Here is a 144,179-nt window from a genome sequence, read left to right on the forward strand (position 1 = left end):
TTAATTAGTAGTATTTTGCACTTATTGTGTGTTTTATGCCGTGTAGGAGTGATTCTGAGTTATTTAAACGTTTTATGTCGAGCTAATTCGAGCTATTTGGAGCTTTGAAGTCTGAGTAGAAGCCCAAGGGATTAAATCAGGATCGCGTTTGGGGGTCGAGGACCAAGTCCGGATATCAAAAATTAAAGAAGCAAACTCACTCTAAGAAAAATGCACAGCGCCGCATGGGGCGGCGTGGCAGTGCAAATTATGCCCAAAAATTATTTTGTGAAGTGTTCTGGAAATTGCCACAAGTGTGCCGCATGCCGCGGCGCGGTAGCACAAAAATGTTAGAGTAACTTTCCATTTTCGCTAAAAAGGGTAATTTCGTCCGATATTTATTTGGGGATGGCTTAAATATACGGGAAAACACCATTTTAGGCAAGTTTGACACATTTTCGACCAAATGAGGCCAAGGAGGAATGGGAAGAACACAAGCACAAGGATTTCATCATTCCTTCCTCACTCAAGATCTGGATTTGGATTGAATTTATGTTTTCCTATAGTTTAGTTACATTTGTGAAGAATTTCTCCATGTTTATGGAGTAGATCCTTTTGGGTTTTGATGGACTTGGTGTGTTGATGATTGTTTGTGGATTATAACTCTATTTTTATGTATTTTAATCGATTTTGGAAGATTTAATTATTGCATCTATATTTACTTATTCTTGTAATCGAAAGAGGCATAACTTGTGATATCTTTGCATTATATTGTTGGTTGAGTTCATATATTCTTCTAAGTAATCAAAAGAGGCTAGTTAAATCATTGATTAAATCTAGTTAGGAAAATAATCGAAAGAGGTTTTCCTAAAGACCGATCCACTACGCATTCTTGCATATCTTCATAGTGCTTAAATTGGTTCATCTTGTGAGGTTAAGACTTAATAGAGAGAGGAGTTTTTGCTAAACGTTTGAACTAATAATAGAGTGAATTCGAGAGACTCACTTAAACATTGGAAGTGAATTATCTAGAGTTAGATCCGAAATAATTATCTTGCACTTATTCTGTCAAAACCCTATCCTCTCCCACTAATAACCTTAATTTCTTATTCCTTGTTTTGATAGTCACTAGTCAATAGCTGTAGATTTTAGATTATTAATCATATAAATCTCAATTGTTGATCCTCCTGGATAGCAATTAAGCTAGAAACTACGAGAATACTGTTTAAATCTAATCCTTGTGGATACGATATCATACTATACTATCTTTAACTAACGAGCACAATTTAAGTGTGTGTTTTACGCTCGTCAATGCGGTGCATCCTTGAAGAAGTACATGAAGTCCACTGTGGAGCTCACTCCGACAATCGAGCTCTAGTCAGATGCCTTATACGGGCAGGGTATTACTGGCCCACCATAAAAAATGAGGCCGCGAACTTCATGAAAAAATGCGAGCAATGCTAGAAATACGCCTCAATGATCCACCAACCAGGAGAACACCTACACTCAGTAATCTCCCCTTGGCCATTCATCAAATGGGGAATGGACATCGTGGGTCCCCTCCCGGCAGGACGAGGTAGCGTACGATTTCTCTTGGTTTTAACTGACTATTTCTCTAAATGGGTGGAAGCAGGAGCATTCGCCCAAATACGCGAACAGGAAGTGATCACCTTCATATGAAAAAACATCATATGTCGTTTCGGTCTCCCCAAAGAAATCAACTGCGACAACGGACCACAATTTGCAGGAAAGAAGGTCGCCCACTTTTTTGAAAAATGGCACATCAAAAGAATACTCTCAATGCCTTACCACCCCGCGGGCAACGGGCCGAAAATATTACCAGAAGTACTCTGGGCCTACCGAACAACGCCAAAGACGAACACAGGAGAAACGCCATACTCGTTAGTCTATGGGACTGATGCGGTAATACCGGTCGAGGTCGGGGAGCCCAGCTTAAGGTACTCCCACGAAATTGGATCCCAGAGCGATGACAGTAGAATGCAGGAACTCGACGAAGTCTAGGAACGAAGAGATATGGCCTACATGGGAATGATTGCCCAAAAGCAACAAGTAGAATGCTATTATAACAAAAAGGCAAAAATAAGGCCACTTAAAGTCGGGGACTACGTGCATAAAGTTAAAACACAAGCAAGAAAAGACCCGCGAGAAGGCAAACTAGGAACAAACTGGGTCGGCCCCTACAAAATCACAGCAGCAGCAAACAAAGGGTCATTCACACTAGCAACAATGGAAGGAAAGCAACTACCAAACAACTGAAATATTACACACCTCAAGTACTTCAACTTTTAAAGGACGAGGTCCCCAAAGTCGCACTCTTTTCCCTCACTCGAGTTTTGTCCCAATTGGGTTTTCTCGAGGAGGTTTTTAACGAAGTGACGACGGCGATACTTCAGGATTGAAGTGCGCACAGACGAAGGGACTGGAGGGCTAGTTCATTTCTCGATCTCTCACTACTTTTCTAGTTCGACCAATGAAGGGACTAGATAGACCGGGACTGGGACTGAACTGCCAGCCAGCGCCCGGAAAATATGTAAAACTCTCCAAGTATATGAACAAAGCATAAATACATGGAGTTTATTTCTTCTCTCCCTAAGCACGAGTTACATTTGACCTTGTTCGAATTAATACCTACTCGGCCCACGTCCTTAACTAAATAAAGGTTACATTCGACCTTGTTCGAATTAACACCTACTCGGCCCACGGCTTTAACTAAATGAAGGTTACATTCGACCTCGTTTGAATTAACACCTACTCGGCCCACGACCTTAACTAAATGAAGGTTACATTCGACCTCGTTTGAATTAACACCTACTCGGCCCACGACCTTAACTAAATGAAGGTTATATTCGACCACGTTCGAATGAACATCTAATCGGCCCTCGACCTTAACTAAATAAAGGTTACATTCGACCTCGTTCGAATTAACACATATTCGGCCCACGGCCTTAACTAAATGAAGGTTACAGTCGACCTCGTTCGAATTAACACCTACTCGGCCCACGGCCTTAACTAAATGAAGGTTACATTCAACCTTGTTCGAATTCACAAATTCGAACCACAACCTTAACTAAATGAAGGTTACATTCGACCTCGTTCGATTTAACACCTACTCGGCCCACGACCTTAACTAAATGAAGGTTATATTCGACCACGTTCGAATGAACATCTAATCGGCCCTCGGCCATAATCAAACCTAGGCTTTGTTTCCACCTCGTTCGACCTACTCGAACAAAGTTATTATGACTACGGCAACCAAACAAAAAAATCAAAAAAGCATACAAACCCGAAAAAAAGAAAAATAATCATGTACGAATAACAGAACTAACATTTCATACTTAGAATAGTTTTTACAAAGGCACGAATACACGTCTACAAAGTATACACACAAGTCTGCGACTAAAGAAAAAAAAAGAGAAAGAAAATCAACTAATCGCCGCCTGGCCCAGCAGCACCACCAGCTTGATTGCCCAGGCCATCCTCATCTACTTCTTAGCCATCGCCATTGTCAGCATGATACTCATCATCGTACCAGGCATCCTGGGCTATCCGATCCACGCCCGCAACCTCATTGTCATCACCGGTCTTCGGTGTAGCGGGATCGTAGCCACAAGAAAATCGAGCTTTACATGCCTTAGCACGAGCGTCCTCGAAGTCGGCTTTTGATACAGCTCCTGCCCCCCATCAGATCCCTAAATATATCTAGCTGGGCCTCGGTGTGAATCCATTCCTCGTACAAATCCCGCGGAACATCAGGAAAAATAAAAGTACGAGAAGAGGACGGTTGAGCCAATAACTGTGCCTTCTCAGCCTCGAGAGCAGTAACTCGATCACAAAGGTCTGAAGCCTCTTTTTCCAGCTCCCTTATCTGCTCATCGAGCCGCTCCTCTCTGAGCCTAGCAATCTCCAGAGCACTCTCCCGCTCAGAATGGAGAATGCAGATCAATAACTCCAAAGACTCTACTTTCCTCGCAGTCGACAACTAGGCCATCTTGGCCTTCTCTAAACCCGCTACCTTCTCAGCGACCTCGCCACTCAAAGCGTTCTCTTTGAGGTGACACTCCTCGAGCTCGGCACGCAATGAGACCACTTGGGCTTGAAGGTCGGCACATTGGGCCTCGACCCCCTTGCTCACCTCAAGATCCTCCTCTTTTTCCCTTAACGCCCCCACAAGAACGCTGCATTTTCTGATGACTCGTACCAACTCATCATCCTTCTCCTTCAGTTCATCTCGGAGAGCCCGAAAGTTGCCGCTCTCGCCGAACCTTCTGCAAATATCGCGATGCTTGTTACGATATTCACGCTCCATCTTCTAAAAAATAGCCTTACGACTCTCCTCGCGTCGGGAACTCTCAAACTCCAAAATCACAATCTGAAAGAAAAAGAAACAGAAAACGAAGAAGTAAGAACGAAACTTTAAACTCGCCATGCAAAAACGAAGAGGGATTGAAAAACTTACCCTCAAAGCGAGGCCGGCTATGCTCCTAGACATAGTGGCATCCTTCAAATTTTCGAGGGTTTTACCCTCCACATCAGAACAAAGGGGACCAAGAGAAGGAACCATGTCCTTCGTGTCCACCAGCAAATCCCAATCCATGGGGATCGCAAAAGTCCACGTGCTCCCCTCTAACCACACCTCGAGTCAAGTGAGTCCTTCCCCCATCATCCTCACCTCCTCGCATCCATGTCGGAGCCCGTCTCGTAACCTTCTTCAGCCACGCATTTTCCTTTTATGTCCGCCCTCGAAGAAGGATCCTCAGTTGGTCGCGAGGCCGACAGCTCGTCCTACCGCAGGTCGTCAGATACTCTCGCCGATGGACCTTCAAATCCCATCACGACCTCAGGGAGAGATGTACCCTTTTTGTCTTCAGACGATGGCAGAATCACGGGCGGCAATTCGGCGTCACTTTCAAGCTCTATAGTCGCCATCTCTTGGAGGACGAAATCTTCCATCACTTATCTCCTCTTGCGGGGAAGCAAGTTACCTCCACTCGGCGACGATTCCCCTTCCTCATCCTCGTTTACTAGATGATGCAAAGGAGAAGTCGGAAGTCTTGCTGCAGGCATAGTCGACGACCGGGCAGATCTAGCCGCGGCAGAAGAAGGAATAGATGCGGACAATCGGGCGGGCCTGGTCGCGGCCATAATGGGAACAGACCCCGAAGAAGAAACAACCTTCCTCTTACGAAATGCAGGAGGAGGGGCCTTCGGTCTATTTAAGGGTCCTGGGGCTGAAAAGGGAAAGAATAAAAGATTGTCACTTCCTACATAAAACCACAACGCGTAAGCGGCCATGAGGTCAAAACAGTATAGATAAACAGGTGTATAGGTGAACTCATCGGTCGCGGAAGGCGCAGGGCCGAACTTCTTGAGAAAGGTCGGCCATCACGAACCCCCACTGTGTAAGGGAGAATTCGGCTGACCCAGCCATGAATGTCCGCGACCAAAGGAGGGGGCGTAGTCTCGGCTGCACGAAGAAGGGATGGAATGTCAGACCACGACTAAAATATGCAAACCAAACGCTCGACTAAAGAAAAAATAAAGAAGAGATACTTACAGGCGTAATTCCAAACCTCAGGGAATCCGCTTGCGTTGACCACCACGTCCTCGGTTTTGACGAAGAAGTAATTGAGCCAGAACGGGCGATTTGCCGTATCGTCTATCTTCACTACCATGCATTTACTTCCTCGGTGGTGAAGATGCAGCATCGTCCCCCTATAGAAACTAGGGGCAAAGAGATGCATCAGGTGGAAAAGTGTGACTTCGACCCCGGCCAATTCCGCGAATTTTGTTAATATGCGGATGAGCTTGTAGATATATGGAAAAAGTTGGGACGGGCAAACACAGTAAAAACGACAAAATTCCTCTGCCAATGGGAGAAAAGGAAAGTAATAACCAACATAGAAAGGATATGCGTAGAACGCGCAATACCCGGGGCCGGTGTACTTGTACCACGTCGCGCTCCACTGGGATCAGATCGATATGGGCAAGAATCTCGAACCTCGCCCGAAACTCAGCAAGATCTATCTCTTTCATCGTTGATTCCTAGACCTCGGGATAGTCCTCGGGCATCTTCAAAAAGTCGGACCTAACTTTTTCACTACGAGGGATTATTTCCTCCACCGTAGGGATATTCTCGTCTTCAGTGGCAACAGAAACGTTGCCATCATGAGGAGGTATACACATCGCCAACGGGATAGGGTCATATGCTGCGCCAGAACTAGAAGATACGTTAACCATACTTTAGAGATAAGATGTTATAAGTACGGAAGGGTTAGAAGCAATTGGAATTACCAGAATCAGGGGAGTGGATACGCAACAACGAAGCAAAGAGAAGACAGGGATTCAATGTGAAAAATAGAGAAGAAGACATAGGGATTCAATATTAAGAGTATGCAAAACACAAACGAATGGTCTCGCATCCTTATTTATAAGAGTTCAAGCATCAGGACCGAGAAAATCAGACCATCAATACCAGCGCAGCTATCGAAACGGTAGAGGCACGGGAAACGATACATAGCATCGAGAAAATGCGCCACAATGATGTATGATGTCATGACATCATTCTGAAACGATGCGACCCCAAAGGTTGCGGCTCATGAAAGGTCATATCGTCACCTCATCCGAAACGCCACTACTCGACTTGCTCGGCCAATTTTGCCAACTATGATAAACAGAGTCCGCTCATCAAGGCTGCCTACGATTGGCCTTAATAAGCGGAGGGACTAGCTGTATAGGCCAAAATCTGCCCTAAGGATACTTAGCATAATATGGCATTAAAAAAAGAGTCGGTCGAGGTGGACCAGGAAGCAGCAAAGTCATTGGCCGAGGTGTCAGCCATGAGCCGTAGTCGAGGTGTCGATGAGAGCCGTAATCGAGATGTCAACAAGGGTCGAGGTCGAGGCAGAATATTGATGACAGAAGTTGCAACGACTAGTTTGTTAAGGTAGGATATTAAAAGGGAATATTCTAGTGAATATTCTCTGCACTTGTACTACTAGGGTATTTTAGGAAAATATCTCATATATATAGAGAGAAGAGACAATGATATGGGCATGTAATATTCATTTGATAAGAACACTTTTCAGAAGAAGAATCTCTCCCTCTTATAAAAATATAAAGATTACCTTTTGATAAAGATTCTTGCTCATATTATTCCATATCTTTCCATCAGATCCAAGGATTGTTCAAATAAATCTTGGATCTTTCTGTCACTCATCATTGTCAGGAGAAATATTCGTTCAGTCCATCCGTTATTGGGTGAATCATTCTCCTTATTTATTCATATGTCATTTATTGTTATTTATTATTAGTTACATCTTCATTATTGCTCATACTTTGAGAATATTTTACACTTATTGTCATCAATCATTTACGAGGCATGTCCCTACCTTCCGCACGTTCTTAAGATTTACATCTAAAGTTATTATCCTTAACTAGATTTAACTCATTATTATATAAATTTAATAATTTAATCGAACTCATTATCCTAACATATCGTTTTCAGATGTCCCATAAACTGAGTACACTTCCCTAATTTTATATTTCTTCTTTTTGACCTGTTTCTTAAATGGATACAGTAAATCATACCGCGTTTTGTGTTTATATGATCAATATTCTTGACCACGAGTTAACTTACTATTGACAAGGCCGGCTCTAATAGTATGACTGGTAAGGTATGTGCCGTAGGTCCCCAATTTTGAGGGGCTCATTTTTCAAAAATAATATATATTTTATAGATATTTAAAAAAATAATATGTAGTAGTACTTTTGTGTTTTTCATATAAATGGAAAGAAAATCTTTTAGAATAAATAATGTAAAAAATTGACTTACTTAAAAATGATAGATGAATAATTTTCAATTTGAGTTGATTTAATAATTTTATTTTTTACTTCTTCTTTTCTAATGCTTCAATCTTACGGTTGTCTGTTCATATTCCAGAACCTACATATCTTCTTCCTTTCTCTTTATTCTTGCTTACCTTCTTGAATTTTTTCTCCAATATTTTTTTCTTTCTCCAAAAATTTATTAGTTCAAGTGTTCAATAATATTTTTAAGATTTCAATAGTTCTATACTTCTATTACTTTATAAAAAATGTAGTATAGTTTTCAAGATTTACAACAAGAATTTTGAAGTAGACAAACAACAACTAAATATTTTGAACTCAAAGTTTTCATTCTTCAAACTTCCTGAATCAGTAATCGAGTAATATCTTTCTAGTATTGTTTTTATTTGGGATTTGATATTTCGTATTTCATTAATTTTACTACATACATATTATTTAAGTTTTTTTTTTTAAATTTAAATACTTAGGCCTCACATTTAACTTTCGCCTTAGGCCTCACATGCCCTTGACCGCCCCGACTATTGATATGTTTTTTCTTCATATCTTGGAGATCTTGAAAAGTAGTGGTGGAAGTGTTGTGTCGACTTCTTGAAATCCTAATTGACCACATTGGACCATGTTATCCACATTGGACCCATGTTACCCCAAAGAACAAAACACATATGAACACATGAAAGTGTGTTCCTTATCTATAGACGTTTCAACGTGCAATCTGTTTTGTCTCAAATGTTCACTACAAAACTAACCACTTTGCCTGCTTATCATTTTTCATTGGACTATAATTGATCAATGGAACTCTGTGGAAAACTATGTTTGTGGATTATCAAATTATTAGCCAAAAAAAAAAAATTATCAAATGGGGTCAATATTAGCCAAAAGTTTGAGTGAAACTAGATCTATTTTCTGCTAATGATCTATCAAATCATTTATTATGCACGTCATGATTAAGCACCGACATTTTGTAATTATATAAGCAGCCTAAGACACTGAAAAAATATGCACCGTTGCATGATTCGGAAATAAGAACTTTTTTTAGCACCAAAAAGGAGAAAATGAAAAACACGTGTCAACCCCAAAAAGCTTTGACAATAAACTGAAGAACTTTGAGTTAGGCTCTACTTGGGAACTTTAGGATCAGTATCAAATTCATCCAATCTTATTAATCTAGTTTGAAATTGATATAGATTTAATTAAACCTAGTTTTTTTTATATCTTTATAGCCAAATAGGTGTACGCCCCTTAAACTTGGTTTCAGTTTCCATTTTGATATTTTAACTTAGCGTTTGTCTTATTGAACACTTTAATATTATATAAAGTGATCTATTCAACACTTAACTCATAACCAGTAAAAATAATAAGGTGCGTGTAATTCACACATGAATAACTTAGCAAAATAACAAATAAGAGGGAGACACGTGACATTTGAGTCCAAATAGTCAAAAAGAAATTTTGAAAACAAAAAAGATTTATTTTAAATACCCCCCTCCCATCGTCACCTTCTTCCCAACTACCCCCTTTCTTTTTTCATTCCATGGAATCCCACCAGCCCCTTCCATAGAAACCCACCTCTGCCTTCACCAATCTCCTTGGCTCTTCAACCACCAGAAGACTACCGTTTTCATCTGCCAAAAGAAAAAAATACTGGTACCGTTTTTGGATTTTCAGATCTAGGGAAAGGAGAAATTTATGTCAATTTTTTTCCTTTCTTTTTTGGGTTGAAAATTCCTTCTTTTAGCTAACTGGAGAAGAAAAAATCCAAGTTGAGAAAAAAAAGGGAAGAAACAAAAAAGTATCTGGCGATTCTAGCAACCACCGGCCATTGCTCATTTTCTTTCCTCCTTCATCTCTATTATTTTGTTTCGTTGTTGTTTTAGCTGATAAAAGAGCAGAACTAAAAGAAGTAACCGGACATTTAATATTTTGGGGGCTACTATTAAAATAGGCGACATTTATCACCATTTCTGGTATTCCATCATTGTGGTATCGGAGATTCGTTCGTGTTCTGTCTATTACTGATTTCGTAGTTGATGTGTAAATGTTAAAATCTTGATAACATATTACTGTTGCTTGTCGCCTCTTTGGACCTGGCCGGAGTTCTGACTTTTCCGGCGATCTTCATTAATTCTGGTAATAAAATTTATTGACGTTCTTCTTTTGCTTTCGTTACTCGTCGGGGATCAGGTGGTTATGGGTGACCTTTAGAAAAAAAAAAGTCAATTTTAATTTAAACAAAAAAAAATGATCTCAAACCCATTAAAATCACGCGCGTAAAAGGGGATGAAATACATCTCTCTTGCCATGTCAATTTTTGTGTTTAATAAGCATATATTGATTTGGGTTAAAGTGTTCAATAGGTAATGGGCTTAATTAATGTGTCAAAATAGAAATTGAAGCCAAGTTTAAGGGATCGTACATCTATTTGGCCTATCTTTATTGATAGAAGTTTGGTGTTAATGGAGTAACAATTTACTTAAGCCTCGTTTCAAACTTGCATGCCCAATATTTTATATGTAAGATATTGAACCAAAACACTATTGTAAGATATAACATGTTGGAAAATTTTGATTACGGAGAATATGAGTTATCAATGTTTGAGGTGTGTCAAAGATTTCGTCCTTAAAGATATTTTGCTCACACATTAAAGAATAAAATCAGGCGTATTCCTCGATATTCAACAAGCTTTTTCATTTATTAAATTGGAAAAAGAACTAACAGAAAATTTAAACAAGAAACTTTGCGTATAGGAGAGAGAAGAAGATTTAAAAAGTTGTGTTAAAAAGTATGTTTTTAGCTCTCCAAAAACCATATTTATATAGGTGTTGCTCCAACGGCTAATTATGGTTAGTTTCCAACAGTTAGTTTGACTATTTTAAAATGAGAGAAAGTAGATAAAAATAAAGAACCCTTTCTTTTAGATACCCACAAATTCCGAATATAACCGACATACCATATTCATGCTCATAAAAGCGAAATAAAAATCAGATAATTTTAGGAAAAACCAAAATCTTAATTGATCAGTTTGCTCCATGGTGATTTATTAAAATCAGACAGCCCTTTATAACAGAAATAACATACAAAAAGAGAATGATAATAGATTAAGCATATACCTATTTAAGTGATCTTTATTTAATTTTCTTCCAAGAAATAATCCTGCTGCAAATTTTAACAATCCCCCATTTCATCTTCTTTCTTCTTTCTCCATCAGCAATATCCTTCTCTTTTATCTTCTCCATTGAACCATTGTGAAACCTCACCATTAAAGACCCTTTGATCAGCTTATTCTTCGAAGTTGTAACCTCTTCAATTCTTGATTTTGCCTTTTGAGAAGATTCATAAGTCTCTTTTCTTGATCCACTTAGACATGGTAATTCCATAAGATGCCTATCAATTAAATGGCTGAGAGCTACAAATTCATAGGAGTCATATAAGGGACTCCCACAATCCCATATCTTTATAACTTTTTCTTCTTCATCATTTTCTTTCCCTTCATCAAATTCTTCTTCTTCTATTCTGGAGTTTTTATCTGAGAGAGTACCATTATCAGCTGGCATGTTGCACAATTTCTGCTCAGATTCTGTGACAGTTTAAAGCTATGAACTTTGCCACATATATACTTATTATTTATATGGGAATTACGTAATTTGGATTTGGATTAAGAGTTATTTTTGCTTAACTTGGAGGATTAAATACCTAAATTGCCCAAAATACAGTGCTTTAAAAGAATAGGTGCACCTATTTGCATTAATTTATTATGCAACAGTGAACTTGCCCGAATCTTAGGTGCTAAAAGTTTGTTTGTGAAAAATGACCGATCTGCTAATTTTATAATGGATTACTATAATAAATAGATATGACCGATCTGCTTGTGTAGATTGTTGAAGCTTATCCTTTTTACTATTACTGTCACATTTATTTTGCTTGTTGATCTGCAACACCAATTCTTAATTAGTACTTTATTTCACCTTTTTACCTTCCTACCACATCATACTAATCTTTGTTTGGCAGTTTGTTAAGTTTATCCTTCTGACTATTACTATCTACAAATAATAAAAGAATATATGTTAAAAGTTTCACCTCGATAAACCTTTGAAATAAAGATGGTCAAGCTACCGATAACTCCCAAGTTTACTAAAATAGGAGATATTCCGCGAAATACTACTAGGTCAGATTTCTTTGCTTATTGATCTATGGAACATCAATTATTTGTTTTATTTCAACTTTTTACCTTCATTCCACGTCATAATGCTTAACCAAATTAGACCAAGAACTCCTTTTCTATATACAATTTTTTTCTTCTTATTATGGTCTTGTCCTCTCAGGACTCAGATACATGGTTCTGCATTTACAAAAAGTAGCATGCATGCCTATATGTGTAATTCCATTATTAAATATTACAAATAAACCATATTTTCAGTCTTTCTTAACATTTGTACGAAGTCAGACTAAGACATTTATGTTAAAATAAAAGGGTAGAAGAATAATTTGAAAACATCATTACCTTATAAAAAATATGATAACCAAAGTCATATGGAGTAGTTGATAGCTGATTAGACCGTAAAATGTACATAGCAGTGATTTAAATATATATAGCGAAAGGTCCCGCAGCTTGTGTGGCATCATCATTCCCTATTTTTCCTGGCCTATATAACTTATGAATAGATTAGCTTTGCGTGCTCCTATGCCGTCATACTTGTCCCAGAAGTGAATCACCCATATGCTGGCATTTCTCTTTTACTGCTCTATATACGTACATATAGTTTAATTAAGTACTGGCAATGTTAAAAAACTTTAAAATGCCATAGGGTATATTGATAGGCTGGATGTTTCAACGCATTACTGCCATAGGGTATATTGGTCCTTGGCTAATAGTGTAAGAGTTGAAGAGTAAATGTTCTATAAATTAAAGCTAAGGTTATTTCATCACTTTAGTACACTTTCCACTAACTAACTTCTTTTGTTAGTCGAAACTAAATGTGTTAAACGGGCCGGACAGCCCACTAACAATCCGGTTCGATCCGGTTCAGTCCGGGTCAGTAATGGGTGGGATGGGTTGGCTACGGTAAGGGTTGTGCCGGACGGGGTTGGGCCTTTTTGGGCTACCGGTGCACCGAAACCCGGCTAGCCCGGTAATCCGTTTACGGGTTTTAACCGGGTTCCAGCCCGGTTTTTTTTTTTTTTAACCGTTGCCAACGGTCAAATTTAAAAATGACCGTTGGGCAATGGCCATTTTTTGCACTTTTAACCATTTCGGCTTACCCCTTACTAAAATTTCCCCCACTCCTAATAATTGATAAATCACATTTTTAGCCTTTTAAACACTATAAATAGCCCCCCTCCCCTCCCTTTATTTTTCTCACAACTTGCTCTCTTCTTCTACTCTAATTTTCTCTCAATTCCCCCTTGATTATTGAATTGCTTATTGCTCTCAAATTCTCAATTAATTATTATTTCAAGTTTTATCAATTATTTACGCTAACTACAAAATTACAATTATCAAGTGAAATGTGGTTACCATTTTTGTTAGGTTCAAGTTCAATCATGCCTCGTGCTTCTAGAGCACGCTCACATGTTTGGGAACATTTTGAGATGGTAGAAGAAAATGAAGAAGCTCGCAAAGTAGAATGCAAGAACTGTGTTCGAGTCTTTAATACTCATTGAAAGTGGGAGGGCACATATGGTTTAAGGAAGCATATCAAGGGTTGTCTTTAGCGTCTTCCAGGAATTCGTATTTAAGTTGATTTGAGACAATTTGTGTTATTTTAAATTTTTTAGACTTATTTAAGCTTAATGTGTTAGTTTATTAGACAATTTGCTCTTATTGACATTTGGCAGTAGTAAACACTAAACTTTTAATTGTTGTAAACTTTTAATTTACAAGTTCAAAAATTTAAAAAATCAAAATAGAAGTTGCAAGTTAATTTGAAATATTATTATGCAATGAAACTATGAAATGAAAGACTTTGAAGTTTGATCCTTACATATTGGTCGTATTAAATAATTTTATGTAGCCACTTAATTTCAATTTTAAAATTTTAAAATTCAAATTTAACACTTTAAAGTTCAAAAGTTTAATTTTATGTCGTAAAATACTTATTTTATTATTTAGAAGTTTGCAAACACATAAGTATCAATTACATTGAACATGAAAACATAAATACACTAAGAAAAGGAAAAGAAAACCCGGCCCAGTTCAAACCGGATAAGCCCGAACCCGGACGAGCCTATTAGAACCCGGAATTACCTAGCACACTAATAGCCCGGTATGCCAGCCCGCCCACTAACCGGACGGGCTGTTTTTTTGGTGACCAGCCCCGTCCAGTCCTTCCAGTAAACACCCATACTCCAAAGTCCAAACAATGCATAAGCTTCATTAACAAAATCCAACAACTAAGCTTCATTTTCTTTTCCGAACAACCCTTCAACTTTGTACAATTATTAAGAATACATCACTAAAAGCAAAATTCAAGTTCAGCATCAAGAGAAGGCAGTACTAAAATAGCTCTTAACAACATCATTACACAGTATTTGCAGCAGTGTGCTATTGTTTGGACCAACACATCTTGGGGTCTTGAACTGGCTAACAGCACCCCCTAATCCTACAAAATGATCTAATATCTTATGGAATGTTCCTCTCTTCACAACTCTAAGCTCAAGCGCTCCAATGGCATTAGCCTTCCGAGAGCCCAGGTAGCCTGCATCGATGAACGATTTGTCCAAACAATTGCAGCATTCTTGCAATGTTTCATCACTTGCTTCACCACTTAGTTCCCAGAAAACCACGTAGTGCCCTGGATCAGCTGCAATATTCACGTGGCTCGTGAAATCGACTACCTCTGACTTTTCATCTACTAAGAGCTTAGCTGCTGCTTCCACGGCTAGCTGTAAATCTTTCTCAGTGTTCTTGTCAATATTAATGCTTAGCAAAAGATTTCTGCGGCAAATGAACTGCAGTTCTGGTGTGGCATTATGGAATCCTTTTATTTTAACTACATCACCGAGTCTATAACGATACAACCCTGACATGTACAAAATTGTTCAAATTTTGGCGAATGCTTGAAAAATCAAGAAGAATTTAAAGCCATGAAAAAAGATGAAACTCCTCACTACTTTTCCTTCAAAGTCACACTCCTCTTCTTTAAAGGTAACAGATTAATAAAATTGCACTCAACAGTAATCACCTACTCTTAGTAGCATACATAGAGTAAGACAAAAGATAGACCAAGTAACGTGCATTAAAAAATGTATTACAAGCGATGAAGCACCTAAAACAACTAAACAAATATTTGAAGGCAGAATGCAGTACCATTTATTCCTTCAAGATGTGTAAAATATTAAGTACTAAATAATTAGCTCTTCTCTAGATAATAGACATGCTTAACAACATTGAGGAAGAGGTCAAGAGAATATGAACGACACCCACATGCAGGCATGTGGATAAGCACAAATATGTACAGCGAAAGATGAGCAGGGCAGCAGGCTTTCATGTATATAGTAAAAAGTTTCTAAAACTATACTTTTATATTAAGCTACCACTTCTCATATAATCATTTTTCATGAAATAGTTCCAGAAAACGGACACCAAGATTGAGCTACCACTTCTCAAATATAAAATCTCCCTACTAAAATTGAAAAAGAAGTAGATGAAAAATACTCATAGTTTATAAAGAGTAAGTACCAACTGTATCTTAAATGAACTACTCCTATATTATGGTGCGCAATAAATAATTGAGTAATGCCTTATAAACAGTAGCATGGTACCCTCTCAATAATGGTATCATGATAACAAAGTTATTTTTGCATCAGAAATTCACAGAAGTCACTGACAAAAAGAATAATTTGGTCAAATAGAAATAGTAGGAGGGAGAAACTTGTACCTGCAAAATTGGTGACAACAATTTCATACTCTTCACCAAGTTTAACTTCAGCAAGACCCAGTGGTGTAGGCTCAAGGCCGTCTAAATTCCCCCTTAGAGGAATGAATTCAAAATAACCAATATTAGGAAGAACAGCATAAGTAACTAGCTCAGGGGGCAACTTAGGATTGACATTTGCTCCAATCCATCCTTCAGAAGACCCATAATCTGCACTTTGTAATGGTAGCTCCCCTGCATAATGCCTCAATTTCTTGAGGTAAGGTTCCATAGACCCCGTCATGATTCCGTATATGTACTTGGCATTTGGGAAGAGTACAGGAATCAAACCATACCAATTTCTTAATCCCGAACACTTTCTAAAAATGTTATCAGCCTGTTCTGGATCAGGTTTCAGCAATTTCGACATTGCTGATCTAATGGAGGGGACAGTGACTCGGCTAGAGAGGACTCCTTCTCTTATATCTACAACAAGTTGTTCCCACACTTGTTCGAAAGTTCTAAAGGCGTGGACAATGCTGTGGGCGAATGTAGAGGAGATAACTTGCACTTCGTCCCGAAAAATAAGCCCACACAAAAGATGGCAGTATAAAGATTGGTGAAAATCAGGACCAAATATAACTTCGTCAGGGCTACAACATGGGGTTTGCATTGCCTTCATTGTTTTCTTGAATTGTGCATTACGATATACATTGGTAGTTGCAGTTCCAGCTGCCAAACCTCCCTTTGTCTTGAACTGCTTGCTGCTGTAAATGAACTGCAAAGCCTTCCCATTCCCAACTGGAAATTCTCTGCAAAAATACAAATAGTAATTTTTAAAAAGATAAATAATTAGCCATAACATTAAGCAAAGCAACAAGAAACCAACGAGTACAAATTACTGATAAAAGGAACATGGCGTCCTATTTCTCAAACAATTTTCCTGCTGTGGTTACCAGAAAATGTGACAGAAGTTGGGAATCTGTCCCCACATATTTCATCATGTGAAATGAAACTCTAATTACCAGTACTAAGAGAAAAAAAAAGTATTATTTCCTCCATTTCAATTTATAAGACACTTTGATTCGGTGCGGAATTTAAAAAAAAAATACGATCTTTAAATCATAAAGGATCACAAGTAAAAATAGTTAAAATGGAAAGTTTAAAACTAAATTATTTTCAAATATAGATATAATCACTCCGGTCACTTTTATTTGGCACGTTTTGACTTTTCAAATCTCTTAAGAAATAATAAATGAAGTGCATAATTTACCATGTTACTCATATTAATTGATACATATTTTATTGAATTTGAGAAAATAATTTGAAATGGTAATAAATATTGTGGGTAAAACATAAAAAAATTTGTTGTCTTTTCTTAATATGCGTAAAGTGCCAAGTAAAAATAAACATTTATTTTCATTATATATGCCAAGTAAAAGTGACTGGAGGGAGTATATCATTTTTTTTTTACCATAGACTAATAAGGAAAGAGACAACAATAACAGAAAGTTGTGAATTTTAGGACTCCCGGTGGACAGACAAGGTGAAAACCAAAATGAATTCATTTTCAAGAAGATGTTGAAGTGTAATAATGAAAAACAAAATTTCCTGAATCAGCCCCACTTTTGCAGATGGTACCAAGAAGCAAAAAATGGGAAAAAGACAACAAGTATGACAAAATGACATAGCAAAGCATTATTAAGGTAATACACCAAAACTACATTACCGATTCCTAAAGGCAAAAGAAGTTTTGTATATCTGTATAGTGGATTCCATCAATTCATCATTGAAAGGTACAAACTTTGGCCTTCCCTGTGTTGTACCCGAACTGCAGCAAAAAACAATTCTGTTAAACTTTCTAAAAATTGTCAACTTTATGGCACCCCACCACCAAGAAAAATCTTCATGCAAGTACCAACAATACTCTTTTCTTTTTTCACATTTATTGTAATTGACTTAAAACTCTTTATAACAATCTCATTTGCTGTTATAAAAGACATACTCTTGTATTATAAGATAATATGAAAATCTATTCCGAGAAAAACTAGGCTTTTATAGTGAATAATATAGAGAGGACCAACGGTAGTTAATATTGGTCCATAAAATGGAGAAAATAGTTAAGATCTGATACCTTAATGAAATGGTTGTAATAGGTTTTCCAGTGAGAAGAGGGGAAAGATCCCCATCAGCAATTCTTTGAATGTAAGGCTCTAAATCTTTGTGAGTGACAAGAGGAACAGAAGCTGTGAAAGACTCAGCGTCAGTTCTTCCATTTAGACCCCATTGCTGTAAATACACTGTGCCTCCATTCTCTTTTAGAATCTTTTTAAGTGTCTCTTGTTGAACTTTACCAGCGTCTTTGGTCAACGCCTCAAATTCCTCAATCACTTCTTCTGGATCAAATTCCATATCTGTCTTCTCCACCATCTTCACTATCTCTTCCTGTAATTAACAATGAGCAATATTCATAAGCATAACATAAATTAAGTTCCTTTAAATCCCAAACTAGTAGGGGTTGACCACTTGCAAAAGAGAAAGGAAAAACCAATTAAAAAGAAGAAAAGGGCAATTTCAACAGGGTAATATCAATCAATTAGTACTTGTTTAAGATTAATCATGAAGATTAACTTACTGTAAAATAAAGGATGTAACTTGAGGGAGAGAGAAGGAGGGGGAAGAGGTGTAGTATGGGTATAGGATAGAACAAAAATAAGTTCAAAGTTTAGGAGGATTGGCCAATATGAAAAGGAGAAAGTTCATGGAAGCTGTTAAAGAACTTTTTTGAATGTATCATTGACGTTGGTCCACTTGGTCAGCACGTAGAACTTAGTTAAAAAAGACAATAAAATAAAATAAAATAAAAACACATCGATTTGATGTTCTGATAAAAGTTTCCATGGAATTTCGCAACTAATATCCAAAGAAAGATACATGTATGAAGGTGAAAAGATCAAATAAAATGAAAGCAAGCTGAATTGGTGGCTACCAAGTGTACAACAACAATTAATATTTCAAATTGGTTACAAGAATCCTCTATATTCGTTCTACTCGACTCAAATTGAACCAACTATTAATATTTTCTTTTGTAGAATACATTAATTCGCCTACGAACATATGTAATTATCACCTACATGTATAACCAGTCACACAACGTAAGATCTACATATAAGATTTTCTTTTCGAAATAAGAAAGAAAATTGGAAAAAATAAATATAGAACCACGAGAATCCACACAAACTCCAAAAGTTACTTAAAGAAAGGTCCAGCAAAAGAATTTCCAAAATATGGAAAATATAGAGAAAGGGAAAAAGGGGTTTCAGAATCCAAAAATTAAAAGCCAACGAAGAATCAAGGGAAGTTTATGATAAATATGAACTATCGGGATAAAAATCATTAAAAAACAGAAGCAGCTAGCTCTCCGGCCAACTGCTCAAATTCCGACCAAGAAAAGGGTCAAAACAAACATGAAAAAAAAACAAGCAAAACAATCATATGAGTATTTCAAAACACAGTACCTGTAATATGAAAAAAAAAAAAGCTGCTCAAATCAGCGGGGAATTTAAAGTAACGGTTTTTCGTAATGGTATCAATCACTATATGACAAGACTCTGTGAAAGAAAAGTGATTTTGAATTTCGACACTGTAGAGCACTAGAGCTATGAGCAAGAGATATATAATTACACAATTAAAAACACGACAGTGTATTCTTTTTTGTGTATTCCACCTCTTGTTTCTCTCTAGAGAAAATGACTTTGTTAATATGAATATGTGATGAGGTGTAAATGTTTGGATTTATCGAGAAGAGTCCTATTAAGGCTCACTTTCATTAAATGGTCCAATATAATTATTTGTACATGGACTGGAAGCCCACATTTCTTTAGTCTTATTTTTCATTTTATAGTTCTAAATATTTTTATCTTTGGAACAAATGAGAAAGAAGGATACGATAATATCAATAAAAGGTTTCTCTCTTCTCTCCCATTCTCTTATCAAACCCTAGAACAATTCGGTACAATTTGCTTCGATTTTACGCAATCAACATGGTATCAGAGTTAGGGATAACATAGAGTGGGATTTGCTCTATCCTCCAATGTTACTCTCATTCAATTTCACCGGAATTGTATTCTTCCGGCACGGTTCATCAGTTCCAAAAATTTTCTGATTTTCTTGGCGTATTTTCTGCGCAATCTCGTTGAGGATAATCATTTCGTGTTTCTTCCGGTGATTTGTTGTGAAATTTGGTGCTTTTACAAGTTCCTCGTGGACCTAGGGTTCCCTATTGGTGAAGCTGGTACTCGGTGAAGCTGGTACTTTACTTCACGACTCTTTTCTTTTGAAGGTCGTACCTCTCCGGTTGCGACGAGGATCGGTACAATTATTTTCTGCTTCGTTTATATATAGTGTCTCTCTGCTGATTGTGATAAATTTGATTTACTGTTGTTATTTCTTTCATTAAATCATGACTATTACATATACTACTCTGTCTCCACCTACTGGTGACAACTTAACCCACACTGCTGCAAGTACACATCTTCTCTTTCATCCTGATGACTACACACACCTTTGCCATCCTTTATATGTCCATCCGTCAGATTTGTTGGGATCTTCTCTAGTTACTGATCGTTTTGATGGGTCATCATATGGAAGTTGGCATAAATCCATATTAGTTGCTTTATCTGTCAGGAACAAACTTGATTTCATCCATGGCACTTATGAAAAGCCACCTGAGGGTTCTCCTTTACTTCGTCAATGGCAACGATGCAATAATCTGGTTGTTGCATGGCTTGCTAATTCTGTCACTAGAGAGATTGACCAGACTGTTGTCTATTCTGAGTTTGCAAAAGACATCTGGAGGGAATTAGAAGCTAGATATGGGCAAACAGATGGGGCTAGGGTCTTTGAGTTAAAAAAGAAGTTGACACATGTTTCACAAGGTGCACTTGATGTAGCCTCTTATTTCAACAAGATTAAGCACCTTTGGGATGAGTTGGCTTCAATTAATGTGAACTCCCCAAATAGTTGTACTTGTGGTGGGAATGCTAAGTCTGAAGAAGAACAACGTGTGTATCAGTTTCTTATGGGTCTCAATGAAGTCTATGTCCAAGTCAGGAGTAATATTCTCATGATAAAGCCCCTTCCCTCCGTGGATACTGTTTACAGTATTCTCCTAAGTGATGAGAAACAAAGACAAGTATCTGCAACTTCTCAATTCTCTTCAGACTCTGCTTCCTTCCATGCTGGGGTTTCCAAACAGTCATACCCTGCCAAGGTAGCCTTTGATTCTCATAAATTTGTTATCACTTGCAAATATTGCAAGAAACCTGGACATAGCATTGAGAAGTGTTTCAAGCTTCATGGTTTTCCATAAAATTTCAAGTTCACCAAAGGCGGTGGTCCTCGCAAGGCTGCAGCTAATGTAGCAGCTGATGTTTCTGGTTCACAATCAGTGCCTTCTAGGTTAGACAGCTCTCCTGCTCAGGTTACTCCTGAACATACTTCTGGGATTCCTGGCATCACTCAACACCAGTATGTTTAACTGATACAGCTTCTTCAACATTCCCATCTCAATCCTAGTTTCTCTTAGTCTCTTATGGCTTCTGCTCACTTTACAGGTAGAGAAGCCACACACAGTGTTTTACTTAAACCATGTTTGTTTTCACAAGTAGACAGTTCTGTTAGGATTATAGATTCTGGGGCTTCTGATTATATGACTTCTTAGAAGTTACTTCTTTTTAATATCCAACCTCTCTTTATTCCCTGTCTTGTTTCTTTACCTAATGGTTATGAGGTTAAAGTTACCAATTGTGGTTCCTTAACTTTGTTCCTAACTTTACCTTGCACAATGTGCTTTATGTCCCTACCTTCCAATACAACCTCATCTCTATTTACTATTTGGTTTCACAGTTTGATGGCATAGCTCAATTCTCTAGCACTTTGTGTTATTTACAGGGCCCTTCACTGAAGAAGCCTCTAGTGCTTGGTAGATTGGACCATGGTTTATACAAACTGGAGATTCCTCCTCCTACTTCTTCTTCATGTGTTTCAAGTTCTTTAGTTGCTTATCCTGCTAGTTCCAATTCTGATGTTACTATTTCTGATAGTGTTAATAAGCATGAGTTTGTTGTTATCCCTTCCACTATTCCCCATTGTAATTCTGCTCATGCAAATTTGAATAAAATGGATGTGATTTGGCATTTTAGACTTGGTCATATTCCTTTTTTCAGAATGAAACATATACCTGTTCTTAGTTCCTCTCTTTCTTCCAAACAATCCTTTCCATGTTCTAGACAAACCAGACTCCCTTTCCTTGATAGTATTACTCATTCTACTGCCCCATTCCAACTAATTCACATTGATACCTCAATTCTCCCACTACTACTGGTGCAGAATACTTCCTAACTATTGTAGATGACTACTCTAGAGCTACTTGGACTCATCTTTTAGGGGCTAAGAGCAATGCTTTTGATATGCTCAAAAATTTCATTGCTATGATTGAGACTCATTTTAATACCACAATCAAAACTGTGAGGAGTGATAATGCCCTAGAGATGGGCTCTAGTACTACTGGTTCCAAATTTTTTTCAGACAAAGGTATTATTCATCAAACTTCCTGCCCACACACACCTCAACAAAATGGTGTTGTGGAAAGGAAGCATAGGCATCTCCTTGAAACTACAAGGGCATTGCTTTTTCAGTCTTCTTTACCTATTTCCTTTTGGGGTGATTGCATTCTTACAGCTACCTACCTAATAAATAGATTTTCTTCTTCCTTGTTACATAACAAGAGTCCTTTTAAGATACTGTATGTTAAGTCTCCCCCATATGCTTACCTTAGAACTTTTGGTTGCTTGTGTTATGCCATTGTTCCTAAATTTTATAGAGACAAATTTGAGCCAAGGTCTGTTCCTTGTATTTTTTTAGGTTATCCCTTTGCTAAGAAAGGCTACAAATTATATAATCTCAATTTTAAATCTTGTTTTGTCTCTTGAGATGTTGTTTTCCATGATTATATCTTTCCCTTTGCGCTTCCTTCTCCTTCTCCTTCTACACATGCCTCTGTATTCTCCCTTCCTCATATTCCTGATGATCCTGTTGTTCCACTTATTTCATCTTTTTCTCCTGTTCCTCTATCACTTTTTGTTTCTCCCTCTTCTTCTCCTGCTTTACCCATTGCTTCTTCTCCTTCTCTTGTCGTACCTGTTGCCCCTCTTCCTTCTCTTGTTCTTGAGGTTCCTGTGAGGCAGTCTTCTAGACCCCACAATCCTCTAGGATATTTGAAGGACTATGTTTGCACACTTCCTTCTTCCTGCTCCACTTCTATTTCCAACACTGTTTCTACTAGTGTACCTCCTGTATTTGAACCCTATATATTTTTTCAAGTTGCCTCCATTCCTGAGTGGCAAGAGGTAATGAAGAATGAATTTGAGGCTCTTGACGCTAACAGGACTTGGGTGGTTGTTGATTTGCCTTTGGGGAAGAAGCCTATAGGGTGTAAATGGGTCTACAAGGTTAAATATAGAGCCGATGGTGCTATTGAAAGATATAAGGCTCGGTTAGTGGTTAGGGGTGACACACAGGTAGAAGGGATTGACTTTGATGAGACATTTTCCTAGTTGTGAAAATGTCCACTGTCAAGACTTTGGTTGTTGTTGCCATCAAGAAACATTGGCCCTTATTTCAGCTTGATATCAATAATGCTTTTTTGCATGGGGACCTGGATGAGGAGGTTTATATGAAGTTGCCTCCTGGTTATACTGTTCCTTTCACTTCATCTTCTGAGCAGCTAGTTTTCAAGCTTCAGAAGTCTCTTTATGGTTTAAGACAGGCATCCAAACAGTGGTATGCCAAATTGTCTCAATCCCTATCTTCTAGAGGCTATACATCTTCTCTGAATGATTACTCTCTCTTCACAAGGGGTTCTGTGGATTCTTTTGTTGTTTTAGCTGTGTATGTGAATGACATCATTCTGACTGGGACTGATTCTAATGAGATTTATGCTTTAAAATCCCTCCTTCATCAACAATTTAAGATCAATGATTTAGGGTCTCTTAGCTATTATTTGGGGATTGAGGTTCTATATTCTTCCACCGGGGTCCTCTTACATCAAAAAAAGTTCATTGCTGATATGTTGTCTAAGTTTCATTGTTCAGATGTTTCTTCTTTTTTGTGCCCTCTTGATATGAATGTGAAGCTTAAGGCAAATGAAGGTGATCCTTTGCCCAAGCCTGAACTGTACAGATCTTTGATTGGTAAGCTGAATTTTTTAACTCACGCGAGGCCTGACATCAGCTATGCAGTACAACATCTCAGTTAATTTATGCAGTCTCCCTGCCTTTCACACATGTCTGCTGGCTTGCATCTATTAAGGTACTTGAAGGGTACTTCTAAACATGGGATCTTCTTCAATGCCTCTCCAGACTTGTCTGTTTCTACTTTTCGTGACAGTGACTAGGCTGCCTGCCCTGACATTAGGCGTTCTGTCTCTGGTTATTGTGTTTTATTGGGTGGTAGCCTTGTGGTTTGGAAGTCCAAGAAGCAGCCCATTGTTAGCATGTCCTCTGATGAAGCTGAGTATAGAGCCATGAGTAAAGGTGTGGTTGAGCTTACCTGGTTGTCTAGATTGTTTGCTGACTTAGGTCTTCCTTGTTCTTCCTTCATTCCTTTATTTTGTGATAGTCAAGCTGCAATCCAGTTGAGGAATGAACCAAACATATCGAGTTGGATTGTCATCTGGTGCGGACCAAGCTTGCTGAGGGTTTGATTCATTTGGTACACACTTCTTCTTCTACTCAGTTGGCTGACCTCTTCACTAATCCACTTCCAGGTGCTGCTCATCATGGTTTTTTGCTCAAGTTGGGGGCCTTCCCACCCTCCAACTTGAAGGGGGTGTTGGAGATATTGAGAAGAGTCCAGATTAAGGCCCACTTTAATTAATTGGCCCAATATAATTATTTGTACATGGGCTGAAAGCCCACATTTCTTTAGTCTTATTTTTCACTTTATAGTTCTAGATATTTCTATCTTTGGAACAGATGAGAAAGAAGGATACGATAATATCAATAAAAGGTTTCTCTCTTCTCTCTCATTCTCTTATCAAACCCTATAACAATTCTGTACAATTTGCTTCGATTTTCCGCAATCAACAGTAAGATTCTGTACGCTAGGTGGAAAATATATATAGATGGAGTGACGAAGAGAAAATGATCCATCAAGGTTTTTGTACAATGTGTTTACCCGAAAAATGGATAGAGTTAAATTTATACGTAGTTCTAAAGATACGTGGTATAACTTGGTACAAATCAAAAAAATACATAAAAATATATCTAATATTGACTGTAAAAATGAATGAAATACAAACCAAATTGAGTAGAAAATGATTTATGAACAAGCAAGATGAATCAATGTCCAAAGCCCAAAAAAGGATAATCTCTACTATATTTATGTATAAATATCAATAATCTTTGAAATGTGAGAGTGAATTGATGTCTCAATGTCCAATGTCCTTTACAGAAATGATAGCCACTCTTCATATAATAGAGGGATCCTACTTTGGATATGATTAAAAATACATAGTAGGGATCCCATGATAGATTAGTTAATTAGTTTCTCCTTAATTCACGTCGAGATTCTCTCCCCTAGTGCGGCTACAACGGCTCTTTGTCTCTTAGCTCTATCTTGGTCGGTCTTGGATCTCGAGTTCGATGTTGACTCGAGCTCCATATTGATCGATCTCTGGCTCTTGAGCTCGTTAACATCACTTCACATCATAGCTCGATATTGACTCTAGCTTGATATCCCCCCCTCGAGCTCGATATTGATTGGTCTCTGGGTCTCTGGGTCTCCGGGTCTTGACCTCTATCTGAGCTCGATATCGACCTTGGTTGTTCCCGACCTTGATCGGTTTCTAGGGCTAGAACTCAGCAGCCAGACTTCACATTATAGCTAGATATTATAATAATGAACCTCGGTCTACCATGCCCCAAACCCGATTAGTAACACGAGGGCAAATTCGGTTTTGACCGTACATAGATAGTCCCCTCATTTCTCGGAAAGAATATGGCGAGAAACGATATGATTTTTCAACCTCTGACTAGATATATACTGGCGTCTGCATTGAGCTAGATTGTGACGTGTGTGACAAATGTCCCGTCGGTTCAGTTACCAAGGCATTAAATGCGCGCAAGTCGATGGTCAGCCACTGCCAATTTTGAACTGTCATTGTGTAACCTATAAATAGCCCCCTTCCTTTATCATTTTAAACTTTTACTTTCAACTCTTCTCATTCTAACTTTCATAGTTCTTCGTCTTCCCTGGAATTATCTATTTCTAGGTTCTGAAAATTTCTTTGCTTGTTCTTCACCAAACACCAAAATATTTCAACTTCCTGTCTTCTTTGTTCCTTGAAAATTTAGATGGCCAAGATATCCAAAACCGTTCCTCAGAAAGAGGTTGCTTCCTCATCTCGGCCGGCTGGTGAAAAATCGGTGGTGGAGCCACGCCTTGAAGAAATTATTCCCGGGGGATGTGTTATTGATTCTGATTTTAAAGTTGATAAACCGTCATTGGTTGCCGGTATCGCGATATATATACTCAATATCGGTAAGTCTCCTTGATGCGGTGAAGAAATATTGTAATTGGGTAAACAAAGAGGTCATGATACCGACACCTGAGGAATCGATCACTACCCACGTGGAAGGGTATCTGAGTGTTTACACTTACCCTTTCACGCTGGGTCCCCTCGATCCAGTCATCATCGATTTTTGCAAGAAATACCAGATGACCCCCGGCCAAGTTCATCCTTCTTTCTGGAGGATCGTGATCTTGATCCTTTTCTTTGTAAGCAAAATCGACAGGCTTCCCTTCACCCTCGATCACCTTATAACATTGTATAGTCCTCGACTTTACCTAGGCAAGCTGATAAATCTTCAACATCGTGCCACCAAGGTGTTCACATTGAGCATAGATGAAGATAAGTATCAGGGCTGGATGGGCCGGTTTGTGCTAGTGAAGACCTCAGACCTAAGCCCGGCTGAGAGTATGCCATTTCCCGAGAAATAGAATATGAACCGTGAGTGTGATATCGTTCTTAGTTTTTGTTGTTTTTACTTCTTCATATTTTCTTATCAGTGTTTTTCTTGACATAGCCGTTGCTTGGATGCCGGGTGCAGTTCCCCATCTCGAGAACTGGGTCAAAAACCTGGTCTCGACATCAACATTTGCCGAGCGCTCATGGAGCAATTTGTCGAAGGGTCGATGTGAAGCTCGTACTCATAGTAAGCTTTCATCTTGGTCTACCGATTCGTTTGTCATTCGAGGTGACATGTTTATTCGAAGTATGAGTTTACTTATCTTCTCTTTTCATAGGTCTCGGAAAAGATGTGGTCATGAGGCCCCCGTTTGGTGGTGAAGAAGTTTAACCGCTTGTCTCGAAGCCGTTGAAGGAAAGTAAGAGAAAAAGGACCTCGGATTCCGAGGGTATGAAACCTAAGAATGGACAGTCCGTAAGGCCAAGGGAACCACAATCCTATTGATTATGGAATCAGTCCTTCATCTAAGGGATGAATAAGAAGAAGAAGAAAGTGATTCCGAGTTGTTGGCTCATGCCCGGGATAGCACCGATACTCAGAATATTTCGGTATCGGTGGGAGTTGATACTGCTCCAAACATGTTTGATAAGGTCGAGGAGGGGACTTTTACCCGAGTTCCCGAGCCTTTGGAGACCGAGGATCTTTTACCTCGGGGTAAAGAGATCGTCGAAGAGGCGGTGAATGTCGGTGTGCAAACTGAGCTTAGGGCTCCCGAAGGCAGAGGCGGTGCCCCAAAAGACCTACTCAAGGTGATAGACATCGGGGATTTTCCCGCTTTCCCTTATTTCTCCCAATCGATGATACGTGACGCTCAAGCTGTGGGAACTTATCACGGGGAAAGATCCTATGGAGGGGAGGATCCTTTCCATGGTTATTTTATCGGTGTAGAAGACATCACCAGTCCGAGTGACTCGGAGTCTCCGAAAAAGAGCTCGAGCGAGGTAGGAATACCTTGCCTTTTTAACGAAGCCCAACAAGTCCTGAATCGGGTAATTTCATATTTTCTTTGCTAATTTTCATACTCGTGTTTTCCTTTCCTTACATAATCCCTTATTATTTTCATAGTCTTGTGCGGTTCATCACGAGGCATTTCTTCAGTCCCGAGGGGAGCTGAGCCGGTACAAGGCCGAAGTTCGAGGGCTTACCGAGGAGAGAGATGCCTTAAAGCTTCTCGGGGGGGCAGAGAGAAGGAGAAGTAAAAATTCTTCAGGTCGAGTTGGAAGTATCTCGAAAAGAACAAATCGAGCTGGCCGAGCAGGTATAAAGAATCTTTGGTTTTAATGATATTGACTTGGAATTAATGGCTAATAACTCAGTCCTGCAGGTTGAGCAAACGTTCGAAGTGATTAGGCAGCTTCGTGCTGAAGTGGATGTCGTGAAATCGGAGGCCGAGGAGTGGAAAAAGAACATGGACCGCCTCGCCTCAGAGAAAGAGACTGCCCAAACACAACTGGCTTCGGCTGAGGTCCAACTCCGTAGCTTAAAAGAGAAAACCTTAGTGCAAGCCAAGAATATCGAGGAGTTCCAGTCTCGGTTGGGCTCAGTGACTTCTGATCGAGAGAGACTGGCCTCAGAACTGGCAGCGGCCAAATCGGAGGCCAAAATAGCTATGGCTAATGCTGATGTAATGATGACTATTTATCGGTCTGATGCTGAAGCCGCTCAGGTTCGAGCAAAAGAGGTTGTCGAGGCTGCTCAAGCTCGAGCAAATTGGGTTGCTGAGTATGTTAAATGACAATCTCAAAGGGAGACTCAAGAGGAGATCCACACTCGTGGCTTTGATCTTACAGCCGAGATCGAGAATGCAAAAGGGCTCGAAGCCGAAGCCAGAGTGTTGGCCTTTCCCGATAATGATGATATCGGGAGTATGAGCGGTTTTGAGAGCGAGGGAGGCCTCGAGGGTGAAGATGCTGCTTCTGGAGAGGACTAAGTCCTTCTAGTATTTTTCTTCTTTCTTTTAAGACCGTTTTGGTCTTTTGTGGAAAAACGTGATCAGGCCATCGTGCCCTTGTAAATGACTTCTGGTATATATAAAACTTTCTTTCTTTTATGGCCTCTGAATCTTTTGCCTTTCTTGTTAATTTATACGAAGGCCAAAAAGTGCCTTAGCATGGGATAATTACTTGAAGGTCCGAGTGAATGTTCGAACTCAACTGAGATAGCTTTTAGACTTGACGAATAGAGTTCAAGTGAAATGATTTGCTCGAATTCGAGCTAAGGTAGTCTTTAGGCATTTCGGTCGAATGAGAGTGATTTCTTGAACTCGAACTAAGGTAGCCCTTAGGCTTTATGGTCGAGTGAGTGTTTGCTCGAACTCGAATTAAGGTAGCCCTTAGGCTTTTTAGTCGAGTGAGTGTTTGCTCGAACTCAAATTAATGTAGCCCTTAGGATTTACGGTCGAGTGAGTGTTTACTCGAACTCGAATTAATGTATCCCTTAGGCTTTACGGTCGAGTGAGTATTTGCTCGAACTCGAATTAGGGTAGCCCTTAGGCTTTTCAGACTAGTGAGTGGTTGCTCAAACTCGAATTAATGTAGCCCTTAGGCTTTTCAATCAAGTGATTGTTTGCTTGAACTTGAATTAATGTATCCCTTAGGCTTTACGGTCAAGAGAGTGTTTGATCGAACTCGAATTAGGGTAGCCCTTAGGCTTTTCAGTCGAGTGAGTGTTTGCTTGAACTCGAATTAATGTAGCCCTTAGGCTTTTCAGTCGAGTGAGTGTTTGCTCGAACTCGAATTAGGGTAGACCTTAGGCTTTATGGCCGAGTGAGTGTTTGCTCGAACTCGAATTAAGGTAGCCCTTAGGCTTTATTCGTAGTCCCGATTCGGGGTTATGGTTCAAACTCCGATCATGGTCGGCCCTTAAGCCTGTTTGCATAATTGATCAAGAATATTAAGCAGAAGAACCTTTCTGAGATATGAGATGTTGGTAAAGAAGAAATTTCTCTTTATAAGTCATTATACATGCGTTCATGATTTGTGCCAGGGCTGGAGCAAACTACTCGGGCATGGTTCGTTTGACCATTTGGCCCTTACAAATTTTTCCTATCGAGACCATGTTGCCATGAAGTAATTTCCTTGCATCGATCTTGCTATATTCGAAATTTTTTTCCTATCGAGACCCTGTTGCCATGAAGTAATTTCCTTGCATCGATCTTGCTATATTCGAGTGTAATGTTCCCCAGTATTCGGGGTTGATTGTAAAAAGGCCTCGGATACTGTTGAGTTGTTCTAAGTTAGCACGATCAATGGCTTCTTCATTAAAAACCTCGCAGAAAAACCCATTTAGGTAAAAACGGTCTAAGGGAAAAAGAGTGCAACGCGTGCTTTCAGATCTAAGGCTTCGAGTTGAAGAGTCCATCCCTATTTTTGGTCGGACACGTGCAAGGGTTAATTTCGAAATACAAATGAACATGGGAGGGTCGTACCTTAGCAGTAATATCATTTTAGGTGCGATACATTCTAATTGCTCGGTAGGTGTTTACCGTTTATCACACCGATCTTGTAAGATCCTTTTGCGACGATTTTGAGAACCTGATATGGTCCTTCCCAGTTCGGACCTAGCTTTCCTTCGTTCGGATTTCGGGTGTTGAGGGTGACTTTCCTTAGCACCAAGTCCCCGATTTTAAAATGTCGAAGATTGGTTCTTCGATTATAGTACCTTTCGATCCACTATTTTTGGGCGGCCAATCGGATGAGAGCGACTTCTCTTTTTTTGTCCAATAATTCTTGGCTCGTATTCATGGTCTCGTTATTCAACTCATTTGTCGTATATCGAAACCTGATGCTAGGTTCTCTGACCTCAACCGGGATCAAAGCTTCGGCGCCATAGACCAACGAGAATGGCATTGCTCCGGTACTGGATTTTGATGTTGTGCGATATACCCATAGGACCTCGGGTAGTATTCCTCTCCATTTTCCCTTGGCGTTGGTCAATCTCTTCTTAAGATTTTGGATGATGGTTTTGTTGGTCAATTCGGCTTGTCCATTTCAGCCGAGATGGTACGGTGTTGATAGGATCCTTTTGATTTTGTGATCATCGAGAAATTTAGTTATTTTGTTGCCGATGAATTATTTTCCATTATCATATACTATCTCGGCTGGCACCCCGAATCAACATATGATGTGGCCCCAAATGAAGTCTATCACTTCTTTTTCTCTAACTTTCTCGAAAGCCCGCGCTTAAACCCATTTAGAGAAATAATCAGTCATAAACAAAATAAACTGAGCTTTACCTGGGGCTGATGGGAGGGGGCCGACGATATTCATTCCTCATTTCATGAAAGGCCATGGAGATAGGACCGAGTGGAACAGCTTCCCTGGTTGATGAATCATGGGCGCATGTCTTTGGCATTTGGCGCATTTTCGAATGAACTCCCTCGCATCTTGCCCATATCGGTCCAATAATTCACTGCTCTGATTGCTTTGTGGACCAGCGAATCGGCGCCGGAATGGTTTCCACAAGTGTCTTCGTGAATTTTCCCGTAGGGTGTAATCGGTATCTCCCGGTCCCAAACATATTGCCAATAGTCCATCGAACGTCCTTCTATACAACGTTCCGTCCTCAGACAGGGTGAACCGTGTTGCCTTTATGCAAAAAGCTCTCGATTCCTTTGGATCTGATGGAAGCTTCCCGTTCTTGAAGTACTCTATATATTTGTTTCTCCAATCCCAGGTTAGACTGGTGGAGTTTATCTCGGCGTGACTTTCCTCGACCACCGATCTTATGAGTTGTATGACAGTCTCTGAGTTGAGTTCGTCATCTTCGACCGATGAACCCAAGTTAGCAAGAGCGTCGACCTCAATGTTCTGTTCTCGGGGTACATGTTGCAAAGTCCATCCTTTAAATTGATGTAGAGTCACCTGTAATTTATACAAGTACCTTTGCATTCGATTTTCTCGGACTTCAAAAGTCCTGTTAACTTGGTTTACCACAAGGAGGGAATAACACTTAGCTTCTATGATCTCCGCTCCCAAGCTTCTAGCTAGTTCGAGAGCTGCAATCATGGCCTCATACTCGGCCTCATTGTTAGTCAATTTTGTAGATCTGATAGGCTGTCTAACTACATTACCTGTGGGTGATTTTATTACAATGCCTAGTCCGGACCCTTTCGCGTTCGAGGCACCATCCGTGAAAAGGGTCCAGACTCCCGAAGAAATACCCGATTTTATCAGTAGCTCTTTTTTAATTTCGAGTATGAGGGCCGGTGAAACGTTAGCCATGAAATCTGCCAAGATTTGAGATTTGATAGCAGTTCGGGGTCGATACTCGATATCATATCCACCGATTTCTATGTCACATTTGGCCAATCGACCCGAAAGCTCAGGTTTGTGCAAAATATTTTGAAGAGGGTAAGTCGTTACAACATGTATCGGATGACATTGGAAGTATAGTTTTAGTTTCCTAGAGGCACTTATTAAAGCGAGCGCTAATTTTTCTAATTGGGAATATCTAGTTTTGGCCTCGCCCAAGATCCGACTGACATAGTAAATAGGGAATTGCGTACCTCGTTCTTCCCGAACCAGGACTCCACGTACTACTATCTCTAAGATAGCTTAGTACAAGTAATGTTGTTCGTCCAATTTCGGGGTAAGAAGCAGAGGCGGGCTCGATAAATACCGCTTTAGTTCTTCCAAAGCCTGCTGGCATTCCGGAGTCCATGCAAAGTTGCTTTTATTTTTAAGCAGCGAGTAAAATCGGTGACTCTTGTCTGAGGATCTCGAAATGAATCGTCATAGGGCGGCTATCCTCCCCGTTAAACTTTACACGGCCTTCACATTATCTACTACCATGATGTCCTCGATAGCTTTGATTTTATCGGGGTTGATCTCGATTCCTCGATTGGATACCATGAAACCAAGAAACTTGCCCAAGCCAACCCGAATGCACATTTTTCGGGGTTTAGCTTTATATTGTACTTCTTTAATACGTTGAAAGTTTCCTGCAAATGCATTAAATGGTCCTCTGCTCGCAGGGACTTAACTAACATGTCATCAATGTAAACTTCCATTGATTTTCCTATTTGTTTTTTGAACATTCGATTTACTAGGCGTTGATAAGTTGCACCAGCATTTTTTAGACCGAATGGCATTACGTTATAACAATAGGTACCGTACTTAGTGACAAACGAGATCTTTTCCTGATCCTCCAGGTTCATCTGTATCTGGTTGTACCCAGAGTAGGCATCGAGAAAACTGAGAGTCTCGTGGCTAGCCATGGCATTGACCATACGATCGATGCTAGGCAAAGGAAAGGAATCCTTAGGGCATGCCTTGTTCAAGTCTTTATAATCTATACACATTCTAAGTTTGTTTCCTTTCTTAGGGACTACCACCACATTTTCTAGTCATTCAGGGTATTTTACTTATCGAATGAATCATATTTTAAGAAGTTTGGTTACCTCGTCCTTGATGAAGGCATGTTTGATCTCGGACTGGGGCCTTCTTTTTTGCTTTACCTGATGAAATTTTGGATCCAAGCTCAGTCTATGAGTGGCTATTTCCGGTGGGATCCCTGTTATGTCAAGATGGGACCAAGCGAAACAGTTCATATTAGCTATAAGAAATTGAATAAGCTTTTTCCTGAGCTCGGGATCTAACCTCGTGCCCAGGTATACCTTTCGTTCGGGCACATGTTCGATTAGCATGATTTGCTCCAGTTCTTCGTCTGTTGACTGGGTAGCGTCGGAATCATCGGGGACCACAAAGGATCGAGGGATCCCATAGTCATCGTCCTCGTCAGTCTTCCGATTCCCTAGTTGGGTCGAGGCTGACGTTTGTGATTGCTATTTGGTGTCCTATTCCGCCTTCGAATCTGATCCCTTTGTCGATGATAGTGAGGATATCGGAATCACTTCATCGACGACAAACATTTCTTTTGTGGCTGGTTGCTCCCCAAAGACCATTTTGATTCCTTCCGATATTGGGAATTTCAGAACCTGGTGAAGGGTCGAGGGCACTGCTCTCATGTTGTAGATCCATGGTCTCCCAAACAAGGCATTATATCTCATATCGCCCTCGATTACGTGGTACTTCATTTCCTGGATGGTCTCATCCATGTTTACTAGCAAGATTATCTCGCCCTTAGTAGTTTCACATGCCATATTAAATTCGTTTAGTACCAGGGTAGCGGGTACGACCTAGTCCTCTAGACCGAGTTGCTCTACGACCTTTGATCGAATGATGTTGGCCGAACTACCTGGATCAATTAACACACGTTTAACTTGAGTTTTCCAAATATTTTGCATAATTAAAATACAGAGTAAAGATGAAAAGATATATAAATGATGATTCTAATTCCAAGGGGTGATTCCACCAGCTCTTCTTGCCTCTAGCTGCCCAAAAATGTGGCTGCTCAAAAACCCTCCTTCCAAGTGGTGTTTTAGGTCTATTTATATGTGTATAAGAAACCCTAAATGTGTGGGCCGAGTCTTAGTCAAACTCGGAACGAATTAAGTCTTCAAAACTCGGATTGGACTTGGCCTCAGGCCTGGCGTCGCCAGCCTAACGCCTGGAATTTGGCTTGCCTCGCCAGGCTAAAGCCTGGTTCAGCCTGGCCTTAGGCTGGCCTCGCCAGGCTAAAGCCTGGTCCAGCCTGGCCTTTGGCTGGCCTCGCCAGGTCTCTCCTTTTCATTGTTCTCGAGCACACTTTCAACGTTTAAGTATCCATTTTGCTCTACTTTTATCTCCAATTCACCTACACATAAAATAGACTCTATTATGCACAAATAATGGATAATTTATCATTAAATCATGTAAAATGCAAGGCACATAATGTACGAATCTATGGAATTATAGCCACACATCAGTATGTTTCTTTCTTTCTCTGCTATTTTTTCCAGCTTCTAAATGACTGTATTTTAAGCTTTACCTCTTCTTATCTCGTAGGCCAATTTTCTTGCTTCCGAGGGCCTACAAAGGTTAATCCGAGAGAAGGAGGAACTCTCTTCTAAACGGGATCAGCTTTTGGCGGAACGGGACCAAACTGTTCTTTGCCTTTTGGAACTGGAAACCAGGGCCACTGAGGCCAATGTTTTTGGAAGCCCATTTGCAAGAAGTGGTAACCCTCAGCCAATAAGTTGGGCCACTGAGGGCCGATTTTGATGAAGTCAAGGCTAAATGGGTTGAGGTCCAGAATGCCATTCTTGCTGCCAATGATCGTGAGGCTGCTACTACTTAAAGGATAACTAATTTAGAAGCAACCTTGAATTCTAAGGCAGAAGAGCTTGCTGCCGCGGGGGCGAGACATGCCCAGTTGGAGGAGAAGTATAAGAAAATTATCGAGCACAACAGACTCTATAGTTCAACTGTCCATGATCTCGATGTCAACCTCCGATCTGCTAGGTCCGCCCGAGACAATCTTTCTGCCGAGATCACTCAACTCAAAGAAGAACTCAGGCGCCGAGAGGCTTCTCTCATTGTTGAAAAAACTTACTCTATGTACAACATGAGGAGAAAGACCTTGGAAGGAGCCAAAGCTGGCGTTTTTGATATTGGTGCCGAAATTACTAAGTCCGCGAGCTTGAGTTAGCTTTAAAGAAAGGACTCCTAGCGCAGTCTGATGCTCCAGGTTCTTCTGATTCTTGTTCCGAGATTTCGGGCACTGAAGAGGAATCGAAAGGCGATGATGCCGAAGATCAAGTTGGGAAAGATGTTGAGCCATCGGCTGAACCGGCTACTGCTCCCAGGGATATGAATACTTCTCTTCCTCTCGATTCCAGTGATGATGTAGCTTAACTTTTCTTTCCCTGTTTTGTATTTCCTTTTGGTACATCCTTGTAAATAAAGACGTATTGTTGCTCAACTATTTGGTTGTGTCATACTTTGCTTGTGCATGTCTTCCTGCTTTTCTGCATGTGGTCTCGGGTGCATTTTCTTCGATGCACTTCTATCTCAGAGAATTATCCATTTTACATGAGGGTTTCAATAAGCATTTGTGCAAGTTTGGTTTCTGTGTCTTTTTCATATGTGGCTTCGGGTGTATTTTTCCCTAATAGCATTTTTGGTCCCAGGCATATATTCTTCCGGGACCAACCCTTTAACAGGAGGGTTTTAATAAGTGTTTGCGCAAGTTCGGTTTCTGTATCTTTTTTATATGTGGCTTTAGGTGTATTTTTTCCCGATAGTATTTTTGGTTCTAGGCATATATTCTTCCGGAAACAACCCTTTAACATGAGAATTTTTATAAGAGAGGGCCCTCTTGTGTTTACGGTGCTCTTGAAGAGGACATCTCCTGTTCATTATGGCACTAACATTTGAAGTACTTGTTTAACTTTCAAATGACAAAATTAGATCCTCGTGCAGACAAGAAACAAGATAGAAGCAAAAGGATTTCATTTCATTCCTTTTGTTTTCATAGTTTACACAGGCATTTTACTATGTAGAAACGAAGTTGCCATGACTTGTGGCTATCTTGTATAACTTGTTTCTTCGGGGCTGATTGTGTAGTCCCTGGTCCCGATGATGCGTGGCATTCAGTGTTGCCTTGTCGGATTTTCATTCCCGGTTGATGTGGCATTTAGTGTTGCCTTGTCGGATTTTCATTCCCGGTTGATGTGGCATTTAGTGTTGCCTTGTAATCATATGTAATCATATCATTATCCCCCCAGTGTTCTAATGCAAAGAATACTATTTGGAAAACTGGAAGTCTTGTATCTTTGAAGGTTCCACCGATGAATTGCTACGTAACCCTTCGCTCGGTAACATATTTTGCTTTCCCCTCAGGAATTCATGCTGTCGAGCGAAAGAATACCTAAAAATCCTCTAGTGGTTTGTGCTCATGAATGATCGTGTAACCTTTATTCGGTAGCAAACTTAACTTCCCGGTGGGAATTTGCTATCGAAGCAAATATTACCTTATCGTCCCCGAGTGGAAACTCATTTGTTTGCTTTGTCATCAAAGGTATTATTACTGCTATTTTTGTAGTATGCTTGCGGTCGCTGCCTCATTAAAACCTTGCCTGAAAAAATCCAATTGGGATAAAAAACAGAACGAAGGACAAAAGAGTGCATCACATACTTTCTGTTTGACCGTTGTTTGTCAGCAGTAATATTTTTTGAGATGAACCACGTTCCAATTGATGTGCAACTTGTCTCCATTGCAGTTTTCCAACTCGTATGACCCTTTATCGGTGATAGCCAAAACCCGGTAAGGGATTTCCCACGTAGAGGCTAATTTGCCGGCGTGGAGTTCTCGGGTGTTTTGCGTCACCTTCCTCAAGACCAAGTCTCCCACTTTGAAATAATGAAGGTTGGTTTTTTGATTGTAATACCTCTCCATGCTCTGCTTTTAGGCTGCCATTCTGACATGTGCCAAGTCCCTGCATTTCTCAAGCATTCTAAGTTGATTAGCATTGCCTATGTAACGACCCGACCAATCATTTTAAAAGTTGTAGCCCCGTTCCCCTATTTACTACTTCTTCTGTGCTTTAAAACTGTTATGTTATGTTACTTGCCGGGGTAGTCGGTTCGGGTCCGAAAAGATTTTAGAATAAATTGGAACACCTAGTTCCAAAGTTTAAAACTTAAGTTGAAAATATTGGCTGGATGTCGACCAATGTGCAAACGACCCCGGAATAGAATTTTGATGATTCCAACAGCTCCGTAAGGTGATTTTGGACTTAGGAGCATGTTCGGAATTTTATTTGGAAGTCCGTAATTAAATTAGGCTTGAAATGACTAAAATAGTAATTTAAGTTTGAAAGTTTGATCGGGGAGCTGACTTTTTGATATTGGGGTCGGAATCCAGTTCCGAAAATTTTCATAGCTTCGATATATTATTTATGACTTGTGTGCAAAATTTGAGGTCAATCAGACTTGATTTGATAGGCTTTAGCATCGAATGTAGAAGTTGGAAATTCTTAAGTTTCATTAAGCTTGAATTGGAGTGTGATTTGTGATTTTAGTGATATTTGATGTGATTTGAGGTTTCGACTAAGTCCGTATGATATTTTAGGACTTGTTGGTATATTTGGTTGAGGTCCCGAGGGGCTCGGGCGTGTTTCAGATGGTATTCTCATATGTACAGATATTACCAGTGTATCATTATGGGGTTGCATAATTCCTTCCGCGTCTTCGTCACTAAAGGACAAGGTTCCTTTAGGTATGTAATCCTGAGTCCGAGATCGCTTTTCTCTTACAATAGACATCTTAGTGCGTTTAAGCACCGGTCCCTAGGGGGAAGTCGATCCCTCCGATGATCATGTGGATGATGTGTTGTGGCTCTTCTTGTTCATTTTGTCTATTGAAATCTCTGTTTTTGAAATGATTTTTGGCCCGGTCACTTAAAAATTCTCGAAGGTTTCGTTCATTGAATAAACGGGCTACCTCATCTCTCAATTGCCTGTAGTCTTCGGTTCTATGGCCATGGGTGCCATGATATTTGCATATTTGATTGGGATTCCTCTGGGCTGGATCGGAATGCAGAGGTCGAGGCCACTTTGTATCTTTGATATATCTGATAGCCAACGATCTCCTTTCTCCTTGTACGGAGTTACGTGCAGGTTCTCTACCCCTACGATATCCGTTATACGGCCGATATCAGTCCTTATTCGACCTTGGTTCTCGGTTGACATCCCTTTTAATAGCAAACCCAGAACCCAATTGATCATCTTCAACCCTGATCTTCGATTGATATCGATAGTGCACATCGTCCCAGGTAACAACCGGGTACTCGACTAAATTCTGCTTCAGTTATCGTGAATCCATCGAGCTTCGTTCGTTCAGTCCTTGAGTGAAAGCTTGTATAGCCCAATTATCCATGACCGGTGGTAGATCCATTCGTTCCGTTTGAAAACGAGATACGAACTCTCTTAGCATCTCGTTATCCTTTTGCTTTACCTTAAAAGGGTCCGACTTCCTAGTCTCGACCTTTATGGCTCCGGCGTGTGCTTTTACGAAAGAATCTGCAAGCGTAGCAAAATAATCGATAGAGTTAGCCGGTAAATTATGATACCATATAATTGCCCCTTTTGACAGGGTTTCCCCGAACTTCTTCAATAGTACGGATTCGATCTCGTCGTCTTCCCATGTGTAAGAGGTGACATGTTCGTTGGGGTCGGTCGTTCCATTATATTTAGGAATTTTGGGCATGCAAAACTTCTTGAGGATTGGTTTAGGAGCCGCGCTCGGGGGGAAAGGCTTTTGTATGATTTTGTTTGGAATCCAAGCCCTTTAGTACCGGTGGTTCCCCCGGGATCTGATCAACCCTGGAGTTATACGTTTCTACTTTTTTGTCGTTTGCTTCAATCCTCTTTTCTCCTCACTCAATTATTTTTGTCAGCTCCTCTAACATCTTGATAATTTCGGGATTAGTCCCCGATTTTTGTTCATTTGATCTTACTACGGTTGGCCCAGTTTCGTGGGTGATTTCTCGGGATGGACCAGGCTCGGCCCTGCTCGGTGTCTGGATTTGGCTCTACAACTGAGCTATTGCTACCTGTTGAGCTTGTAACATTTCGAAGATCATGCACAGGCTGATGCCGTCTTCTCCAATATTTTGGGTGTTTCGAACTGCAGGTCGAGTCCACCATGGATGATGTTTTCAGGGTCGGAACGTTGGTTAGCCTCGATGGCAACAAGTGAATTGACGTTGATTGGATCTACGGCCTGAGTTCCAACAGGATCGACGAGTGTCCTTTCATCCTCGGTTGTTAGGTTGTTGTTCTCATCTTGAAGGCTAGCTTCGTTGTCAATAGGTAGGGCCATTGATTGAGCGTTCGTTGTTTTTAACCTGAAATCAAAGACACTTCCAAGAGCAAGTGTAAAATGGTGTGTTTTGCAGAGATTCGTACCAAATAACCACTATTATCCTTAGCCCCACTGTGGGCGCCAAACTATTTACCCAAAAAACGGATCGAGTTGAATTTATACGTAGTTCTAAAGATACGTGATATAACTTGGTAAAAATCGGAAAAATACGTAGAAATATATCTAATATTGATTGTAAAAAAGGAATGAAATACAAACCAAATTAAGTAGAGAATGATTTACAAACAAGCAAGATGAATCAATGTCCAAAGCCCAAAAAAGGATAATCTCTACTATACTTCTGTGTAAATATCAATAATTATTGAAATGTGAGAGTGTATTGATGTCTCAATGTTCAATATCCTTTACAGAAATGATAGCCAATCTTCATATAGTGGATGTATCCTACTTTGAATATGATTAAAAATACATAGTAGGGATCCCATGATAGATTAGTTAATTAGTTTCTCCTTAATTAACGTCGAGATTCTCTCCCCTAGTGTCGCTACAACGACTCTTTGTCTCTTAGCTCAATCTTGGTCGGTCTTGGATCTCGAGTTCGATGTTGACTCGAGCTCCATATTGATCGATCTCTGGATCTTGAGCTCGATAACATCGCTTCACATCATAGCTAGATATTAACTCTAGCTTGATATCGCCTCGAGCTTGGTATTGGTCGGTCTCTGGGTCTCCGGGTCTCGACCTCTATCTGGGCTCGATATCGACCTTGGTTGTTCCCGACCTTAGTTGGTTTCTAGGGCTAGAACTCAGTAGCCCGACTTCACATCATAACTCAATATTATAATAATAAACCTCGGTCCACCATGCCCCAAACTCGATAAGTCACACGAGGGCAAACTCGATTTTGACCGAACACACAACGGTAAATATTCGTTAATCAAATCTCGAGTTTGAGTTTTGTCTATTGAGTTATCTCAATATAACGACCTAGTCGGTCGTTTTGAGTATTACAACCCTATTTCCGCATTAACTGCTCAAATTTTACTTTACAGTTATTGTGTGAATTGTCGGGGTAATTGGTTCGGGTCCGGTGAGGTTTTAGAATGAATTGGAACACTTAGTCCCAAGGTTTAAAGCTTAAGATAGAATAGTGACAGGATGTCGACTTATATATAAATGATTCGGAATCGAGTTTTGATGATTCCAATAGCCCCGTACGGTGATTTTGGACTTAGGAGCGTATTAGGAAAATTATTTGAAGGTCCGTAGTAGAATTAGGCTTGAAATGCCGAAAGATAAATTTTTGGGAAGTTTGATTGGGGGGTTGACTTTTTGATATCGAGGTCGGAATCCGATTCTATAAATTTGAACAGGTCCGTAATGTGAAATGTGACTTGTGTGCAAAATTTGAGGTCAATCGGACGTGATTTGATGTGTTTCGGCACAAGATATAGAATTTGAAGTTTCAAAGTTTAATGATTTCGAATTTAGGTGTGATTCATCGTTTCAATATTTTTATGTGGGTTTTGAGACCTTAAGTAGGTCCCTGTTATGTTCTGAGACATGTTGGTATGTTCGAACGAAGTCCCGAGGGGCTCGGGTGAGTTTCGGATGGTTAACGGATCAAATTTGGACTTAAAGAAATGCTGGATCTGCTATCTTCTGGTGTGATCGCACCTGCGAGGAATTGGCCGCAAGTGCGGTGCCGCAGATGCGGCCCTTTTACGCAGAAGCGGAACAAGGCTAGCCTGGGCAGGGCGCAAGCGCGAAGGAGTTAACCGCATCTGCGAGCCCGCAGGTGCGAGCGAGGCTCCGCAGATGCGGAGTTGAGGGAGAGGCAGGTCCGCAGGTGCGAACCTTTGAGCGCAGAAGCGCGACCGCAGGTGCGGTCCTTGGTCTCGCAGAAGCGATTATGGCTGGCCAAGCTGTTCTCGCAGAAGCGAGATTTTTCCTGCAGAAGCGAAGGTCACAAATGCGACCCCTTGTCCGCATATGCGGAAATCGCTGGGGCAGAAACTTAAATTCGAGGGTTCGACATTTTCACCCATAATGATCTTGGAATTTTGTAGAAATTATGATTGCTGTGAATTATTTGTTTTAAATTAAAAATTCATACTCAGTCATATTCATTTCATTGCATATCATATCTCAGTCTCTGTTATTTAGTAATACATCATTTCATTATTTTTGGACTATTTTTATGACATTGTGAGCCCGAGAGACTGGAGTGATTGATGACCGAGTGACGCCGAGGGCCTGATTATGAGGATTATTATGTGGATCGGGGCTGCCCGCCTGCAACATGCTATATATACTTTATGATTATAGCACGTGAGTTGTCCGTGCAGATTATAGCGCTTGGGCTGAAGGAGCCCCTCCGGAGTCTGTACACACCCCCAGTGAGCGCAGGTACTTACTGAGTGCGAGTGCCGAGTGCTAAGTGACTGGGAGGCATGAGTGATTGTGAGGTATGCCCGAGTGGCATGAGTGATAGTGAGGTATGCACGAGAGGCATGAGTGACTGTGAGGTTTGCCCGAGGGGCTGTATATGAGAGATGTTCTGCCCGAGGGGCTGTTTATGATTTTATCACTGAGTTGTATCGCATTGGCATGCACACATGACATACAGGCATAGAGATGTATTTTTCCTCATGCTGTACAACATCACATCATTCATGATTTCTCACATATTTTTACAGATGGGCATAGTGATGCATTTATTTTACACGGGTTATCCGGAGGAAAATGAAATATCTTATTTATTATTGAAAAGATTTTGGGAGAAATTATTATTTTCAAACTATTCATTTTTTCGGCAACTTCGGCAAACGATTTGGGTTTTCACTGATGTATTTGAAAGGAAGAACTATTATTTTTGAAATCATGATTTGGCTGAGCATTTTATCTCTGAGTTACTTCTGGTATTATTTGCTTTATGTTGTTATGGACTGTTGTGGACTATTGGTTATGGACCCGACCTTGGTAGAAGCTCGTCACTACTTTTAACCTACGGCTAGGTTTGTTACTTACTCAGTACATGGGGTCGGTTGTACTGATACTATACTTCTGCACATTGCGTGCAGATGTTGGGTGTTATTGTTGCTGTGCTTGATGGTTGCGGGACTTGAAGATGTACCTGCATTCCTGTTGTAGCTGCCTCTTGTTCAAGGTAGCCTTAGATTTATAATAGCTTTGTTTATGTATTATTCAAACAGTCTATGTATTTATTTTATTTCCTCTTTATATACTCTATTCTTAAAAGCTCATGATTTGTACTACCAGTTCTTGTGGATTGTATAAGATTAAGATCTTTATTCACTTAAATTGCTTTAATAATTATTATTGGAATTGGATAATTGAAAGTTGTCTTACCTAGCGGGTTGGGTTAGGTGTCATCACGACTAGTTGGATTTTGGGTCGTGACAAGGTGGTATCAGAGCTCAAGGTTCATAGGTTCTACAAGTCATAAGCAAGTGTCTAGTAGAGTCTTGCAGATCGGTATGATGACGTCCATACTTATCTTCGAGAGGCTACAGGACATTTAGGATATATACTTCCCATCTTTCTTTCCTTATCGTGCAAGATTGATTCAGCTTGAGACATAAACTCTTTGAATTCCTTTCACGTATTCGTATGCGCACATGAGCGCTCAGTATCAGCTGTGCATCGCCGGCTTGTGATTCCATGAACAAAGTTCGAGATGAGTATTCTATATTTTGGTGATGGGCCAGTTTGGAGGACTAGAGGCCAAGTTTAGACCGCAGCTTAAGCTCAGTAGCTTCAGTTGTAACTTGTACATTTGGACTCATATGTCTGGTAATGTCCCTACGAGTGGAAATTGGTGGCTCGATGAGCGGTGAAATGGCTTTATGATGAGTATGATGTAACTGCGGTATGTGTTAAGACAATGTGAATGTGGCGAGAATTGTTTCCTTGAAGTGTAAAGGAAGGCCATTGGGTGCTTGATTTTCATTTTGATGTGGCGTACAGTCTCGAGTATGAATATTTTGAAGGATCTTTCACATTGTTTAAATTTTGGGACAAATTAAACTCTTGTGTCTGGTTAATGAGTTTGGACTCATATAGACTAAGTGATTGCATAGTAATTGTGACTGCGAAAGGGTATAACAAGATACCAGTTTGAGGCTAAGCAGGTAGGTTATCCCCAGCGGAGTAATCTACGTAGGTTTATTCCTTATGATGTGAGTGGAGAGTTTCTTTTCTGCCGACGGGGCATATGGGTGGAGATTTGAATCTGAATCTGGTTGAGAAAGTTGACTTGTGTGTCAAGAGGATGAATACGAGCTTAGTGGATGATTAGGGTATTTTTATGGTTGGCATTGTATGAACTTGGGAAGGAGTTTCGTTGGACTGACTGTGGCATTATGGCAGTAAGAAAGTATTGGTATTGTGAGTTATGGAATGTTTTAATCTATGGCTTTGAGCCAAGTGGGGGAGTCTGCTATTGACAATTTGATTTCATGGTTAGGTGTTAAATTTTAATTTTAGTCTGAGGCATACTTTTGGGTTAGCTATGACTTGCAGAAGTTGAGATCGAGGATGACTCAAATAAGAAAATTCCTGGTTAAGGATTATATTGCACGTATGAGCATATGAAATTCGTGGGATGAGTTAGTTGTTATTGGTAAATGATGTAGTGCGCATGGAGTATGAATTTGATATGTGGTGTTAAAGTAGAGTTACTTCTTTGAGTGTTGTGGTGCTAATGGGGCACGTGTCTTTTGGCCTAAGTGGGCGGTGCAATTAGATTTGAGCAAAGTGGGTAACTCCCGAGAAAATTCCACTAGGTTTGAGAATTATATATAGCAATTGAGAATGTTTCTCGACTTGTGTATGGATAAAATTTGAGATTTGCGTTTGATGTGCCTGGACTTGCGGAAATTCTATATGACTATGGATTCTACATTTTTTGTATAAGGAAGGTAAGAAGAACAATTTCAAACTCACATAAGGTATTCTCAGAGTGAGTGTTATAGTTGTGGTATTTTTGAAGGTGCTTAAGAAGAATAAAATTGCTTATGGGTCGTAGGGCGTTGTGGTTCTATGCTAGGTTTGTGGGGTGAGCTGTGGCTAAAGATCGTGGCGTTTTAGCAAGGAGAAGTATTAATCTGAAGATAAATTCGGAAGAAACTCGGAGAAAATTAGACAAACGGGTAGGTTGGATCAGTATGGTAATGGATACGATCGGTTATTTGGGTGCTTATGATTTGGGGTTTTCTACAGGTGCTTTGTGGCAATACACCTAGTCTTGGCGACCTGCGTGGCTTGGTTTATTTAGAGAGATTCAACTCTGATGGCCTGATTATGTGCAAATGGATTCCAAAGTATTCTCGAGGTTTTCTACAACGGTTTGAGATGGGTATTTTCCTGCCGGCCTGAGGAGCATGTTAAGTATTGTGATTTTATACCGGATGGGATCAAATGTAAGGATTTTGGCTGATCAGATATGTATTTTACTTGTGACTTAGAATGATTATGAGGTTCTCGTATTTTTCAACTGATGGCATGATAGATGCGGTATGTTATGTGGGATTAAGGTTGGCGTGTGTAAGGTCATGGTTTAGCTTTGAAAGGGAAGGTCATAAATTCTTAGAGGGCATGAACAGTTTTCGATGTTTAGATGAATGCTATAACTATTTGGTATTGCGTGAGTAGAGTGTATATTTCAGAAGGCGCACTATGTTTTGAATTATGGATATCTCATAGGTATTGCGGCATTTTCCTGGTTGATCGACTGCTGATATTCAAATTTTGCGAAGTGGCACGAAAGAACTTTTAAAGTATTTCTCGTGGGATGATCGTGTATGAGAGAGGTGTTAGGCATTCGGGCGGTGGAGATGGAATCAAATATGGTGATTCGCGTGTTCTATGGATTTGGAGATTGGGAGTTCTAAGGAGCAGATTGTTTCATGGTTGTGGACTGTGAAGTTGTGGCCGGAGCTAGCCAGATGATAAAATGTGTTATGATTCAGTCATTATGGATTTTCGGAGGGATTTTTATCTATTTGTGGGTAACCCGAGTTGATTTGGGGGTCCATAGGTAGGCCCATTTAAGATGTGTATTCTACAACGAGCCGGAATGGTTGGCTCCATACTGCTATTATTGAGGAGTTGTGATTTATTGGTTATGTGTACAGATGGTGCGGTTCTATTTGAACTTTATAGCGGAATTTGAGTGTGATAAGTATTTGGGTATTGCATGATCGATTGCGTAATGGTTATGTTCTTTCAGGTTTTGTGTGGTATTTTTGTCATTTGCCTCTCTGTGGTTATTGATTTTGAGCGGGGTGGCTCGAGGTATATATTATGGACCAACGTTTGGATGGGGTCACGCACTGCAGCAGAGTTATGTTAAGGTATGAACCTTGTGTTAGGATCGGGTGATGGTTCTACGATGTGTGATAAATTTTCAGCATTTCATTGTGGCGGTACTTGTTAATCTGGCGGGGTAGTTCTCTCATTTGAGTCATTTTTTTTCATGACTAGGTATATTTGAATTGTTGCGTATGGGTGCACGGATGGCACGTGTTAGGGTTCTGAGTTATATTGGTGCGGCATGTCTGTGGAACAATTCTATTTAGTAATATAAGGTCATTGGACCTGGAATGGGTACTATCAGGTTTAATTTCGGTATATTCGGGAGTATAATATTAAAAGTCGGCTCAGAAAGCGATTACGGTTCTGGTTGGGGCGAGAGAGCTCCGTGACTTATTGATATGGTAAGTGGTCATGAAATTTTGCGTGTTTCTTTTATTATCAACAGTATGCGAAGGTTTTGGGATGAGGTTTGGTTTGATAGGGGCGTAATACTAATATGTGGTGGGTTTTGGAGTAGTCACTGTGATCAGGAATGTTGCTACGAGCATGCGAGTTGTGTAATATGTTAGTTGATTATATCTATGGTTATGATTATGGCTTGAAACGGCTGTTCAAACTCATACAGTGTGTAAATGTAAGATTCGTGTCTTGAAACAAAATTTCTAAAGGTTGGAAATTAAATTCCAAGATGTATGGGCTAAAGTTAAATCAATTATTTCAGTTGTATTATGTTGTCAAGCTTATATGGAATAGGGTGATGTGGGTTCACCCCCGGGTACGTGTGTGGTAAGATGGAACAGTGATTTGATGGTTTGGAAACAACTCTTGGCACGTTCGAGGACGAACATATGTTTAAATCGGGGAGAATGTAATGACCCGGCCGATCGTTTTGAGTATTACAACCCCATTTCCCAATTTACTGCTCAAATTGTACTTTACAGTTATTGTGTGAATTACCGGAGTAATTGGTTCGGGTCCGGTGAGGTTTTGGAATGAATTGGAACACTTAGTCCCAAGGTTTAAAGCTTTAGTTAAAATAGTGACCGGATGTCGAATTATATGTAAACGACCCCGGAATGGAGTTTTGATGATTCCAATAGCTCCGTACGGTGATTTTGGACTTAGGAGCGTGCCCAGAAAATTATTTGGAGGTCCATAGTGGAATTAGGCTTGAAATGCCGAAAGATGAATTTTTGGGAAGTTTGACCGGGGCTCAACTTTTTGATATCGAGGTCGGAATACGATTCTGGAAATTTGAACAGGTCTGTAATGTGAAATGTGACTTGTGTGCAAAATTTGAGGTCAATCGGACGTGATTTGATGTGTTTCGATACAAGATATAGAATTTGAAGTTTCAAAGTTCAATGATTTCGAATTTAGGTGTTATTCATCGTTTCAATGTTGTTATGTGGGTTTTGAGGCCTTGAGTAGGTCTGTGTTATGTTATGAGACTTGTTGTTATATTTGGACGGGTACCGAGGGGCTCGGGTGAGTTTCGGATGGTTAACAGATCAAATTTGGACTTAAGGAAATGTAGGATCTGCTGTCTTCTGGTGTGATCGTACCTGCGAGGAATTGGACGCAAGTGCGGTGCAGCAGATGCGGCCTTTTTTATGCAGAAGCGGAGCTGGGCTAGCCTAGGCAGGGCACAGGTGCGAAGGCGTTAACCGCATCTGCGAGCCCGCAGGTGCGAGCGAGGCTCCGCAGATGCGGAGTTGAGGGAGAGGCAGGTCCGCAGGTGCGAACCTTTGAGAGCAGAAGTGCGACCGCAGGTGCAGTCCTTGGTCTCGCAGAAGCGATTATGGCTGGCCAATCTATTCTCGCAGAAGCGAGATTTTTCCCTAAGAAGCGAAGGTCGCAGATGCGACCTCTTGTCCGCAGATGCGGAAATCGCTGAGGCAGAACCTTAAATTTGAGGGTTCGACATTTTCACCCATTTTTGGATTTTGGAGCTCGGGTTGGGCGATTTTGGAGAGAAAATTTTCCACACAACTTGGGATAAGTGTTTTTAACTCCCTTGTAATTATATTCCATGAATTAATCTTCATTTTTGGTGTAAGATTATTGAATCTTCAAGAGAAATAAAAGAAAATTTCTATAATGTCACAAAATGAATTTTTCAAGTTTGAATACCGATTTGGAGTCGGATTTGAGTAAAATTAGTATGGTTGAACTTGTAATTGGACGGGTTATCGTATTTTGTGAGTTTCGTCGAATTTCGAGACGTGGGCCCCACGGGTGATTTTTGGGGCGTAATTTCGGATTTTGTGAAAAATATTAGCATTTTGATATGGAATTAATTCCTATAAATTGTGTGGACTGAATCAAATTAATTATGGTAGATTCGAGCCGTTCGGGAGTTGATACGCGCATAATGGAATTTCTAGAGCATTGTTTAGCTTGCTCGACATTGGATTCGGCTTGTTCGAGGTAAGTAACTCTTCTAATCTTGAAGTTGAGGGTATGAACCCTGAATATATGTATTTTGTAAATTGTTGGGAGGTGACGCACATGCTAGGTGACGGGCATGTGGGCGTGCACTATAGAAATTGTGACATAATTGTTTCTTTGGAATTTTGTAGTTAAATGATCTTGGCATTTTCCATGCGGTTTTATGAGTTAAAGAAATTGAGCTGAACAGCATATTAAAAATCATGTTGAGGCTATGTGCCAGTATTATTGGGACCCACAGAGGTTATATTGTTGTGAATTATTTATTTTAAATTAAAAATTCATACTCAATCATATTTATTTAATTGCATATCATATCTCAGTCTCTGTTGTTATTTATTGATACATCATATCATCATTTTTGGACTATTTTCATGACATTTTGAGCCCGAGAGACTGGAGAGATTGATGACTGAGTGAGGCCGAAGGCCTGACTATGAGGATTCTTATGTGGATTGGGGTTGTCCGCCTGTATCATGCTTTATATACTTTATGATTATAGCACGTGAGTTGTCCGTGCAGCACGTGAGTTGTCCGTGCAGATTATAGCGCTTGGGCTGAAGGAGCCCCTATGGAGTCTGCACACACACCTAGTGAGTGCAGGTACCTACTGAATGCGAGTGCTGAGTGACTAGGAGGCGTGAGTGATTGTGAGGTATGCCCGAGTGGCATGAGTGATGGTGAGGTAAGCCCGAGAGGCATGAGTGACTGTAAGGTTTGCCCGAGGGGCTATATATGAGTGATGTTCTGCCCGAGGGGTTGTTTATGATTTTATTGCTGAGTTGCATCGCATTGGCATGCACACATGACATACATGCATAGAGATGTATTTTCCTCATACTGTACAACATCACATCATTCATGATTTCTCACACATTTTTACAGATGGGCATAGTGATGCATTTATTTTATACGGGTTATCCGGAAGGAAAATAAAACATCTTATTTATTATTAAAAAGATTTTGGGAGAAATTATTATTTTCAAACTATTCATATTTTTGGCAACTTCGACAAACGATTTGGGTTTTCACTGATGTATTTGAAAGGAAGAACTATTATTTTTGAAATCATGATTTGGCTGAGCATTTTATCTCTGAGTTACTTCTGGTATTATTTGCTTTATGTTGTTATGGACTGTTGTGGACTATTGGTTATGGACCCGACCTTGGTAGAAGCTCGTCACTACTTTCAACCTACGACTAGGTTTGCTACTTACTCGGTACATGGGGTCGGTTGTACTGATACTATACTTCTGCACATTGCGTGCAAATGTTGGCTTTTATTGTTGCTGTTCTCGATGGTTGCGGGACTTGAAGATGTACCTGCGTTCCTGTTGTAGCTGCCTCTTGTTCAGGGTAGCCTTAGGTTTATAAAAGCTCTGTTTATGTATTATTCAAACAGACTATGTATTTATTTTATTTTTGCTTTGTATACTCTATTCTTAGAAGCTCATAATTTGTACTACCAGTTCTTGAGGATTGTATAAGATTAAGATCTTTATTCACTTAAATTGCTTTAATAATTATTATTGGAATTGGATAATTAAAAGTCGGCTTACCTAGCGGGTTGTGTTAGGTGTCATTACGACTAGTTGGATTTTGGGTCGTGATAGTCAATTAGAAAATCTAAAGTTCTTTGAAACCCAAAAACAATGTGTATATATATAGCCCGTGGTGGGGCCGGGAAGTTTTCTGTGTTTGCAATCGATAATACCCATGAGTGGAGGATATTGTGCTAACTACACTAAAAATATTGGTGAGACTAAGGAAAATTTATACTATATTTTTGGATCTTTCACTTAAATAAAGTGGTCCTAACTTGTAAGCATAGGTGGTCAGTGGATAAATAATTTTAAATTAGTACAAAATATTGTTTTGACGAGTGAGAGTTCTAATACCGTAAAACATCTCTATAACAAGTCTTTATATAATATCTCTTTACTATAAAAGTCAAGTTTTTTCGGAACTAATTTTCATGTTATGTTATAATATATATTCTCTATAACAGTATTTCGCTATAAGATCCAAAAATATTCGAAACAAACGAGACTGTTATAGAAAGGTCTAACTATAGTTAATGAATATTTTTACCTCCAGTAAATTAAGTGTCCAAGTAAAGATATCGAGCGAAGAGTAAAAAAAAAAAGAGAGACGGTTACCTACCATTGTTTGCACCAATTATCACCAGAGAATGATGAATTTAATAGAGTTCTACAATCTACACCACTTGACTTAATATTCTAAATTCAGCTCCAAACAAAAGGGATATATGTATTATGAAGGGGAGATGCGAATTGGAGTAACTCAAAAGGGTGGAAGTGAACAAAAGCACGTGTTTTGAATTGGAAAACAATCATCCTTGTAAGATTTATTCGTTCATGACAATAAGTACGAATTTAGCGTAAATAAATATTTCAACAAGTTCTTTTAATTATATATTCGTTCATGACAATAACTCGTCGACAGCAATTTGTGTACATCTGTACAGTTTCAACAGCCAATAGGACGCAATGCTAATCGTAATGTATGGTTTGATTTTGTAAGTGAGTGTAAGACTTTGTTGTTCATCAAATATTTTCATCGATCATGCTAATTGAGAATTCAAAAAAATGAAAATTAAAAATATTTCATGTTATATACATTGATAATATGATTTTTTTTTTTTACTCTATCAACAAAGTTTAGCCTGTAATGATAGGTTAATATTTTCTTACACTATCAACGAATATTTTCTGAAATCAAACACTAAAATAATTTATTTTCTTAAACACATTTTCTCAAAAGTACTTTCTGTTAGGCAAAACACATATTAGTGATCATGTTGATGGACAGTGCCCCACAAGGTGGAACTTAGTTTTAGCAAAATGGGTTAACTTTTAAAAGGAAAAATATGTCCATATAAAGGTGGACTTGTATTTTCGGGAACTCTATTTCCACGTTTTTAAGTTAGTAACTTTGGAGGTGGGAGAGGTTGATATTGGAGGGTCTACGAAGAGGTAAAGGTAGGTCGAATAAGAAGTGGGGAGAGGTGATTATGCAAGACATGGTGCAGGCACAGCTGACCGAGGACATGACCCTTGATAGAACGGTGTGGAGGTCGAGGATTAGGGTAGTAGGGTAGGTAATCTAGAATATTCATAACAATTGTATTGGTACGCAGTTTCGCTTTCTGTTGGTAGTGAATTTTTATGACTAACCGTTGTTATCTTTCATTGTTGATTACCTTACTATCTTTTTATTTTTATTCTGCTTTTACATGACTTTTTGGTGCTGTCCCTTCTTATCTATATTTTCATTAATGTGGTGCTTATATTTTCCTGAGTCGAGAGTCTATTGGAAACAACCTCTCTATTCTCACAGGGTAGGGATAAAGTCTGCGTACACACTACCCTCCCCAGAACTCACAGTGTGGGATAATACTGGGTATGTTGTTGTTATTATAACTTTGAAAAAGAATTCAAGGACAATTCAATATTTATTCAATTACCTCTTGACTAAGTTCCTCTTACTTTTCTGATATATAATTGTATATACAGTCAACCCTCTTTATAACAATCTCGTTTGTTCTGATTTTTTTGGCTTTTATAGTGAATGGTTATTAAACAACCATGACAACATTTGACATTTAAATATTTTTTGACTGTTATAGATAAAAATTATCTAAATATCAATTATTTTTTCTTTTTTAATGTGACATATAAAAAATAAGAAATTATTCAATTTATTTTACTAGTTAAATATTGAAGAAAGCTAATATATTATTAATAAATTCATAACTAAATGATAAAGATTTAAACTCAAAGGCACACATTTAAAGCTACTTAGAAAAATAAATTCTTTTAAGATTAATGGAAGAACTTTGTAATTGTAGCTCGTTTCGTAGATTTCATTCTTTTAATAGCGATATAACGCTTGAATTGGCGAAGATTCGTATCCAAATTTTCAGCAAAAAGGGTATCCAATAGCTTTCGCTTGAAGATAATCTAAGAGCTTAACAGTTAAATCTTCTATCTAAATATTTTTTGACATTTGTCCAATGGAAAAGATATCATGTGCAAATCTTCAAATCTTATGTCTTATGCAAAATAGAAACTTTGTGCAATGAAAAAGATTGTGTGCATATTTTTAGAATTATTATTAGTAACCATGATTCTATATGATTGTTATAGAGGGGTAATTTTACAAAGAGTGTTCTACTATAAGTATGGTTGTTGTTGTTACCGATAAAAAATTATTATAAAGAGGTAAAATATAACTTAAAAAATTGATTCCGCGGAAAACTTAGTGCTATAGCCATTTAGACTGCCGACATGCTTTCTTCCCATGTTGTTTTCTTTGTTCTGAAGGGTTTTTTCATATAAGATCATAGCCAAATTGAAATAGGTAATTTTGCATTTGCAAAAATTATTAGATGCACACTTTAATTATTCGTAATCGTAGCCAATTAGTACATGGGATGATTAAGACTAGAAAAATCTATTTGCAACTAACAATTCATGCCAAATTTAGAGGGTTTTAGGTATTTAGCCTAAAACAAAACCATCAAAATTAAAGATGCTAATTAAGTTGGTGACAACTTTGATACGACTATGCTTACGAAGTGCATTCAATGTAAATAAATTATTTACATTGATACACTTAACATATAATTAATCAGCATATATATGGAGATCTGTACTGATACATGCACCAAAACTTAATTAATTATGTACATATATTAGTTATTATTATCTTTATAAGTTATCGATCACGCCCAACTATGTCTTGTAAAAAGGATTAAGCGATCGTTGCAAATATAATCCGATTTACAAGTCCGGAGTCAAATCCCATGGGGAATTAATTAACCTACTAATCACAACTGCTAGTTTCGCAAGAATTCAAGTAATCAACTTCCAAAAATATTGAATAATGAGTTGAGTATTTACCAACTAAAAGTAAGGTAACTAAAAAACTGTAATTTTATTACTAACAAAGCAAATGTTATAGATAAGATTGGAAAGGTCTAGGGTTACGATTTTCCTTCTCGTCGGAATCCTCTCCGCCACGCCTCATATAAATCTGCTTAAATATTCTCTACAGATTGTGAGCACTTTAGGTGTCGTAATTCTCTTCCGAGCAACTACAACAATATACTAGACGTATTCTTCCGAACTACACTAGCTAGCATTAGTTCACCACTCACTAAGTTCACACCAACGTTTCGTTATTCCTTATCCCACCTTTAAACCCTCCGTATTGATCCATTATATACGTTAGGAGTGATGTTGTTCAACAACTACCTAACTATGTACCCTTTTTCAAGTAATACACATTAAATAGGCATAGCCAATTGAGGGCCCTTCAATCAACCACAATAATCACCTAATTGAACAAGTAGAGAAAATCCAATGGCAAACTTATATTAAACGCAACAAAAATTCATCCTCCAAGAGGTTCCATCAAACCCTAGAAAAAAGAGTTTAGCTACTCATAATTGTTTGCACAACTACAATATAAGAATTCATCGCCAATAATAGAAAAGGGAAGAAGAAAGATAAAAACTCGTTTCGAATCTTCCGTCTTGCTCCTTGCTTGTTCTTGCCTTCAAATATGTTATGTAGCCCTTAAAATTTCGTTCTTTGATGTATTTATATCACTTAGGATTGCTAAGGGGCGAAACTTTTCAATCCCACTTCAAATGGGAAAAGCTGGAATTTGCGTCTGCCTTCGCGCATCGCGCGCCCATGGACGCGGATTCAGCTTTTGAAATTCTTTCATTTCGCGAAGCGATCCGTGCCTTTGCTTCACTTCTCTGTTTTGTGCCTTCACTTTTCTCCTTTTTCGCGTCCGTTTTCGTGCCACGCACGAGAATAGGCGAGCTCCCAATCCTTTCATTTTTCTCCTTTTGCAATAATTTGATATCTTTTGCTCCATTATCATTCAAGCTCATACAAATGAGATGAAAATACACTCAAAATCATGCAGTTTTGGCCATTTATCAGTTATAAATCTAAGTTTGCTATAGAAAATTGTCTTTTACTTGACTTTTTTGTTGTCTGATAATTTAAGAAGTTTTTATATTGTCAGTTTATATAATTAAACTCCAGTGATAATCCTTGGTAAGATTTTCTTTTGATTTCTTCCTCCATGTGGTCGGCGAGAAGTCAGAGGAACGGTACACGTGTCGAAGACATTTGTCTTGCCATCTCTAAAGACTAAAGAGTTACCTACTGTGCATGGGCAATTAACTAAATTTATCCTGAATCTTAAAAAAATTATTTTCAGCATTTCCGATTACAAAATATTGATATCTCTAAGCTAGTTTAATTGTAAAATTACAATTTACAAACGCATTAATGGTGTCTGCTCTTATGTTAAAGGTTAGGAATATGACACACTACGAACCATTTCAATTGAAAAGTAAATCAAAATGTTAGTACCTACTACCTAGGAATAGAAGGGTGACTCTTGATACAAAGAGGAAAGTGAATAACCGGAGTGAGAATCAAACCTTAAACCTTTACACCTCTATAGTAGAATTTTTATTAGACCAACTGTTTTTTCCCCTTTTCTTTATGAAGTTCTTTTGTTGTTTCATTAAGTTCATATTATCTCTTAGTTTACATATATTTGCGTTGCTATCTTTTCTTTCTTCCTTTTAGATATTAGATTGACTATGGAACAAAATTTGAGGGGAAAAAAAAGAGTGGAAGAATATTATAATCAGTTGTCACCGTCGAACTGACTCCGGATAAATCACAAAGAAATAAAAATTTGGTGTAATGATCCATAATGAATGTACCATCACTTGACAAAATTTTAAATTGAAAGTCTGATCATCTTGATTAATAATGTCCTAATTTGTTGCTTTCTCCTCTCAATTTTCAAGTAAAGTTATTTTAAGAAGGAAAAAACAATCAGACATAGAAAACTTGTTACTTCTATTCACTGTTTGAAATTCATTGAATTGTTCAAACTAGGGGTTAGAAGTATCCTTACGACAGCAGGTGCAGTTACACCAATTGCGTCAACAACAAAAAAAATAGAAAATAAAAAACTTTTATGCTAAGTCTGCACTTATAATTGTCAAAAAGGAATAGTAGATTTACTGGTATTATATTTGCACTTACTACTTTAAAATTCTGGATCCACCTCATTCAAACTAACCATCCATTTTTTGCGCTTCAATTTGATTGATCTCCGAATTAACATGGTACAATATTAGATTTGTTCTTCAATCCCATCGGACCCATACCGCCTAGTTCTCTCTTACTTCCCAATGTTGAATAGGTCGATGACAACATTCGTCCCCCCCCCCCCCCAGGCCCAACAAACCCCCAAAAAAAGAAAATCGAAGTGCTTCTTGTTTTTGGGTTCTATTATGTTAAATAGAGAAAATAAAGCTGCTTGATCTAATTGGCATTAATTACTTGCTGATATACATAGCCAGCGATCGAGAGCCACACACAATAGTTATAGATTCTAGGGAATCAAGATTCTAAGGCATCACTATGAAACTTAAAAGACGATGGCTTAAAAATTAAAATAGTACATATTATAACGGGAACGAAATTTCTTGCAAATTCTTTGTGTTAATATCATGTCTTAATCATAAGCCTTTCGGACTAATTTACATCATTCAAGCGCAAGATAGGAACCCCTTATCCAGTAGCCAATAATCGTTGTGAATTGTGATGGGTTCATAGAAACCCTCTTGATTTCATTCACGCGTAATTAATTAATTAATTAATTAACCTAATCTTAGTCCCCAGTTTCAAGAGCAAATTAGTTCATCTTTTGTTAAGTGTTCATTTTGTGAAGATAAAGTGGTTAATGAAGGATCGTGACATTTAACAATGTTTAGTATTCTTTTATATTACTTTTCCAAGCAAATTAGTCAGTGCACCATGCTTGATCAAGTGTTAAGTAATAGCCCACTTAAATTCTTTTGAGTATTCTAATCTTCACGATACTGGAGAATGTTCCTTCGCTGCAACGTAACGATAGTTAATTGGAGCAACCTGTTCCAAAATGAATGATGAGATTCAAAGCGTAAAGCTATTTATACAACACAAATTAAAGTGCACGACTAGAGATTGGAGATTTTTTGCTTCTTGGCACTCCTATATATGATTTAATAGAGTTCCTATGTCTCAAAATGAATGATGAGATTCAAAGTAAAAAGTCAAACTTCTTATTATCATATAGATTGGAGATTATATTGATCTCTTTAACTTTTTCCCATCAATTAATTGACAATCTCAAATTAGCTAATTAGATTGGTTATATATGAATTATTTGTATATATTCTGCATTATATAATCTCACCTATTTATCAAGAAAATGATTCAGATGATTCATTGTAGTTCGGTTATATTATTAGCCTATGAAAAATATTTATCAAAAACCAAAAATTACATTCTTTTAGAATGAATTCACATAAGCAACGTGCTCAATATTTTACCTTTTTTATTTTATCATTTACTTATTACTAGTGACACCCACATCGTTGCGGCTTATTTCATTAAAATGAAACACATGGCTTAAGAGATTGCCTAAAACATAATTTGGTCACCTCTTTGTGTCTTTCAATTATATCTAGCTCACAACTTTAATTTAAAAAGTTCATCCTACTAGTTAAGATATATCATGACTAGATTGAGTGTTGGACTATTTTGAAGTGAATAATTAATGAGACACGATCCTTTCAAGACTTGTAAAGTACCTTGTTTTTGTACTTAATTAGTTTACTTGAAATATTTTATTTCCACGTGGAAGTTTATACATCACTTAAATATGAGATCATTCATTAACCTCTACTGAAACTTGAATTTTGAAGTTTATCCTATACAAAAAGAGGAAGGTACTATCCCATACTCTAGGGTGAATATGGATAAAGGTCACTGTGCGCATTGTAGACTCTGTTCTACTTTCTTCTAAACATTCTTTTCTTTTTCTTTCGTTTTTCTTGAAGGTTTTAAGAGATATGGTCTGTGCTAAATTTTGATTAGATATTATGGATTGTGGCACTGACACTTGAATTTTTGCACGTGATGCATGTTCAAAGTTACGTTTTTCTTGTAATATATGTAGCAACGACCCCGGAAAACTTTTATAAAAGAAAGGTAATAGCTTGTTCTGCATTTGTCATCTTTTATGAATTTGTGGTTAATAATTGGATTCTTGCCCAACGATTATCCTTATTCGTGTAAAAAGGATTTCGAAACGAGATAAATTATTTATATATGTACTTGATGTTTGACCAAGTCAAGTTAATTTAATTTTAAGATTAGCATTAGTTACGAGTTTAGATATTTCTATTAATTAATCATGGCTGAGTGCAAGCTAGACCTCTGTAAAAAAAATTCTAAAAATTCGGATTCAGTTATGCAATAGTAGGCATAGAGGTTAATAATAGTAGAAATTCGAACAGTGCGCTAGGGAATTGAAGGAAAATGTTGGGCAGGAGTAGGCATTTCTGCTGCCCATTCTGCGGCCGCAGAACCACTCTGCGGACCGCAGACTGGTCGCAGAGTGTGACAGTTTTCTGGGGCATTTTTGTTGTCAATTTCGCGGCCATTATGCGAACGCATAACTGTTTCGCGGGCCGCACTCTTGTCGCATATCTCGCCTTGAAATTTTTCGGAGGGAGGTTTTGCGGTGTACTATGCGACCGCAGAACTGTTCTACGGTGCATTATGCAACCGTAGAACAAGTCTGCGGGCCGCATAGTGACCGCAGACCCTGTCAGTTTTTTTCGAGTTTTGGCATCCCAATTTCGCGATCATTTCGCTGACCGCATAACCATTATGCGGTCGCATATCCGACCGCAAAACCTATTCCGGAGCTTCATTTTTAAGGTTTTTAAACCCGACCCTATTCCATTAAAACACCTACCTTGGACCATTTTGATCTTATTTTATGATATTTTTAGAGTGAGAGAGAGGGTCCTAGAGGGAGGAAGTGATCTTCATCAAATTGCTCTTCAATTCTCACTTAAAACCTTGAAGATTATCAAGAGAGGCACCTAGGTTGTCACGCCCCAAATATGGGGAGGCGTGGCTGGCACCCGGTGCCGTGCTGGCCTGAGCAAACCACTGTGTAACTTATTTGTTTTTCTTATGTAACTATCATGGGCGAACATGGCCACAACTCATAATGTATATCTATAAGTGGGCAATACTATATCACTGAACCATTTTTCTTAAAACATGAATACATATGGGCCGTCAAGGCCTCTGACATACTGTACAAAATGAACCTCTATCTACAAAGCCGCTAAGATTATTTGACATCAAATGGGACAGGATACCGGCCTACCATAAGTCTTTAGCAAAATTCTGACACGATGACTCATAGACTCGGCTGCACTCCGAATGAGGTGGAGTCTTACCGATCTTTTGCTGAATGTCAATCTCGTCTACTATGAGGGCTCGTCAAACTGATTATCTATACCTGCAGGCATGAATACAGTGTCCCCAACAAAAGGACGTCAGTACGAATGATGTACTGAGTATGTAAGGCAGAACTGAAATATAACAATAAGTCCACATTACGTTAAAGACATATAAGAATCAACCTGAATCTCTGAAGTGCCACCGTATATGCATACTTATTATACTTATATATATAATAATTCTCTTTGAGACTAATCCATATCGTATGATGTATGACTGCCCAACTGATCAATGGTAACTCCCCGACCGGCTGTAGCTCGGTGGTAAATGCATAACTGCCCAACCGGTCGTAGCTCGGTGGTAAATACGTAACTGCCCTACCGGCCGTAGCTCGGTGATAAATGCATGACTGTCCGACCGGCCGTAACTCGATGGTAGATGTATATATATGACTGCCCAACCAATGATAAATAATGATACATAACTGCCCAACCGGTGGTAACTGCCCGACCGGCCGTAGCCCGATGGTAAATGCATGACTGCCCGACCGTCCGTAACACGGTGATAAATGAATATGCATGAAGATGCATGTATTACTATATTATAGACATTAACATCTCTATCATATACCTCAATAGGGACTAGATATATATTTAGACATGCTTGAATATCATTTTACGGGAATGAATAATATCATTTTACGGGAATGAATAACATAGACATCCTTAACTGCTAAGAGTAGAACCACTTATGAAATATCATTACGTTTACGTATCGTTTCTTGAATCATGCCAAAAAAAAAAATGATTAGCCTTAATATATCTGAGTCGGTTCTCTTAACAATCCCTCTACTTTATGCTTCTCAAGAAAAAGAGCAAAGTTTATATCACGAAGCTTGCACTAGTAAAATCTGTCGGAGATTCTGTCTCCGATTGAAGAGAAAACAGAGAAGATCGTGGAGGCATGTCAGGCTTCAACTGGTAATTGACTAAAATGCTTCAGATCAAAAAATTTCTAACGGCTGATTTATTAAATCCCGTTACAAACTATATTTGACAGATATATCACCAATTTAGTCCTTGTTTGCTTTAATAAATTAATTTGGTTGTTTGGCACCATGATCTCTGCAGAACACTCAGATTGTAAATTCAATTTGTGTTTGTCTAGTGGAAAGGATATGAAAACCTTATAAAAAGAAAAACCGTGCACACACATTTTCACATAGCAATTGTGCCACAAAAGTATAGTCCTTTTTCTCTAACCTCTAAATTCCATATCCTGCAATATTATTTCCATCAGTACCTCTTTTTCCTCTTTGATATCAGGCCGAATTAAGCATGATTTGGTAATACTAATCAATTATAAAAAGCAAAATGCTAATCTTCTAAGAATGTCTTTACACGTAATTGAAGATTGTAGTGTCTTGTATTTATCACTTTAGTTGCCACCTTTCAAGCTGATTCATGAGTCACTTAATTAATGTTATATGGCTGCCACGTGAAAGACTTATTAACCTTATCCAAATAAACTAATTAATTAGTTAATTTTTCACTAAAATTATTAATTACTTAATTATTCACATAATTAAAAATTATCTCAAATTAATTAAAATACTACTCACTTTTAACACACTTTATACATCTTACTATCATGATCACGTGGTATATTATTAGTCCATAAATACGGGGTATTACAGCTTGAACCGTATTTTATCTCCAAATGTCAAACTTCGATCAACCTTATTTACCCTCTCACCTTCATAACTTTACTTATCATTTGTTATAAATATCATAAGCACTTATAACCTCAAAGATAGTTTTGTCCTCATCGTAAAGTACTACTATTATAATATTAAAATAATAAATCGTGGTACCATATAAAATCAATACATACACTATTATTTCGTTAAAATATCCATGTAAAAATACATATATTTTCTCAACTTTTAATTTTGCTAATCTCGTATAAAGAGTACAAATTTTCGTACGCTTAATTCTAAAAATGGTAAAAACATAACCTTCTTTTGCGAGAAAATAACTTCTATTTTTTTATAATAAAGAAAATCTTATCTATAAACTTTCTCATATTATGTGTATAATTTACCATATCCGAAAGTAGTAATAATGGTAACTATCCAAAATTATACTTATAAAACTTTTTACTAAAATACTCAACTTAAAAGAAAATACCACACTAACATAATATCTAACGGTATCAAGGTTGTAAACTTACAGGATCTCATAATAATAATGTCTTAAGCCCTCTATAACCTCTTAATAGACATAATCCCTCCGAACTCATGTGTATTTACTACGGCACATCCTTATGCTAAGGTACGGGATGTAACATAGGTCTTCTTCCTAAGAGGTAAGATTCTATCACCCAAACTCTTAATTTCAAAATGTAATTAGAATGGGCCATTAGTAAGGTAATTCATGGGGATGGGAGTGCTTACCTTGCATGCATGTATCCTTGTAGTATGTGGGTAGATTGTGAGCCAAAAATGGTAGAGAATGGGTTGGGAAATGATGGAATCTTCCACAAAAGGGCCTTAAAATATTGATGCACACCTAGTGTTTGATAATATGCTTAAATGAGCTAAAGCCATATTCATCTTCCTAATTTTGGTCCAACTTGTTATATTTCTAAAATAGATTGAAGTTGCTAAGAATTGCGGGTCATTTTAGAGTTTGAGAAGCTCAATTGAGGTATGTTTGATAAACCCTCTTCTTCTTAGAATCGAATCTCATGGTGTTCATGTAATTGGAGTAAGTCCTTTATCATTATTGAATTGGCTATTTCTAATGTGGTTGTGTTGAAGGATGTTTGTTCAATGTTTATTCTAAATGCTTCATCATGTCATCTTGCAATTTGAGAATATGTTCAAAATGTGGAATGTGTGTTAGGAATGTTAAGATTTCATGTCAAGATCGAAATAAAGGTTGTTATGCCAAATTGTATGAAAAGCCTCTATGTGCCTAAGATTCCCAAATTGCTTATATATGAATCTAATGTCTTGAATGGGAAGCCTTATTATTGTGGATAATGATAATGATGTTTGAATGTGAAAAAATATGGGACTGGAACTATGAAATACGGCCAAGTGCCGAGAATTACTTTGTAATCGTAATCACTAGTGCCAATGAATTGAAAGTATATGAAAGAAGTATGATGTGAGATGATTGACTGAAAAAGGTAATGTCTCAAATGAGACATCCTAGCCAATCGGGCCAAGATCGGATTCCGTGTAAGAACACGGTGGTATTGTGGATAAAATTGTAAAAATGGTTGATGTCTCAAATGAGATGGCCTAGCCGATCGAGCCGTAATAGAACGTCATGCCGCACACATAGTGGTACTGTGCTGAAAATTATAACGAAATTATGGTAATGTCTCAAATGATACGACCTAGCCGATCAGGTCGAGATCGGACTCCGTAAGAATACGGAGGTATTGTGAATTTTGAAATATCGGTACTAAATATCACCCAACCTAATAATATAAAAATTGACTTGAAAACGTATATGATCCTTAACTTGTTGTTCTAATATTATTTGAAGCCCTTATTGAATTCTTGAATGTTCCTCTTGCATTATTATTCATTCTATTGAGTTGGTGTTTAGCTTTACATACTACAGGTATTCGACGGTACTAACGTCCCTTTTGTCGGGGGCGCTACATCTTTAAATGGATGCAGGTGGTTATATAGCAGACAGTGTTGATCACAGATATTGTTGCATCCTCTTCTCAGCGGACTCGGTGAGCCCCATTTTATTCCGGAGTCATGTATTGTACCTTTTATTTATATTGTGGTCACTTTTTGAGGTATAGCCGGAGCCTTATTGTCGGCACCATCTTTACTCTTTTTTGTATCTTTAGAGGTTCTGTAGACACTATGTGGGTTGTATATGGGTGTTGGGAATGTTATGTTGGAATTTTAAGCTTGTGTAGTTTAAAGAGGGTGAATGAGAAATGGAAAAAAAATGAAATATTTGAATTTCCCTCATTGGCAAAGGGACATTGTCCCATATTGGAGGAAGAAAGGGCTTTTGATGGGTATATATATAATTGCTCTTCTTCTAGCTATTAAAGAGTTAAGAAGAAGGCAAGCCTCGCGTCGTCGTCGTCGTCGCTCGCTCGGCTCGGCTTCGGATTCGGATTCGGTCAAAGATTGATTGATTAATCTTTTTGGACAAAATTTTTTTCAATTAATTAATTAATTAATTAACAAAAAATTCAATCCGGAATAACCCATGACCCGCGATCCGGTCCGGTCAGGCCCATTTTCTTTCCCGAATTATTTTAAATTAATTTTCCCGCAATATTTCAAACAACCTTATTCCAACAGTCATGGCTGTTTCTAAAAGGTTGCAAACCTTTTCAGAAACAATGCCAGCAACTCTATAAATAGAGTTTGAATCCTAGAATCTTCCTTTACGAAATTTTCTGAGCTTCTTCTTCTTCTTCTTTTTCTGCACAAAAATTCTAGTGTGTTTTACAGCCTTCGAGTGGCTCGTTGTTCACCGGCGTTTTGGTACCAACACTCCGGTGAGTTAAATCGTTCTATCTTAGGAGGATGTATTCCAGCACCTCGGGTACTTGAGGGGAATAATTTTCTTAAGGACATACTGTATATTCAGTGGGCTCGATTTCTTTCTATACTGTTTTTCCAGAATTTATTTCGTTAAATAAGTATTACTAACTTTCTGTTTTGTTTATATATTTCAGAAAGTTTAATTGTTTATTACAGCAATACAGACGATAACATGTTAAACAAGTATATGTTGTGTTTGATCACTTGTTCTACTCAGACTATAAGAATATGTGTATTTTGAGACTTAAAGGCGAAATAGCTAAGGAAACGGTTTAATGTTGTATGTATGAACTTCCTTCTGCCTAATTAATGAAATCATGGCTTTTTTTGATCATGGGTGAGTTGGGTAGAAAGTATCTAACAGGCTTGCTCGACCTGATTCACTCGGTTGAGCGTCGGTCGCGCTTCCCGAGGATAGGGTGTGACAATGAGAGATAAAAAATCATATAGGAAATACATATCATGCAGATCCAATGTTTGTCCTTTGGGAATATTCGAAAAAAATGCATTGGTAGATTTACTGCAAACATCACTTGGAATAAATTTTCTCCTTGATTCCTTCGTCAAATTAACGAAAATTTTGAAAGTGATGGATAATCAAATTAGGGTCCTTCTTATATATCTTATTAATAATTGCATTATACACTTACCATATAGTGGTCATCCCACATATCGAAAGAGCTACCGGTTGAAATATATATCACAGGTGGTTATCCCACCTTTTCCCTTGTTTTTTATTTAAAAAAATTGAACTATTTCGTTGTGTGTGTCGTCCTTGCACAGGAGCCATGCACAACTTTTTTTCTTACATTTGAATTAATTTCAATAATCTTTTTAATTGCTTTAATAGGTGTAATTGTTGTAGCTCTAAGCTCATCAATAAAAAATTTGTAACATTCTTTATATCATTCCAATTTTAGTGGATGTCCCCGAAGGGACAGTGGTTATCCCACTTAAGTGTCAAGTTGCACTTTTTCTAGAAGAAAATAAGTTATCGCACACCAGTTTGCACCTCCGAAAACGCTTTAATCTTAAAAGTAAAATTTCATGGAAATAATACGATTTAATATTTCGTTAATATGTCACTGTTTTCTGTACTTATGTGCATGTGGCAAAAAGTGTTTTAACTGTTGATTTTCTTTTGTTTCTCTCTCTTTCCATCGATTATAAATTTTAACTGACTCAAATAATTCGTTAATATGTCACTATTTTCTGTATTGAGGTGTGCGGCGATGAATCAAACATCAACGTTATAAGTTATAACTAAAAAATTAGTCAAATAAGTTAGATAATGCCTGACAATAGTATGATTATTCGAGCAATTCCAATCTTGATTTCTGCTTTTACTATACCTCGAGGGGCAAAGGTGATTTTGAATTTTTATAGGGTGCAGCACTAAAGAAAAGAGGAAAAAAAGTATCAAGTGGGAATTGATCCATACTCCTCTACGTAAATAACTTAGGATTCAACCAAATGCACCACTTAACCTCTTTGAAGCATGGATGCCAGCAAATAATATTAATTAGATCAATTTTTGAAAATATGTACATAAATACTTAGAACCCGTTTGGCCATAGATTTTGCCAAAATAAATTTGGATTTTATTTGGCAAACACAAGTTTGGCCTTAGATTTTGCCTACATTTTGACAAAATTCCAAATCCCAAATTCCAAATCCCAAAACCAGCTCAATAGCTGGTTTTGGGCTAAAATATCACTATTATATTTTTTAAAAATTACCCCAAACTTTTGTATTTTATAAAAGAGCCTACCATTTATTATTTTGTAACAATGTTGATTCGTCTTCTCGGTCACCTGATAATGTATCATGTAGTTCATTATAAAAATGATAATTTTGTATCAAATTTATTTATGTTCAGGACTATGGTTTGCGATAATATAATGAATGTTATTGATAATGGTACTGTTGGGTATTTGTGATAGTTTTTAAAACTTTTGGGTATAAGTCATGTTTCATGTTTTTTCAAAATAAATTTGAAAAATATGTTTTGAAAACTGATGTCCAAACACATTTTCATCTTCAAACCAAACTTCACCCAAATTAGATTTTTCAGAACAAATTTGGGAATCTATGGCCAAACGCTAGCTTAGTTTGGCAGAGAGACCATGGGTTCACGTGCCCCATATATTAGGTTATAGATCAGCCCGAGGGATTTCTTTTCGATTAACGAGTGATGTGTGTAAGTTAGCCAGTGCCCGGTAGGGAAAAGTGTACAGTTAGCCACTAATTAGAGTTGTATTTACTCTTAAGCCATTGTTTAAAATGTATTTACTCTTTAGCCAGTGCTTTAATAAATTAAGGACAAAGTGTCCTGAATTAACACCTTCTGTTTTAAACTTTAGGTCATCCTGTCCTTGACTTCATATGTGCAATGTAAATGTTAAGGACATGGTATCCTTAACTTCATGAGTGTTGTGTAAATATTAAGGAAATGATGTTCTTAACTTCATGAGTGTTGTGAAAAATATCAAGGATAAAGTGTCATGTATTTACACCTTATGTTGTTAAACTTTAGAACATCATGTCCTTATCTTCATATGTGCAGTATAAATGTTAAGGACATGGTGTCCTTAACTTCATGTGTGCAGTATAAATATTAAGGACATAATGTCCTTAACTTCATGAGTGTTGTGTAAATATTAAAGACATGGTGTCCTTAACTTCATGAGTGTTGTGTAAATATTAAGGACAAAATATCCTGTATTTGTACCTTCTGTTGTTAAACTTTAGAAAATTTTGTCCTTAACTTCATGAGTACTATGTAAAAATTAAGGACAAAATATCCTTAATATTTACACAACACTCATGAAGTTAAGGACACCATGTCCTTAATATTTATACAGCGCTCATTAAGAAAGGATAAAACCGTCTTTTCATATTAATTTTAATAGAATAGTGACTATTTTTGCTCAATATTAAAAATATTGGATAAAAATTAAATACCACATTAAAAAGTGACTACCCACGCCATTTCTACTGCCCGAGAGGTAGAGTTAGATGTCTAATTATATATAAAGACAAAATAGTACAAACCAATACATATTCCTGTAATAGTTACAAACTTCAAGCAGACGGGGCAATTTTATTAAAAAGTATTTACCTAAACAGTTGCGTACTAAACTGCTTAAACTAAAAATAATTGATAATGTATAATATGTATATAATCATTGTATACTGTCGAAATAGATTTCGGTCTTCGTACGTTTGATCGAGTTCGAATGGTAAGCGATTGAAGTGAGAGCTCGAGACGAGTTCCGACGATAGTATAAACAAACCTTGAGCTCCAAGACCGATCGAGGAATCGGCTCGGTATCATTATCGAGCCGATGATCGAATCGAACCGCAAGGAAACGCGAAGGTTGTCGGAGATGCACAGACCGATTGACACTCACCCCCAATGTCGAACTCGAACCAAGGCTGAGGGCTCGACCCAATACCAAGCTTGCAGACAGGAGCCGTTGCGACCGCACTAGGGGAGAGAATCTTGGCAGGAATCGAGGAAGAGACAATTAATCATGGGTTCTCCACTATATATTTTTTTATTATAAAAGTAATATCCCTCTACTATAAAGAGGGAAATCCTCGTAAGCACAGGCAGGGTTCACACATTGTAACAAAAGATTTCTTCTCATATTGAAAGATATCCCCTTATGTCTATTTCACTTTATCTTATTCTTTCTTCTTGCTCACTATTCTCATTCTCATAGTCAAGAATACACATATTTCTATTTCTCTATACTATTTGTATCAAATTATATCACATATCATTAGAACCATACACAAATTTAACTCTATCCAATTTTTCGGGTAAACAGTTTGGCACCTACCGTGGGGCTAAGAGTAACGGTGGTTGTTTGATACAAATCTGTAATACACACCAGTTTACAACTTCAAATCAGCAATGGCAAACCCTCAATTGATGGCTTTACCTATCGACCATGAAGCCGGCCTTCAAGACGAAACCAACAACTTGATACCCAGGGCCGGAAGGCCATTTAACGATGTCACTGAAGCTCGAGTCGAAGCACTTGAAATCCGAGTCGAAGTACCGCTGGATGTCAATTCACAAGTGGCTTTTGAGGCGAACCAACGTTCCAAACCGGAAAAAAGCATTCAGGGCGGAACTCGATCCGTAGCTCGAGACACCCATAACGTGGAGGAGATCAGAGTGAGGTTACGGATAATCTTTGAGATGTTACAAGCCCAGCAAATAGCGACAGCTCAGTTGCAGAGCCAAACTCAGGTACAAAGCAGGCCGAAGCCCAATCCGCTTCGAGAAATCACCCACAGAACGGAGCCAGCCATAGTAAAGCCAAATGAGCAAGAATCGGGGACTACTCCCGAAATTGCTAAATTGCTCGAGAAACTCACAAAGCGAGTCGAAGCCAACGATAAAAAAGTAAAAACATATAACTCTAGGGTCGATGAGATCCCGGGAGCTCCACTAATGATAAAAGGGTTGGATTCCAAAAAATTCGTGCAAAAACCTTTTCCCTCGAGCACGGCCCCAAAATCAATCCCCAAGAAATTTCGTATGCCCGAAATTCCCAAATAAAATGGAACGACCGACCCCAACGAGCATATCACTTCTTACATGTGTGCCATCAAGGGCAATGATTTGGAAGATGATTAGATCGAATCCGTATTATTAAAAATATTCGGCGAAACCCTGTCAAAGGGAGCAATGGTATGGTATCATAAATTACCATCTAACTCTATGGATTCTTTTTCTATGCTTGCAGATTGCTTCGTAAAAGCATATGCCGGAGCCATAAAGGTCGAGACCAGAAAGTCAGACTTGTTCAAGGTAATACAAAAGGATAACGAGATGCTAAGGGAGTTCGTATCTCGTTTTCAAATAGAATGAATGGATCTACCACCAGTCACAAATGATTGGGTTGTTTAAGCTTTCACTCAAGGTCTGAACGAGCGAAGATCGATGTCTTCACGGTGACTGAAGCATAATCAGATCGAGTACCCAGCTATTACTTGGACCGATGTGCACAATCGATATCAATCCAAAATAAGAGTCGAAGATGACCAGTTGATTTCTAGGTCTAAAAGAACTACCAAGCAAAAGTCGACTAGAGATCGATACCGGCCATATAGCGAAAATCCCCCAAGCCTGGTCTGATAAAATGGCAATCAACTACCAAGCAATTGGAACGTGTAATGCCTAAAACGATACTACTGCTGAGTATCTGAGGCCTCTTTACAATCAACCTTGAATACTCGGGGGCTCTATCATGGAATGTATTTGTGACGATTATCAAGTTCGGTGCAAAGGAAGTTACTTCGTTATTTCATGACAAATAGTGTCTCGACAGGAAACGTTATAAGAGCCAAATGGTCAAAACGAACCATGCTCATGTAGTTGGCCCGAGCCCTGACGCAAAACATGAACGCATGTATAATGACTTGCAAAGAAAGCTCTCTTTTTTACCGATATCTTATATCCAAAATTCATTATGCAAACAGGATCAAGTTCGAGCAAGCACTCACTCGATTACTAAGCCTACGGGCTACTTTTATTTCAAGTTTGAGCAAGCACTCACTCGACCATTACGCCTATGGGCTACTTTTATTTCGAGTTCGAGAGAGCACTCACTCAACCATTATGCCTACGGGCTACATTACTTTGAATTCGAATCATTCACTCGACTACTAAGCCTATGGGCTACTTTTATTTCAAGTTCGAGCAAGCACTCACTCGATCACTAAGCCTACGGGCTACTTTTATTTCGAGTTCGAGCAAGCACTCACTCGACCATTACGCCTATGGGCTACTTTTATTTCGAGTTCGAGCAAGCACTTACTCGACCATTACGCCTACAGGCTACATTACTTCGAGTTCAAATCATTCACTCGACTACTAAACCTACGGGCTACTTTTATTTCGAGTTCGAGCAAGCACTCACTCGGCCATTACGCCTACGGGCTACATTACTTGGAGTTCGAATCATTCACTCGACTACTAAGCCTACAGGCTACTTTTTCGAGCAATCACCCACTCGATCATAAAAATCCTACGGGCTAAGATACTTTGAGTTCGAGTTCGAAAACAATCACTCACTCAATTATTAAAACCTAAGGGCTATCTTATTTCGAGTTCGAGCAATTACTCACTCGATCATAAAAGCCTACGGGCTAAGATACTTTGAGTTCGAGTTCAAAAATAATCACTCACTCAATTATTAAAGCCTAAGGGCTATCTTACTTTGAGTTCGAGCAATCACTCACTCGATCATAAAAGCCTACGGGCTAAGATACTTTGAGTTCGAGTTCGAAAACAATCACTCACTCAATTATTAAAGCCTAAGGGCTATCTTACTTCGAGTTCGAGCAATCACTCACTCGATCATAAAAGCCTACGGGCTAAGATACTTTGAGTTCGAGTTTGAAAACAATCACTCACTCAATTATTAAAGCCTAAGGGTTATATTACTTCGAGTTCGAGCAATCACTCACTCGATCATAAAAAGCCTACGGGCTAAGATACTTTGAGTTCGAGTTCGAAAACAATCACTCACTTAATTATTAAAGCCTAAGGGCTATCTTTCTTCGAGTTCGAGCAATCACTCACTCGATCATAAAAGTCTACGGGCTAATATACTTTGATTTCGCGTTCGAAACAATCACTCACTCAATTATCAAATCCTAAGGGCTATCTTACTTCGAGTTCGAAATGTTCACTCGACTACTAAGCTTGTGGGCTACTTTTATTTTTCGAGTTCGGGCAAGCACCCACTCGACCACTAAGCCTGTGGGATACTTTTATTTCGAGCTCGAGTAAATATTCACTCGGCCATAAAGGCTATGAAGGCCGAATTCGATGAAATCACCTAAATCCTCATGAAAACATCCGCAAGGCATGAATGAAATCTTCACGAAGCAAGTCAGTAAAAGAAAAAGATATTTGTATAGATATACAAAGATGGTTTACATAAATAAATGCAACATACAAGAAGCTAAGGGCTAAGCTTCTGGGTTATCATCAAGAGCGGTCTCTTCTCCACCGGGCTCCCCCCATTTTTGGACTCGCTCTTGCTACCGTCATCATTATCATCATCATCGCCATCAGAAGCTAAGGCTTCAACATCAGCTTCGAGTTCTTTAGCCCTTTTTATCTCTTCAGCAATGTCGAAACCTCGACCGTGTATCTCCTCAAGGGTCTCCTTCCGAGACCGACACTTAGCAAGTTCGGCAACCCAATGCTCTCGAGTGTCGGCAGTATCCGCTGCCTCTCTTTCCTTCATTTGAGTAGCCTTGGCATCGGCCCGATACATGGCAATGGACTTGTCCGCCATGACTTTTGACGACTCAATCTCCACCTTGGCCTCAGCAAGCCTTGTTTCAAGCTCCTCGATCCTCTTGGCCTGAGCCGAACCTTTTTGCTTGACGCTTCGAAGCTGAACATCGGCCGATAATAATTTGGCCAAGATGGTTTCTTTTTCTGCAGTCAGGCGGTCGATAGTCTCCTTCCATATTCGGCCTTGATTTGATCGACTTCTTCCCGAAGCAACCCGATCTTTTCAACCTTTTGCTGCAGCTGAGATAACGAAGGGTTAGCTTCCACAATTGGTTCAAACCCATACTCTAACAGAACGAGGCTCACCTATTTATCTAGTTCGGCCTCTTCTTCACGAGCCTTAGCCAAATCTACTTGGATGTCCTTTATAACCTCGTCCTTTTGGCTGCAAAGAAGCTGCAGAGCATCTCTCTCCCCCGAGACCTTCTGAAGCTTGACCTCACACTGGCTGAGGTTGACTTAAAACTTGCTAATGGCCTGCACAGTAAGGAAAAAACACAAGTCAAGTTTAGAAAAGAACGAAGAAACCAAGCACAGTAAAATCATTATCCGAGAAATGAAACATTGGGCCTCTTCTAAGAGAAGAGAAGCGTCACTAATATCGGAGGCATCATCGACTCCAGTAAAGCAATCCTGAAAAGGGTCCCCTACACTAGAGCCTCCACCCATATCGGGGGTCTTCAATTCTCGAGCTTCCTTTAACGCCTCCTCAGAAAAGGTCGGAAGATAAGGCAAATGACCTACTATCATAGTCCCGAGCGAATCGCTCGGGACGCTCTAATCGAGACTCGGGGTATCGAAACCGACCCCGACCGGTATAGCCGTCATCGGCTCAGAAGGTCTGGTGACCTCGATAGCTTTCGCAGATCGGATCACCAAAGCCGAAGCATCATCATCTTCTTCTTCTTCTTCTTTTTCTCTCAGTCGTTGGACCGAGTCCGTCGAAAGAGCGATTGCCTTCCTCCTCACCCTTCGAGTTTTGGGCTTGGGGTCCTCTGACTGAGAGACAACTTTTCGCTTTTTATCTTTTACCGGTTTCGGGACCGGGGACTTGGTTCCTTCCTCACCACTCGAAGGCCTAAAAACGGCATCCTTGGTTACACCTGCATGAAAGGAAGTCGGTAACCAATGGAGCATAAAATACATTTCGAAAAACATGAGAAGTGGCCCTTACCGTGATTCTTGGCCTCCCATCTACCTTTTACCAAATCACGCAAAGCGCGTTTGGCATAAGAGGAAGTCGAGGCTAACTTTCGAATCCAATCCTTGAGGTCGGGTACCACTTGTGGCATCCAAGGGGCAGCTATATATCAGAGAAAGATATCAGATAGAATCAGAGAAAGATACGAAAAGCAACGCCTTATAAAAACCACTTACGGTAGAAATTTCATTCCTCGTGGAACGACATCTTCTCTTCCGGGATGAGGTCACGGGTCCTCACCCGAATATAACGACCTATCCAACCTTGATCCTTGTCTTCGTCGATGCTCGACATTAAAGATTTCGATGCCCAACGATGAAGCTTGATTAGTCCTCGAAAGATTTGAGGCCGATACAATCGTATGAGGTGATTTAGGGTGAAATCCAGCCCCCCGGTCTTTTTGGAGAAGAAGCGAAGTAAGGTTACTATGCACCATAGAGAAGGATGAATTTGACCGAGGGTGACCTGATATCTTTTGCAAAAATCAATTATCACTGGTCGACGGGACCCAACGTGAAGGGGTAAGTATAAACACTTAAAAAACCCTCCACATGAGTGATGACGCTCTCTTCAAGAGAGGGAATTTGCAACACAACCTCGAGACCCCAGTTGCAGTCTTTCCTCACAGTCTCGAGATGGCCCTCTGTTATCGAGCACATGTACATCGACACATGCTCATATCGACCCGGAACCGACGAAGGATTTTCAACCTTAAAATCAATCTTCAAAGTACACGGGCCAGGAACATACCCGTGGGGAGGCGGCTCCATCGGGGCCTTGTCGCTGGACGGCCGTGAAGAGGAAGCTTTCTCCTTCTAAGGTACGGTTTTTGAATTTTTTGCCATTGATATAATAGAAAGAAAAGCAAAGGAAGATGAAAGGTTGATGGTGCCAAACGCTGATGAAGGTGGCTCTACAAGCGGCGAAATAAAGGCAGAAAGAGTAATAAAATTTGGGAGATTGAAGATGTAAAAGTGGTAAATGATAAATGGAAGGGTTATTTATAGGTTTATACCGTGGCGGTTCAGTATCAGCAGTGGCCGACCACCGTCTGACGTGCATTAAATACCTTGAAAGACTAAATCGATGGGACAACTATCACGTACGTCATGATCGAGCCCAGTGAAAACGTCAGCTTATAATCCGACCGAGCCGTCAAAAATCATATCGCTTCTCACCACATTCTTCCTGAGAAATGAGGGGACTATCTGTATACGGTCGAAATAGATTTTGGCCTCCGTACATTTGATCGAGTTTGAATGGTAAGCGATCGAAGTAAGAGCTCGAGACGAGTTCTGAGGATAGTACAAACAAGCCTCGAGCTCCAAGACCGATCGAGGAATCAGCTCGGTATCATTATCGAGTCGATAACCGAATCAAACCGTAAGGCAACGTGAAGGTTGTCGGAGATTCACAGACCGATTGACACTCACCCCGAATGTCGAACTCGAACCAAGGCCGAGGGCTCGGCCCAATACCGAGCTCGAGCCAGTATCGAGTTCGCAGACAGGAGCCGTTGCGATCGCACTAGGAGAGAGAATCTTGACAGGAATCGAGGAAGAGACGATTCATCATGGGTTCTCCACTACATATTTTTTATTATAAATAAAGTAAGATCTCTCTACTATAAAGGGGGGATCCTTGTAAGCACAGAGGGGGCTCACACATTGTAACAAAAGATTTTTTCTCATATTGAAAAATATCCCCTTATGTTTGTTTCACTTTATCTTATTCGTTCTTCTTGCTCACTATTCTCATTCTCATAGTCAAGAATATACGTATTTCTATTTCTCTATACGATTTGTATCAAATTATATCACATATCCTTAGAACCATACACAAATTTAACTCTATCCAATTTTTCGGGTAAACAATCATGTAATTTTAATATATAATTTATATATGACGATTAAAATAAATCGTGACTCCGACGGACTAACTGGATAAAGATCCCCATTTATTACTGCATGTATATTGCATATTGCTATCACGGCGACTAGAGTATATAGAATCCATATATTTCATGGCAACCCAAAATCTCTCAAACCCAATCAATCCTTGTTTTGGCACGGACTAAAAAGAAAATATCATCACATAAATTGAAACGGAAAGAGTATATGTATACAGTCAAATCTCTCTATAATAACCTCGTTTGTTTCGAATATTTTTGAATGTTATAGCGAAGTATTGTTATAGAGAACATATATTATAACATAACATAAAAATTAATTTCGTAAAAGCTTGACTTTTATAGTAAAATATTGTTATATAAGAATGATGTTATAGAAGGTCTGACGGTAGCTAAAACATTTAAGTCTTTTTCCTCGAAAAAAGCCTAATGGAGCCCAAAAATTATTGGATAACAATATAAGGCTTTCTATATTCTTTTATCTTTACTTCGTACGAGGGTTCAAACATTGTACCTAAGACCAATTAGTCCATTTGTGGACCCCAAAAAAAAGAAAGGCAACAACGGAAAGAGAAAGGTAAAATGAAGACAAAATACATAAGTTACTCCCTACACTATGAACCAAATTCCTATTACATATTTTTTGAGGACGAAAATTACCTTACACATCTAACCTTTTCAGAGTGTGCCTAAGACACACCACTATTGACCAGGTAAATTACACTCCAAAGGAGTGCGTGAAGAGGTGAAAAATGAGCATCTGAAATTTTATATGAACGGTGTAGATTTGAGCAAATTGATCCAAAGGTCTAAATATTTATTTTTCTTTTTATCCTTTTTTCTTTTATCATTACACACAGAATACAAAAAGAAAAGAAAAACTCGCTAATGCAGGATGCTAAAACCTTCGTCCCCAGCCTTCCTTGCTCATTGGTCTTGTTCCCACGATAAACCTCATCCAAGCGCTCCAGTCAGGGGTGTTTATAAAAACCCAAAAAATCGAACCAAACCGAAAACCGAACCAAATCGACCAAAAAAACCGATATTTTTTAGGTTTGGTTTGGTTTTGGTTTTGAATTTTAAAAATCGATCAAATTTGATTTGGTTTTGGTTTTAATAAAAAAAATAACGGAAAAAACCGAACCAAACCGACTATAAAAGTAGCTATTTAAATATATTATTACACCTATATATATGTATATTTTTATATAAAGTTTCTAAAATTTTATGGCACATATTAGTCGTTTGTATTTTTAGTCTAGTTCTTTGCTATTATAATAATCTAATTTTTTGCCTTTACATTCTAGTTTGATTGATAGTTTTCATTTGTTAAATACAAAAATTTATTTCATGTTAAAAATAATCGATTTTTAATTGAGTGCTTAAATTATTCATCACTATTTGATTCAATTATAACCAATATATCTTGGTAAATGATAGATTTCTCAAAGAGCAATTGGTTTGATAGTGTTACGTTGAAATGTAGTCGCCGGAATATGCGTTTGGTAGTGTATGCCTCATATTTAAGAAAAAAAATGATAAATAACCGAAAAACCGAAAAACCGACAAAAATCGAATCGATAAAAAACCGACTTAATTGGTTTGGTTTGGTTCAAATATTTAAAAAACCGACTTACTTGGTTTGGTTTCTTTTTAGATAAAAACCGATCCAAACCGAACCATGAACACCCCTAGCTCCAGTAGATCCAAGTAGGAATAAAAAAGAAACAATCTTTAGATTTAATATCTCTACCCGTATTTTTCTCCAAAGACATGGAGCTATCAGTGAAACCCTCATTTTTTTCGTCTTTTGTTAGTCGGAAATGGAGTTTTGCTTGAAACTTTGGCCGGTGAAATAGTTTAAATTCTACTTCAAGTTGAAAAAAAAAATTAATACAGTTGGGTGCTTCATTTATATGAATATGGCAGTGACACAAGAAGAGAGTTAATGAATTTTTTTCTTGTGGGTTCTATCTGCCATGGCTGCTAGATTTTAGTGGAATGATCATTGCACATTTCTACTATAACTTAATTGGTGCAAAATCAATAATCCATTTTAGATATCAATCAAAATAAAATGAAAGAAATTCTTGGTTTTTCTTAAAGAATGTTTAAGCAAGGTGTTTTATGAGAAAATTTTCCGGTTAATCGAAGAGGAAAGTGGTGGACATGGGGAGAGGACGGTGGGGGCGTGGGAAAGATATGAGACGGGTGGGGAGGGGGATGATTTATTTTCTGATTTTTTTTCCGATTGGGATGCAAATTATGTATTTTCTTTTTTTTTTCTTGAGTTATGACACGTGTCACGATTTAATTAGGGCGTGTGATGCAATCTTAGAGAAAAAGTGGTCAAACATAAAAGTGATGTGTCTTAGGCACATTTTGAAAAGATTGAGTGTGTAAGATGATTTTCGTCCGTAAAAAAATATGTAATATAAATTTGGTCCATAGTTTAAGGGATAACTTATGTATTTTGCCTAAAATGAATGGCTCTTATCGTTTGGATGCTAAAAATACCACAAGGGAAAATGAAAGTAGTTTTACTTATATAAGTTTGTGCTATGTTACCTTTACTTGGATGTCAAACAAATTTGCTTGAATTCTCACTTCTTATGTTTACAGTTTAATTTCTTCTTTTGCCTTTTTGACACATCATTTATTTGGACTTCGGCAGCTGGGTTCCCATTGAATTATGAAGGCCCAAAACTTATTCAACTTTGTATTCATTACGCAAAAGTTTTTTTTTTTTTTTTTTTGTTACGTAAAAAATATTTAATTTTGTGTTCATTACCCAAAAGTCACTTTTTTTTCTTTTGTTACACAAATTATTTTACCTTGCTCTATTTATCGCAAAAGTCACATTGGCCATATTTTATAATACTTTTACTTGAAAAGTCTATTATGTCCTTGACATTATAAATTCTCTCATTTATGTATAATACCTTTTATATTATATACTATATAATGTATTTTTACCTAGGTATCTTACTTATAATTAAAATAATTTTAAATTATTTTATTTATTATTTTTATAATATATCCATACATTTAATTTTTTCATGGTACTCAATTTGTTTAATCATATTCAAACATGAACATGTTTTAAATATAAAAATAATAAAAAGCTATTTATTTTTTAATATTTATTTAAAATAGTAAAAACATATTTGTTCAACAAATGATAGTTTTTTTTATAGTCAATAAAACTTTTAAAAGAAGTTTCAAAGATATTTGTGTTTAATATTAAGTTCTTTAAAGCTTTATCTGTTAATATTATTTATTTGAAAGTTTAATGTGTCATTTTGCTAAATGTGGGTATTTTATTTATTAAATTAATAGGCATGGCTTGGCCGATAAATCAATGAGCTTTATTTTTTTAATTTTTATCAAACATGATTAAGAACATGGACTTGAGATTTGATCACGGTAATGTTACTGACAAATTTAATAATGCTACTTATATATCTTGAAAATTAATATTAAGAAAAAAATTAAATGTACGAATATATTATAAAAAATAATAAATAAAACAATATTAAGTTATTTTAATTATAAGTAAAATATCTGGATAAAAGTATATTATAGAAGGTATTACATAAATGGAAGGATTTATAATATTAAGGGCATAATAGACTTTTATCCAGATATTTTAATTATAAGTAAAATATCTGGATAAAAGTATATTATAGAAGGTATTACATAAATGGAAGGATTTATAATATTAAGGGCATAATAGACTTTTCAGGTAAAATATTTGTAAAATCTGGTTAAAGTAATTATTGTGATAACTGGAGCATAGTAAAATGATTTTTGTGTAACAAAAGAAAGAAAAGTGACTTTTGAGTAATGAACACAATTGAATGACTTTTACGTAACAAAAGAAAGAAAAGTGACTTTTAGGTAATGAACACAAAGTTGAATGATCACCCATAAAATTTACTCCTGTAATCCATAGCTTGATCCTCTTGCATTTTGCAACTTTATTACTAACTAATAGTATTAGCTAATATCTTTAACTACAAAAACATGGTTTAAGAAGAACAAAAGCTAGTGCCTTCATCATTAATATTTTTCTTTGGGCCATTCCACATCCAAGATTATATGGTTGACATGCAAAAACGGAAGTTTGGGATCCATATATCGGACGGCCGAAACTAATTGCATTGACTAGAAAAAAATGTATAATATATATATTTTTTATGTATATAATACACATCTATACATAAAATATATATTTTATCGACTATTATTTTATGAACGACTAAAAATATACATTTCTCTTAATATTGTATAGTTAGCATTTCTTCGTTACCATAGTTCTGTACCTACTCCCTCAAGTTTTGACTCAACTAGTGCAAAAACATTCATGGAATACAATAGAAATACTAGTTTTTTTAAATATGAAAAATAATAATCAAGTCAATACATGTTTGATCTACTCCACTTTTTTTTCCTAAGGAAAATGGTAATGACACCACTATTACGTGCTTCAAGATACAATGTAATTCATTCTTTTTGGTCTTTGTGGAAGAATAACATCCTCGTTACAATCTTATGCTATAGCGTCTAAATCTCACCAATGACCTTTCACTTCTTATATTATTGGGCCATTACTTCCATCTCATATTATTTGTTAAGGTATTCATTTACAACTTCAAAAGGCAATGAAAAAAAACCGAACAAAAACCTTCAAAGGCATGAATTGCCACTCTTTTTCCTTCTTTCCTAACCACTACTATATTATACACAATTTTGTCAATTTGTGGTATGTAAGGATTGTCCCTTTAGGACTTTCAGGGGTTAAGCCCATTGGAAAAAGACCAACTACCCACCCATTCATGAGTTCCAACCGCAAATTTGGCTCTAGCTCCAACAGGTGTTCAACAACATACGGCAAAAGCCCCTCTACCTAATACACCTACTAAACCTTCTAATTCTCCCATTAGACGTTAATTAATTGCTTAATCTTAGAAACGTAGCAGTATTATGAGACCGCAATCCAAATTACTCTACTATTAATGATCCTAGTGATTTCATACTCTATATTCATATTTAACTTTGAGCTTGCATTGCACGAATTGGAATTTCATTGATCTAATTTATTTTCTCTAATTTACCTATTTTAGATTATGTTGCACGATATGGAATTATAATAATGTTATTGTATTAAGATATTATTACCCAACTTTAAATTGCAATCTACGAGTGTCTATTCTAATTGTATCATTGTCTCATGCCTACCGTTGTCCTGTTGAACCTTTCTAAACTTTTCATATAAATATGTGCTCTAGCAGTTCACGAAGTTGGAATAAAATTATGGAGGAGGCATAAGGAAGTGCATTCTTTATTTAAAAAATTATTTGAGAAAAAAAAAACAAAGAAATGAACGAATTACATTAACTAATTAACTAATTAAAGCAGTCGAATAAAAGTCAGATTTTGCACGTTCACTTTTCGTGCCTCATTTCCATCGATCTCTCTTTATTGCCGTAGCCGCCGCCAAAAAGAACCTCGACTCAGTACACTGTCACCATTAAATTTGCGGTTTTCAATAACTTTGAATTTTGAGTATATCATTGATTCAGGTTAAGGTTGAAAGCTAAAAACTAGGCAGATCTCGATCTTATATGGCTTCTGAGGATGTGAAGGCGAGCGAATCAGCGGTGGAGAAAATTGTGAATCTCGCTGAAGAGGCGAAGCTAGCGAGACAAGAGATTAGGCCTACAAGCCATGCCGTTATCAGTATCTGCAAATCACTCGTCGCCGGAGGTGTCGCCGGTGGCCTGTAAGTTCATACATCACTCAATATTGAACATACTCTAGAAACTTCCTAAGCATCTTGTCTTAAATTTGAAGTAATTTCTTTATTGTGAATTATGGAATGTAATTTTAAAATTAGTTCACGTCATAAATAAAGTTATTTAGAAACTTAGATGGACTCAATTTCAAGCTCGCACTTGATCGAAGTTTATGCTTTTATCCGTATTTATAATTATAATTTGGTTTAAGATTTACTAATCTAATCAGTGTTCCATCAGTATATATTCATGACTGTCATTCGCCACTTGATCACATGATTTGACGAGTGTGGTACTGAAAATTTTGTTTTATTTTTTTGACGGACGTGTGAAAGAGTCTTGAGTGTTCCAGCATGTCATTGAGGTTTGGACACATTTATCTTTGTGTACGGCCCAAACCGATTCTCAGTCATAAAGACCGGTTGAGACAATGACGTTTCAATCGAAGGGTATCCACATGACAAGTTCGGACGAATTCCGAAGTAGGGACGTCGAGTTTCGAGCTATAAGACCAATCAACGGCAGAACTCGATATTATTATCGAGCCCGTGTCCGAATCGGACTACGGGGCAACACCGATCGATACAGGCCCCGAATATCGATGCCCCAAGGCAGAACCGAGCTCGAACCAAGACTGGGGGTTCGATCTAACACCGAGCTCGAGCCAGTGCCAAGCTCGCAGACAAGAGCCGTTACAACCGCACCGAGGGAGAGAATCTTGGCGAGAATCAAGGAACAGACAAATCATCATGGGTCCTCCACTATATGTATTATTTTATTATGTTGTTATAGATAAAGCAGTGATCCTCTACTATAAAAAGGGGGATAGACTGCAATAGAGGCAAGTCCTCCAAGATACATTAAAGATTTCATTGTGCTTGTTTTTCCAACTCATTTTCAGTCTTCCCGTCCATCATTCCCATTTCATAGCAAAAATACATGTATTGTCATTTTGTATCAAAGGAATTCACATACCCTTAGAACCATATCTAAATTTAACGTTATCCGATTTTTTCGGGTAAACAGTTTGGCACCCACAGTGGGGCTAAGGGTAACAGTGATTGTTTGATATAAATCTACAGTACACTCCAGCTTACAACTTTAAAATGGCTCTACCTATCGACCTCGAAGCCGGCCTTCAAGATGAAACCAACAACTTGCCGCTCGGGGCCGGAAGGCTACCTGACGACGACAACGAGGCTCGAATCGAAGGACCCGAAATTCAAGCCGAAGTACCATTGGATATCAATTCACAAATAGCTCTAGAAGCGAATCAGCGTTCTGAACCGGAAAGAAGCGTTCAGGGCGGTGCTCGACCCATAACCCGAGATACCTACAGCACGGGGGAAATTGGGGTCAGCTTGCGTATGATTTTCGAAATGTTACAAGCCCAACAAATAACGATAGCTCAGTTGCAGAGACGAACTCATATGCAAAGCGGGCCGAACTCCAATCCGCTTCTTCGAGAAGTCACCCCCAGAACGGAGCCCGCCGTAGTGAAATCAAACGAGTAGGAATCGGGGACCGCTCCTGAAATTGCTAAATTGCTTGAGGAACTCACAAAACGAGTCGAATCCAACGACAAAAAAGTGGAAACGTATAACGCTAGGGTCGATCAAATCCCGGGGGCTCAGCCAATGATAAAAGGGCTCGATTCGAAAAAATTCATACAAAAGCCTTTTCCCTCGAGCGCGGCCCCAAAACCAATCCCCAAAAAATTCCGTATGCCCGAAATTCCCAAATATAATGGTACGACCGATCCTAACGAACACGTCACCTCCTACACATGTGCCATCAAAGGCAACGATTTGGAGGATGATGAGATCGAATCCGTGTTGTGGAAAAAATTCGGAGAGACCCTCGCAAAGGGAGCAATGATCTGGTATCACAACTTACCACCAAATTCCATTGATTCTTTTGCCATGTTAGCAGATTCGTTCGTAAAAGCACATGCTGGTACCATAAAGGTTGCAACAAGGAAATCAGATCTCTTCAAAGTAAAACAAAGGGGTAACGAAATGCTGATGGAATTCGTATCCTGATTTCAAATGGAACGTATGGACTTGCTACCGGTCACAGACGATTGGGCCGTACAAGCTTTCACCCAAGGACTGAACGGGCTAAGTTCGACAACATCACGTTGGCTGAAACAAAATTTGATCGAGTACCCAGCAATAACTTGGGCAGATGTACACAACCGGTACCAATCAAAAATCAGGGTTGAAGATGATCAATTGGGAGCTCCGTATGGGCCCGTACGTCAGAACCACACAACCACTAAAAATCAGAGGGAAATCAACAGAGAACAAAGGTCGAACAGAGACCGATACCAACCGTACGACACAGATCGGATGAACAACGGTTCAGCACGTGATGCGGTTCGGAACAACCGAAGGACTGATCGGGGACAAAATTTTCGTTGACTTATGAGCAAGAGCGGCTTTGATAAATATGCCGATCCTATAGAAGTCCCTCGATTATCGGAGTATAACTTCAACATTGGTACATCCGCCATCGTATCGGCCATCGGACGCATCAAAGACACCAGATGGCCTCGACTCATGCAGACCGATCCTGCCCAAAGGAATCCTAATCAAATGTGCGAATATCATGGCACCCATGGCCACAGAACGGGAGATTGCAGGCAACTAAGAGAGGAAGTGGCACGCTTATTTAACAAAGGACACCTTCGGGAATTTCTGAGTGATAGGGCGAAGAACCATTTTAGGAACAAGGAATTCGGCAAGCAAAACGAGCTAGAAGAACCGTAACACGTCATTCACATGATCATCGGCGGCGTCGATGCCCCTCAGGGACCGATGCTTAAACGCACTAAAACATCGATTGTGAGGAAAAAACGATCTCGAACTCAAGGTTATACACCCATAAGGACTTTGTCCTTCAGTGATGAAGATACAGAGGGAATCATCCAACCCCATAACGATGCACTGGTAATATCCGTACTCATGAATAAAACTAAGATTAAGCGTGTGTTAATTGATCCAGGTAGCTCGGCCAATATCATCAGATCGAGGGTCGTAGAACAGCTCGGCCTGCAAGATCAGGTCGTACCCGCAACTCTGGTTCTAAACGGATTCAATATGGCATGTGAAACCACCAAAGGCGAGATTACCCTGCCGATAAACGTGTCCGGAACCATCCAGGAAACAAAGTTTCACGTGATCGAAGGTGATATGAGATATAACGCCCTTTTCGGAAGGCCGTGGATCCACAGCATGGGAGCCGTACCCTCGACCCTACACCAGGTCCTCAAATTCCTAACATCGGGAGGTGTCAAAATGGTGTACGGAGAACAACAGGCCGCAAAGGAAATGTTCTCTGTCGAAGAAGCAAAATCAATATCCTCGTCTTCGCCGATAAAAGGATCAGGTTCAGAAGGAAACACAATCGGAGAGCAGAGCGTCAAATAGCAATCACAGACATCGGCTTCGACCCAGCCAGGTAAGCAGAACATTGAAGAAGATGATGATGACCGATGGATCCCTCGATCCTTCGTAACCCCCGATGATTTCGATGCCACCAAATCAACAATTGAGGAACTGGAACAAATCGTACTGATCGAACACTGGCCCGAACGAAAGGTATACCTGGGAACGAGTTTGAGCCCCGAACTCAGGAAGAAACTCATTCAATTTCTTATCAATAACATCGACTGTTTTGCCTGGTCCCATTTAGATATAACAGGGATCCCGCCGGACATAACGGCGCACCAGCTAAGCTTGAACCCTAGGTTCAGACCGGTGAAGCAAAAAAGAAGGCCCCAGTCCGAGGAAAAGCACGCATTCATAAAGGACGAGGTAACCAAACTTCTCAAGATAGGGTCCATTCGGGAGGTAAAATACCCCGAATGGTTAGCCAATGTGGTTGTAGTACCTAAAAAAGGAAACAAACTTAGAATGTGTGTGGACTATAAGGATTTGAACAAAGCATGCCCCAAAGATTCCTTTCCACTGCCCAACATCGATCGCATGATCGATGCCACAGCCGGCCACGAGATCCTCACCTTTCTCGACGCCTATTCCGGGTATAAGCAAATTCAGATGAACCCGGACGACCGGGAAAAGACTTCATTTATAACCCGACATGGAACATATTGTTATAACGTAATGCCCTTCGGGCTAAAAAATGCAAGAGCTACTTATCAACGCCTAGTAAACAGAATGTTCGAAGAACAAATAGGTAAAACAATGGAAGTCTATATTGATGACATGCTAGTTAAGTCCCTGCGCGCAGAGGACCATTTGGCCCATTTGCAGGAAACGTTCGAGATTCTGAGGAAATACAACATGAAGCTCAACCCTGAAAAATGTGCTTTCGGGGTCGGTTCGGGCAAGTCTCAAATTTTGGTAGACTTCGTGGCCGACTTCACGCCAACCCTCATACCTGAAGTCGAAAAGGAACTCCTTTTGAAATCAGGTATATCGTCCGGGGTATGGATCCTTTTTACGGACGGTGCTTCGAATATAAAGGGGTTCGGGTTAGGCATAGTTTTGAAACCCCCCACGGGTAACATTATTAGGCAAGCTATTAAAACTATCAGATTAACTAACAACGAGGCCGAGTGTGAAGCCATGATTGCAGGTCTCGAACTAGCTAGAAACTTGGGAGCAGAAGTCATTGAGGCGCATTGTGACTCTTTGTTAGCGGTGAGTCAAGTAAACAAAACCTTCGAAGTCCGAGAAGGTAGGATGCAAAGGTATTTGGACAAACTGCTTATCACTTTACACCATTTCAAACAATGGACCCTACGGCATGTTCCACGAGAACGGAATAATGAGGCCGATGCTCTTGCAAATTTGGGATCGTCGGTCGAGGTAGATGATTTGAGCTCGAGGACTGTCGTTCAACTTTCAAGATTGGTAATCGAAGATGGGCACGCCGAAATAAATTCTACTAGCTTAACCTAGGATTCGAGAAACAAGTATATTGAATACTTAAGAAACGGAAAGCTCCCTTCAGACCCTAAAGATTCTAGGGCCCTACGGACTAAAGCTGCTCGATTCACATTGGTTGCGGACGGAACACTATATCGAAGAACATTCGATGGACTGATGGCGGTATGCGTGGGTCCGGGAGATACCAATTACATCCTCCGGGAAGTACACGAGGGCACTTGTGGCAATCACTCCGGTGCCGACACATTAGTTCGAAAAGTGATCAGAGCGGGGTATTATTGGGATCGATATGGGCAAGGATGCGAAAGAATTTGTTCGTAAATGTGACAAATGTCAAAGGTTTGCGCCAATGATCCATCAACCCGGAGAGCAACTTCACTCGGTCTTATCCCCATGGCCATTCATGAAATGGGGAATGGACATCGTCGGCCCTCTGCCATCGACCCCAGGTAAAGCCAAATTTATTTTATTTATGACTGACTATTTTTCTAAATGGGTTGAAGCGCAGGTGTTCGAGAAAATAAGAGAGAAAGAAGTTATAGACTTTATTTGGGATCATATCATATGCCGATTCGGGATACCCGCCGAAATAGTGTGCGACAATGGGAAGCAATTCGTTGGCAGCAAAATCACAAAATTCTTCGAAGATCACAAAATAAGGAGGATATTATCAACACCATACCACCCCAGTGGGAACAGTCAGGTCGAATCAACGAACAAGACTATTCATCAAAACCTGAAGAAGAGATTGAACGACGCGAAGGGAAAATGGAGAGAAATCCTGCCCGAAGTCCTTTGGGCATACCGAACAACGTCAAAATCCAGTACGGGGGCGACCCCATTCTCCTTAGTATATGGTTCCGAAGCATTAATACCAGTCGAAGTCGGTGAACCTAGTCCCAGATTTCGATTCATGACGGAAGAATCAAATAACGAGGCTATGAACACCAGCCTTGAATTATCGGACGAAGGACGAGAAGCTGCCCTCATCCGATTGGCCGCCCAAAAGCAACGAATCGAAAGGTATTATAATCGAAGAACTAAACTTCGTCATTTCAAGCCCGGGGACTTAGTGTTAAGAAAAGTCACCATCAATACTCGGAATCCAAACGAAGGAAAATTAGGACCAAATTGGGAAGGACCATACCAGGTGCTCGAGAACGTTGGAAAAGGATCATACAGGCTCGGCATCATAAACGGCAAACAGCTATCAAGCAGTTGGAATGTATCACATCTAAAACGGTACTACTGCTAAGGTACGACCTTTCCATATTCATCTAACTGACCCATGCAGAAGTCCGAACAAGAGCTGAAGATCTTTCGCTTAAAAGCACGCGTTGCACTCTTTTTCCCTTAGACCGGTTTTCTTCCAAATGGGTTTTTCGGCAAGGTTTTTAATGAGGCAACCATCGATCGTGCTGCACTTTTAACAATATCCGAGGCCTCTTTCCAACCGACCTCGAATACCGGGGGCATCAGGGCCCTCAAATACATCGAGTTCAGATGCAAGAAAGTCATCTCACAACAATAGGGTTTCAACAGGAAAAATTGTAAGAGCCAAATGGTCAAAATGAACCATGCTCATATAGATTGGCCCAAACATAAACACATGTGTAATGACTTGAGATTTATTGTGCAACCAGAATTAAGCCTACGGGCTACTTTCATTCCGAGTTCGAAATAATCACTCGAATATTAAGCCTACGGGCTACTTACATTACTTCGAGTTCGAATCATTCACTCGACTAAGCCTACGGGCTACCTTTATTTCGAGTTCGAGCAAACACTCACCCGACCATTGCGCCTACGGGCCACATTATCTCGAGTTCGAAACATTCACTCGACCATTACACCTACGGGCTACAACATTCCGAGTTCGAAACATTCACTCGACTATTAAGCCTACGGGCTATTGTTATTTCGAGTTCGAGCAAGCATTCACTCGATCATTAAGCCTACGGGCTACGACATTTCGAATTCGAAACATTCACTCGACTATTAAGCCTACGGGCTACTGTTATTCCGAGTTCGAGCAAGCACTCACTCGACCATTAAGCCTACGGGCTACGACATTCCGAGTTCGAAACATTCACTCGACTATTAAGCCTACCGGCTACTGTTATTCCGAGTTCGAGCAAGCACTCACTCGACCATTAAGCCTACGAGCTACGACATTCCGAGTTCGAAACATTCACTCGACTATTAAGCCTACGGGCTACTGTTATTCCGAGTTCGAGCAAGCACTCACTCGACCATTAAGCCTACGGGCTACTTTCATTCAGAGTTCGAAATAATCACTCGAATATTAAGCCTATGGGCTACTTACATTACTTCAAGTTCGAATTTATAAGTTGCAGATTTTTTTATAACTGTGTACGGTGAAAACCGATTCTCAGTCATAAAGACCGGTCGAGACAATGACGTTTCAAACGAAGGGTATCCACGTGACAAGCTCGGACGAATTCCGAAGTAGGGACGTCGAGCTTCGAGCTATAAGACCAATCAACGGCAAAACTCGATATCATTATCGAGCCCGTGTCCGAATCGAACTACGGGGCAACACCGATCGATACAGGCCCCGAATATCGATGCCCCAAGGCAGAACCGAGCTCGAACCAAGACTGGGGGTTCGATCTAACACCGAGCTCGAGCGAGTGCCAAGCTCGCAGACAAGAGCCGTTACAACTGCACCGAGGGAGAGAATCTTGGCGAGAATCAAGGAAGAGACAAACCATCATGGGTCCTCCACTATATGTATTATTTTGTTATGTTGTTATAGATAAAGCAGTGATCCTCTACTATAAAAAGGGGGATAGACTGCAATAAAGGCAAGTCCTCCAAGATACATTAAAGATTTCATTGTGCTTGTTTTTCCAACTCATTTTCAGTCTTCCCGTCCATCATTCCCATTTTATAGCAAAAATACCTGTATAGTCATTTTGTATCAAAGGAATTCGCATACCCTTAGAACCATATCTAAATTTAACGTTATCCGATTTTTTCGGGTAAACAATCTCAAACAGAGACTTTGATGAGATTGTATTGTGTATATGCTTCTTAACTCGGATGACTGAACTGTGTGGTTTCTACTTCCTGGGAGTGGTAACAGGGGCCTATGCCTTATGGTACCGGGTTCATTTGAACAGTATTTTCATCATGGAGCATAATTTATGTGTAAAAATTTATTAACTTGCAACAAATAGTAGATATGAACCCATAACTTAGAAATATAATAAGTTCAATGCTAAAAAATTTAAAGGTTGAATCCATAGAGTTTAAATCCTAAAATCCGCGTCTCAGTGGAGACTGTCAACTCTTTAACGAATAAAATTATGGATCTCATTGACCTGTATGGAGAGTACGAGCGAATTTCTGGGTAGATTATTGTCTTGAGTTTGAGAGAGAAGTATTAAGATAATAATTTGAAATTTAAAAGCGGGGAGTAGTTAGTTTAAAGGCATCACATCAAGTTTATATGATACTTATAAAGTAATATCCCCTCCATCCATTTGATTTATTTTAGTTTGATGGATGAAACATTACTTCAAAGTGTTAATTGGTTTTGCTAAATGTGCTTGAATTTTATGAACATGAAAGTTGTATAAGAGAGTATTATTTTTGTAAGGCGAAATATTTTGGGATGGCCAAAGTAAGTTTTCTGTATAAATTGGCGCAGAGGTAGTAATAACTTCTGCTAGTTTGAATTGCATGAAGGAAGTTTTGCATTGAAGAAAATAAGTCAAAATTTTCGAGACGAACAAAGATGGAACAAAGGTCCATTTTACTTATACTTCTGTATTAATTTGCCTTCAACATGCATAATCTTTCAAAACTTGTGAATCCGAGCCTCTTTATAAAAGGCTGACTCCTTCACCGGAAGCATAATCTCAAAGTTTGAGAGATCTTGACTAGGTTGTCCGGCGCATAGTATCTAGCAAAATCTTATTTGTGCTGGATATTGCTACATTGAGTTCCATCATCCATGTGATATATGAGTGCTTGAACAAATTTCATTTTCCCTGAACTTTGACTTGATTCTTCACTTACTAGTACTCTCCTTATCCTGCAGGTCCCGAACTGCTGTTGCCCCACTGGAACGGCTAAAGATATTGCTCCAGGTGAAGTGTAGTTTCATGCTTTCAGTTTCTGCTCTATTCAATGGTTTTGCTGAAAGAGGAAAAATATAAACTAACTTTGAACATTTCATACTTTATTGAATGATGGAGCACTGTGACCATACTTTAATTTGTAATTAGTGGATCAAATTCTGTTCCTTTTGAAGGTTAGGATAGTTAAAACCTTTTTTCCGAACATGCGTTTTCTTTGAAAGAGTCTAATCTTTGGTATCCCAGATACATTTATCATTGCATTTAAGGGTTTTTTTCATCTGGTCTCCTAATTTTAAGGATGCTTTCTGAAGTGCAGGTTCAAAATCCACATAGCATTAAATACAATGGGACCATTTCGGGCTTAAAATATATCTGGAGAACTGAGGGGTTCAAAGGACTGTTCAAGGGCAATGGCACCAATTGTGCACGTATCGTCCCAAACTCAGCAGTCAAGTTCTTCAGCTATGAGCAAGCCTCCAAGTATAGTCATATCCGATCACTATGCAATTTTTGTAACTCAGACTTGTTTCTCATGATACCCTTAAAATCAAATATCTGGTATCTATTCCCTCTATTGACTTTTTCATTGATATTGTAACAGGGGTATACTATATCTTTACCAGCAACAAACTGGCAACGGTATGCCTATCTTTCTTTTGGGTTGTTTAGTTCTCATGTGTATTTTTTTTGGTTTTACCACTGGGGCATCCTCCAATGATTTCCTTGTAGATGAGCTATGAGATTTCGTATATGTACCCAACCGTAGAAAGAAAACAGATATCTATAAAACTTTTAGCATCGTTCTTTTCCTACTACCTGCGTAAAACTTTAATCAGTCTTCTTCGGATATGTAGAAAACTTTAAACACAGTTCTTTTCCTACTATCTCTATAGAACTTTAAGCAGTTTTTTCCTACTGGACGAAACGTTACTTAAGTTTGGGCTCATACACGTTTTTGTTAAGTTCTGTTTTTCTCCTTTCACGCTACTTCTAGTCCAAGTTCATTTCCTGCTAATGTATGTTTGGTTGTTAGTCATGAAAAGTACTCTTATACGTTGGTCGTTACAGATGCTATGTTTTATTTAGCAATGTGATATATCTGTAGTTCTGTACTCTCCTTCTCCTTGTCGCTATGTCTGCTTATTATTTTGTCTAAAAAGGGCCATGGCCTGGTGGGAGATAAAAGCTCAATCTGTTCTAGTGCGCAAATTTGGGTTCTAGTTGCGAGCAGCCACTTCGTGCAAAATGAGCTGGAGGTTGGGTCTGCACCTAGTTCAACCCTTCCAGCAATCTGGATTGAGGGACCAAAGCTGGGTAATGGCCATATACTCGCCAATATTTTCTTTTCCTTATAGTGGATGACCCTTTTGGAAGAAACTTTTCTTTCAGTTTGTCTTTCAGTTATGCTTGTCAAGAATCATCCATTTAAAAGAAGATAGAATTATTAAGATAAGAAAAGAGGAAGTAAATATTGGTTATGTCCGATCATAAATGCTTGCTCTCCAATTTATTTACGTGAGCTTATTTCTTTTCCAGGATCCTACTATTTTCTAGTGCTTCAGCTTACCAATATAGTTTACCTTTGCAACAGGCCTTATATTAATATCTCGTTCGACCATTTTAATTCAGAGTAAGCAATTTTACCCCACAATACATATGGTTCAAGACGACGTTAAATCAAGTCAAAACATCAGCTGAGTCGGCAAAAAATAAACCTGACAAAATTTATATTTCAAGGCAAATCTGGATTTAGGTTTAGAGTATATGCATCCTCATCCTGATCTATCCATAACTTCAGTTGCCAAAATAAGGTTTTAAAGATTAGAGCTTTTCTCCTTCAATGCAATTCAGTTTTGCCTCCATGTGCTGCCTGTGTTCACTACTGGATTTTCTAGTAGCCGTGCAGTGTAAGTCCTACTACGCAAGCGGCCTGACTGATTGCCAAAGCTCAAAACACATTTTCAAGCCCCATATTGTGAGCATTTACTTGCTAGACTATTCTGCACCTACAATGCTCCTTTGACTTGGTAGGCAAAAGATCATCTGATAAAGTTCTTCCTAATATGTAAGTAAATGAAGATTGTCTGATGGTTTTGCTAGGTCTTTTGTGCACATAAGAAGTCATACTGTGCTAATATCTAGAATAAATGAAAAAGGAACAGGAAGCTATCCCAAGAATTTTGCATCAATTGGACTGACATCTTCCTTTTTCCACAGAGAACGCTCAGCTCACTCCCATACTACGTCTTGGAGCTGGAGCTTGTGCTGGCATAATTGCCATGTCTGCAACTTACCCAATGGACATGGTGCGGGGCAGAATCACTGTGCAGGTAATTTATGAGTTTTTGGGAAGAAATATTGCATGTTCTGATGTTCTGCATACCGTGCTATCACTATGTAGCACTCTGCTGATACGCCTTTCTTGAAAATCCTCTTTCCTGCTCTGCAGACAGAGAAGTCTCCTTATCAGTACAGAGGTATGGTTCATGCCCTATCCACCATACTTCGTGAGGAAGGTCCACGTGCTTTGTATAAAGGATGGCTTCCTTCTGTGATAGGAGTTGTAAGTCTTGCTTTCCTGAATTTATAAGTGATTGCAAGTTCCCTACTAAATTGTTAACCATGCTCAAACCATCTTCATAGAATAAAAGGGCAGCCTGGTGCACTAAGCTCCCGCTATGCGCGGGGTCCGGGCAGGGCTGGACCACAAGGGTCTATCGTACGCAGCCTTACCCTGTATTTCTGCAAGAGGCTCTCCAAATGTAAAGTTGTTTATGAGGTTGAAAATACTTGCAATAATAAAATAAGCATACTCTAATGTTATTTATATATTTAGTTGCACAGTTTCAATCCAAAAAAATGATGCTTCAAAGCTTGTTGAGAAGAAGAAAATGAAGTGTTGTTGTCTTTTAGAGGTGTTAAGAATCTTATCCACCAGTTAATTAGCCAAAACAGTACTGTAATCCAAAATACTCCCGGCAGAAATTTAAAAATGCCTTCTCCCTGAATAGTGTGACAAAAAAGGAAGAGGAAAGAACATGCAACACAAATAGAGTGTTCTTCTGATTCTTGTGAAAGTTCATAATTTAATTGGTGTTTGCAGATTCCATATGTGGGACTTAACTTTGCAGTCTATGAATCTCTAAAAGACTGGTTGGTCACAACAAAACCACTTGGTCTCGTTGATGATTCTACTGAGCTTGGTGTTGTTACAAGGCTGGCATGTGGGGCTGTGGCAGGGACTGTGGGGCAAACTGTTGCTTACCCTCTTGACGTTGTACGCAGAAGGATGCAAATGGTGGGTTGGAAAGATGCTTCATCCATCCTTACCGGTGATGGGAGGAGCAAGGCTCCCCTTGAATATTCTGGCATGATTGATACTTTCAGGAAAACTGTTAAGTATGAGGGCTTCAGGGCCTTGTATAAGGGTTTGGTGCCCAATTCAGTGAAGGTTAGTGTTGTTTCCATACCTTGTAACTTTTGTTTTTTTCAATTGAGACTTGGTTGAATTTTATTAGTTTCTCTTCTTTAGGCACATAGAATTGGCTTCCTTTTTGTGGCAGCTTTGCTTATATAGGAAGCTTTTGCTCTTGACGAGACATTAATTTTTCATTACTATGCTCTACAAATAGATGACGCCAACTTTTACTTTTCAAAACCTCTAAATTACATATCCTTAATTGAATAAAAGTTAGTTGTTGGTCTCCAATATCTGACACTCTCATAGGCAGTAGTCAAATTTCAGCTTCTTTTTTTCTCCCATAATCATGCTTAAATTAAGCTGTGTTTCTACTTGGGACTAATTGGACCAGCCAATGTAAGATTTAAAGGTATTCCTGGAGGAGATCTCTGCAGTGTCAAAACCTCCATTTGAGTTGTGAAATAGTTGGTCTGTGCATAGTTAAAAGTACATATCACAAGCTTTAATACTTTCTAGACTACTTGTTGGCAGTATTACTGTGTTTCTTGTAAAGGATGAAACTATCTTCTTTATACCTAGAAGTGATGAATCTTTTTAGACTAATAATAGTTTTATCTTACTATGATAATTCCCTTTTCTAATATATTTCGGGATCATTCCTAACTGTTCATTATTTGTTTAGGTTGTTCCTTCAATAGCTATTGCTTTTGTGACATATGAGCAAGTGAAGGAACTATTGGGAGTTGAAATCAGGATATCTGACTGATGAAGACAAGCTCCAATGTTATTCCCTGCATATGATAATTTTGTAGGCAAGGATAGATAGAGTGATTAATAATGTGGCGGGTTACACCATCTACACAGAGCATTAATGCCTCTGTTCTAGCTTGTGACGGAAAATTTAGGATCTAGTTGTGTTGATAATTCCCTTAGGTATCTGCTTGTTGCTTATTTGATGTTGCCAATAAGCAAATTATTAAGAATAGTATAATGAATAATTTGAATGCCTTGCTATTATAGCGAGGGAAAGAAAGCTCATCGCTGATTGCTTTTTGTTAATCCTGGTCTCCATGCGGCCAAATCTTTGTCAGTTCTCAACTATTCTGTTTTTCTTTGGGTAAAGTTTGAATAGTTTAGGTAAGAAGGGTACTCACTAGCATCATCTGCTAATGGTATAATATTAGTCTCTTCAATAAATATGCCATTTATTGATGTGTTGTTTGATGTGACGCAAATTTTAAAGAATTGGTTATGATGTATATAGTATGGAGTAAGGGTCGCAAGTGCGCAGGTCGAGGCCCGGGACCGGCCCGAGACCGCGGGCCAAACGGGCCAAACGGGCTAACGGGCCAGGACTGTGTGGCTCGGTTTTAGCGGGCCTGAGCCGGTCTTGTGATTTGGGCCCGTCAGGCCCGTGATCGTTTAGCCCGCAAGGGCCCGGGATCCCTTAGCGGGCCAAACGGTCCCAATTTTTTTTAAAAAAATAAAATATAGCCGTTGGCTATTTATAAAATAGCCATTTAACCCTCCCCCTCCCCAACTTTGTTTTAATCCCAAACTTTTTATAATTACACTTTTTTCCTATTTTCAACTATAAATACCCTATACTATATAATATATATATATATATATATATATAGTATATAAGATGTATATATAGCTTATCGAATATAGCTTATATATATATATACTATATATACATTTAATATATATACTATACTATATATACATCTTATATATAGTATATAAGATGTATATATAGCTTATCGAATATAGCTTATACATATATACTATATATACATTTAATATATATACTATACTATATATACATCTTATATATAGTATATAAGATGTATATATAGCTTATCGAATATAGCTTATATATATATATATATATACTATATATACATTTAATATATATACTATACTATATATACATTTAATAGATATAGTATTACTATATATACATCTTATATATAATATATAAGATGTATATATAGCTTATCGAATATAGCTTATATATATATATACTATATATACATTTAATATATATACTATACTATATATACATTTAATAGATATAGTATTACTATATATACATCTTATATATAGTATATAAGATGTATATATAGCTTATCGAATATAACTTATATATATATATATATACACATCTTATATCGATATACTATATATACATCTTATATACTATATATACATCTTATATACTATATATATTCGAATATCTATACATCTTAGATATTTATTTTAACATCCTTTTGTCTCTAATATTTATTTATTTATTTATTTATTTTTAAAAAATATTGGGCCCACTTAGTCCGTTTAGCCCGCGGCCCAGGACCGTTTTAGCCCGGGACCAAACGGTCCCGGTTTCGGGCCGGTCCTTAGAAAAAGCCCGTTTGGCCCGGGCCCGTTTGGCCTGTTTAATTTAGGCCCGGCCCCGGGACCGTTTGGACCGGCCCACTTGGTCCGTTTAGGCCCGGGACCGGCCCACTTGCCAGCCCTAGTATGGAGAACTGCTTTTTCCGGGGGAGAAATTCAAAAATAGCTAGATTTATAAGTGGTCATTCAAAAATAGCCACATTTTCAAAAGTAATTGAAATGTTGCCCTTTCTCATGTAAAGATAAATCTAAACGAAAATACTGTTCAAAATTCAGAAAATACTCCAGTATATTATACTGGAGTTCCAGCATAAGTATACTGAAACTCCAGCATATTATACTGGAGTTCCAACATAAGTATACTGGAACTCCAGCATGATATACTGGAGTTTCAGCAAAGTATGCCGGTCCAATATAATATGCTGGAAGTTCATACACATGTGCTTGAATCTTTAGTATATTATGCTGTAACTTTCCGCATTTTGGAGTTCCAGCATAATATGCTGGAAGGAAGTTCATACACAGGTACACAAAACTCCAGTATATTATGCTGGACCGGCATCTGTTGCAGCAAAATAGTGGTTATTTTTCAATAACTTGACAAACGCTGACTATTTTTGAATGACCAGTCCGAAAACTGGATAGCCCGTGCTATTTTTACCTTTTTCCGTGCTCAGTAGTGTTTTGTTGGAAGAATTTTGTACAAAGTCTAATTTCTATCTCCAAACCTCCGTGACAGAAAGTTATTCATTTTTCAAAGACTTTAGTAATTATTTTTCTTTAAGTCTGAAAGAAGAGTTGGTTTGTCATGATACACAACCAAAACAAACTAAGTTCTGAAAAGCTGTTTTTTTTTTTTACCATTTTTCAACCAAATGCTATCGCTGCCTCATAAACTAGGTGGTCGTTTGGATGTTTTTATGTATAATGGACGAAAGACAAATGATCTGCTGAAAAAGGATGGATGAGAAGAGAAAATCTTGTTCATTGTTAACAAATCGAAATGAGAATACATCAATTTTGTTTCAACTACTACTCTTTAATATGAATTATGTTTTTCAACTAGTACATATTAAGGTAGCTGACTAGCTTCTATGGCCTTGCTGGACAAAAAACCTTCTGTTGGTAGTTGGTACGTCTCTTGCTTCTAGCTTTGGTCAATGTTGCTTTCTTCACATTCTTCTACTATGCCTGAATGAAAAAACAACAAAGAGAAACCATCTTGGTGACATAGGAAACGGACCACTACTTCTAACTTTAAGAAATACTACTAACGAATTTACTGTATTAATTATGTACTCTCTACATCCTAAGAGAGAATTACCAAGTAATAACAAAGTAAGTCTATAATAATGAATCATAGAGCAAGAGGGGAACATGTTCATCCCAGTTTGATCAGTTCGATAGCAAATGAAGTAAAAAACTGGTTAACTCTCCTTGTCATATAATATGAGACCAAAGAGAGTAACAATTTAAGGGTTCTTACCTGCAATCTCTAATCTTGGTCGAGAAACTTTGAATTTCTGGTTCAATGTTCTTGTATTTCTTGATTCCACCCCGTTTTCTGGAACGTAGATCAGAAACAGCTTTGTGTTCTTGGTGAGCTTTGGCATTTTCATTAATCTCCACTGCCTCAAAATCAAGTTCTTCAGATGATAATGAAAGAAATGAGATGATTTGAATGAGATTCAGCTCTGCAAGAAATATTGTCCTTGCATTCTCATCCCTATTATCTTCCTCTGTATCCACCAACTCTTCTTCTAGCTCCATTCCCATGGTTGCAGATTCAGCCATTTTTTCTCTAATTTTACAAATATAACTGCTGCAAGCAAAAACAGTGGAATGATTGATTGTGCATCAATAAACACAACAAGTAAATAGAGCACAAAATGCATAAATTTTTACCTTCTTATTGGTTTTCCAACGAAAATATGCTTTTCTTGTTGTTGTGTGTTATGAGATTTTGGAATTATATTTGAAATGAATGAGGAGGACGTTGCATATATATAGGAGTACAATCAGTGGGTGCTAATATATGGTGTCAACTTTGTTTTAACCATCCACCCTTTTTTGATGTAACAGTAACCAGAAATTGCTGTATAATAGGCAAATGTTGGGCTAATAGATAGGGCATGACCTTTCAATTATTTTATTTTCTTGCCTCCCTTAATCCAATGCTCAATTCATAATTTTTTAGGGAGAGTATGATAAAGTCTAAACATGCAACAAAAGCAAAAATAATTCTAGCAAGATCTATTTGCCTTTAAAATTTGTTTAGTCTAATTTGAAGCAAGAATAAATACCTGTATGAAGTTTTTTTTTGGAACTCCTTTTAGACTTGATTTGAAAGAAGACTCTCTTAAGAAGATGTAAGGCAAATTTTTATGTTCCTGTTTCTTGGGTGGCTGCCGCCGCTCCTCCCTATTGTTTGTGGAGTGGTTTTACTTTTTCTTTAAATTGCTTCTTGAAAATTGTTCCGAAGCAAATACTACTACTTCTTATCCCCTTCCAAGTGGGATAATCACAATACTTTGCCATAAATCAACATTTTCATTTCAAATAGAAACTACGTACTAGTTTTTGTATCACAATAGGAACGCAACATGTATCATCATATTTCATTAGAATTAATCAAATTTACTTCCAATAAATTTAATTATTTATCAATAGTACTAATAAATTAAAAAATCCTCTATATAAGCAGTTCATGAATCAATTAAAACTGAGGTATTACTAAATTCTAGCAACGCACATCGCTAAGCTAACTTAGGCGAAAGGAAAGAAATACATGTTCACTTTATTTGTTTGGACGGTTGTTACCTGTTGTATCGTATCGTATTGTTACTTTAAATATGATATTTGTTTTGATTGTTACTTAAATTTTATTGTATCGTATCGTTAATTCTGTCGTTACGTAACGACGAAATGTGCCACTTTATTTAACGACCGATTTGGTGTGGTCGCGTCGTTACCTTATATATTTTTCTCAATCTCACCCTTAATTATTATTAAATAATTTTATTTTATCATTTATCCTTCCTTTTTATATAATAATTTTACCTTGTATCCTAATTTATTTTTATAATATTGCAAGTGTATTTTTTATATTGATGGTGTGTGATATCATAAAACGATCTCAACAAACTGACACATTATAAAACCACATGTAACAAGACGAAAGGCAAGAATCGATTAGGTGACCCCTTTAATTCCAACTCGATGCCAGAGTATACAGCAAATTTATGGCCGCAACTCACAAGTTTCTTTGTACTGAAAAATTGAATAGTAATATATTGGATTTTAACGAGCTTTTCCACGTATGCGTTTTCAGGCAAGCCTTTTACTATCTCTGTTACTGCTACTTCAGCTCGAGTCCGGAACCAAAATATGGTTCTTTTGGACTCAAAAAACTAAAATATGTGAGAAAAAAACTGGTAACCATAATATGTATAGTGCGGTTATTTACCGCGCTATACTTGAACTTAAATAAGCACGATATAGTATAGCGCACTAAATAAGCACGCTATTGTTACGACCCGAAACTTTCCACCGACGGGACCGTGATGGCGCCTAACATTTCACTTGCCAGGCAAGCCAACGTTAGAGAATCATTAAACCAAGTTCTTATTTTTATTCATTAAGTAACAATAATTAACTAAAATAAAATATAATAAGTGCGGAATATCATAAAAACTGTATTAATTACTATCACCTGGATTTGAAGTCACAATTCACGAGCATTCTAGAATTTACTACAAGTAATAGTCTGAAAGAAATACAACTGTCTGAATAAAAGAAACAATAGAACAAAAATGATAGATGGGGACTTCAAGGTCTGTGGACGCTGACAGATCTACCTTGAGTCTCCGAACAGCGGACCAATAGCAAAATCTCGATCAACCAGAGCCGGTATCAAAATCTGCACAGAAAGTGCAGACTGCAGCATCAGTACAACATACCTCATATACTGGTAAGTGTCGAGCCTAATCTCGACGAAGTAGTGACGAGGCTAAGGCAAGGCACCTACAATCAACCTGTACAATTTAACAGTGTATACACAAATAACAGGAATGAAGAACTAAACAGAAAATGTCGGGAGGGAAAAACATACTGAGGGGAATACCAGATAAAGAACTACAACAGAATGATCACCGGAGCAGTCAATATACCATGAATCAGCAGGAATAGTGAATACAGTAAAGAAAAATGCACGGCATCACCCTTCGTGCTTTTACTCTCAATCTCACCATAAAATTAATAGAAACGGCACAGCATCACCCTTCGTACTTTTACTCTCATATTATGGTACGGCATCACACTTCGTGCATTAACACTCACAATATGGCACAACATCACCCTCCGTGCATTAATACTCACAATATGGCACGACATCACCCTTCGTGCATTAACACTCACAATATGGTACGGCATCACCCTTCGTGCATTAACACTCATAATATAGTACGGCATCACCCTTCGTGCATTAACACTCTCCCTTACCATAATGCAATGCATAAATAACAATAGAGAGATAGAATAACAAGTACAAACCGTACTTCAACATTTGGTTCCATAATATCAATCTCAACTTGAAATAAAAACTCAATTATCACCAGAAAATCTGTAAACATAATAAGAACGATAATTTGGATAACACTAGTATAACACGTAGAAATTTGGCATAGGAATGAGACAATGTCAGAAAAACAGAGAAACGTGGAAAAACAGGTAAATTGGTGGCGCATAGGTACTCGTCACCTCACATATACGTCGCTCACAAGAATTTCACTTAGCAATTAATCTAAGGTTCCTAATTCCCTCAAGTCAGGGTTAGACATAACACTTACCTCGCTCTGAAGGCCACTTAATCCTCAATCACAGCCTTTCCTTTGGAATTCACCTCCAAACCACTCGTATCTATTCAAAAATGACTAAATAATATCAAATATTGCTAATGGAATCAATTATATTGCATAAATTAAATTTCTCAAATTTTCCTCCAAAAAGTAGAAAAATCGACCCCGGGCCCGCTTGGTCAAAACCCGAGGTTCGGACCAAAATCCTTTTACCCATTCACCCCCGAGCCCGAATATGTAATTAATTTTGGAATCTGACCTCAAAGTGAGGTCTAAATCCCCAAATTCCCGAAATCCCTATTTTCTACCCTAACCCCTAATTCTACCATAAAAACTCTAGATTTTTGGTTGATAATTCAAGGAATGTAATGGGTAATTAAAAGAAAATGGTTTAGAATCACTTACCAACACTTTGGGGAAGAAAATGACTCTTGAAAATCGCCTCTACCCATTTGGTTCTTGAAAAATATTGAAGAAATGGCTTAAACCCGTATTTGATTCTGTTTTATGCACTGGGCGATAGTGTGCATCGCGTTCGCGAGGCCACTATCGCGTTCGCGAAGGGTACTGGCTGCCAAGCCTTCCCGTTCGCGAGACGTTGCTCGCGTTCGCGATGGTTACGCTCCCCTGGCATTCGCGTTCGCGAGACGTTGCTCGCGTTCACGATGAAAGAACGACCAACCCTCCCCCAAGTCCCCAAGTGCTTCTCTTTCGCGATGAGCAGGTCGCGTTCCCGAAGGGTAAATCCCCCATCACTTCGTATTCGCGACCAGGCCTTCGCGTTCGCGATGAAAGATTCTCAGCCTCACCGGATTACTCTTCGCGTTCGCGAGAGTACCTTCGCGAACGCGAAGAAGGACATGCCAGAACACAGATTCTGCAGAAAAACCAGATTTCCAAAGTCCAAAACATCCCGTGGCCTATCCGAAACTCACCCGAGCCCTCGGGGCTCCAAACCAAACATGCACATAAGTCTAAAAATATCATACGAATTTGCTCGCGCGATCAAATCGCCAAAATAACACCTAAAACTCTAAATTTAGCACCAATTCAAATGAAATTCTCAAGAACACTTTAAAATCCATAACTTCTCAACTGGATGTCCGAATCACGTCAAATCAACTCCGTTTCTCACCAAATTGGCCGAAGTCAACTAAAATTAACTTTAAGGTAATAATTCTTATTTTCATTAGTTTTCAACATAAAAGCTTTCTGGAAACCTGCCTAGACTGCGCACGCAAATTGAGGAGGGTAAAAATGATATTGTAAAGGCTTAAGAGCACCGATTCGAGTTCTAAAATATAAGATGACCTTTTGGGTCATCACATTCTCCACCTCTAAAACAACCGTTCATCCTCGAACGGACATAGAAAAATACCTGGGCTGGTGAAAAGGTGGGGATATCTACTTCACATATTGGACTCGGACTCCCAAGTAGCTGCCTCAATAGGCTGACCTCTCCACTGCACTCGAACTGAAGGGTAACTCTTTGACCTCAACTGACGAACCTGCCGGTCTAGAATGGCCATCGGTTCCTCCTCGTAAGTCAAATCCCTGTCCAACTGGACAGAGCTAAAATCTAATACGTGGGACGGGTCACCATGATATTTCTGGAGCATAGACACATGGAATACCGGATGAACTGAGGATAACCCTGGAGGCAACGCAAGTCGATAAGCTACCTCCCCCACACTCTCGAGGATCTCAAATGACTGATATACCTAGGGCTCAACTTGCCCTTCTTCCCAAATCTCATAACACCCTTCATGGGCGATACCCGAAGCAATATTCTTTCTCCAACCATGAATACAATATTACGAACTTTACGGTCATCATAACTCTTTTGCCTGGACTGAGCTGTACGAAGTCGATCCTGTATAATCTTGACCTTGTCCAAGGCCTTCTGAACTAAATCTGTACCCAATAACCGCGCCTCCCCAGGCTCGAACCACCCAACTGGCGATCTACACCACCTACCATATAATGCCTCATAGAGAGCCATCTAAATGTTCGACTGGTAGCTGTTATTGTAGGCAAACTCTTCTAACAGCAAAAACTGATCCCAAGAACCTCCAAAGTCAATAACACAGGCGCAGAGCATATCCTCCAAGATCTGAATAGTACGCTTGGACTGCCCGTCTGTCTGAGGATGAAATGCTGTGCTCAACTCAACCCGCATACCCAACTCACGCTGAACTGCCCTCCAAAAGTGCGAGGTAAACTGTGTACCTCGATCAGAAATGATAGACATGGGCACACCGTGAAGACGGACGATCTCACGAATATAAATCTCTGCCAATCGCTTCGAGGAATAGGTAACTGCCACAAGAATGAAATGAGCTGACTTAGTCAGCCTGTCCATAATAACCCAAACTGCATCGAACCTTCTCTGAGTCCGTGGGAGTCCAACAACAAAGTCCATAGTGATATGCTCCCACTTTCACTCGGGAATATCTAACCTCTGAAGTAAATCACCAGGTCTATGATGCTCACACTTCACCTGCTGGCAATTTAGGCATCGAGTTACATAGACAACTATGTCCTTCTTCATTCGCCTCCACCAATAATGCTGCCTCAAGTCTTGATACATCTTGGTGGCGCCCGGATGAATAGAATACCGGGAACTATGGGACTCCTCAAGGATTAACTCACGAAGTCCATCCACATTAGGCACACAAATACGACCCTGCATCCTCAAAACTCCGTCATCTCCAACAGTAACCTGCTTGGCATCACCGTGCCGCACTGTGTCTCTAAAGACAAGTAAATGAGGATTGTCATCTTGCCGATCTCTGATACGCTCAAATAAAGAAGACCGAGCAACTGTACAAGCTAGAACACGGTTGGGCTCAGAAACATCTAACTTCACGAATTGGTTGGCCAAGGCCTAAACATCCAATGCAAGCAGTCTCTCACCAACTGGAATATATGCAAAGCTACCCATACTGACTGACTTTCTACTTAAAGCATCGGCCACCACATTGGCCTTCCCGGTATGATACAATATAGTGATATCATAGTCTTTCAATAGCTCCAGCCACCTCCTCTGCCTCAAATTGAGTTCCTTCTGCTTGAACAAATACTGCAAGCTCCGATGATCACTGGATACCTCACATGGCACGCCATAAAGATAGTGCCTCCAAATCCTCAGCGCGTGAACAATGGCTGCCAGCTCTAGATCATGAACATGGTAATTCTTCTCGTGAACCTTCAGCTGCCGTGATGCATATGCAATAACCTTGCCACCCTGCATCAATACTGCACCCAGACCAATACGAGATGCGTCACAATATATTATATAAGATCCTGAACCTGTGGGTAACACCAATACCAGTGCCGTAGTCAAGGATGTCTTGAGCTACTGAAAGCTTGCTTCACACTCGTCTGACCACCTGAACGGGGCACCCTTCTGGGTCAATCTGGTCAACGGGGCTACTATAGATGAAAACCCCTCCATAAATCGATGGTAATGGCCTGCCAAACCTAGAAAACTACGAATCTCTGTAGCTGATGTGGGTCTATGACAGTTTTGGACTGCCTCAATCTTCTTAGGATCCACCTGAATACCCTTTGCTGACACAACGTGACCCAAGAAAGCAACTGATCTCAACCAAAACTCGCATTTTGAGAATTTAGCATATAACTGGTTGTCTTTCAGAGTCTGAAGAATGATCCGAAGATGCTGCTCATGCTCCTCTTGACTATGGGAGTAAATCAAGATATCATCAATAAACACAACCACAAAGGAATCCAAGTAGGGTTTGAACACCCAGTTTATCAAATCCATGAAGGCTGCTGGGGTATTTGTCAGCCCAAATAACATCACTAAAAACTCATAATGCCCATACCGAGTTCGAAAAGCTGTCTTAGGAACATCGGATGCCCTAATCCTCAACTAATGGTAGCCAGATCTCAAATCAATTTTTGAAAACACCTTGGCACCTTGAAGCTGATCAAATAAATCATCAATCCTCGGCAAATGGATTTTTATTCTTGATGGTGACTTTGTTTAACTGTCGATAATCTATACACATCCTCATCGATCCATCTTTCTTCTTCACAAACAACACAGGTGCACCCCAGGGCGAGACACTAGGTCTAATGAAGCCCTTATCAAGCAAATCTTGCAACTGCTCCTTCAATTCTTTCAACTATAGCGGGGCCATGCAATATGGCGGAATAGAAATAGGCTGAGTGCCCGGAGCCAAATCAATGCAGAAATTAATATCCCTGTCGGTTGGCATCCCCGGCAGGTCTGCAGGAAACACCTCTGGAAACTCACGAACAACCGGAACCGAATCTATGGAAGGAACCTCCGCACTAGAATTGCGGACATAAGCCAAATAAGCTAGACACCCCTTCTCGACCATATGCCGAGCCTTTACGTAAGAGATAACCCTGCTGGTAGAATGGCCGAGATTCCCTCTCCACTCTAATCGAGGCAACCCCTACAAGGCTAAGGTCACCGTCTTGGCGTGATAATCTAATATAGCATGATAAGATGACAGCCAATCCATACCCAGTATGACATCAAAATCAACCATGTCGAGAAGTAGAAGATCTACATGAGTCTCAAGACTCCCAATGGTGACCACACATGAACGATAAACACGACCTACAATAATAGCATCTCCCACTGGCGTGGAAACATATACATGAGCACTCAAGGAATCACGGGGTACAACCAAATAGGAAGCAAAATAGGATGACACATAGGAGTAAGTAGATCCCGGATCAAATAGAACTGAAGCATCTCTACTGCAAACTGAAACAGTACCTATGATAACAACGTCAGATGACTTAGCCTCAGGCCTGGCTGGGAAAGCATAACACCGGGGCTGGCCCCCACCACCCTGAACTACGTCCCTGGGATGGCCTCTAGCTGGCTGGTCTTTACCTCTAACGACCTGACCTCCACCTCTAACTGTCTGGCCCCTACCTCTGGCTGCCTGACCCCTGCCTCTGGCTGGCTGAGTAGGTGGTGCAGCAACTGGTGCCGGAACCATGGCACGAGAACTCTGATGCTGTGTGCTGCCGTTGCCCGAGGGCAAAATCTGGCAATGTGCCTCGGATCACCACAAGTATAACATAACCTCGGCTGCTGTGATTGCTGACCCTGAAACTGACCCTGTCGACCTGAATAACCACCCTGATAACTCTGGAGTGGAGGTGCACAAATAGGAGCTGGTGGTGCACTGTAGGCTAGCTGGTCGGAATAATGCATCTGAGGGCCACGACCACCTGAGGCACCGTGGGATGCCCGGAGCGATGAATGAAATGGCCTGGGAGGATAGCCTCTACCAAAAGTACTCCTGCCTCTAGATGAGGCACTGCTGAACTCACAGGAATGACGAGGCCTCTTGTCAGACCCCTGACCTCCCTGAGTAATTACCATCTCGACTCATCTGGCGACATTAGCAGCCGCCTGAAAAGAAATCTCACTCCCAATCTCCTTAGCTATCTGCAATCTGATAGGCTGAGCAAGTCCATCAATAAACCTCCTCACCCTCTCTCTCTCTCTCGGTGGGAAGTAGAAGAATGGCATGACAGGCCAAATCTACAAAATGGGTCTTATACTGAGTAACCGTCATACCGCCCTGCTGGAGACGCTCAAACTGACGGCGACGCTCCTCCCTCAATATGATAGGCAGAAACTTCTCTATGAAGAGCTGAGAGAACTGGTCCCAAGTAAGAGCAGGCGACCCAGCAGCTCAGCCAGTCGGATTAGTTCAGCCGGTTATTGCGGCACAGGTCGGAGATGGGCCAGCTATGTCTTCTGAGGCTTTATGGAGATTGGACAGGTTTACCAAGCTCTTTCCTGTTCACTTCAGTGGTGCCCCTTCAGAGGACCCCCAGGAGTATCTTGACAGCTGTCATGAGGTTCTACGGAACATGGGTATAGTGGAGAACTTCGTCGAGGTTAGGCTCGACACTTACCAGTACATGGGGTTAGTTGTACTTATGCTGCACTCTGCACTTTCTGTGCAGATTTTGATACCGGCTCTGGTTGATCGAGATTTTGCTATTGGTCCGCTGTCCGGAGACTCAAGGTAGATCTGTCGGCGTCCACAGACCTTGAAGTCCCCGTCTATCATTTCTGTTCTACTATTTCTTTTATTCAGATAGTTGTATTTCTTTCAGACTATTACTTGTAGTAAATTCTAGAATGCTCGTGAATTGTGACTCCAGATCCGGGTGGTAGTAATTAATACAGTTTTTATGATATTTCGCACTTATTATATTTTATTTTAGTTAATTATTGTTACTTAATGAATGAAAATAAGAAATTGGTTTAATGATTCTCTAACGTTGGCTTGCCTGGCAAGTGAAATATTAGGCGCCATCATGGTCCTGTCGGTAAAAAATTTCGGGTCGTGACAGTTATACTCCCAAAACCAGAAGCTTCGATGTATAACGCATCTTTTTAATGCGCTATGTCCCTTTCACGTCCCTCTTTCTTCTTTGTGGAAAACGCTGATAAGACGAATCTAATGTACAAAAAGAGAAGCAGAGTTTTGGGCAATGCAATGGTTAAAAGCTAGATGTGAAGTTGATTTTGGCCTTGAGGTCCAAGGTTCAATTCCTTCCACCAACAATTTCTTGTTTTCCTATTTCTTTTCATTTGTCATTTCTTTTCATTATTTGGTTAAAGTATTTATAATTTTTTTCAAATTAGAATTATGGATATTCTAAATACAAAATAACAACTATTAAAAATATTGGTAGATTTTTTAACGAAATAATAAAAGGCTTCTCTTTTTTTTTTTTTTTTACTTTAAATAAATTCAAAAATCATAATTTTCTAATAAATATGAAATTATTTTAATTACATTAAAAAATAATTATAAATATTTGAACCAAATAATGAAAAGAAATAGGAAAATATAATGTTGTCGGTGGAAGGAATTGAAACTTGAATCTTAAGGCCAAAACCAACTTTACATCTAGTCTTTAACCATTGCCCCACCCAACACTCTGCTTCACTCTTTGTGCATTAAATTTGTTTTATCAGCGTTTCCCAGAAAGAAGAAAGAGGGACGTGAAAGGGACATAGCGCATTAAAAAGATGCGTTATTCATTGAAGCTTCTGGTTTATAGCGCGCTTATTTAGACCCCGTTTGGATTAGCTGATTGTAAATAGCTGATAAGCTTGTAGTGCTGAATTTTTTTTTAAGTGCTGAAACTGATTTTTAAAATAAGCATTTACGTGTTTGGATAGAAGTGCTGAAATTGATAATAAGCAGTTGATGTGTTTGATTAAAAAGTGCTGATAAGCTATTTTTTGTTAAAATAACTAAAATACCCTTGAATGTTTTTCAAAAAATTATAAATTATAAATTTCTTTGTAAAGAAAAGAATTAATAACGAATATGGAATGAAGAGAAAGTCAAGAAATTTATTTTGAAATAAGTATTTTGTGAATTAGAAAATATTATTAAGGATAAACTAGTAAAAGTATTGGTTAAACTAAAAGTGCTTATAAACTGAAAAGTCAAACACCCTGTTGGTGCGCTATACTTATCCGTTTTTTTGGTTCTTCCAAATCATATTTTGGTTCTGGACTCCTTCAGCTAAGAATTAAAAAGCTTCTACTCTTCGAGATTGCTGCTTGCTTTGTTTGTTTGATCTGGACTATTTTCGTGCATTTTGGTTTAAAGGTTTGAGCTTTATTTCACGGATTCTTGATTTTCTGGGACTAATTTTATTGCTATAACGTTTCTCCTTCTCAAATTTATGTTTTTTTTTTTTCCTATCGTGATGTTATGATATGAACTAGCGTCTGATTAGGGTATCACGTCCTTCTGGATTTTGTTTCCTCAAGTGGAATGTTAGTTTCAGAAAATCTTTCCGACTTGATTCTGCCTCCAACTCCTTTAAAACAAAGAAGATAGTGCTGTGTGTGCGCGCGCAACAAGTAAGGCCGTTCTTGTGATCTTCATACTCAGAGAGTATAAAATTAGAGGCTAATTTGAACATTTCAGGATACACAAGTTTATCAAAGAGTCGCATGATGATCCTATTTCAAAATTTGAGTAACTCAATAAACGCTTTTCGACTTTTTAGGAAGAACTAATTTTTAAAAAGCATGAGATCTATATACATGACAATTCTAGTAAGATAAAGGTTTACATCTACTTTTTTTTCTTCAAGGAGTCTTACATGAAATAGAATCCTAATTCTTTAAAAGACGAGTTTGAAGCAAATGATGTAGTTTCAACTTCTGACGAGCTGGTTTAGTTTTAGGGATTGTTACACAAATAGCCCGTCAGATTCAATCTTTACTTTTTCTAGCCGGTATACATAAATTATACATTGATTATATATAATTATGTATATATTATACATCCGCCGGCTATTTGAGTTAATTTGTCTTAGTTTTATTTACTTTTCTGTTTGTCAAACATTCACTTAAACATATGGCTACAAAAGCTAACTTCATCAGCGAAATATCCATCCAAGATGCAATGGAACTTGAAGGTTTGTATTGTGCGATTGTGGCAGATTCTGGATCACGAGAAGCCAGACAATCTATTCTCGCTTGAATTGTTTCTGCATGATAAAAAGTATCTTTTAATCCTTTCTGCTAGATGTAGTTGATGGTGGACCATTTTAAGCAAGGTCCCAAGGAGCAGGCTAGACTTCTCATGTACTCAGTTTGCTTTAAAAGGTCAATTTCTTCACCATCAAATGAATCTAACAAAAAGGATTATACGATACCTTTTCATCTCGCATAAGCAAGTCAAGCGAGAATGGATTGTCTGGCTTCTCGCGATTTGGAATCAGCCACAATCACGCAACACGAACCTTCAAATTCCGTTGCATTTATGTAATGGATATTTCACTGATGAAGTCAGTTTCTGTAGTCATATTTCGAGGTGAATATTTGACAAATTAATACAGAAAAGTAAACCAACTCATCAGTAGTTGAAATAGAATCATTTGCTTCAAACTCGTCATTTAAATAATTAGAATTCTATTTAACGAAAGACTCATTGAAAAAAAAAACATAAATGTAAATATTATCTTTTTAGAATGGTCATATATATAGGACTCATGTTTTCCAAAAATGCTTCTTCCTAAACAAACAGAAAAGCGTTCATTCAGTGTGGACTCTTCCTTTTCCTTTTAAGTCCAATCACACATCCACAGAAGAATATAAAAGGTAAGGATAAAGGGGAGGGCAATGTGTGTGCATTTCTTTTTTATGTCAATATCTTATCTCCGTAGATTCATTTTGCTCTAGCATTTCTTACAGTTCTATACAAAATGATATTTACGTTAATATGGTAGTTGATCTCTTCTTCATGCACCTTAAGGATAACTGATATATGCAGCTCAAGGAGCACAACGCTAATATGATGTGCCATTTTCGTTCTCTTTGCTAGAAAGCAAATGGAAGGCACACCGAATCAGGAGACAAGTCTAAGGAGGCATCAATGATACTTTTAGAACCAAAAACCTTTTTGCACTCACAAAACACTCATAACTTTTTAAAACTACAACTGTCCAACTTTTTTCTCGAAAGCAAAAAATTTCTCCAAAATTGTCTGAATGGCTCCTAAATACTTCCTGCAAGCTGAATGAGGGAGCTCAATTGCCTCTTAGAACCCTTTCAAATCTTACACAATTCAGGGTTGTAAATCTAATCTGACAAATGGGGATCAATGAGGAGCCTCTGAATGCCGCTGTTCTGAACTGCCAGTCCCTTCCCTATATGAGACACTAGGGTGGCATATATTACACAAAACAAGTAACAATAATGAATATCTTAGACCGCAACCATGTTATTTGTTGATCGGGTTGGATCAGAATGTCTTGTAAAATGTGGATAATTTGGAAACTAGTTAAGGAAGCTCCGAATCTGATGCATGGCCAGATGATCTCCTTGTTCTTGGGCTGTTCATCAGCATTAGCTGACTTTCAGAATTCTGCCTTATAGTGCGTATTTGTGGAGGTCTTATCGACCGTCCCCTTGGTGTTCCTGGAACAATGATCTCATGATGATGCTTGAGACAATGAAAAGCAATATGGAAACTGCATAATTGGAATCGTTCTCTTTTTCTTTTGTAGCTTGCACTAATAGTTTTGGATAAGGGAAGTGAAGATGCTGGCTGACTACTCTACAATCATTTCACAGGGTATGACATACATCAATTTGTAGGTTGTTCTCTTAGAATCATTCTTGTTCTGGCAATACTCTGTTACTGAAGTTCATAAGTGGATGCTGTGGTTGCTCATATCTTATGGTACTGCTAAGAATCCTAACAGATTTATATCTATGTAAAGGATCAAAGATGATATCATTTTAACTATGATATAAGAAATTTTTAACATGATTACTTTACATCTACCATACTCCTCATCAGGTTTTAGCGAATGAAAACTTATTTTGGGGATTTGTTGCTTGTAAGGAGCAAATAACAATAAAAATAGGATTATATGCTGTTACCAGTGTCGAAGAGTTTCTGTTAGGCAGTCGACTTTCTTTAAAATTTAGGAACAAGTTAAAGTAGCCTTTAAGAAAAGGAAGATTAAAGCTACATGATATAGGTTTTGAGCCAAGAAATCCTACCTGGTTGCTTGCTCACTTTGATATCTGCAGGTTTCCTAATTGAAAGTCTCTTGCTCAAAATCTCAGGAGATGCAATATTCTTCTTTTCGGTTGGTGATGGAAGCGGATCATCTGCTGTTACAGGGTCATCCCCACATGCTGAAGCTCCATCACTTCCTGATTCAGAATTTATGTCTCTGTGACTTGTGCTCGACTTTTCTTTCTCAGTCACCCTGTATGCAAACATCTGGAATGGTATCTGTGTGACAGGCTGAGGATCAGATTCAGAATTTCCTAAAAAGGGGAAGCTCCTTAAGATGGCAGCTTCAATCTCGCCGTAGTCTACTGGTGGCAATGGTGAATCTTGTTGGCCGTGTTCAGGATTCATCACCAAGAATCTCTTTACGTAGCGGAGAACCCTGCAAATGGATGAGAAACTTGGTCGCTGATATGGATCAGTATGCCAACACTTCTTTGTCAAGCTTGTCACATATTTTGGTGAGTGAAATGGGAATAATGGCCTCTCTCCTGCCCTTATATTTCTACTCATTTTGTCTCCTTGTAGATGGCTATCTTCAAATGGAACTTTCCCTGTTAATACCTCAAAACATATCATCCCAAAACTGTACACATCAGACTTCTCAGTATACTTGATGCTCCCTCCATCCCCCGTCTGCTCTTGTTCAGCTAGGACTTCTGGGGCAAACCAAATGAAGGGGAGCGTCCCATTATTTTGACTCACATGAGCTTTCTGAGGAAGCTTGATAGAACAAGATGAGCCAAATCCACAAACCTTTGCATGTAAGTACCCTTCTGTAGTTATGTTCCTCGCCTTGACAAGGATGTTGGAAGGACTCAGTTCACCATGATATACTTTCTTTGAGTGGAGGTATTCCATGCCTCTTGCAATCTGAAGCAGTAAATCAATTGCAACTGGTAGAGAAAATGGTACGCGCTTTCTTGGTCCACAGATCTCTTTGATGTAACTAGATAAATCTTTGTTCATAAGTTCCATGATTAAGAAACACTCTCTCTTTTCATCATCAGTAAAACCACAGGAGATGTGCATTATATTTGGATGAGAGAGGCACAGTTCTTGAGTGATCTCTGGAATCAGGGGCTTAATATCTCCAAACAAATGCCTTAAACAGAAGGTTTCCCCCAACCATTGGATCTCCTTGTATTGGCTTCCACTACCTAACCGCCTTCTTACCTGGTAATCCTTTGAATTTACAAGAACTGAGCTAGGTAAGAGTTTATGCTCATTCTCTGTCTCCGTCTCGTTTAAGTTCCTCAAGAGGACATCAGCTACTCGTAGCTCATGCTTTGTCAAAGTACATGAACCTGAATTCTTCTTCTTCCCGCGAATTTTATTCTGCAATATCCACTTGTCTTCATTCCAAACTAAGCTTACCCTTTCGCAGAACTTTTGGGAAACCAGATACTGCTTTCCGAATTTCCATTGGAAAATTCTTGGGTCTTTACACTCTTTCTGATATTTCATTGAGTAAATGAATCTCTTCTTCTGTATCTCATCATGGTTACTACCTGAAATCTCTCCTGCTATTTCTATGGCCTCAATGACAATTGGCACGCAACAGAGCAAATTGTGGATGTGAAATTCAACCGAATCCGTATTCTTGTAAAGAACTATGGCTTTTGCCCAGAAATCCTTCATTTCGAGAGATTGCTTGATGTACTGCTCTGCTTCTTTGAATACCCTGAGAAGCTCTTTTAAGGGGTTCTCAATAATTTTCCATTTGATATTCTTCTCTTCAAACCTCAAGTTCTGTTTCATGGTTTCTGCAATTGTCTTGTAGGCACATTTTAGCATATCCACCAACAAGCAACATTGTTTCTGATTTATTTGTATGTCATCTTTGAAAACCATTAGAGCTTTAAGACTCCCAATTACCTCTCCTATCTGCCTGAATTCCTCCAGCGCCGGCATGCTTGGACATATATAAAGCAGAGATTGATCTGGTCATTAGCATATCAATCAATCAGTCAACTACATCTCAGTTACGAGTATCACTCTGGTAATAAAGAATTATAAATTATTGCCTCAACATATGAATATCACATGTATTTCGGGGGAAAAGGGGAAAAAGAAACAGCTACATGGAATAGCTTACCAAGAATTTGAAATGGGGTTCCGACAAACCTATGGGAGATCTAAGTTACCCTTGATTAAACATCAAATTCCAAATTGCATCGTCGAGTTCTTGAATCACCACCTGAGGAACCGTAGGCCAAAAAATAGATATCAAACCTCCCTAAAGATAAAAGGGGAAAAGATGGCGATCTTGAAATGTATACCAGCAGCAGTATATTTTTTAAGAAAGCTATAGAGCAAACATGAAAATATTAGTAAAACGTTAAAGGTTAATTGAAAATGAGCCTCAAACAATTTATAATTGGTTGCAATAAACGACTTACTCTACTAGTGGCTTGGCTTCGTCATGCTCTTTTCTCACGTTATTTCTCCCAATGCAATAAGGAATCTTGTAAACCTTTATGAATATCTGTCTTCGCAAGGCAATTAAACTTGTTACCAAAATTGAAAAATTGGAAATTGTAAAGGTTTTGTATTGGATTTAATTTGAGCTTTCAGCAAGCAAATTTGATACCAGAATGAAGAACTTGATTGCATAGCTATGACAATGAGATCACGGGGCGGCAATCAAGCTCTCTTAGAATTTTCAGAAATATTGCAGAAACTAAGAAAATAAAGTAAGAAATGGTTTTGAAAGAGGAACTTGTTGATGGCCCAACACTTGGCAGATTCTCTACTAGTTTTTGCTTGTGCCAAAATGCACGTTTTAGGCCGGCAAAGCTGTATATTCCATTACGTGCCGTTGACATTTTCGAGTTTGTAATATGTGAAAGGTATCATTTTCTATATCGTTAATCGCAATACCTCTTTCAACAATCTTAGAACTTATCGACACCTATAATTAATTCATCTAAAAGCTTTTTAAAGTTTGTTTCTTTGCAAGCTCAAAGATAATAACAACCGTACTAGGATACCGAGAGAAAAAAAATGAAAAGGAGGGAAAGAAAAAGGGGATAGGTAATGTTAAAACGCAAAAAATTAACGCATGCAAATGGCATTTTAAACGGTTTTATCTCCCAAATGACAGAAAGGTAGATGAAGGATTTTATGTTTGAGGACAAGGGGGTTGAGGAGTTTCACTGCTTCAACTTAATATTGTGACAATAGGCATAACTTAATATAAGTAAGTATTTCGGATAAATTCAAATATATTGTTAGTTCCTCTGAGTAAAATGGAATCATATGAATGATTCGCATAGATATAACTTATTTGAGATTGATGCATAGTCGATTGGTTGTTTATATTATTCGAGTATAAGAAAGTAAATGCTTTTGCTTCTGTTGCTCAAGAGGTAGATCCACCCATACCAATTCTAAACATTAGGTTATGTAATAGGGTTTTTTTTTCGTTCCTATACACTAATTGAAACTTTATTACCAAAAATGTCCACGTTTAGTTATTTATCCGACCTAAACAAGTTTTATCTACAAAATATATGCATTTATTTAAACTAGAATCCTTTTTGCAGTAGCCTTCCTTTTTTAGACGCGGGATTTTGGGATCGCGTAGGATTCTTCAGAGATTTTACTGACGCAATCATCGCACATTAATCAAGTCAATGTATTTGTAGAATCCTGCTATTACGCCGATTTTCTCTGATTATCATCGCACCATAATCAAGTTCTATTCTCTGGTTTTCTATGTTTCCTCTAGTTTTCCATAAGCGAAGGTTTTGAAATTTTTTTTGCAAATAATTATCTACAATTGTATTGAATTTCGCGATATAATGTCAAAATTAGTGATTATGCTTCAGCTAAATGGTCACTGGAATAGTATTGGGAGATACAAAGATTTTAATGTTGATGGAATTGTAGTCAACAAGGATTCAAATTATAGTCAATTGAATTCTGCAATTGCAGAGCATCTAATGATCGATACCTCAAAAAATTCATCGAAATCAAATACACTATCAACGAACGCTGTCCTCCAATGGAAATTTGGAACAATTTGGGAGTTCGAGTATACATGGAGACGAAAAAGGAAAACAAAAGCTTAGGAATGTATCCGCTGTGTATAACAGTGCGTGATTTCGATTTGGAATGCAATATCTCTAATTCGAGCACAATTGCAGGTTTACTCTGTTTTTTCAGTGGTGATATTTTTTTTACAACATATATACAATGATACTACATAACAAATGTAGTTCAACTGTTATGTCTATTGAAGTATTCAATTTCACGTGTTCTATAATTTTACTACAACCTATCTACAATGTAGGTCTGAATTGTAGATACTTTTAATTGAGTGCAGGTTTATCTGATTATCGTATGTCTAACGTGGTTCAATTGTCAAGCAATTGTGACAAAATTGGAGAAGTATCAAGAACAATGAAGTTGATTGATAGGCCAACATCTCCGGCGATTGTGCAATATGAAAGTATTATCATAACAAAACATACGTCAAATGTTATTGAAGTAGGCCAAGTCTACCAAGACAAGCAAATAATTGTCAGTGCAATGAAGCACTATTCTGTCATGAATAGGTTTCAATTTAGGGTGAAAAGGTCTAGCGCAAGAAGGTAAGAACGGTTCAATTGTCAAATTCATATTTTTGTTTAATTTGTAATTTTTTTGTCTAATTTGTAGTTTCTTTGTATATAAATTTTATATAATTTGTAATTTTTTTGTATATAAATTGTTTAATATAAGATTTTTGTGCTTAAGCAGCCTCTTATTTTGTAGCTATATTTTTCATCATATTTTTTAAATTATTTTTATTCTGTAGCTACTGTCTCGTATGTGTTGGGGACAATTATACATGGCACTTCAAGTCCACCAGCATAAACGAATCAGCATTGTTCAAGATTCGAAAATTCAACAGCTTGCACACATGCTCTTTGATGGACAATACATACATACAATGCAGACCTACTGCCATGGTAGTTGGTAGCATGGTTATACCAAAATATGCGGATCCTAAGACAATATACACACCAAAAGACATACAAACTAATATGTTGTCAGAATATGGTATGAACTTAACATACATGCAAGCTTGTAGAGCAAAGGAAAAGACTTTGGAATTTTTGAGAGGTCATCCTGCTGATTCCTACAGTCGCTTGCCAAGTTATTTGTATATTCTGGAGAAGACTTATCCAGGGTCGGTAGTTAAATTGCAAAAGACTGAAGATGATTGTTTCTTGTACGCATTTATTGCACTTAGTACGTCCATCAAGGGCTGGGAGTATTGTAGGCCAGTTGTAGTAGTTGATGGCACCTTCTTGAAGTCAGCATATATGGGAATAATGTTAACAACTAGCACAATGGATGCAGCAGGTATTGTAGATTAATTGTAGAAATATTGTTATAAAGTTATTTTTCAGTATGTATTTTTATACTCTCAAGTTTTATTACAGAAATTGAATTTCTTTTTGCTACCTGTGTAATAGGTAGCATATTACCACTGGCATACGCTGTTTTTGATTTAGAAAATGACGCATCATGGACGTGGTTTTTTGAACAATTCAAACATGCGTATGGTGAAAAACCAAATATGTGGGTTGTTTCGGACCAGAATGAGAGTATCTTGAAGGCAACATCTACTGTTTATACCGGCATGCCATATTATGCTTGCATGTAGCATATCTGGACAAATGTAAGGTCAAAGTTCAAGAAGGGTCATCTAAAGTTAAGCGAATTGTACTTTGCCACGGCACGATCATACATGCTTGATGAATTTAATGAAAGAATGTCACAGATTGAAAAGATCGACACGTGTGTTAAAGCATACCTATACGATATTGGCTATCACAGATGGTCTCGGGTACATGCTACGGTGAACAGAACATGGACGGTGATATCAAATATTGCAGAGCCATTGAATGGGTAACAAAAGATGCAAGAGAACTGCCCGTAGTAGAACTATTAGAGTACATGAGGACTCTTTTTGAACGTTGGACTAATGAAAAGTTATTGAAAGCAAAGGGTACGTTCACATACCTTGGAAAAAAATACAACAAAGAGTTGGAGGACAACAGGACATTATCGCAGAAGATGAGAGTAAGCTATAGCCAGTAACATCAGATTATTGATTCCATCAAACTAAATATATACTGTTAATTGTAGATAAAGTATTGTATAATTGTAGTTATTTTGTATATGTTGCTGACAACTTGTTGTGTGTTTGTAATGAAATTGTAAGTGAGGGCTTCCACAGATGACATCCATATTGTGATAGATGGTGTGGAGCGCTTCATTGTTTGCCTTCAAAACAAAAGATGTAGTTGTGGACAATTCCAGCTTGATGAACTTCCTTGTGCACATGCTTTGGCGGCTTTGAGGCACAGGAACAAGTCTTATGAAAACTATTGTTCTCCTTATTACACGAGGGAAAGCCTTTTGCATACTATAAACTACCAGTAGACCCGCTGCCTGACGAAAGCAAATGGAATGTGCCACAACATATAGCTGAAGAAGTTGTAATGCCACCTACTGGGAAAAGACAGCCAGGGAGACCTCAAAAATAAAGATACAAACCATATGATGAAGTAAATGCAAAGAAGTACAAGGTTTCATGTGGCAACTACAAACTAGAAGGGCATAACAAAAGATCTTGTAAGAATGCTCCCAAAAGGAAATAAAAATTGATACAGTCACAAAAATTATTTTTCCTGAGTACTGTTGAAGATAATCTGTAGTTTAAGATATGGAGTTATATTTGTTCTCTTCTGGAGAATTATAGTTGAGGTGTAATTGTGTTGCTAATTTGAATAAAGACTGTCTCCTATAATGAAATATTTATAACTCTTAATGCAATTAATTTGTAGTTGTTTTGTTCAGTTACTGAGTTTATTTATTTCAGCCTTTCCTAACAACACTGCTTAAAATTGAATGGAATATGTATTTTTTGTATATTAGTTGTAGACATAATTGTAGTTAAACTATAAAGAAATTATATGCTAACAATATCGAGATCAAGTACTAACAACTTTCAACCAAAAAGAAAACCACAGATGTTTTCTATTCTAAGTAGTAGACTTCTGGACAAAATAACAAAACAAAAGGTAAAACAATTGTAGCACAAATCTGCTATAAATAAATTGCAGCTGACTTGTTCTTAGTTAACAATTTATCTACAACTTTACTACAAACCAGCTACAACTAAACAATTTAACTACAATTTTTCTACAGAAAAGGGCAACTAATTCTTCTTTTTTCGGACTTGTGTTCTCTCGTTCACAGTTGGTGCACCTTTTCTTCTTGCTAATCTTCCAGTCACCTCACTTTCACTAATTGCACCAAGCTCTTGCTTTTTCCTAGCATAATCCCAAAGTAGCGCTCCATAGCGTCTGCGGTGTTGATCAATAGCAGAAAGGTCTTCCTTTGAAATCGCTAGCTCTCCAATGCTGACATATTCTGCAAATTCCGCCACGTATACACCACAATCATTGCAAAAAAAAAAATTAGGGAAAAAGATTTAGCATTCATTGTAAAATAAAATCTGTTAAATAGATAGAAGGAAAAGCAGCCTTTTCATACAGTGATCCCTTTTTTTGCTGGGGTATCTCACCGACCAACCACTGAATGTCAAGAGGGTCAGTAACACCTTTTTTAATATATGCCTTTGTGTTCTTGTAGTTGATGTCTGGACGCTTGCCATTGAAGCCGGTGCATGACAAGTAGAGGGGGATCATAACCGCAAACCTGTTGACAACAGATTCAACAAGGTTGTGATTTCGTGAAGAGACCATAAAATCATAAACATATAGAACCCTCTCGGTAATGTCAAACACAACCAACAACCAATAAAATTTCTCCACAATATTTATGGGCATAATCACAAAATCAACTTTATCCCATGCAACATTTGCAAGTAACCTGTACCCCAATATGTATTCTGATACGACGTCTTGGGGTTTGACAACAACAAACTTCTTATCGGCAGGAGCATTAATGTACCTCTGATAAATTTGTTCAATTCTAGTCTTGAACATACTGTCAGTGGTTGTAAACCGTATTTTGTTTTGAGGACCATACTTTCCTCTTTTCCTCAAATAGTATAAAATAACATCAATGTGCTACAAAAAAATAGATTTCATTATTTGTCAATACTTCATACAATTTAACTATAATTTTTAAACAAAAAAACTACAGACTTCTTAAATTACAGAATACTATAGCTAATCATTAAATTTTGTCAGGGTATGTGTTTACCGTGTCATTGAGGACTTGCCCGGGATGTGCCAAAGTATAAAGCCACTCCTTTTTATCAACTTTCTCCACTCCAAGATCATACCACGGCTTGAGCTGGTTATCTTTTAAAGAATAAGGTGCCTTACTCCTATTTAAACACATAACAATTACAATTAATATGTAGTTTCAACTAGAAATCCAAAAATTGAATGCACTCGAAAATATAAAAAAATTGTATAATCTAACCTCTTTGAAACTGTATCAGTACCAAAGTATAACCACTTATTGAATTCTTCTAATAAGTCAGGATCAACATCGTCACCAATAACCCTAGTAAATGGATGCTTGATGAGGAAAATTGGAGGTCCAACAGAAGTGCTTCTCCCAAAACTATAAAAAGGGAGAAATGGGGATCTGGCATGCTTTTGTAATGACCCAGCCGATCGTTTTGAGAGTTATAGCCCCGATCCCCTTTTTACTGCTCTCCCCATATCTTTTTCTGCTTATGTGACTTGCCGGGAGGTTGTTGTTGTGGTTTCTGAGTTAATTGGGATACTTAGTTTTAAGTCTTAGGATTTTGACCATAGTTGGAACTGTGTAAATACGACTCCAGAATGGAGTTTTGTCGGTTCCGTTAGCTCCGTTGGGTGATTTTGGACTTAGGGGCGTGTCCGGATTGTGTTTTGGAGGTCTGTAGCCGATTTAGGCTTGAAATGGTGAAAGTCGAATTTTTGGAGATTTTGACCGGAAGTGAAATTCCGATTCCGGAAGTTGGAATAGGCCCGTAATGTTGAATATGACTTGTGTGCAAAATTTGGGGTCAATCAAATGTGATTTGATAGGTTTCGGCATCGGTTGTAGAAGTTTGAAGTTTTAAGTTCATTAAGCTTGAATTGGTGTGCGATTCATATTTTTTGTTGTTGTTTGATGTGATTTGAGAGCTCGACCAAGTTCGTATGGTGTTTTAGGACTTGATGGTATCTTTGGTTGAGGTCCCGGGGGCCTCGGGTGTGTTTCGGGGTGAGTTTTGAGCGTGTCCGGGCATTTCAACACTCTGATGTTGTTTTGGTACTTTTGGAAGTACGGGCCGCACATTTTGGAGTGCTGAGGCACAAGAAAAAGTGCCGAGGCAGAGGAAAAATGCGGACAACAGAGGAAAAGTGCGGACCACACAATTCTTCTTGCGGCCGCACTTCAGGGTGTTCTGCAGGTTCTCTAGTTCGACTTCGGAAGCTTATATCTTTTGATCCACAAGGAATTTGGAGATGATTCAAAAATAAAAGATGTAGCCCTTCGTGTCTAGTTTCCAGTAAGGTAGAGAAATCATTATTTAGACATTTGTACAGAAAGTTATGGCCATTGTACTAAAGCCTAGTAGGGCATAATTTGCTGAAGTGCGGCCGCAGGACTTGGGATGTGCGACCACACTTGAAAATATGTGGTCAGCACTTTGGAAGGTAGCTTTGGTACTATATAAATGAGGGTTAGGGTATTATTTCACATTTTGGACTTTGGGAGCTCGGTTTGTGATGATATTTCGTGGGTTTTTCAAAAAAATCATCGAGGTAAGTGATTCCAATTCAGATTTGGTTAATATACATGAATATATCACTGATTTCATCATTTAATTAGTACTTTGAGATGAAAATTTGGAAACAATTGTAGAAATTTCATAAACTATAAATTGGGGATTTGAAGGTTGAGTTGTGATCGAAATTGGCTAATTTTGGTATGGTTGGACTCGTGAGTGAATGTGTGTTCATATTTTGTGACTTTCACCCGATTCCGAGATATGGGCCCTAGGAAGCATTCTGGAACAATTTTCTAATTTCTTGCTTTAACTTTGATTTCATTAATTAGATTAGTTTCTTATAGTTGTATTTATGGTATATAATTGATTTTGGCTAGCTTTGGGCCATTCAGAGTCGGATATTCGTGGAAAAGACATTGTTACCGATTGATTGAGCTTGGTTCGAGGTAAGTGGCTTGCCTAACCTTATGTGAGAAAAATCCCCTTAGGTTTTGGTACTGTTGTGATATGTGAGCACCGTGTACGTGAGGTGACGAGTACGTACACGGGCTATTTGTTGTAAAACCCGATTTATTTTACTGAGAAGCAACCTGTTTTTCCTTTAATTTGTGTTATACCATTTAAATGAGTATAAGTCTATTTTTCATTCTTAATTGGGCTATTCCAATATGTGTAGTTATCCTGTTTAGTCTAATATTGCATGTCTACGTGCTTTAACTGCTTATATGAACTCTGTGAAGCATGCCTAGTTGATTTCCTGCTTTTTCCTTGTTCTTTATCAGTATAACTGTAGAAATCTTGCTGTTAACTGTTGTATTTATCGGTTTGAGCTGTGTGTTTACTTTTGAGACTACGAGGCCGTTCCTCGGGAGTTCTCCCTACATATTTTCTTTTGAAACTATGAGGCGGTTCCTCGGGAGTTCTCCCTGCATACTTACTTTTGAGACTACGAGGCGGTTCCTTGGGAGTTCTCCCTGCACACTTACTTTTGAGACTACGAGGCGGTACCTCGGGAGTTCTCCCTGTATATTTACTTTTGAGACTACGAGGCGGTATCTCGGGAGTTCTCCCCGTATATTTACTTTTGAGACTACGAGGCGGTACCTCGGGAGTTCTCCCTACATATTTATTTTAGGACTACGAGACGGTATCTCGGGAGATCCCCTGTTGTTTACCCTTGTGTGTTGTACTGTTGCCTTGCTGTGTTTCTTTTTGTTAAATTCTAGTCTCTTATTATACTGTATATTCTCCTGCCTTGTTTATTATTTGCCAGTGGGCCTGACCTGACCTCGTCACTACTCGACCGGGGTTAGGCTTGGCACTTACTGGGTACCATTATGGTGTACTCATTCTACTCTTCTGCACATATTTTGTGTGCATATCCAGGTGCTTCTTATCAGCCCCGCTACTAGCTGAGAGTGCTTGCTATTATACAAAGACTTCAAGGTATATCTGCCGTGTTCACAGACCTCAGAGTCCCCCTCTATTCTCTCCTATGTCATTTACCTTCCGTACTTCTTTTGTTAGACTCTGGTTTATAGAGATACTAGTTTCCTTCTGTAGCTTGTGACTTATGATGTTCTGGGTTTTGGGGAATACTGTGTATTACTAGAATGTTGGTTATTGTAAATGCCGAGCGGCATTGTTATCAGTTATTTAGTTATCTGTTGCAGATAGTTGTTAAGTTTTACTTCCATTTTTGTTATTTTTGCAATTGTTTAGGCTTACCTAGTCGTAGAGACTAGGTGTCGTCACAACGACTTAGAGAGGGAGTTTTTTGTCATGACAAGTGGTATTAAAGCTCTAGGTTCATAGGTGTCGTGAGTCACAAGCCAGTTTATTAAAGTCTCGCAGACCGGTACAGAGATGTCTGTACTTATCTTCGGGAGGCTATGGAACTGTTAGGAAAAATTACACTTCTTTGATTCCTTGTCGTGCGTAATTGTTAACTTCGAAATTCTAAACTTTTGTATTCTATTCTCTTACAGATGGTGAGGACACGTACAAGCGGATCTAATGACCAGGCACCCGAGCCCCCTTGCTAGATCCGCGAGAGGCCAGGGTAGAGGCCAAGGACGTCCATGCGGTGCAGCCAGAGCACCCGCACGAGCTGCGACAGAGGAGCTCCCAGTAGCTCCAGCTGGAGGGCAGGCACCTGAGGTACCTGTTGCTGCACCAGCCCTCCAGGAGACTCTAGCCTAGTTTTTGAGCTTGTTCAGCACCTTGGCTCAGGCTCGATTGATTCCACTTGTTCCTGGCACATCTCAGGCTGGGGGAGGAGCACAGACTCCAGTCGCTGGTTCTCCAGAGCAGCAGATTCAGGTTGACCAGGTTCTGAAGATTTTTTTGATGCAGCCAGTAGCTCCAGCTCAGCCCGAGGTTAGAGCAGTAGTTTCTGAGGCGGAGCAGGTCAGACTTGAGAGGTACAAGAAGTACCACCCTCCTACCTTCAGTGGATTGGCGTCAGAGGATGCCAGGCTTTTCTGGAGGAGTGTCACCATATTCTCCGCACTATGGGTGTAGCGGAGTCGAGTGGGGTTTCTTTTACTGCATTCCAGCTTAGAGGAGCAGCCTATCAGTGGTGGCATTCTTATGAGTTGAGTAGTCCGGCTGAGGCATCTTCACTTACATGGACTTAGTTCTCGGACATGTTCTTGAGGGAGTATGTTCCCAGAGTCTCAGAGATGCATGGCACGCGGAGTTTGAGCAGTTGCTCCAGGGTGCTATGACTATGTCAGAGTATGCAGTTCGCTTCAGTGATTTGGCCCGACATACACCCGCCTTGGTTGCCACAGTTTGAGAGAGGGTTCGTCGGTTTATTGAGGGACTCCACCCCAATATCAGGCTTAACATGGCCCGGGAGTTGGAGATGGATATTTCTTACTAGCAGGTTGTGAGTATTGCTAGGATATTGGAGGGTATGCTTGCTCGGGAGAGAGAGGAGAGAGAGAGGCCAAGAGGTCTCGAGAGTCTGGCACTTACAGTGGCACTCGTGCCCCAGCTGCAGTTCGCCATGGTAGGGGCAATTGGAGTCGCCCCATTCATTCAGCTCTTCCAGCTACCAGTGGTATTCCGGTCCCTTCTAGGCCCTAGGAGCCTTATTATGCATCGACAGTGTCTAGTGTGCCTCCTGCACGGGGTGTTTTTAGTGGTCAGTCCAGCAGACCTGGCTTGAGCCAGTCACAGCAGCCACGCTCTCTAAGAGCTTATTTTGAGTGTGGCGACACCCGCCATATGATGAGGGATTGCCCCAGACTTAGGAGGGGTGCACCTCCACGGACTTCTCAACCACCGCGTGCTCTACCGGGTCCTCAGGCTATGATCCAGCACCAGCTACTGCCTCACCTGCTCAGCTAGCTCGAGGTGGAGGACGGGGAGGTCGAGGTCGCCCAAGAGGGATAGGCCAGGCCGAATATTATGCTCTTCTAGCTCGTACAAAGGTAGTTGCTTCCGACTCTGTCATTACAGGTATTGTTCCGGTCTGTCATAGAGATGCGTTAGTTTTATTTGATCCAGGCTCCACTTATTCCTATGTGTCCTCTTATTTTGCCCCGCATTTAGGTGTATCTCGGGACTCCTTGAGTTCCCATGTTTATGTGTCTACTCCTATGGGAGATTCTCTTATTGTGGACCGCGTGTATCAATCGTGTTTGAATGTCTTAGTGGTTTTGAGACTAGAGCCGATTTATTAATGCTCAGTATGGTAGATTTTGATATTATTTTAGGCATGGACTGGTTTTCGCCCCATTATGCTATTCTTGATTGTCACGCTAAGACCGTGATGCTGGCTATGCCAGGATTACCTCGATTAGAGTAGAGAGGTACCTTAGAGTATACTCCCAACAGAGATATTTCGTTTCTTAAAGCTCAACGAATGGATGAGAAGGGGTGTGACGCGTATCTAGCTTATGTGAGAGATGTCAGTATTGATACCCCTACAGTTGAGTCAGTCCCAGTAGTGAGGGATTTTCCAAATGTTTTTCTAGATGATCTTTAGGGCATACCGCCCGACAGAGATATTGATTTTGGCATTGATTTGTTGCCGGGCACTTAGCCTATCTCTATTCCTCCATATCGTATGGCTCATCCTGAGTTGAAAGAGTTGAAGGAATAGTTACAGTAATTTCTTTATAAGGGCTTCGTTTGTCCCAGTGTGTCACCTTGGGGTGCTCCGGTCATGTTTGTGAAGAAAAAGGATGGTTCTATGCGTATGTGCATTGATTATCGCCAGTTGAACAAAGTTACAGTGAAGAACAAGTATCCTTTGCCTCGTATTGATGACCTATTTGATCAGTTACAAGGTGCCAGAGTGTTTTCCAAGATTGACTTACATTCAGGCTATCATCAGTTGAAGATTCGGGAACAGATATCCCGAAGACTGCTTTCAGGACTCAGTATGGTCACTACGAGTTTCTTGTGATGTCATTTGGCCTGACCAACGCCCCAATAACATTTATTCACTTGATGCACAGTGTGTTCCGACCCTATCCTGACTCATTCATCATTGTGTTTATTGACAACATTCTGGTGTACTCCCAAACTCGGGAGGATCATGAGCAACACCTGATGATTGTGCTTCAGACCTTGAGAGAAAAGAAGTTATATGCAAAATTTTCAAAGTGTGAGTTTTGGCTAGACTTAGTGGCATTCTTGGGTCATGTAGCATCTAGTGGTGGGATCCAGGTGGATCCGAAGAAGGTTGAAGCAGTGAAGAGTTGGCCCAGACCGTCATCAGCCACAGAGAGCCAGAGTTTTCTTGGTTTGGCAGGGTATTACCGTCATTTTATAGAGGGAGTCTCATCTATTGTAGCACCTATGACCAGGCTGACCCAGAAGGGTGCTCCGTTCAGGTGGACATAGGAGTGTGAGGATAGCTTTCAGAAGCTCAAGACAGCTTTGACTATAGCCCAAGTATTGGTATTGCCTATAGGTTCAGGGTCTTATATTGTATATTGTGATGCGTCGCGGATTGGTCTCAGCGAGGTGTTAATGCAGGATAATAGGATGATTACCTACGCGTCCAGACAACTGAAGGTGGATGAAAAGAACTATCCTGTCTACGACCTTGAGTTAGCAGCTATTGTTCATGCCTTGAAGATTTGGCGGCACTTTTTATATGGTGTCCCTTATGAGATCTCCACCGATCACCGGAGTTTGCAGCATCTGTTCAAACAGAAGAATCTTAACTTGCATCAGCGGAGGTGGTTGGAGCTACTTAAGGACTATGATATTACTCTTTTGTACCATCCGGGGAAGGCCAATGTGGTGGCCGATGCTTTGAGTCACCGGGCAGAGAGTTTGGGGAGTTTAGCATATCTACCAGCAGTAAAGAGGCCACTAGCGTTGGATGTTCAGGCCTTAGCCAGCCAGTTTGTTAGATTGGATATTTCTGAGCCGAGTCGAGTGTCGGCTTGTGTAGTCTCTCGGTTTTCTCTTTATGATCGTATTAGAGAGAATCAGTATGATGACCCCCATATGCTTGTCCTTAAGAAGAAGGTTCCGCACGGTGATTCTAAGGAGGTCACTATTGGAGATGATAGTGCATTGAGGATGCAGGGCAGGCTATGTGTGCCCAATGTAGATGGGTTTCGTGAGTTGATTCTCTAAGAGGCTCACAGCTCACGGAACTCCATTCATCCGGGTGCCGCGAAGATGTACCAGGACTTGAGGCAGCATTACTGGTGGAGGAGGATGAAGAAGGACATAGTGGAGTATGTAGCTCGGTGTCTAAATTGCCAATAGGTAAAGTATGAGCATCAACGGCCAGGCAGATTGCTTAAGAAGTTAGAGATTCTGGAGTGGAAATGGGAGCAGATCACTATGGATTTCGTTGTTGGGCTTCCACAGACCCAGCGGAAGTTTGATGTAGTTTGGGTGATTGTGGATAGGCTGACCAAGTCAACTCATTTGCTTCCTGTGATGACTACCTATTCTTCCGAGCAGCTGGCTCAAATTTATATCCTTGAGATTGTCAGGCTTCATGGCATGCCGGTATCTATCATCTTTGACCGGGGTATGCAGTTTACATTACGGTTCTGGAGGGCCGTACAATATGAGTTAGGTACTAGGGTTGAGTTGAGCACATCATTTCACCCTCAAACGGACGGACATTCCAAGCACACTATTCAGATACTTGAGGATATGCTTCGTGCGTGTGTGATAGAGTTTGGAGGCTCTTGGGATCATTTTTTGCCACTTGCGAAGTTTGCCTACAACAACAGTTATCTGTCGATCATTCAGATGGTACCGTATGAGGCTCTATATGGTAGGCGATGTCGGTCTCCAGTGGGTTGGTTCGAGCAGGGCGAGGCTAGATTATTGGGTACAGACTTGGTTCAGGATGCTTTGGAGAAGGTTAAGGTGATTCAGGATCGACTTTGCACCGTCCAGTCCAGACAAAAGTGTTATGCGGATCGGAATGTTCTCGATGTCGCATTCATGGTTGGTGAGCGGGTCTTGCTCCAGGTTTTGCCTATGAAGGGCGTCATGAGGTTAGGGAAGAAGGTCAAGCTGTGCCCAAGGTTAATTGGTCCATTTGTGGTGTTACGGCGAGTTGGGGAGGTTGCTTATGAGTTTACCTTGCCTCCCAGTCTAGCAGGAGTTCATCCAGTATTCTATGTTTCTATGCTCCGGAAGTATCACAGTGATCCATCTCATATGTTGGATTTCAGCTCAGTCCAGTTGGACAAGGACCTATCTTATGTTGAGGAGCCAGTGGCTATTTTGGACAGGCAGGTTCGAAAGCTGAGGTCAAAGAACATTGCTTCGATAAAGGTTCAGTGGAGGGGTCAGCCGGTCGAGGAGGCAACTTGGGAGACCGAGCATGATATGCACAACCGCTATCCTCATTTTTTCACCACTTCAGGTATGTCTCTATACTCGTTCGAGGGCGAACGATTGTTTTAAGAGGGGGAGGATGTAATGACCTGACCGATCATTTTGAGAGTTATAGCCCCGATACCCTGTTTACTGCTTTCCCCGTATCATTTTCTACTTATGTGACTTGCCGAGAGGTTGTTGTTGTGGTTTCGGAGTGAATTGGGAAACTTAGTCCCTAAACGGAAGCATAAGTCTTAGGATTTTTACCGTAAATAAACTGTATAAAGACAACTCCAGAATAAAGTTTCATCAGTTTCGTTAGCTCTGTTGGGTGATTTTGGAATTAGGGGCGTGTCCAGATTGTGTTTTGGAGGTCTGTAGCTAATTTAGGCTTGAAATGGCAAAAGTCGAATTTTTGAAGATTTTGACCGGAAGTGGACTTTTTGATATCGGGGTCGGATTCTGATTCGGAAGTCGGAATAGGTCCGTAATGTTAAATATGACTTGTGTGCAAAATTTGAGGTCCATCGTATGTGATTTGTTAGGTTTTAGCATCGGTTATAGAAGTTTGAAGTTTCTCGTTCATTAAGCTTGAATTGGTATGCGATTCGTGTTTTTTGTTGTTGTTTGATGTGATTTGAGGGCTCGACCAAGTTTGCATGGTATTTTAGGACTTGATGGTATCTTTGATTGAGGTCCCGGGGGCCTCAAGTGTGTTTCGGGGTGAGTTTTGAGCGAGTCTGGGCATTTCAGCACTCTGATGTTGTTCTGGTACTTTTGGAAGTGCGGGCCGCACATTTTCGAGTGCTGAGGCACAAGAAAAAGTGCTAAGGCAGAGGAAAAATGCGGACCGCTTCTTCTTGCGGCCGCACTTCAGGGTGTTCTGCAGGTTCACAGGTTCGACTTCGGAAGCTTATATCTTTTGATCCAAAAGGAATTTTGAGATGATTCAAAAATGAAAGTTGTAGCCCTTCGTATAGTTATCTCGTTTAGTCTAATATCGCATGTCTACGTGCTTTAACTGCTTATTTGAACTCTGTGAAGCATGCCTAGTTGATTTCCTACCTTTTCCTTGTTCTTTATCAGTATAACTGTAGAAATCTTGCTGTTAAATGTTGTATTTATCGGTTTGTGCTGTGTGTTTACTTTTGAGACTATGAGGCGGTTCCTCGGGAGTTCTTCCTACACATTTACTTTTGAGACTATGAGGCGGTTCCTCGGGAGTTCTCTCTGTACATTTACTTTTGAGACTACGAGGTGGTTCCTCGGGAGTTCTCCTTGTACATTTACTTTTGAGACTACGAGGCGGTTCTTCAGGAGTTCTCCCTACACACTTACTTTTGAGACTACGAGGTGGTACCTCGGGAGTTCTCCCTGTATATTTACTTTTGAGACTACGAGGCGGTACCTCGGGAGTTCTCCCTGTATATTTACTTTTGAGACTACGAGGCGGTACCTCGGGAGTTCTCCCTGCATATTTATTTTGGGACTACGAGATGGTATCTCGGGAGATCCCCTGCTGTTTACCCCTGTGTGTTGTACTGTTGCCTTGCTGTGTTTCCTTTTATTAAATTATAGTCACTTATTATACTGTATATTCTCCTGCCTTGTTTATTATTTACCATTGGGCCTGACCTGACCTCGTCATAACTCGACCGGGGTTTGGCTTGGCACTTACTGGGTACCATTGTAGTGTACTCATACTACTCTTCTGCACATATTTTGTGTGCAAATCCAGGTGCTTCTTATCAGCCCCGCTACTAGCTGAGAGTGCAAATCCTTCTGTAGCTTATGACTTATAATGTTCCGGGTTTTGGGGAATACTGTGTATTACTAGAGTGTTGGTTATTATAAATGCCGAGCGGCATTGTTACTAGTTATTTAGTTATCTATTGCAGATAGTTGTTAAGGTTTACTTCCATTTTTGTTATTTCCGCAATTATTTAGGCTTACCTAGTCGTAGAGACTAGGTGCCGTCACGACGTCTTACGAAGGGAGTTTTTTGTCATAACAAGTTGGTATTAGAGCTCTAGGTTCATAGGTGTCGTGAGTCACAAGCCAGTTTATTAGAGTCTCGCGGATCGGTACGGAGACGTTTGTACTTATCTTCAGGAGGCTATGGAACTGTTAGGAAAAATTACACTTCTTTGATTCCTTGTCGTACGAAATTGTTGACTTCAAAATTCTAAACTTCTGTATTCTATTCTATCACAGATGGTGAGGACACGTACAGGCGGATCTGATGACCAGGCACCCGCACTCCCTGCTAGAGCCGCGGGAGGCCGGGGCCAGGGCCGGGGTAGAGGTCGAGGACGTCCTCGCGGTGTTGCCAGAGCACCTGCGCAAGCTGTGACAGAGGAGCCCCTAGTAGCTCCAGCTGGAGGGCAGGCACCTGAGGTACCTGTTGCTGCACCAGCTCAGGCTGGATTGATTCCACTTTCTCCTGCCACATCTCAGGCTGGGGAAGGAGCGCAGACTCCCGTCGCCGGTACTCCAAAGCAGCGGGTTTAGGTCGACCAGGTTCCGGAGATTTTTTCGATACAGCCAGTAGCTCCAGCTCAGCCCGAGTTTAGGGAAGCGATTTCTAAGGTGGAGCAGCTCAGACTTGAGAGGTACAAGAAGTACCACCCTCCTACCTTCAATGGATTAGTGTCAGAGGATGCCCAAGGTTTTATGGAGGAGTGTTACCGTATTCTCTGCACTATGGGTGTAGCGGAGTCGAGTGGGATTTCTTTTACTGCATTCCAGCATAGAGGAGTAGCCTATCAGTGGTGGCGTGCTTATGAGTTGAATATTCCGGCTGAGGTAGCTTCACTTACATGGACGTAGTTCTCGGACATGTTCTTGAGGCAGTATGTTCCCCAGAGTCTCAGAGACGCATGGCACGCAGAGTTTGAGCAGTTGCTCTAGGGTGCTATGACTATGTCAGAGTATGCAGTTCGCTTTAGTGATTTGACCCAACATGCACCCGCCTTGGTTTCCACAGTTCAAGAGAGGGTTCATCAGTTTATTGAGGGACTCTATCCCAATATCAGGCTTAACATGGCCCGGGAGTTGGAGGTGGATATTTCTTACTAGCAGGTTATGAGTATTGCTAGGAGATTGGAGGGTATGCTTGCTCGGGAGAGAGAAGAGAGGGAGGCCAAGAGGTCTCGAGAGTCTTGCACTTACAGTGGTACTCGTGCCCTAGCTGCAGTCCCTTCTAGGTCCCAGGAGCCTTATTATGCATCGCCAGTGTCTAGTGTGCCTCCTGAACGGGGTGCTTTTAGCGGTTAGTCCAGCAGACCTGGCCTGAGCCAGTCACAACATCCACGCTCTCCGAGATCTTGTTTTGACATATGGTAAGGGATTGCCCCAGACTTAGGAGGGGTGCACCTCCATAGACTTCTCAGCCACCGCGTGCTCCACCGGGTCCTCAAACTATGATTCCAGCACCAGCTAGTGCCCCACCTGCTCAGCCAGCTCGAGGTGGAGGTCGAGGTCGCCCTAGAGGAGGAGGCCATGCCAGATATTATGCTCTTCCGGCTCGTACAGAGGTAGTTGCTTCCGACTCTGTCATTACAGGTATTGCTCTGATCTATCATAGAGATGCATCAGTTTTATTAGATCCAGGCTCTATTTATTCCTATGTGTCCTCTTGTTTTGCCCAGTATTTAGGCGTATCTCGGGACTCCTTGAGTTCCCATGTTTATGTGTCTACTCGTATGGGAGATTCTCTTGTTGTGCACCGCGTGTATCGGTCATGTTTGATTTCTCTTAGTGTTTTTGAGACCAGAGCCGATTTATTATTGCACAGTATGGATTTTGATATTATTTTGGGCATGGACTAGTTGTCGCCCCAATATGCTATTCTTGATTTTCACGCTAAGACCGTTACGCTGGCTATGCCGGGATTACAACGATTAGAGTAGAGAGGTACCTTAGAGTATACTCCTAGCAGAGTTATTTTGTTTCTTAAAGCTCAACGAATGGTTAAGAAGGGGTATGACGCGTATCTAACTTATGTGAGAGATGTCAGTATTGATACCCCTATTGTTGAGTCAGTCCCAGTAGTTAGGGATTTTCCAGATGTTTTTCCAGCTGATCTTTCGAGCATGCCGCCCAACAGAGATATTGATTTTGGCATTGATTTGTTGCTGGGCACTCAGCCCATCTCTATTACTCCATATCATATGGCTCCTCCTGAGTTGAAGGAACAGTTATAGGAATTCCTTGATAAGGGCTTCGTTTGTCCCAGTGTGTCACTTTGGGGTGCTCCGGTCTTGTTTGTGAAGAAAAAAGGATGGTTCAATGCGTATGTGCATTGATTATCACCAATTGAACAAAGTTACAGTGAAGAACATGTATCCTTTGCCTCGTATTGATGACCTATTTGATCAGTTACAGGGTGCCAGAGTGTTTTCCAAAATTGACTTATGTCAGGCTATCATCAGTTGAAGATTCGGGAACCAAATATCCCGAAGACTGCTTTCAGGACTCGGTATGGTCACTACGAGTTTCTTGTGATGTCATTTGGCCTGACCAATGTCCCAACAACATTTATGCACTTGATGCACAGTGTGTTCCGAGCCTATCTTGACTCATTTGTCATTGTGTTTATTGACGACATTCTGGTGTACTCCCGGACTCGAGAGGATCATGAGCAACACCTGATGACTGTGCTTCAGACCTTGAGAGAAAAGAAGTTATATGCAAAATTTTCAAAGTGTGAGTTTTGGCTAGACTCAATGGCATTCTCTGGTCATGTAGTATCGAGTGGTGGGATCCAGGTGGATCCAAAGAAGGTTGAAGCAGTGCAGAGTTGTCACAGACCGTCATCAGCCATGGAGATCCGAAGTTTTCTTGGTTTGGTGGGGTATTACTGTCGTTTTGTAGAGGGAGTCTAATCTATTGCAACATCTATGACCAGGCTGACCCAGAAGGGTGCTCCGTTCAGGTGGACAGAGGAGTGTGAGGGGAGCTTTCAGAATCTCAAGATAGCTTTGACTACATCCCCAGTATTGGTATTGCCTACAGGTTTGAGGTCTTATACTATATATTGTGATGCGTCGCGGATTGGTCTCGGCGTGGTGTTGATGCAGGATGGTAGGGTGATTGCCTACGCGTCCAGACAGCTGAAGGTGCATGAAAATAACTATCATGTCCACGACCTTGAGTTAGCAGCTATTGTTCATGCCTTGTAGATTTGGCGGCTCTATTTGTATGGTGTCCCTTGTGAGATCTACACCGATCACCGGAGTTTGCACCCTCTGTTCAAATAGTAGGATCTTAAGTTGCGTTAGCGGAGGTGGTTAGAGCTACTTAAGGACTATGATATTACCATTTTGTACCATCCGGGGAAGGCCAATGTGGTGGCCGATGCTTTGAGTCACCGGGCAGAGAGTTTGGGGAGTTTAGCATATCTACCAGCAGCAGAGAGGTCACTAGCATGAGATATTTAGGCCTTAGCTAGCCAGTTTGTTAGATTGGATTTTTTTAGCCGAGTTGAGTGTTGTCTTGTGTAGTCTCTCGGTCTTCTCTTTATGATCGTATCAGGGAGCGTCAATATGATGACCCCGATCTGCTTGTCCTTAAGGACACGGTTCCGCACGTTGATGCTAAGGTGGTCACTATTGGAGATGATGGTGCATTGAGGATGCAGGGCAAGCTATGTGTGCCTAATGTAGATGGGTTGTGTGAGTTAATTCTCTAGAAGGCTCACAGCTCGCGGTACTCCATTTATCTGGGTGTCGCAAAGATGTACCAGGACTTGAGGCATCATTATTGGTGAAGGAGGATGAAGAAGGACTTAGTGGAGTATCTAGCTCAGTGTCTAAATTGCCAACAGGTAAAGTATGAGCATTAGCGGTCAGGCAGATTGGTTCAGAAGTTAGAGATTTCGGAGTGGAAATGTGAGCGGTTCACTGTGGATTTCGTTGTTGGGCTTCCACGGATCCAGCGGAAGTTTGATGCAGTTTGGGTGATTATGGATAGGCTGACCAAGTCAGCTCATTTCCTTCCTGTGATGACTACATATTTTTTCGAGCAGCTGGCTCGAATTTATATCCGCGAGATTGTCAGGCTTCATGGCGTGCCGGTATCTATCATCTCTGATCGGGGTACGCAGTTTGCATCACGGTTCTGGAGGGCCATACATCATGAGTTAGGTACTCGGGCTGAGTTGAGCACATAATTTCACCCTCAGACGGACGGACAATCACTATTTAAAAACTTAAAGATATGCTCCGTGTGTGTGTGATGGAGTTTGTAGGCTCTTGTGATCATTTCTTTTCACTTGTGGAGTTTGCCTAAAACAATAATTATCAAGCGAGCATTCAGATGGCACCTTATGAGGCTCTGTATGGTAGGCGGTGTCGGTTTCCAGTGGGTTGGTTCGAGCCGGGTGAGGCTAGATTACTGGGTACAAACTTGGTTCAGGATGCTTTGGAGAAGGATAAGGTGATTTAGGATCGACTTCGCATCGCCTAGTCCAGACAAAAAAGTTATGCGGATTGGAAGGTTCGCGATGTCGCATTCATGGTTAGTGAGCGCATCTTGCTCCGGGTTTCGCCTATGAAAGGCGTCATGAGGTTCGGGAAGAAGGGCAAGCTGAGCCCAAGGTTTATTGGTCCATTTGAGATGTTGCGACGAGTTGGAGAGGTTGCTTATGAGCTTACCTTGCCTCCCAGTCTAGCAAGAGTTCATTCGGTATTCCATGTTTCTATGATTGGGAAGTATCACGGTGATCCGTTTCATGTGTTGGATTTCAGCTCAGTCCAGTTAGACAAGGACCTATCTTATGTTGAGAAGCCAGTGGCTATTTTGGACAGGCAGGTTCGAAAGCTGAGGTCAAAGAACATTGCTTCGGTGAAGGTTTAGTGGAGTGGTTAGCCGGTCGAGGAGGCGACTTGGGAGACCGAGCATGATATGCGCAACCACTATCCTCATCTTTTCACCACTTCAGGTATATCTCTATATTCGTTCGAGGGCAAACGATTATTTTAAGATGGGGAGGACGTAACGACCCGGCCGGTCATTTTGAGAGTTATAGCCCCGATCCCCTATTTACTCCTTTCCCCGTATCTTTTTCTGCTTATGTGACTTGCCGGGAGGTTGTTGTTGTGGTTTTGGAGTGAATTGAGACACTTAGTCCCTAAACTGAAGCTTAAGTCTTAGGATTTTGACCGTAGTTGGAACTGGGTGAAGACGATTCCGGAATGAAGTTTCGTCAGTTCCGTTAGCTCCGTTGGGTGATTTTGGACTTAGGGGTGTGTCCGGATTGTGTTTTGGAGGTTTGTAGCTGATTTAGGCTTGAAATGGCGAAAGTCGAATTTTCGGGTGTGTTTCGGGGTGAGTTTTAAGCGAGTCCGGGCATTTCGGCACTCTGATATTGTTCCGGTACTTTCGGAAGTGCGGGCTGCACATTTTGGAGTGTTGCGGCACAAAAAAAAGTGATGAGGAAGAGGAAAAATGCAGACCACAGAGGAAAAGTGCGGAACGCACAATTCTTCTTGCGGTCGCACTTCAGGGTGTTCTGCAGGTTCACTGGTCCGACTTCGGAAGCTTATATCTTTTGATCTACAAGGAATTTGGAGATGATTCAAAAACAAAAATTGTAGCCCTTCGTGTAGTTATCCTGTTTAGTCTAATATCACATGTCTATGTGCTTTAACTTCTTATTTGAACTCTGTGAAGCATGCCTAGTTGATTTCCTACTTTTTCCTTGTTCTTTATCAGTATAACTATAGAAATCTTGCTGTTAACTGTTGTATTTATCGATTTGAGCGATATGTTTACTTTTGAGACTACGAGGCGATTCCTCGGGAGTTCTCCCTACACATTTACTTTTGAGACTACGAGGCGGTTCCTCGGGAGTTCTCCCTTTACATTTACTTTTGAGACTACGAGGCAGTTCCTCAGGAGTTCTCCCTTCAAACTTACTTTTGAGACTACGTAGTGGTACCTGGGGAGTTCTCCCTCTATATTTACTTTTGAGACTACGAGGCGGTACCTTGGGAGTTCTCCCTATATATTTACTTTTAAGACTACGAGGCGGTACCTCGGGAGTTCTCCCTGCATATTTATTTTGGGACTACGAGATGGTATCTCGGGAGATCCCCTGTTGTTTACCCCTGTGTTTTATACTGTTACCTTGCTGCGTTTCCTTTTGTTAAATTCTAGTCTCTTATTATACTATATATTCTCTTGCCTTGTTTATTATTTACTAGTGGGCCTGACCTGACCTCGTCACTGCTCTACCGGGGTTAGGCTTGGCACTTACTGGGTACCATTGTGGTGTACTCATGCTACTCTTCTGCACATATTTTGTGTGCAGATCCAGGTGCTTCTTATCAGACTCGCTACTAGCTGAGATTGCTTGTTATTGTACGGAGGTGGTTGGAGTTACTTAAGGGCTATGATATCACCATTTTGTACCATCTGAGGAAGGCCAATGTGGTAGCCGATGATTTGAGTCACCGGGCAGAGAGTTTGGGGAGTTTATCATATCTACCAGCAACAGAGAGGCCACTAGCGTTGGATGTTCAGGCCTTAGCCAGCCAGTTTGTTAGATTGGATATTTCTGAGCCGAGTCGAGTGTTGGCTTTTGTAGTCTCTCGGTCTTCTCTTTATGATCGTATTAGGGAGCGTCAGTATGATGACCCCCATCTACTTGTCCTTAAGGACACGGTTCAACACGGTGATGCTAAGGAGGTCACTATTGGAGATAATGGTGCATTGAGGATGCAGGGCAGGCTATGTGTGCCCAATGTAGATGGGTTGCGTGAGTTGATTCTCTAAGAGGCTCACAGCTCGGGGTACTCCATTCATCTAGGTTCCGCAAAGATGTACCAAGACTTGAGGCAGCATTACTGGTGGAGGAGGATGAAGAAGGACATAGTGGAGTATGTAGCTCGATGTCTAAATTGCCAACAGGTAAAGTATAAGCATCAACGGCCAGGCAGATTGCTTTAGAAGTTAGAGATTCCGAAATGGAAATGGGAGCAAATCACTATGGATTTCGTTGTTGGGCATAAACGGACCCAGTGGAAGTTTGATGCAGTTTGGGTGATTGTGGATAGGCTGACCAAGTTAGCTCATTTCCTTCCTGTGATGACTACCTATTCTTCCGAGCAGCTGGCTTGAATTTATATTCGCGAGATTGTCAGGCTTTATGGCGTGCCGGTATCTATCATCTTTGACCGGGCTATGCAGTTTACATCACGGTTCTGGAGGGCCGTACAACATGAGTTAGGTACTCGGGTTGAGTTGAGCACATCATTTCACCCTCAGACGGACGGACAGTCACTATTCAGATACTTGAGGATATGCTCCGTGCGTGTGTGATGGAGTTTGGAGGCTCTTGGGATAATTTCTTGCCACTTGCGGAATTTGCCTACAACAACAGTTATCAGTCGAGCATTCAGATAGCACCGTATGAGGCTCTGTATAGTAGGCGGTGTCGGTCTCCAATGGGTTGGTTCGAGCCGGGCGAGGCTAGATTACTGGGTATAGACTTGGTTCAGGATGCTTTGGATAAGGTTAAGGTGATTCAGGATCGACTTCGCACCGCCCAGTCCAGACAGAAGAGTTATACAGATCGAAAGGTTCGCGATGTCGCATTCATGGTTGGTGAGCGGGTCTTGCTCCGGGTTTCACCTATGAAGGGCGTCATGAGATTCGGGAAGAATGGCAAGCTGAGCCCAAGGTTCATTGGTCCATTTGAGGTGTTGCGGCGAGTTGGGGAGGTGGCTTATGTTGGACAAGGACCTATCTTATGTTGAGGAGCCAGTGGCTATTTTGGACAGGCCGGTTCGAAAGTTGAGGTCAAAGAACATTGCTTCAGTGAAGGTTTAGTGGAGGGGTCAGCCGGTCGAGGAGGCGACTTAGGAGACCTAGCATGATATGCGCAGCCGCTATCCTCATCTTTTCACCACTTCAGGTATGTCTCTATACTGGTTCAAGGGCGAATGATTATTTTAAGAGGGGGAGGACGTAACGACCTGCCAGTCATTTTGAGAGTTATAGCCCCGATCTCCTATTTACTGCTTTCTCAGTATCTTTTTCTACTTATGTGACTTGCCGGGAGGTTGTTGTTGTGGTTTCGGAGTGAATTGGGACACTTAATCCCTAAACAAAAGCCTAAGTCTTAGGATTTTGACCGTAGTTGGAACTGTATGAAGACGACTCCGGAATGGAGTTTCGTCGGTTCCGTTAGCTCCGTTGGGTGATTTTGGACTTAAGGACGTGTCCGGATTGTGTTTTTGAGGTCTGTAGTTGATTTACGCTTGAAATGGCGAAAGTAGAATATTTGGAGATTTTGACCGGAAGTGGACCTTTTGATATCGGGGTCGGATTCCGATTTCGGAAGTTAGAATAGGTCCTTAATGTTTCATATAACTTGTGGGGTCAATCAGACGTGATTTGATAGGTTTCAGCATCGGTTATAGAAGTTTAAAGTTTCAAGTTCATTAAGCTTGAATTGGTGTGCGATTAGTATTTTTATTGTTGTTTGATGTGATTTGAGGGCTCGACCAAGTTTGTATGGTGTTTTAGGACTTGATGGTATCTTTGGCTGAGGTCCCGGGGGCCTCGGGTGTGTTTCGGGGTAAGTTTTAAGCGAGTCCGGGCATTTTGGCACTCTGATGTTGTTCTGGTACTTTCGGAAGTGCGGGCCGCACATTTTGGAGTGCTGATGTAGAGGAAAAATGCGGACCACAGAGGAAAAGTGCGGACCGCACAATTCTTCTTGCGACCGCACTTCAGGGTGTTCTGCAGGTTTGCTTGTAGGGCATAATTTGCTGAAGTGCGGCCTCACAATTTGGATTGCGGCCGCAGGACCTGGGATGTGCGACCACACTTGAAAATGTGCGGTCAGCACTTTGGAAGGCAGCTTTGGTACTATATAAATGAGGGTTAGGGTATTAATTCACATTTTTGACTTTGGGAGCTCAGTTTGTGACGATTATTCGTGGGTTTTTCAAACAAATTATCGGGGTAAGTGATTCTAACTCAGATTTGGTTAATATACATGAATATATCACTGATTTCATCATTTAATTAGTACTTTGAGATGGAAATTTGAAAAAAATTGTAGAAACTTCATAAACTATAAATTGGGGATTTGATGGTTGAGTTGTGATCAGAATTGGCTAATTTTGGTATGGTTGGACTCGTGAGTGAATGGGTGTTCATATTTTGTGACTTTCACCCGATTCCGAGACGTGGGTCCGGGGAAGCTTTTTGGGGCGATTTTCTAATTCTTGCTTTAGCTTTGATTTCATTAATTAGATTAGTTTCTTATAGTTGTATTTATGGTATGTAATTGATTTTGGCTAGATTTGGGCCATTCGGAGTCGGATATTCGTGGAAAAGGCATTGTTACCGATTGATTGAGCTTGGTTCGAGGTAAGTGGCTTGCCTAACCTTGTGTGGAGGAAATCTCCTTAGGATTTGGTACTGTTGTGATATGTGAGCGCTGTGTACGTGAGGTGACGAGTACGTACACGGGCTATTTATTGTAAAACCCAATTTATTTTACTGAGAAACAACCCGTTTTTCCTTTAATTTGTGTTATACCGTTTAAATGACTATTAGTATGTTTTTCATTCTTAATTGGGCTATTCCAATATGTGTAGTTATCCTGTTTAGTCTAATATCGCATGTCTATGTGCTTTAACTGCTTATATGAACTGTTTGAAGCATGCCTAGTTGATTTCCTATTTTTTCCTTGTTCTTTATCAGTATAACTATAGAAATCTTGCTGTTAACTGTTCTATTTATCAGTTTGAGTTGTGTGTTTACCTTTGAGACTACGAGGCAGTTCCTCGGGATTTCTCCGTGCACATTTACTTTTGAGACTACGAGGAGGTTCCTCGGGAGTTCTCCCTACACATTTACTTTTGAGACTACGAGGCGGTTCCTCGGGAGTTCTCCCTGTACACTTACTTTTGAGATTACAAGGCGGTTCCTCGGGAGTTCTCCCTGCACACTTACTTTTGAGACTACGAGGTGGTACCTCGGGAGTTCTCCCTGTATATTTACTTTTGAGACTACGAGGCGATACCTCGAGAGTTCTCCCCGTATATTTACTTTTGAGACTACGAGGCGGTACCTCGGGGGTTCTCCTTGCATATTTATTTTGGGACTACGAGACGGTATCTCGGGAGATCCCCTGTTGTTTACCCTTGTGTGTAGTACTGTTGCCTTGCTGTGTTTCCTTTTGTTAAATTCTAGTCTCTTATTATACTTTATATTCTCCTGCCTTGTTTATTATTTACCAGTGGGCCTGACCTGACCTCGTTACTACTCGACTGGGGTTAGGCTTGGCACTTACTGTGTACCATTGTGGTGTACTCATGCTACTCTTTTGCACATGTTTTGTGAGCAGTTCCAAGTGCTTCTTATTAGCCCCGCTACTAGCTGAGAGTGCTTGTTGTTGTACGTAGATTTCAAGGTACATCTGCCACGTCCACAGACCTCGGAGTCCCCCTCTATTCTCTCCTATATCATTTACCTTCCGTACTTCTTTTGTTAGACTCTGGTATATAGAGATACTAGTTTCCTTCTGTAGCTTGTGACTTATGATGTTCCGGGTTTTAGGGAATACTGTGTATTACTAGAGTATTGGTTATTGTAAATACCGAGCGACATTGTTACCAGTTATTTAGTTATCTGTTGCAGATAGTTGTTAAGTTTTACTTCCATTTTTGTTATTTCCGCAATTGTTTAGGCTTACCTAGTCGTAGAGACTAGATCCCATCACGACGTCTTACAGAGGGAGTTTTGGGTCATGACAGCTTTCTAGGCTGCCTTGTTCTTCCTTGATACACAGGGGTTGTTTCATCTTCATTAAGCTCGCCGAACTTAACAATCTGAGAGAAGTACTCTGGCAGCTCAAAATCATCAAGTGTTACTTTCCTTTTTTCAGACCTGGAGTCATTGTCCGAATCACCTATATTAATGTAGTCGGCTGTTTCACCTTTAAAATTTAAAACAAAAGAACAACATTGTATGTTGCATCAATTCTTTTTGAAAAATTAAAACTTATATAAAATCTGGTTTTTTCCTACAATTATATTGTAACATATAATACACTGAAATCTTCACAACAATCGTCTCCTTATTGTATAACGTTTTCTTGTTGAATGGGAGATTGCATTTTTGTAGTCTCCTTCTCCTCATTTAAATGCTCTCCTGGAATGTCAACTTTAGCATCCTGTTTTAGAGAGTCCACATGTATTGTTTCCTTCACTGTTACAATAAATGTGTACAACTTAATAAAATTGTAGATAATTTGTATTAAACATTAACAACACTATAGATAAATTATAGTTTAATTATAGTAAATTTGTTGAAATATTATCCTGCAGCTGATATTGGGAAGATAGGTCAACACCTACATGAACATTCTCCTCAATTTGAATGTCATTCATGTGTCCTGTATCTAAGAAAACCATTGGAAATATAATGTAGATTATTTGTTGGTAATTTAGGCTATATGTAGATATATTATAGATATAATGTAGATACTTGTTTTACTACTGCTGGCCAACACTGGTTTAGCACTACTGCCCGGGATGTGTTGATTGTTCTTTTCTTTGTAATGCTCATCATTTTTCGTAGAACTGCCAGTAAACTGCAAGCATAATTTGTTAGGCTATATACTTTACGAATGATAATAGAAACTTAGACATGGTAAAAATTGTTGTCCAAAATAAATATATTTCAAATAAAACCTTAGCATCAATGTTATCCTTTTGACCGTTTACTGCCTGTAAAACAGACTTGATGGAATCATTGAGTAGCAGTCGAATGCTACCTAGTTCTTCAAAAACCTAAAGAACAAAAAATAGTTATAACATATCTTACAATTAGAGCCTTACACACACACACACACACACACACACACACACACACACATATATATATATATATATATATATATATATATATATATATATATATATATATATATATAAAACTAAAAATAAAGAATTATGTATACCTCTTTCTTGAAGGTTCCAAGGTCTAAACCCACTGCATATTAAAATAGAAAGAGTTAACGAAATAATTTGCATAACATAAATTAAAGAAACCATCTAGGATTATGTATAGATATTTCCTTATCAACATCTTTTCTTAATTTTTTTATTTGTTTCACAATATCTTGCTTGTCATCTATTCCCATTACCTGCTTATGTCCGGATGGAGATGGATCATCTGTTGGATGCTCGGCCTTTGGTTCAGCTTCTTCAAGGATATATTCAACTTTATCTGGAAAATTCATTCTTGAAAGCTCTTCTGGTGCTTCAATTATGTTGGTGAACTAAGTGAAAAAAAAATATGAGGGACCTAGTCATAATATGTATAAAATGTGTAGATAATATGTATTAAATTGTCTGCCCAGAAGTGAAAACCATTTACCTTGATCCATGATGGTTTGATCATTCTATCTTCCAATGCAGATAACCATATCTCGTCCTTACTAATTGTCCAGTTAAGTATGCGGGGGATCGAATTACCAACCCTTGTAGCTATATCCGTGTTGACTGTAGAGCAACACTCATACAACCATATTTGCATAGCTAGTGCAAAACCTCGAATGACATAAAAATGCACAGAAGGGTTGAGCTTGTGCCTAACGGCCTAAAGCAATTGTGTATAAGATTCGATACCCCATGTATAGTTCGCATACTGCCCCGAGTCCACCAAGTAGAACCTAAAATGGTCTGTCAAATCTAAATTATCTTTGTCTGAAGGACAGAGGAAGAATTCTATCAGATAGAGAATATACAGCTTGACTACATCCTCATCGTTCACCCAACTACGACTGGTTACAATTTATTTCAAATTTGACTTCTCAACTTTTTCTTTGTTCGGAAAATAGCTCTTCATTATTTTATTGTCATACTTAGTTGTGTAACCAAAGTCCATCACTTATGTAAAACATCTAAGGCCACTGATCAGGGAAAACGCTCTCAACCCAAATTTCAGCCTCTCACCCTTTATCTCTGCTGTAAAAAAAGTCGGAACCAGATGCGTTCAATTTATACTTCATGAGAAGGTGAATTTCCTGATTTTGGATACATATTTTGGCAAGGATAGTAAATGCCCAAAATATATCTTCTTAAATAGCTTTAACCTATTTTCAGACAGTAAATCCTTGATTTGGCCAGAAATAGTAGAGTCGGATAATGTTTGGAACCTAGTGATGCCATAATCAACATCATGTGGTGCAACAAATATTCGATTCTGCCCCAAAAGAAACAGCAAGTTAATAAAACTTGTTTCAAAACTAGAAAACACAATAACTACATTTCTACTACATTTTAGCTATAATCAGAAAAATATTAATACATTGCATACAAGTAAGTTTTAACATTAGTAAACATATATAACAACTGACTACATTGAAGCTACAAATGCACTGATAAAATTATGTTTAGAGCAAGAATTTAGAAATTAAGAACTAGACATAATATATACAATTTCTCTACAGAAAATGAAACTAACATCTACAAAATAGAGCAAATAATAACCTATAAACCAACTAAATAATGTAGTATATTCCCTAACTAAATGATTTCGAATAATATACAATAAATCTACAATTTATAGGGAAATGTAGAAAAATTGTTAACATACAACAAATCTACACAATGTAGACAAAATTTCTACAAATACAAAAAAATAAAAATTATGTATGTTCATGAGAATGAGAACAAGTTTTTAAACTTTAAAAAAAACAAAACAAAATTGGAACTACTAAAATTGTACCTTCTCAAATGACTGTTGGGGTATAGTTTTAGCTGATTTTTGAACCTTCTTCTTTTTTGAAGGTTTAACAGTAGGAGAAACTCTGTTGTTTTTGGAACTTTCGTGATAACTTCTTCTTTGACGAAATCATCATCGGAAGCAATTTCTTTGCCCTTCCGCTTTATAGATTTACCAGATGTCGAGGCTTTACCAGCATCCCTATCATGCTTATGTTTTGTTCGAGCTTTTGCCCTAGCTTCACGAGGGGAAAGCTTGGACTTTGTATCTGGTTTTACATGTGATGATTTTGAAACTTTTTTGGGTGAATCCTGTGAGAAAACACCCAAATTAAAAGTAGGAATATCACATACATTAGCCTTTTTAGGGCTAATCTTCGAAAGTGCTTTCTTCTTCATTGAAAGTTAAGGAAAAATTAAAGCAACTACAATTTTGGTAGGATTTAGAGCTGGAATCTGTAAAAATCGAGAGGGATTTTTGAAGAAGAGTGAAAACGGGCGTTAATGGAGGGAGATATTGAAGAAACATGGGGTGGTATGGAGAGAGAAACATGGGGGGAGTGGGATATGTACGTTAAAGTGATTTTATGAGTTAATTTATTCTCATTAAATTCCTAAAATGTACATAATTAGTAAATTGTATATGACTATGTAATTAAATTAAAACTTGAGTAGGGAGGGTAATAAAGTTTCAAATAGTGTATAAGAATGTAAAAATTCCTATGTAATAATACAAAGATGAAATACTATCTTAATAAATATCTTATTTTATTTTTCTAACCAATCATATATTGTACTAGTAATAGTTATTAATACAATATTTTATACCAACAAAATAAAAAGGAAAAAAAAATGCAGGAAACAACACTAACATTTGCCGACTAAAAGAAGAATATTCTATAAGAAAGTTTATGTCACGACCCGAAATTCCCACCTTCGAGACCGTGATGGCACCTAGCATTTCACTTGCTAGGAAAGCCAACGTTAGAATAATATTAAATATTTTTTTTACAATTTAATTTAATTAATAATAAAGAAACTAATAACTGGAATAAAATTTGAAATAAAGTGAGTAAACCATAATAATAGCGATGTCTAAATACCATCCCAGAACTGGTGTTAGAAGTGCACGAGCTACTAGAATAATACAAATAAGGGTCTAAATGAAAATAAAGTTGTCTGACAGAAATACACAGCTAAATAAAGTAGATGGAGACTTCAGAGCTGCGAACGCCGTGCAGCTATACCTCAAGTCTCCTGTGGATAGCTGAATCCGAGCAAATCTATTGTACGCCGCTGGGACCAACTCCGGTATCTACACAAGAAGTGCAGAGTGTAGTATGAGTACGACCGACCCCATGTACCCAGTAAGTGTCGAGCCTAATCTCGACGAAGTAGTGACGAGGCTAAGGTAGGCCACTTACATTAACCTATACGCAATAATAATAATAACAACAATATAGGAGAACAGGAATAGAAATTAAACCGGTAAATCATATCAACAATCAAGCCAACTCGGCAGTCATAACCAATTATTACTTAAATCACTTTCCGTTGCGGCGTGCAACCCGATCGCACAATATATTCATATTGAGTTCCGTTGCTGCGTGCAACCTGATCCCACAATATATTCATTTTCATTTAATTCCGTTGCAGCGTGCAACCCGATCCTCAATATATCTTTTCAATCAATTCTGTTGCAGCGTGCAACCCACTTTTCTAATATATTCACTTTCAATCAATTCTGTTGCGGGGTGTAACCCGCTCCTCCAAAATATTCATTTTCATTTCTATTGCGGCGTGTAACCCGCTCCTTAATAATATAATTTACCAATTCTTATAAAAATAATTATTCCAATAAATGCAACAATTAATATAAAATTATAAGACAACAAACATATAATAATTATGATTTATTTAGAAATAAGTGATGACAAGTAGCAATTAATTATAGAAATTAAGGAGGAAATAGGCAATTCATTATTTAGTATGCTAAATGTCAAGTAACAATTAAATCACACAAATCAAATAAGCATGGATTCAAGGCATAATATTGAGCAAGGAATATGAAAGAAATAATTAATA

The 144,179-nt window shown here is 39.3% G+C and overlaps 5 protein-coding genes, 1 long non-coding RNA gene and 1 pseudogene across 11 annotated transcripts; 3 read left to right on the top strand and 4 right to left on the bottom strand.

Moving 5' to 3' along the window:
* Positions 1-14,215: 14,215 nt before the first annotated feature.
* On the bottom strand, positions 14,216-19,441 carry LOC104090951 (jasmonoyl--L-amino acid synthetase JAR4-like). Of its 2 annotated transcripts, none has more exons than XM_009596166.4 (5): positions 19,214-19,441; positions 17,830-18,140; positions 17,425-17,526; positions 15,720-16,507; positions 14,216-14,861 (listed from the first exon to the last, which is right to left on the bottom strand). In XM_009596166.4, the coding sequence occupies exons 2-5, from the start codon at positions 18,123-18,125 to the stop codon at positions 14,320-14,322; spliced, it is 1,728 nt and encodes a 575-aa protein (XP_009594461.1). In that variant the 5' UTR covers positions 18,126-18,140; positions 19,214-19,441; the 3' UTR covers positions 14,216-14,319. The 2 variants fall into 2 exon arrangements, with proteins under 2 accessions (XP_009594461.1, XP_009594462.1); XM_009596167.4 differs by lacking the exon at positions 19,214-19,441 and adding an exon at positions 18,331-18,480.
* A 44,552-nt stretch (positions 19,442-63,993) lies between these two features.
* Positions 63,994-64,191, bottom strand: LOC117273155 (U6 spliceosomal RNA; annotated as a pseudogene).
* A 14,942-nt stretch (positions 64,192-79,133) lies between these two features.
* LOC104103787 (mitochondrial adenine nucleotide transporter ADNT1-like) lies at positions 79,134-92,995 on the top strand. 2 transcript variants are annotated; one of them, XM_070181967.1, is made up of 9 exons: positions 79,149-79,477; positions 88,476-88,524; positions 88,832-88,995; positions 89,117-89,154; positions 89,676-89,829; positions 90,733-90,845; positions 90,965-91,078; positions 91,619-91,966; positions 92,619-92,995. In XM_070181967.1, exons 3-9 carry the CDS (start codon positions 88,926-88,928, stop codon positions 92,700-92,702), a joined length of 921 nt encoding a protein of 306 aa, XP_070038068.1. In that variant the 5' UTR covers positions 79,149-79,477; positions 88,476-88,524; positions 88,832-88,925; the 3' UTR covers positions 92,703-92,995. The 2 variants fall into 2 exon arrangements, with proteins under 2 accessions (XP_070038066.1, XP_070038068.1); XM_070181965.1 differs by lacking the exon at positions 89,676-89,829 and having other exon boundaries at positions 79,134-79,477.
* Positions 92,996-95,301: 2,306 nt separating this feature from the next.
* LOC104103776 (uncharacterized) lies at positions 95,302-96,379 on the bottom strand. Of its 3 annotated transcripts, none has more exons than XM_018773276.3 (3): positions 96,242-96,379; positions 95,823-96,137; positions 95,302-95,527 (listed from the first exon to the last, which is right to left on the bottom strand). In XM_018773276.3, the coding sequence occupies exons 2-3, from the start codon at positions 96,128-96,130 to the stop codon at positions 95,509-95,511; spliced, it is 327 nt and encodes a 108-aa protein (XP_018628792.1). In that variant the 5' UTR covers positions 96,131-96,137; positions 96,242-96,379; the 3' UTR covers positions 95,302-95,508. The 3 variants fall into 3 exon arrangements, with proteins under 3 accessions (XP_018628792.1, XP_009610012.1, XP_009610005.1); XM_009611717.4 differs by having other exon boundaries at positions 95,823-96,155; positions 96,242-96,373; XM_009611710.4 differs by having other exon boundaries at positions 95,823-96,158; positions 96,242-96,373.
* A 10,336-nt stretch (positions 96,380-106,715) lies between these two features.
* On the top strand, positions 106,716-110,787 carry LOC108947872 (uncharacterized). Its single transcript, XR_011410171.1, has 2 exons — positions 106,716-106,850; positions 106,970-110,787. It is a non-coding gene; the product is annotated as an uncharacterized lncRNA (long non-coding RNA).
* Positions 108,634-112,456, bottom strand: LOC104112325 (uncharacterized). Of its 2 annotated transcripts, XM_009622215.4 has the most exons (5): positions 112,375-112,430; positions 112,184-112,269; positions 111,880-111,981; positions 109,766-111,724; positions 108,634-109,174 (listed from the first exon to the last, which is right to left on the bottom strand). In XM_009622215.4, exons 4-5 carry the CDS (start codon positions 111,693-111,695, stop codon positions 109,038-109,040), a joined length of 2,067 nt encoding a protein of 688 aa, XP_009620510.1. In that variant the 5' UTR covers positions 111,696-111,724; positions 111,880-111,981; positions 112,184-112,269; positions 112,375-112,430; the 3' UTR covers positions 108,634-109,037. The 2 variants fall into 2 exon arrangements, with proteins under 2 accessions (XP_009620510.1, XP_070038076.1); XM_070181975.1 differs by having other exon boundaries at positions 112,184-112,456.
* A 28-nt stretch (positions 112,457-112,484) lies between these two features.
* LOC104112337 (uncharacterized) lies at positions 112,485-116,222 on the top strand. Its single transcript, XM_009622227.2, has 8 exons — positions 112,485-112,633; positions 113,721-113,932; positions 114,112-114,379; positions 114,586-115,136; positions 115,250-115,381; positions 115,441-115,499; positions 115,614-115,785; positions 116,002-116,222. The coding sequence occupies exons 1-8, from the start codon at positions 112,485-112,487 to the stop codon at positions 116,220-116,222; spliced, it is 1,764 nt and encodes a 587-aa protein (XP_009620522.2).
* The last annotated feature ends 27,957 nt before the right edge of the window (positions 116,223-144,179 follow it).

This window comes from Nicotiana tomentosiformis, chromosome 1 (assembly GCF_000390325.3).
Source record: "Nicotiana tomentosiformis chromosome 1, ASM39032v3, whole genome shotgun sequence".
NCBI classification, from domain to species: domain Eukaryota; kingdom Viridiplantae; phylum Streptophyta; class Magnoliopsida; order Solanales; family Solanaceae; genus Nicotiana; species Nicotiana tomentosiformis.

Bases quoted from the DNA above. Each gene is read 5' to 3' on its own strand.
- LOC104103787 (XM_070181965.1), top strand. From the start codon at position 79,320: ATGGCTTCTGAGGATGTGAAGGCGAGCGAATCAGCGGTGGAGAAAATT. The intron at 88,996-89,116 runs GTATAGTCATAT...ATATTGTAACAG, and splicing joins AGCTATGAGCAAGCCTCCAA to GGGTATACTATATCTTTACC. The intron at 89,155-90,732 runs GTATGCCTATCT...CTTTTTCCACAG, and splicing joins CCAGCAACAAACTGGCAACG to AGAACGCTCAGCTCACTCCC.
- LOC104112337 (XM_009622227.2), top strand. From the start codon at position 112,485: ATGGTTTTGAAAGAGGAACTTGTTGATGGCCCAACACTTGGCAGATTC. The intron at 112,634-113,720 runs GTATCATTTTCT...CTGCAATTGCAG, and splicing joins GAGTTTGTAATATGTGAAAG to AGCATCTAATGATCGATACC. The intron at 115,382-115,440 runs GTATCTTGAAGG...GCTTGCATGTAG, and splicing joins TGTTTCGGACCAGAATGAGA to CATATCTGGACAAATGTAAG.
- LOC104090951 (XM_009596166.4), bottom strand. From the start codon at position 18,125: ATGGTGGAGAAGACAGATATGGAATTTGATCCAGAAGAAGTGATTGAG. The intron at 16,508-17,424 runs GTAATGTAGTTT...GTATTTTTGCAG, and splicing joins TCTTTTGCCTTTAGGAATCG to AGAATTTCCAGTTGGGAATG. The intron at 14,862-15,719 runs GTACAAGTTTCT...TGTACATGTCAG, and splicing joins TGTTGTCACCAATTTTGCAG to GGTTGTATCGTTATAGACTC.
- LOC104112325 (XM_070181975.1), bottom strand. From the start codon at position 111,695: ATGCCGGCGCTGGAGGAATTCAGGCAGATAGGAGAGGTAATTGGGAGT. The intron at 109,175-109,765 runs GTAGGATTTCTT...TCATTGTTCCAG, and splicing joins CAAAGTGAGCAAGCAACCAG to GAACACCAAGGGGACGGTCG.
- LOC104103776 (XM_018773276.3), bottom strand. From the start codon at position 96,130: ATGGCTGAATCTGCAACCATGGGAATGGAGCTAGAAGAAGAGTTGGTG.